The sequence below is a fragment of the Heptranchias perlo genome, chromosome 27 (assembly GCF_035084215.1).
Source record: "Heptranchias perlo isolate sHepPer1 chromosome 27, sHepPer1.hap1, whole genome shotgun sequence".
NCBI lineage: Eukaryota > Metazoa > Chordata > Chondrichthyes > Hexanchiformes > Hexanchidae > Heptranchias > Heptranchias perlo.
In genome coordinates this window covers 29,804,828-29,930,767 of record NC_090351.1, presented here as the reverse complement: position 1 = coordinate 29,930,767, position 125,940 = coordinate 29,804,828, and the positions used below count along the sequence as shown (strand labels likewise).

Here is a 125,940-nt window from a genome sequence, read left to right as displayed (position 1 = left end):
ACTAATTCTCTTCATTGCAACTTGCTCCACCTACGACTTGGATCACCCCTCTCCGAATTATTGGCTGTACCAACAAAAAGTGACTGCCACACCATCACAATACTATTGGATGGTAAGGTAAAATTAGTAACTGGATTCAATGACATTTGATTTCAGTTCATAACGAAGCAGATGACTAAGATTTTTACTGGGTACTCACCACAACAATGTTTTCTAGAACTGTTCCAGTGATGTCTGATATTAGCACAAATTATTTTTTTTTTTTGCCTGACATCCTCAGTTAAAGCCACACAATCTTTTTTAATAATAAACAAGGAAACAGTATTACAAATCAATGCTCTGCAATAACATCATTGCAGAGATTAGAGACCTTCACATCCTCTGGCACATCCTCACTCATCTTGTAGAGCTGCACATGACTGTAAACAACCTTTGGCTCCAAAAACAATCCCAGGAATGAAACAGGCCTTTAAAGTCATCATTCAAAACACAACTTCTTGTTTGAGCTGTGCTGAGGAGATTTTTTTTTATTTGTTCATGGGATGTGGGCATCGCTGGCAAGGCCAGCATTTATTGCCCATCCCTAATTGCCCTTGTGATGGTGGTGGTGAGCCACCTTTTTGAACCGCTGCAGTCCATGCGGTGAAAGTTCTCCCACAGTGCTGTTAGGTAGGGAGTTCCAGGATTTTGACCCAGTAACAACGAAGGAACGACGATATATTTCCAAGTCGGGATGGTGCGTGACTTGTAGGGGAACGTGCAGGTGGTGTTGTTCCCATGTGCCTGCTGCCGTTGTCCTTCTAGGTGGTAGAGGTCGCGGGTTTGGGAGGTGCTGACGAAGAAGCCTTGGCAAGTTGCTGCAGTGCATCCTGTGGATGGTACACACTGCAGCTACAGTGCACCGGTAGAAAAGGGAGTGAATGTTTAGGGTGGTGGATAGGGTCCCAATCAAGCAGGCTGCTTTGCCCTGGATGGTGTCGAGCTTCTTGAGTGTTTTGGAGCTGCACTCATCCAGGCAAGTGGAAAGTATTCCATCACACTCCTGACTTGTGCCTTGTAGATGGTGGAAAGTTCAGATAATTTAATGTGAATTGGGCTCATGATTTCTCCAAGAAGAGCTGAAAGCCTTTTGCTATCTAATGTTTTGCTATCTGCTCTCTGCCACTATAAATGTATTATATTAAAGAATGACCATACTGCTACTGGTGTACGTACCTCTTAATAGGCCAAAAACCCATTCTGTCTGGTGTATGGCCCATCTGGGCCAGGGCCCGATGCCAGAGCACCAACACCAGTTTGAGATGAGCTCAGCCTGAAAGAATGACCATAAGTAGGGAATCCAACATTCAGCTTCACTGCAGGAGCTCCCATAGCCTTCCAGTACTTCATAGCATAGTCCTGCAGAGAAAAAAATTACCATCCGTGTTCTGGTTATGAAAACTTTGCAAAATGTTTTGTAAAAGATGAATTATCTGTATGTCAAACTGAAGCTTCTATTTTCACAAATACATACCACATTAAAGTACAGGTTATTGCCTTGGGCTGAAGGGAGAGCATAAAGAGCATTTTCTCCAGTTTGGTGACTCCAGGAACCATAGAAATCATATGTCATCACATTTATACAAGAGCAAGTCAGAGGTTGGATATTCTGCGGCAAGTGACTCACCTCCTGACTCCCCAAAGCCTTTCTACCATCTACAAGGCACAAGTCAGGAGTGTGATGGAATACTCTCCACTTGCCTGGATGAGTGCAGCTCCAACAACACTTAAGAAGCTCGACACCATCCAGGACAAAGCAGCCCGCTTGATTGGAACCCCATCCACCACCCTAAACATTCACTCCCTTCACCACTGGCGCACAGTGGCTGCAGTGCGTACCATCCACAGGATGCACTGCAGCAACTTACCAAGGCTTCTTCAACAGCACCTCCCAAACCCACGACCTCTACCGCTTAGAAGGACAAGAGCAGCAGGCACATGGGAACAACACCACCTGCAAGTTCCCCTCCAAGTCACACACCATCCCGACTTGGAAATATATCGCCGTTCCTTCATCGTCGCTGGGTCAAAATCCTGGAACTCCCTTCCTAACAGCACTGTGGGAGAACCTTCACCACACAGACTGCAGCGGTTCAAGAAGGCGGCTCACCACCACCTTCTCAAGGGCAATTAGGGATGAGCAATAAATGCTGGCCTCGCCAGCGATGCCCACATCCCATGAACGAATAAAAAAAAAAATTATGAATTCCAGAGTTCTGTATGAGAGCAAATCTGCAAGTTACACTGATACCTCATCTAACAAAAGAATATTTACATTAAGAATCTCTAACATGGAAACTGTGGGGGTGATATTAACCCTACCCACCTGATGGAAACCGGGCTAGTGGGCAGTAAAAATCATCCAGGCAACTTACCTGCACTGGAGCCGCCGGGAGATGACTATTCCTGATTTTAACCCACTGAACTGAGCAGGTGGCAATGAAGAATGTTAATGACTGTTAAAAGCAGAGCTGCAGTTACAATGAATGAAGTGAGAGAGACTATTAAAAACAATCCATTATCAATCCATTATCAAAATCAATCCATTATAAGCTGCTTTAGAACTGAAAAATAATTCCCTTAAACCTATCAATCAAGGCCAGTGGGATTTTTTTTTAAACATAGGACATCAACCAAGACGCAATTTGAACTTGTAAGCCTGAGCGGGAAGCCGATGTGGCTTTCTGCCAGGTGAAGACAGTGGGAAAGAGCATCCAGGGCTAGAAAAGGCCCAAACTGGTAATGTTTTTAACTTTTTTTTTACTTTGCACTTATGCCAGGAACAGCTGGAGTACTCATCTGGCCCCCCCAAAGAAAGAGTAGGCCTCCCCTGTCGTGGACTCACCCTCAGCTTCCCGATTGAGAGATCCACACGGGACGGCCCCGTAAGTAATTTTTTATTCACTTATTAATCATTGTAATGTTTTAATAATGCTTACGCTCATATGTATTTTACTGATTTTTTTTTCTCTTCTAAGCTTGGTTTGTGGGACATGAACAGATATTTGTACAAAAGGCCTTTTCACAAATAACTGTGGACCTTATGAAGGAAATAAAAAGGACTACACTAATTGTTTTGAATTATAATAGAAAATAGTGGTCCTTCAGAAACTGAAAAAGAAAGAGACTGAGACATAAAAATTAATGCAGGATTAAGATGAAGTACAACTGAGCTATAGCCCCAAAATATGCTTAACTCAAGGGCTTGGTACTTTCTCTAGATCAGACATGAAAATAGAAGATACATAATAGCTGTCTGGTGCGACACATGAGTTTCACACCACAACACAACCTGATTCCAAAAGGTTTACTGCTTGGATTTCCAAGTAGCATAAAATCATACATCACAGCTCAAAGCTACCTGTTTATATCACAGTCAAGGGAGTTGTCTGTGCTGTGTGATTTTTAGATTATTGTCCCACAGATCAGACCTTGATATAAATTATTCTATTCATCAGCATTTCTTTCCTTTACCTTCATGAACTTTAAACGAAGATACAATATTAAAAACCTACAGGTTGTAAGGTGGTTGAAAACTCAATCCTAAAATGGGGAAAATCCCTTCATCATTTCGACCATGGAGTCTCCCTTCAATCCATTATAAGCTGCTTTAGAACTGAAAAATAATTCCCTTATTAGTTAAACCTATCAATCATGTAGCAGGATTGTTTTTAATAATCTCTCTCACTTCATTCATTGTAACTGCAGCTCTGCTTTTAACAGTCATTATCATTCTTCTTTTATTGATACTATGGGGTGACATTCCTCCTATCAATAAACAGTTAGCATGAATACAAAACAGGTATTTGTCTTTGCTCAAATTATTTGCTAAAATTACTATCAAGAGGAATGTCACCTAATATGGTACATGTCACAGATGTAAAAATGCAATGATACAGCTGCAATTTAACTTAGGGTTTAAATAATGTATACTTATGCTTCACTTTGGTAGGAACATAAGAAAAGGAATAGGTCATTTGGCCCTTTGAGCCTGAGTTGATAGTTTTGCAGTTTACCATTTGAATTAAGCCATTTAATTATTTCTATCTGCATCACTTATTCCTATTGAATCACAGCTTCAGACCTGAATAGGTTAATTTTTAATTTGTTAATAAAAAGCTCATTTGTTCCAATGCAAATATTATGATCAGATTTGCATGATACAACATAGGTACAGGCCTGTAGGCCTGGCACTGGTACTCACTGTCCTACTGGAGCAACCTGATAGCAAGCATCAACCTTGCTTTCGGCCAAAGGCACTGCAGCCAAGAGTAGCAGTCTTGGTCTTGACAAACTGGATTCTTTTACCCTCAGTCTGGTTCAGCAAACACTGAGTCGAATACACCTTTAAAGCTCAACACAATTTTATTAGCTGCAGTGGACTTAGTCTACAGTATCGATTTCAACTCTTGACAGAGTCTTGTCGATCCTCAGAGCAAGGCAAGGTTACATACAAAAGTTCATGCAGTTATACCATTTCAGAGAAGGGAGGGACATGATTAACAAGGGGTTAAAACCAATCATAAGCAGAGCCTGGGCAGACCATGCTAAGTGACAGAATGGCCGACCACTCACAGGTGGTACACGTACGTGCGTACGCCAAGGTTTCAACAGGAAAAGGGAGGCATCCTTATCTTAGCTTGGTATGTTTTTCAGCCTTGTCCGGCATAGTGCTACTATTCATTATACAGCTGCATAAAGACCCCCACACCAGACTCCAACCTTATCAGGCCTTCTCCCCTGATGGACACAAAGCAGGCTTTACACATGAAGAACTGATCATGCAGACAGGTGGCTGAAGAGAAGCCCATTGTGCTAATTCTAGCTAGCAAGCAGGCTACTAATTAACCCTCGCCTAACCGCATTGCTACTTCTGCTACTTTGCCACGTAGGCATTTTCATTAGAGGGGGCACCACGTAGGCATTCTCAGTCTTCCAGAATTTTGTGCTTCAGCTTCAAAGGCTGCCATCATTTCCTAAAAATTGAAAGTGATCACATAAATATTTAGCAAAGGAACTTCTACTGAAAGTGCTTGTAACTTTGTCATTCTTTGAATGTATGATTTATTGGTTCCCAATTTTCATTCAAGTCTATAGAGACTGAACCTGTGCTAATATGTCCTTATGTAGCTCGGTGTTTTGTTTAACTACACACCTGTGAAGCGCCTTGGATCGTTTTACTACGTTAAAGGCGCTATATAAATGCAAGTTGTTGCTGTTGATCAAGTATTCCAACCCCATATTAACACAAGGATATATCATTGGCACCAACACAGTAATGTGTTTAAGTTGCTTATTCATACAATAATAAAATGTCACAACTGCAGTTTATGGTATTGCTTCACAGCAGCTGCATTTGTGTTATGGTTGTGAAGAGCTGCTTGTCTTGTGGGGGGCTTCCTCTTGACCCAGGAGACTCCCAGTCTATGTCCAAACCATCGAACTCATATGTACGCAGGAAGGGAATCACCGAGTTGATGAATGTTTGGCGATTTCCCGCTGTGTAAACCATAGCGCTGAATCTAAAGGAGAATGTTAAACAAAAATTATCAGTAAAGGTTTTGGATTTGATTATTCATGCTTGTGAGTAATCAACGGGGCCAAGATTCCTTGATCCAAATAGCTCTGTTGCCATGACCGGAGTATCTGAAGTCATGGAGGGGTCAGGTAATCAAGATAAATCAGGTCAGGGCCCATGCCAGTATGGCCATATCTTAGGCACCTGCAGGGGTGGGGTGGAGGGGGAGGGGTGGAGCGCGAGGGGCGGCAGGGGGTTAAGAAAGATGCAACACTGGATAGCTGTCCAATGCCAGAATATGCGTGATGACCTGAAATTGTCAGCAGTATTAGAAGTTGGCTCGCATTATAAGAGGACTGATTTCATTGCGCCTGTCTGCAGTCTTCAGGGATGTTCCAGGCCCAGACCCTGGCCTGGACCCCTCTGTGGGCCCCAACTCTGCTGCTCCATTTGCCTAGATCCCTGCATCTTGCTAGCGCTCAGGTTGCTCAGAGCAAAGTAGGTGGGAATAGCAAGAATTCCAGCGGGTGATGCCACTTCACCAGAACCACGCCCTCACCACATCAGGCCATCAATGGAAGAAAGAATTTCCACCATCGCCCACTGCCCCTCCCCCACCCAAGCAGGAATTCCCCCAAGGAAATTTGGAGGCAATAGTTTCAATCCCTTATAAAAAGTCTCCGATATAGTAACTGTTAAAAGCATCAGAAAAATTACTGAAAAAGAGACAGTTCAACGATTACATTAAAATAATTGATATACATAGTCCCAGCAATCAGTTCTACCAATGTTCATCAGGAGTATTAAATTGAAATTATTTGTTCAGACAGATTTTGGCAATGGCCTGCAAATTCTCTAATTTTTCCAATCAGACAGATATTATCCTTCTGATATAGCCATAATTGCACTTTCGAGGCAGCTAGAGCCTGTTCATTTATTAAAACTGTCCATTTAAATTCCTATATATATATATATATATATAACCCGTTAATGTCCAATGGAACTTGCTTAACATCCAATGTAATTTTAATCTCACTCGGAAATTAAAGACAAATGTTTCTTATCCAACCCCAAATAAAAATATTTCCATCTTACGTCTGAGTTCCAAAGTTCCAGCCTCCGACATACAGAAGTGTTTTAAGGTTTCTATTTCTGTTGCAAAATTAAACAAGGAGTTGCATTGGAAAAAATAATGAATGTTAAAAAAAGATTAAATTATATTAGATTACTAAAATTACATTTGAATATCATAGCCCTAATCTCCTCAGTACGATCTTTATCACTGCTACAATATTTCATTGAGATTCAGTACCTCAATCCAGTGGTACTGGGCACCGCACCTTCGAAAGGACATATTGGCCTTGGAGGGAGTGCAGCGTAGGTTTACTAGAATGATACCCGGACTTCAAGGGTTAAGTTACGAGAAGAGATTACACAAATTGGGGTTGTATTCTCTAGAGTTTCGAAGATTAAGGGGTGATCTGATCGAAGTTTATAAGATATTAAGGGGAACAGATAGGGTGGATAGAGAGAAACTATTTCCGCTGGTTGGGGATATCAGGAGTAGGGGGCACAGTCTAAAAATTAGAGCCAGACCTTTCAGGAGCAAGATTAGAAAACATTTCTACACACAAAGGGTTGTAGAAGTTTGGCACTCTCTTCCGCAAATGGCAATTGATACTAGCTCAATTGCTAAATTTAAATCTGAGATAGATAGCTTTTTGGCAACCAAAGGTATTAAGGGATATGGGACAAAGGCAGGTATATGGAGTTAGATCACAGATCAGCCATGATCTTATCAAATGGCAGAGCAGGCACGAGGGGCTGAATGGCCTACTCCTGTTCCTATGTTCCTTTGTTCCTATGATAAGAACGTAAGAAATAGAAGCAGGAGTAAGCCATACGGCCCCTCGAGCCTGCTCCGCCATTTATTAAGATCATGGCTGATCTTCGACCTCAACTCCACTGTCCTGCCCAATCCCCATGTCCCTTGATTCACCGAGGGTCCAAAAGCCTATCAATCTCAGCCTTGAACATACTCAATGACTGAGCATCCATAGCCCTCTGGGGTAGAGAATTCCAAAGATTCACAACCATCTGAGTGAAGAAACTCCTCCTCATCTCAGTCTTAAATGGCCAACCCCTTATCCTGAGACTATGCCCTCTAGTTCTAGACTCTCCAGCCAGGGGAAACAGCCTCTCAGCATCTACTCTGTCAAGCCCCCTCAGAATCTTGTATGTTTCAATGAGATCACCTCTCATGTCTTAATGTATTAACACATTATGGGTGAAATTCAATGGACGGAGTGTAGGAGTGTAAAATAGGCTGCCGATTCGCTATTGGCTGTTTTGCGAAACCGTTCAAGACTATTTTCAACCCTATTGTACCTTTTCTATGAATCTGCAACTTTCTCCACAATGGGTTCTTGCTCTTGGCTGGGTTATTATGTGGAGCTGGGTTTAATGCCTTATAGGCAAAGGAAGCCAGTCATTAGACCATAAGAGATAGGAGCAGGAGTAGGCCATTCGGTCCCTCGAGCCTGCTCCGCCATTTAATGAGATCATGGCTGATCTGATTTTTACCTCAACTCCACTTTCCCGCCCTTTCCCCATATCCTTTGACTCCCTTGTTGATCAAAAATTTGTCAAACTCAGCCTTGAATGTATTCAATGACTCAGCCTCCACTGCTTTTTGGGGTAAAGAATTCCAAAGATTCACAACCCTCTAGGAGAAGAAATTCCTCCTCATTTCCGGCTTAAACGGGCGACCCCTTATTCTGAGACTATGCCCCCTAGTTTTAGATTCCCCATGAGGGGTAACATCCTCTCAGCATCTACCCTATCGAGTCCCCTCAGAATCTTGTATGTTTCAATGAGATCTCCTCTCATTCTTCTAAACTCCAATGAGTATAGACCCAACCTGTTCAATCTTTCCTCATAAGACAACCCTTCCAAACCCAGAATCAACCTAGTGAACCTTCTCTGAACTGCCTCCAATGCAAATGTCCTTCCTTAAATAAGGGCACCAGAACTGTACGCAGTACTCCAGGTGTGGTCTCACCAGCACCCTGTACAGTTGTAGCATGACTTCCCTGCTTTTATACTCCATCCCCCTAAAAATAAAGGCCAATATTCCGTTTGCCTTCCGGATTACCTGCTGCACCTGTATGTTGACTTTTTGTGTTTTATGTACGAGGACACCCAGGTCCCTCTGTAACGCAACATTTTGTAGTATTTCTCTGTTCAAATAATGTTTTGCTTTTTTATTTTTCCTCCCAAAGTGGATGACTTCACATTTTCCCACATTATATTCCATCTGCCAAATTTTTGCCCATTCGCTTAACCTGTCAATATCCCTTTGCAGACACTTTGTGTCCTCATCGCAACTTGCTTTTCCACCTATCTTTGTATCATCATCAAATTTGGCCACAAGACACTCTGTTCCTTCATCCAAGTCATTGATATATATTGTAAATAGTTGAGGCCCCAGCACTGAGCCCTGCGGCACCCCACTAGTTACAGACTGCCATTTTGAAAATGACCCTTTTATCCCGACTCTTTGTTTCTGTTAGTTAGCCAATCCTCTATCCATGCCAGCATATTACCCCCAAAACCATGAGCTCTTATCTTGTGCAGTAATCTTTTATGTGGCACCTTATCGAATGCCTTTTGGAAATCCAAATATACTGCATCCATTGGTTCTCATTTATCCACCCTGCCCGTTACTTCCTCAAAGAACTCTAATAAATTTGTCAGACATGATTTCCCCTTCACAAAACCATGTTGACTCTCCTTGATTGTATTATGAGCCTCCAAATGTCCTGCTATTACTTCCTTAATAATGGATTCTAGCATTTTCCCAATGTCAGATGTTAGGCTAACTGGTCTATAGTTACCTTCTTTCTGTCTCACTCCCTTCTTGAATAGGGTTGTTACGTTTGCGGTTTTCCAATCCGCTGGGAACTTTCCAGAATCTAGTGAATTCTGGAAAATTACAACCATTGCAGCCACTATCTCTGTAGCCACTTCCTTTAAGACCTTCGGATGCAAGCCATCAGATCCAGGAAACTTGTCAGCCATTAGTGTACCTAGTACTTTTTCTCTAGTGATAGTTTTTAGTTCCTCCCCTTTGCCCCTTGATTTTCTACTATTATTGGTATGTTATTAGTGTCTTCGACTGTGAAGATAGATACAAAATATCTGTTCAATTCCTCTGCCATTTCCTCGTTTTCCATTATTAGTATGTCACCCTGGGCCACTCTCATACAGCTCCCAGTGGCTGGTTACAGAGTACCACTGGCAGAGGCCTGTGAAAAGATTACCAGCTGGTCCTCACACATTCAGGAATGGTGAGTGATACTAGAGGAACTTAGGAAAAAAACAATTAAAATAGGTGATAAAATGAAAGAATATTCTCCTTTATAGAGTATAATGCATAAATGCACAGCTGCTTAAAGCATGTCTTAGTAGCAGCTTTACAATGTCATCATACCTGTTTTTAAGGGCATTGAATGAGTGGTAGAGAGTCACATTGTTCCATTCAGTGGTTTTGATTTCATCGTTGTTCATCCCAGCAAAGGCATAGACCAAGTATGTGCACAAGCAAGGGTTTATATTCTATGGCTTGTATTTCCCCAGTCCTGGTCTGTACAGAGCCCAGTTTGTAAAGTAACAAACCAGTCTGTAGGCAGAGCCTGTGGGTGGGGAGAAATGGAAATCAGGACAGTGCTTCTACTCATTACATTAAATAAAGAAAAGTATGAAATACACAAAGACTCACCCAGACCGGGTAAGGACAGCAGGTTTCCTTCCCTAAAGTGATGGGCTTTTACGACAATCCGGTAGTTTCATTGTCACCATTGCTGATACTAGCTTTTTATTCCAGATTTTTTATTTTAATTAACTGAATTTAAATTCCCCAGCTGCCATAGCGCAATTTGAACTCATGTTGCAAATTATTAGTCCAGGCCTCTGGATTACTAGTCCAGTAACATCACCACTATGCTACCGTACCCATTGATTTATATTGAACTGATCATCTGCAGAGAAGGAAAAAGAGTTTTTGCTGTCAGAAAAGGACCAAAATGTACAAAAATCCTCAATTTCTTTAGTCAGACTTGGAAAATCAGTCTTCACCTTAATTCCTGCCACTGAACCTTTCGGAAAATCCTACAGTATAAAATGTAATTAAATGCAAAAACAAGCTCACCTGTCCCAAGTAGAAGCTTTGCCATCTTGTAGCTCGTGTGTTGTGAATACTAACTCTTCCTTTTATACACTAAGCTAATCGGTTTTGATTAATAATTCCATGCGCTATTGCCTTTATCTCTTTGGAACAATAACTAGTCACACAGACACCTCTAAGGTCTACATGGAACATTAAGCACACTTATTCTTCTTATCATCTTCATTTTCTCCTTTTTCTGTGCATGCCAGAATAAATGCATAAAATAATGGTCCATCATTTGTGCCAGCTGGATTATGATTACCCTGGTCAAAACAGTCCAATACCTTCCACTACACATGCATAGCAATACGTGAGCAACGCACAGGGGCTGATATTCGCATTCCCAGCACCTTGATTTGGGGCCGTAGTGGGATAATGGAAATCAAGAAATCTGGCGGAAATCAGTGCTTCTGGATTCCCGCTGGTGAGGCCTGGGGCAGGTGTCTGAAGCCCTCACCTTAAGCAGGCGGGAGCTTCATTACCATATCCAGAAGAGGCCAGGGGAAGGGCATCACACCATTTTCCAGCCCACAGGTGTGCTGGATGCCAAGGGATAAATTTTAACAGAGGTGGGAATCTATATGCAGGTGGGAAACCGGGAAAAAATGTTTGTGCGTTTTCTCGAGCGATCGTGACTGAATTAAAGGCCCTTAATGTGACTTCCAGGTTTCACGTCTACAACCTGCGCAGCGGGCATGCTGCACACCCAAATGATGTGCTGGCAGCTGGAGTATTTGAAGGGACATTGTAACCATGGATTTTGAGGGAGGAAGGAGCAATTTAAAGAAATAGAACAACAAAGGACCCCGCTTTACTGACTCCTCATTTGAGTTGCTACTGGCCAATGTGAGGAGCAGGAGGGAAGTCCTATACCCAGGAGATAGGAGGAAGCGCTCTGCCTCTGCCACCAAGAAGGCCTGGCTCGAGGTGGCAGGGGAGGTGAACAGCAGGAGCACCTTGCCAAGGTTGTGGGTACAGTGCAAGAAGTGCTTTAATGACCTAGTCAGGTCAGGAAAAGTGAGTACAGTTACTGATTCACCTACATCGTGTGGTGCACATCACCCCCTCCTCACTCTGTCTTGCCAAGCCTACTCCATCACATCACTCCTCACACCCACTTGTCTCATCATCAACTTACCATCACTTTCTATGCATTTCCTCACCTCCCCATTTTTGAATCCACCACTCCCACTCACCCCGATCCTGATGCAATGTCATAAATCTGTCTGGTGGTCACCCTCTGACGCATCACTTTCATGGGCAGCCTCACCCAAAGCAATGCATCCATCGGGTGACCCTGTCACCTTCACTCACTTACATGTCTGTTCTTTCTCCCCTTGTAAAAGAAGGGAACGCAAAATGCAGGGGAGAGGAGTAGGACAGGAGGGGGGCCACCACAAATAGTGTCAGGTGTCCCTGACAGAGGTGGAGGAGGAGGCCTTGGAACTCAGCCAGACCCAGGAATGCCTGGCCGTCGGAGATGCCGAGACTGGCACCCCCCCAAACATCTGGTAACAGAATTTTAACATCCTTCACACACAACATGAATTGATGTTATCAATGATTGACCAGTTGTATACCTCAGGATGCTCATCACAACATCATTTCTGCGATGATTCTTAATATTGCTGTATGTTCTCTTCCAGGACCTTCAAGGAGTGCTGAAGAGGCTCACGACGTGGATGAGGGCGATTCCTCAGAGGAGCTCCATGTCTCTGAGGTGCACCATCACATTATAGCGAGCCATGCACCAGCGCAGATACTTACACCTCAGTGGGTCCTATTAGAGAGTTAGTTGGGTTGTCAACTGGTGAGTCACCACACACAAGTGTGCACGAGCAGATACTGGTGGCCAGGGCAGCTGTGGAGAGTCTACATTGGGGGGCGAGGGGGCACTCCTCTCCAAACTCTGCTCAGCTGGACACAGATGCTGAACCCCGGGGGCCTTCCTCGAAAAGGAGAATGATCGAGATACAGATGCACCATTGCAACGTACTGGAAGACGTGCCACGCTCACTCTCCACAATAGCAGAGAGGATGGAGGAGTCCACCATTAGTGGACAGGTGGTGCAGGTAAGTGCGGGAACGTCTGCAATGGCAAGAATGGCAGACTCCATTGCGCTTCAAGCACGGCTCACAATGAGTCCATTCAGGCCCTGGCAACGGCCGTGCAGACTCAGGGTGACCAACATTCTGCTGCCTTAAACAGTGGCTTTACAAGGCATTACACATGTCCTCCAAGCTGTTGTCCAGCAGAGTAGTTGGAGTGATGTGGTCCTGTCCTAGGAGAGGGATGATGGTGAAAGGAGACATGGAAGTGGGGACTCCACTTAAAGTGCTCCCACATCTCACCCATTGCCCCCCACCTCAACCGGTACCTGCAATGTTGCATCCTCTCCAGATGGCAGAGTCTGCCCCTGCACAGGTGCAGGTGGAGCAGTCTTTGGCGGGGCCCTCGTGGGCTCCAAAACCCAGAGGGCATAGACCGAGAGTACCTCAGCAGTCAGGGCAGGGACCTGAGCAACCTGCCACTACCTCTGCTGAAGTGACAAGGGATGCACCCCGAAGAAGTAGTAGGAAGAGGAAGGCGATGGTATTGTGATCACCAAGGGTGTCTGACGCAATGTCATTTATATTTGTTTTTTCTTACCTGCACATTAAATATTATAGCTGTCACCACTAGTGCCACGTCTTGCATTCTTGAGTCCCTTTCATGAAAGTGCCCTTGCATGTCCCTCAACATGAACAGCGAGACTTAATGCCACCCGTTGGGCGCGTTTACAATGGGTATAAGTATGGTTGTGGGACTGCAGAGGTGAGGGGGTGCTGGTGGTGGTGGTCATTCCAGGTGGTCTGAGCACTTCACTATCTTCACTTTGCAGATCTCCTTATGAGACTCTATCAAATATGAGTGACTCCCTGGCATCACGAGCAGCCAGGTGAGACACTGCTCTGCCGAAGGATTGCCCATCGTCCTCCACCTCCTCATCCTCTTCAATGTTGATGGCAGGTGCGGATGCTTCATGAGCGCATGGGACCTCATCCACCTGTGACCCTCTCTGTCGAGCGATATTGTGCAGGATGCAACACACGACTATTATTCTACACTCCCTCGCCGGTGAATATTGAAGGGATCCCCCCAATCGATCCAGGCACCTGAAGCGCATCTTGAGCACTCCTATGGCTTGTTCAATGACAGACCTGGTGGTGATGTGACTATCATTGTCTCGCTGCTGTGCCTCACTGGTGAGATTTCTCAGAGGTGTCATGAGCCACGTCTGCAGGAGGTATCCTTTGACTCCAAGGAGCCAGCCCTTAAGTCTGTTTTGTGCATGGAAGAGGGCCGGGATGTTGGATTCGCGCAAAATGAAGGAATCATGGTAGCTGCCAGGGAATTTGGTACACACCTGCAGAAATCTCTTCCGGTGGTCGCAAACCTGCTGCGCAATGATGGAGATATCCCTTTCAGTTGATGAACATTCCTGGCTCATGTGCAAATCCTCGGATTGCTATGTGTGTGCAATCAATTGCGCCCTGTACCCGTGGGAAGCCAACCAGACAGTGGAAACCCACTGCCCTCTCAGTCTGGCTGATGTCGTCGATGGGGAAGTTGACATTGTCGGATGCCCTGACAAACAAGCTATCCATAACCTGTCGTATACACTTACGTGCAGACGACTGAGATCCTGGTGATGTCATAGAAACGTGGAAACATAGAAAATAGGAGGAGTAGGCCATTCGGCCCTTTGAGCCTGCTCCGCCATTCAATATGATCATGGCTGATCCTCTATCTCAATACCATATTCCCGCTCTCTCCCCATACCTCTTGATGCCTTTTGTGTCTAGAAATCTATCTAGCTCCTTCTTAAATATATTCAGTGACTTGGCCTCCACAGCCTTCTGTGGTAGAGAATTCCACAGGTTCGCCACCCTCTGAGTGAAGAAATTTCTCCTCATCTCAAAATGTCCTACCCCGTATCCTGAGACTGTGACCCCTCGTTCTGGACCCCCCAGGCAGGGGAAACATCCTCCCTGAATCCAGTCTGTCTAGCCCTGTCAGAATTTTATATGTTTCAATGAGATGTTTCAATGTCACCAGTGACGCCCTGGAAGGATCCGTAGGCGAAGAAATTGAGGGCAGTGGTGACTTTAACCGCGACCGGCAATGCATGGCCACCAAGCCCAGCCGGGAGAAGCTCTGCATGAAGGAGCCTGCAGATGTCTGCGACCAGCTGGCCACTCAATCTGAGCCTTTGTAGGCACTGCTCCTCAGAGAGGTCCAGGAAGCTTAGCCTCTGTCTGTAGACCCTCTCACGAGGCCCCTCCATTGTTCCCCTCTCTGCTCTTCTGTAGGTCCTTGAGGTGCACCTCTGTCTTGTGGAGTCACAACTCCCAGATGGTGATGTGCACCCTCCTCAGATGTACTACTGAATAAATCCATTGCTGATGGTGTTAGTTTGAGGTAAAAGTAGGTAAATATGTCTGAACACAAAGAAATCTCAGTCTAAACACAAAGAACTCCCAGCCAAGGGTTTTTCTGAGAGAACTGATTGTCCTGCTGCAAAAACTCACCTTTTCTTCACGTGTCAAAACACTGGTTTAAAGGTCCAAATAGGTGCCGGCTGCAACTCGCCTCCGTTTCCACGGCATGTTTCAGAGGCCACGGAAGACACGTTCAGAAACAGTTAAAATGCCTGTTGTAACTCAATACACAAAAATTTAACATCCTTAAGTAGTTTAAATAGCTCAATTGGCCCTTCAAATAAAGCTGCCGGGTTTCACAAGCGCGCGCGCACCCAGATGCACCTGGGTCAAACCCGGAAATCGGCGGGTTGGAAACGGGGTGCGATCCCGCTCCCAAAACCGACAATTTGCACTGCCCACCTGCCCGTTCTCCGGGATTAAAATTTACCCCCAAGTCTCCAGTGAAACCTGGTGGAAACAAGACCTTAGGCAGACCTGCCAATGGGAGACTTTTAAAAGGCCCACACACTTTAAAGTGCATTAGGACTTTTAAAGACTCTTCTTGCAGGTTTTTTTTCCCCCTAGCTAGCACTTAGGATTCCTTTGTGCCATTTGCTGTTAGTAATTAATTTTGTTCCAAGCTTCTATTATTGGTACCAGTAAGTTTGCCACCAGGCGTCCTTCAAGCTGATATGACCCAGCGAAAAGGGGACCAGCGGAAGGATGCCATATAGGTCATGCTGCCTGAGAGGTGCTCTGTGTCCTGCCACCCACATCTGCACCCTAGCATCTGCAAAGAGAGGTAGCAAACCTCACTCTGGAAGACGTGGTTGGTGGAGGCTCCTCTTCCCAGTGATAGCTGCACCAGTAGACTCCTGCTAACATCACAATGTCATGTGAATGCCTGTCTAACCCTTATGCTGAAAGATTTTTCAGAAGCATCCCAATCACAACATACCATGCTTTACATAATATTGCACGAAAGAAAACATGCCAGGGTGATTGGGAGCAGCGTTGCCTCTTTGGCCGCACCTGCACAAGATTCCACCAACCATTTCGGCGGGCCCTGGCAAACCCATCTTGGGACTCACGTGATAAGCTGCTTTCTCAGAGTTTGGATCTCTACAGGGGAAGATGCCAAGCTCTACCATCTAACATCAGCAGCTACCACGCAGCATAGAGCTTGCAAATGTGCAAGGACAGTAATGGTCAGCAATGGCCTGAAACTGGGCTGCACCATTGTGCAGGCATGCTGCAGTGTTGATCTATGGAATGGTGCCGTAGAGTGGCACAGAAAAAAACCCTCCACACACACATCTCATGCAGCACCACCTCAACTTGAACATCCATCAAAGAGGAAGCCTAGTGCTGGGCTGTACTGTCACTCATTTGCAGACTCATGCCAGCACCTATGGGTCCCTTTCTATTCATTCTGGTCTTCCACTTCTTACTCCCATGCCCCTTTAGCCTTAGCAACTGTTGCTAATGGTCTGAGATGCCTGTTAATGCTTTGCAAAAGCTTTCTCATTTTTGTCCCCCTCTTTTAATTGTCCCCACCCCTTTAAATTTGACACAGACAATTTTCTTCTCCAACAGTGATGTCATCCTCAGACCCACCTCAATTTTCACCTGAACTTATGAATAATTACGAAAACGAGGGTAGAGCAGAAAATTGTGTGCTGGAATTCAGGCGGGTCTTAAAGCAATGCAAACCAAATTAGAATTGCTTTACACTTGAAGAAATGTAATTTTATCCCCCATATCTTATCTTCCCCTTTCTCTCTTCCTTATTCTCTCCTATGTTCTCTATTTTACTCTTTATTTTGTATCCGAACTCGCACCAAGTTCTGTTCACCCATCACCCCTGTGCTCGCTGACCTACATTGGCTCCCGATCCGGCAATGCCTCAATTTTAAAATTCTCATCCTTGTTTTCAAATCCCTCCATGGACTCGCCCCTCCGTATCTCTGTAACCTCCTCCAGCCCTATAGGCTTCAGAGATCGATGTGCTCCTCCAATTTTGGCCTTTTGCGCATTCCCAATTTCTTCGCTCCTCCATTGGCGGCCATGCCTTCAGCTGCCTAGGCCCTAAGCTCTCTGCCTTTCTACCTCTCTCTCCTGCTTTAAGATGCTCCTTATAACCTACCTCTTTGACCAAGCTTTTGGTCACTTGTCCTAATATCTCCTTACGTGGCTCGGTGTCAAATTTTGTTTGATAATAGCTCCTGTGAAGCGCCTTTACATTAAAGGCGCTATATAAATGCAAGTTGTTGTTGTTATATTTCTGATTGTTTAAAGCAGTAATTTTCCTTGTTTTCCTGTACCTCAATCAACCAGCTATTCATTTTGATGTAGTTGATTGGCTAAAAACAGGCTCTGAAAGGGCTTTTTTCATCATTAGAAGACAGGACATCAGACCGACTGTGAGAAGATAACTCATCAAAGTGATGGAGGTAAGCAGATGAATTGAGATTAGTTGTCTCCTCAGTGGCAGCCTGAGAGTTAATTTTTTCTCCTTCGGTTTTTCTCAATTGCTCTTGAAGGTCAAAGAGAAATCTCAGAGTTGTATCTTTATCCATAAGGGAAGGTACCAGGCTCCCACCAACTATTTGTCGGTTCTTATGAAAGTGCCAGGCTGGCAACAAATATGGAGAAAAGCATGATGCAGAAGGTCAGGTGCAGCTAGGTAAGCTCTGAGAAAAACAAAGGCAGGGTTAACAGTGGAGAACCAGGTTCATGTTGGGCTCATCATAGAATGAAATGAAGTCGCTGGGTGAGTCAAGGCAGGGTGATTGGCAAGTGTTAATATATCATGCAAGGTAAAAGAAAAGAAAGAACTTGCATTTATATAGCACCTTTCACAACCTCAGGATGTCCCAAGATACTTCACAGCCAACAAAGTAGTTTTGAAGTGTAGTCACTGTTGTAATGTAGGAAACACGGCAGCCAATTTGTGCACAGCAAGATCCCACAATCAGCAATGAGATAATTGACCAATTAAACTGTCTTAGTTATACTGGTTGAGGAATAAATGTTGGCCAGGACATCAGGGGAACTCCCTTGCTCTTCTTCAAATAGTGACATGAAATCTTTTATGTCCAACTGAAAAGGCAGACAAGGCCTCGGTTTAATGTCTCCTATGAAAGACGGCACGTCCAATAGTACAGCAATCCCTCAACTGTACAGCAGTGTCAACTGACATTATGCGCTTGAACTCACAATCTTCTGACCCAGAGGCGAGAGTGCTACCACTGAGCTAAGGCTGATGTCTTGGTAGGGACAAATTGCTAAGCACCAATTGAGTGCCAGGGGTGGTCTAAGTAGGAATTAAGGTAGTCCTAAGGTAAGGTCTAGATGTCATCAAGATATCACAAAAGATACAGGTATTTGTGTTCGGACCAGATGCCAGGTTAGGGCAGGCAGGTTCTAAGGTTAAAAAAAAAGGATATGCCAAAACAAGTAATATGTAGGGACCAGGTGAGACTTGAAATAAGATAATGGCACCAGGTGGGGGTCAGGTGAGCTGTGGTGCTGGGCTTGTATCACATGAGTCAAAGTAGAGCACTTGTACTACACAGGGCAAGGCAAGCCTGATGCAAGGAGTAAGACACGTTTCTAATATAAGCCAGGAGAAGACCAGACAAAGGTCACCATCAGTCCAAAGAAAGCACTAGGAACCAAGAAAGGACCAAATGGACATCACCTGTATGCAGCAGTAGTTGTGCCTGGTCAACACTAGGAATAGATCAGGCAAGCCGGCGGGATGACAGTGAAAGAGCCAAATGTACCTTGGTACTTAAGGCACTTTACCTGTGACAGATGAAGGTATTCGAACGATTTTTAAACTTACCTGAGCGGCTTGCCCATCACTTCTGATTCACGCCCGGAAGGGCCGGATCAGGCAGAAAGAAAGTAAATAAATTAAATAAAAAACCATGGAAGGAAGTGAAAACACTAAATGAACCTACCATTGAAGCCTGCTCTGATGTCCGATTATATCCCCCTCTTCACCCCCCCATGTCCCCCTCTGCACCCTCCCCCCGATGTCCCTCCCGATCTTCCCCCGATGTCTTCCCCTCTCCCCGCCCCCCCCCCCCGCCCGGTCTTCCAGTCCAGCGCCGGATCTTCCACTCTCCCCCCCGCCGATCTTCCGTTCCAGTGCTGGATGACGTCTCGCTCTCTCTCTTTCTAGTCACCCCCCCGCCCTCACATTGTAGCATCTGACGGCAGCCAGCCTGTCAATCAGGCTAGCTGCCGGGCACAAAACCCGGAGAGGATGTTAATCACTGTCAATCAACATGTGATTGCGTCGGAAATGGTAAGCTTTGTCCATGCGGGTTTGCCACGCGCACCTTCACCCCACCCACCCACCCGCTGCCAACCCGCCACCATTGTAAAATCAAGCCATTGGAATATGCTGGTGGGGTTTGGTTAGTTCAATCCAAGTAGGATCTTTGCATGTTAAACACCTGTTTAATCTTACCCATTCCTACATGCATTACTTTACATTCGCCTACATTAAAAAGCATTGAATATTTGTCAGCCCATCTGTTTAATTGATCCATGAGCCATAACATCTCACAGCCTCACATATGAAACTTTCTGAAAACCTTATGACAATACAAGTAAACTCTGGGCTCAGTTTGATGAGTTAGTACTCCCGGCAAAGAGCTTCATGCAACAGGAGCGCCTATTAGGAATTTGGGACCAGACATCACTGTACACTATTTTCTGCCCATATGATTTCCTGTCATTAATTTTCACGCTCGGACTTCTACCCCTAATTTTCCAAGATGTGCTGGAGTCATGTGAAACTCTGCACAGGGAGCACAAACTCAAACATTTACCACTATATCTGTTGGATAGCCCTCTTACACTAGCCTAGTTACATCTTAAAAGAATTCCAGTTAGGTTTCTCCCTTTTACTTCTGAAGTCACGTGGCCAACTTATTATGCTCTCTGTGATCTTTACATGATCATTGACGGCATATTGTATAATGCTGTCAAGCAAATTCCCACTACATACATTAGGCCATGTGTCCATGTGTTACTTTATTGAAAATTGGAATACACCTACCATCCTTCATTCATCAGATACTACTCCAGTTCTCAAAATTATCGATCATTGTATCACTAATTTCCTCTTTCATTTCTTTGACAGTTCGAGGATGGAATTCTTTCATGCTTTTGGCTGGAAATTTCCCAGGAGCTGTTCCCGCTGTGTCACCGTAACTTCACCGGAAGAGCAGTGGAAACCCCGTTTACATGGCTAAAGTCCAAAGGGAACAGCTCTGAGGAAATTCCCAGCTATGCTTTATTACCCTTTACATGTTACAGATTTCGTACCTTCCTTTAATATGTCTGGGATTTGTGTACTGACCTCCTTTGCGAAGACTGATGTAAAGAATCCATTTAATATATGGATGTTAAAGACGTTGATGAGATGTGTCCTTGACTCTGATATTCAACACTGCAGAAAGTGTCCGTCTGTGGAAAATGAAGTTAACAGAATTGCGTGTATGTTAAGAACATAAGAACATAAGAAATTGGAGCAGGAGTAGGCCAATCGGCCCCTCGAGCCTGCTCCGCCATTCAATAAGATCATGGCTGATCTGATCCCAACCACAAATCTAAAGAACACAAGAAGTCGGAGCAGGACCCGGCCACATAGCCCCTGGGCCCTCTCCGCCACCCACAGGGCATTGACCGATCCGAACTCAGCTTCATGTCCAATTTCCTGCCCGCTCCCCATAACCCCTAATTCCCTTTACTTCTAGGAAACTGTCTATTTCTGTTTTAAATTTATCTAATGATGTAGCTTCCACAGCTTCCTGGGGCAGCAAATTCCACAGACCTACCACCCTCTGAGTGAAGAAGTTTCTCCTCATCTCAGTTTTGAAAGAGCAGCCCCTTATTCTAAGATTATGCCCCCTAGTTCTAGTTTCACCCATCTTTGGGAACATTCTTACTGCATCCACCCGATCAAGACCCTTCACAATCTTATATGTTTCAATAAGATCGCCTCTCATTCTTCTGAACTCCAATGAGTAGAGTCCCAATCCACTCAACCTCTCCTCATATGTCCGCCCCCTCATCCCCGGGATTAACCGAGTGAACCTTCTTTGTACTGCCTCGAGAGCAAGTATGTCTTTTCTTAAGTATGGAGACCAAAACTGTATGCAGTATTCCAGGTGCGGTCTCACCTATACCTTATATAACTGCAGCAATACCTCCTTCTTTGGGAGGCCTGTGCAATTCTCTAAACCATTGATTTCTCTTTTAGCAAGTATCGTCTTCCTTTCTCTGACCTACATTCTTATTCCTGAGACAGTTTATTTGATAGTTTATTAAAGTTTGTTTCCTCAGAGTTACATACTGATGTTTTCCAAGATCAATGACTTGTCCTTTTACCTTAAGGTCATATTGGTGCCTCTAATGTTTACTCTGGAGAACTAAATACACTTTATTGTTCTTATCTTGAATAAGACTCAATTCCTTGTGCTGCTCATTAACATTGTCAAAACCTATATTTGGTCTGTCAATAATTTTATCACCCAATTACTACTAAATGCAAAATCACACTTTTGTTGGTCAAGGGATCTTTAGCAGAATCATTAATAGGCCTTGTTTTCTGCTCTGGGTTTGAGTGGTGGTGAACGGTTAGCTCCCCTTAACTAAAAACACCAATGTTAGCCGATACATAAGTCCACCGTTTTTCAGTCCTACAAGTGAAACCAGAGCCAGGGTTTCTTACGACCAGAAAACTCTTATGTTAATATAGTTAATCTTCGCCACCACCTCCTCACCCCTGGGTGATTTATCTTTCCCAGGCACTATCAGCAGTAGTGTGGTAGTGTTACAAAGGAGGTGGAAATGGTGAACGGACATCAATATATTTAATTAAATTCATACCACAGAAAAGGGGCTGATGTTCAGCCCCAGCTTTGGGCAGGAATGGGGAGGTGCAGGCCAAACACACAACGTTGCACGTACGGCCCCATTCCCGCAATTTTGGAGCGGGCAGGCAAGCAGCGCTCCCATCTGAAAAAGACGGGAGCCTACTTAAATGTGCAAATGGGGTTCTACGCTGTCTGCAGGACCCTGCTGCAATTTTGGCGTTCCACTGGGCAGAGCGCAAACAGCACCCAGTGGAACTAATGGTTGAGCAGCTGAGTCCTTAAACGGACTACTGCAAGCCATTCAGGAATCATGGCAAAAAACGCTGTGGCACTGACATCTAACAAAAATCTTCCCAGTCACTGCTGGTCCCACCGTGCCCCTTCGCCCTTCGCCCCCCTCCCCCCCTCCCCTTCGATTGCCTCCCTTTCCCCCACTCCCCAAAGTTCCAACTTCCAGCTCGGTTGCGCCAAGCAGCTGCGGAGTTTCCCACCCTCCTGATTGGCGAGCTGCCTGTTAGTGCTCATACAATGCTAGCAGCTGACCAAAAGTATTCATGAGGCCCAACCATGAAAATCTGTCGTGCCTCTTGTCACGTGTTCCCTTTATATGTAATGGGGAAGTAAACATGGATTATTATAAATAGCATTGATCGATTTGATCTCTTCCACACAAATGGAACAGTTTTGATAAATTAGTGTTTACTTAAGATCAGGAATATTTCCTTCACTTCTAATGCTTCATGGTAAACCAGCCCAAATAAGCAGGACAATGAACAGGACATTTGTAAGTCATGAAACTTATTTTATGAAAATAAAAAAAATTGGTATTGCAATAATGTAGGCATTGTATTATCCACTGGATAATGGAATTGTGAGTAAAATATTCAATAATCACTGAATAAATAACAAATAAATTCAACAATCAGTTGTGCTTGTTCAATTGTCAACAGCTTGGTCCACTAAATAAAGTCTAATTAGAAACACAGCAACAGGAGTAGGCCATTCAGCCCCTCGAGCCTGTTCCGCCATTCAATTAGATCATGGCTGATCTGTATCTTAACTCCACCTTGGTTCCGCAACCCTTAATACCCTTACCTGACAAAATATCAATCTCAGTTTTGAAGTTTTCAATTGTCCTAGCCTCAACAGCTTTTTGGGGAGGGTCGAGGCGGGGAGGGGGGGGTAATGTTCCAGATTTCTGCTATCCTTTGTGTGAAGAAGTGCTTTCTGATATCACCCTCTGAACAGCCTAGCTCTAATTTTAAGGTTATGCCCTCTTGTTCTGGACTCTGCCACCAGAGGAAATAGTTTCTCTCCATCTACCCAAATTGATCTGTTATGTCAGCAATCAAAATATTGCTTATTGAAGAAATATTAAGTGGACACAAAATCAATCCGAGTAATAGTGTTTCCAGCATTTTCTGTTTTTATTTCAGAATTCCAGCATCAGCAGTATTTTGCTTTTGACTTTTTCCATTGTCTGAAATACTGTTCTCCAATCTAGTGAGCACTTCCATTTAGTGGTTTTGCTTTTGGCTGAGAAATAAAGAAACTAACATTAAGAGTTGCCATATTTGAGTAGTCAAAGATAGGATGCAAACCTGGGCTTTGACTGGGAATCAGTGTTCTACTATTAGAACCATTGGTCCATAATTGATTATAATTAACTATAAACAAACTTTGATGTAATGCCTCATGTAGTAATGTTTTTAAAAAGATATCTAGACTTTATCAGAATGATGGCATATGATTTTCAGACATCCTGGGATTATGTCACTGGACACAGTAGCCCTCTGTATCGTGGCTCTGCTGACCAAGGCAAACTCATTTACTTCAATACTGTAAGTACGCTCATGAGATTAAAGGAGAGTGGCAACATGGATACAAAATTGGCTACGAGGCAGAAAGCAGAGAGTAATGGTGAACAGTTGTTTTTCAGACTGGAGGTAACAACAGTGGTATCCCCCAGGGGTCAATATTAGGGCCACAGTTCTTTCTGATATATATTAATAGGAACATAGGAACAGGAGTAGGCCATTCAGCCCCTCGTGCCTGCTCCGCCATTTGATAAGATCATGGCTGATCTGTGATCTAACTCCATATGCCTGCCTTTGGCCCATATCCCTTAATACCTTTGGTTGCCAAAAAGCTATCTATCTCAGATTTAAATTTAGCAATTGAGCTAGTATCAATTGCCATTTGCAGAAGAGAGTTCCAAACTTCTACCACCCTTCGTGTGTAGAAATGTTTTCTAATCTCGCTCCTGAAAGTTCTGGCTCTAATTTTTAGACTGTGCCCCCTACTCCTAGAATTCCCAACCAGCGGAAATAGTTTCTCTATCCACCCTATCTGTTCCCCTTAATATCTTATAAACTGCGATCAGATCACCCCTTAACCTTCGAAACTCCAGAGAATACAACCCCAATTTGTGTAATCTCTCCTCGTAACTTAACCCTTGAAGTCCAGGTATCATTCTAGTAAACCTATGCTGCACTCCCTCCAAGGCCAATATGTCCTTCTGAAGGTGCGGTGCCCAGAACTGCTCACAGTACTCCAGGTGCGGTCTAACCAGGGTTTTGTATTGCTGCAGCATAACTTCTGCCCCCTTGTACTCTAGTCCTCTAGATATAAAGGCCAACATTCCATTAGCCTTATTGATTATTTTCTGCACCTGTTCATGACACTTTAATGATCTATGTACCTGAACCCCTAAGTCCCTTTGGACATCCACTGTTTTTAACTTTTTACCATTTAGAAAGTACCCTGATCTATCCTTTTTTGATCCAAAGTGGATGACCTCATATTTGTCTACATTGAATTCCATTTGCCACAGTTTTGCCCATTCACCTAATCTATCAATATCGCTTTGTAATTTTATGTTATCATCTACACTGCTTACAATGCCACCAATCTGTGTCATCGGCAAACTTAGATATGAGACTTTCTATGCCTTCATCTAAGTCATTAATAAATATTGTGAATAATTGAGGCCCCAAGACAGATCCCTGCAGGACTCCACTAGTCACATCCTGCCAATGTGAGTACCTACCCATTATCCCTACTCTCTGTCGCCTTTCGCTCAGCCAACTTCTTAACCAAGTCGGTACTTTTCCCTCAATTCCATGGGCTTCTATCTTAGCCAACAGTCTCTTATGTGGGACCTTATCAAATGCCTTCTGGAAGTCCATATAAATAACATCCATTGACATTCCCCTGTCCACTACTTTAGTCACCTCTCCAAAAAATTCAATCAGGTTTGTCAGGCACGACCTACCTTTCACAAATCCATGCTGGCTCTCTCTGATTAACTGAAAATTCTCGAGGTGTTCAGTCACCCTATCCTTAATTATAGACTTCAGCATTTTCCCCACAACAGATGTTGGGCTAACTGGTCTATAATTGCCTGGTTTCCCTCTCTCTCCTTTCTTAAAAAGCAGAGTGACATGTGCAATTTTCCAATCTAGAGGGACAGTTCCTGAATCTAGAGAACTTTGAAAGATTATAGTTAGGGCATCTGCAATGTGCTCACCTACTTCCTTTAAAACCCTGGGATGGAAACCATCTGGTCCTGGGGATTTGTCACTCTATAGTGCTATTATTTTCTTCATTACTGTTGCTTTACTTAATTTTATTGAGTCCCTGTCCCCGATTCAATATTAGTTTTCTTGGGATTTCCGGCATGCTATCCTCTTTTTCTACTGTAAATACTGATGCAAAGTAATTGTTCAACATGTCCGCCATTTCCCCATTGTCAATGACAATATCCCCACTTCTATTTTTAAGGGGCCAACACTGCTCCTGACTACCCTCTTTTTCCTAATATAAATATAAAAGTTTTTCGTATTGGTTTTGATATCCCTTGCAAGTTTCTTTTCATAGTCTCTTTTTGTAGCTTTTACTATCTGTTTTGAGACCCTTTGTTGATCTTTGTATCTTTCCCATTCACCAGGATCTATGCCATTTTTTGCCTTTTTGTATGCCCTTTCCTTGTGTCTTATGCTGCCCTTACCTCTTTAGTTGTCCATGGCTTTTTTTTTGGCAAGTAGAGTTCTTGCCCCTCAGGGGTATAAACCGATTTTGTATCACGTTAAATGACCTGGACTTGGATATTGGACACACAATTTCAAAGTTTGCAGGTGGCACGAAACTTGCAAATGTAGTTAACAGTAAGAAGGATAGTTGCAGACTTCAGGAAGTCGTAGACAGATTGGTGAAATGAGCAAACACGTGGCAGATTAAATTTAATGCAAAGTAGTGTGTATTGATTCATTTTGGAAGGAAGAATGAGGATAGGCAATATAAGCTAAACTGTACAATTTTAAAGGGGATGCAGGAACATAGGGAACTGGGTGTTCACATACACAAATCATTGAAGGTGGCAGGACAAGTTGACAAGGCTGTGAAAAAAAAAATCATACAGGATCCTCGGCTTTATAAATAGAGGCATAGAGTATAAAAGCAAGGAAGTTATGCTTAACCTTTATAAATCACTGATTAGGCCTCAGCTGGAATATTGTGTCCAATTCTGGGCACCTCACTTTAGGAATGATGTCAAGGCCTTGGAGAGAATGCAGGGGAGATTTACTAGAATAGTACCAGGGATGAGGACGTTCAGTTGTCTGGAGAGACTAGAGAAGCTGGGATTGTTCTCCTTGGAGCAGAGAAGGTTAAGAGGAGATTTAGTAGAGGCGTTCAAAATTATGAAGGGTTTTGACTGAGGAGATAGGGAGAAACTGGGCTACGCGACTTCCTGAAGTTCCAAAATGGCGTCTTAAATGCTTGCGCATGCTTCTAGCATGACATGTGCCCGATGCCATCTTGGTAAAGGGATTCACGCAGGCACAGATAACGAATGCCAGCTGCATGTAAAGTAAGGAGAATATGCAATAGATCAGTGTGCAATACTGGTTTAAAGGGATAGACACCATTTTGGTACTTAACGTTGCAGCCAATGCACTGTCTTAACCACGACCAGCTAAACATGTCATAGACGCTGGCGCTATTTAAAAGGACCAAGCAGGATTTATAGGTTAGTTGTTGGATTATTGCTTCCGGCTGCTGATGCATTTGTACCTGTTTTTGGAGGTCTCCTATACTTGAATACTAGGACTGGGGGACATAGCCTAACATTTAAAGCCTGGACTTGCAGGAGTAAAGTTAGGAAACGCTTCTACACGCAAAGGGTGGGAGAAGTTTGGAACGCTCTTCCACAAACGGTAGTTGGTGCTAGCTCAATTGTTAATTTTAAGTCTGAGATTGATAGATTTTTGTTAACCAAGGGTATGAAGGGATATGGGGCTAAGGCAGGTATATGGGGTTAGGTCACAGATCAACCATGATCTCACTGAATGGCGGAACAGGCTCGAGGGGCTAAATGCCACTTTCACTTGCTGCCTCCTGTTATGCGCCACCTTCTCCTGCGAGATAGCAGGACGTGTGTCAGTGAGTGACCTGCAGGATGTTTGGGTGATGTGCCTGTCATGGTAGAATAGCTGCAAGCGTGTGTAACCTGTGAGTTGTGGGTGCGCGGCTTGAAACAGTGGTTATGCATGAGGGTGAAAGGACGCATCTGATTGGAAGAGTTGAGTGCTGATTGAAAGAGTTTGTTGGTATGTGGGTGATGGGGGGGTGTAGTGTGTGGAGCAGTGGATGCGGCTAGTGGTGCAGTTGGTAGGAGATGCCACTTGACAGTTGACCTCACTCATCTTGACCCACTCATGTCAAAGCATTGAACTTCTTCCTGCACTGCATCCGTTCGTGGTGCTATGCGTCTGACATTGACTTCATCCCCTACTGTCTCTTGAGCATATGTCTGGAAGCCGTCTTGCGGATATAGGATGCCCTTTCTTCTGTCTACCTCTTGCACCAAGGTCTCCAGTGCATCAGCACAGAAATTTGGTGCATGCTCTCTCGCAGGCCTGGTACAAACTCAGATCGGCAGATTGGTGAGGTCTGGCATGCAGATTGGAGGATGTGGGATTTAGTAGTGTGCAATCTTTATTCAATGTTTTAACATAACTCATCAATTTGTAAACACAGGAACGGGACCTACATCTGTGTTTTACATGTGCGATGTCTGATCTCTGTTCAGACTCCGTGCAGACCCATATCTTACATATTGCATATTTATATATGATGCACCGCAATGCCCGTGCCCGGATTCGGGGGTTAACCAATTTAACCCCCACTGTTTCCACTGGCAGGAGGGTCGATAACCAAAGGACACAGATTTAAGATAATTGGCAAAAGAAACATGGGGAAGATGAGGAGAGTTTTTTTTTAATGCAGCGAGTTGTTATGATCTGGAATGTACGACCTGAAAGGGGGTGGTGGAAGCAGATTCAACAGTAACTTACGAAATGAAAAATTTTCAGGGCTATGGGGCAAGAGCAGGGGAATGGGACTAATTGGATAGTTCTTTCAAAGAGCAGGCACAGGCATGATGGGCCAAACGGTCTCCTTCTGTGCTGTAAGATTCTATGGGGGAAAAATTGGATAAGAGCCATTTTTGAGCACAGGTAGCGTGATGCCCTATTAACCCGCGCCCAATGACCCCTGCGCAGGCAGGACGAGAGTTTCACGAGGGCTGAGGACTCAATGGCAATCAGCGTTCCATTCCAAATCTTGCATGTCGATTCAATGCAATTTGCACTTTCCACCAGCAGATGGAGCTCCAATCTCTTATAGGCAGGCGGTCTGTTTGAAATCTCTTAAAGGTAACCGGTACCTGTTATTTGCTGAAAATAACAGTCTGCTGTCTGCACGGAGTCGGAGTCTGAACGGCGATCAGACAACGCACATGCAAAACACAGATGCTGCTCCGGTCCCTATGTTAAAACACTGATAAAGGTTGCGCACTACTAAATCTCACATCCGCCAATCAACATGCCAGACCTCACCAATCTGCCAATCTGAGTTTGTACCAAGCCTGCGCGAGTGCGTGCACCAAGGTTCTCTGCCGATGCACTAGAGGCCTTGGTGCAAGAGGTGGACAGGAGGAGGGACATCCTATATCCACAGTGGGGTGGGGGGGGGGGGGGGGTGGGGGGGGGGGGGGGAGTGGAGAAACAAGAGGCCCGCCAGACATATACCCAAAAGGCAGTGGGAGGCAGCGGGGGACGAAGTCATTGCCAGGCACACAGCATCATGAACATGGATGCAGTGCAGGAGGAAGTCCAATGCTTTGACAAGAGTGGTCAAGATGAGTGAGATCAACTGTCAAGTGGCGTCTCCCACCAACTGCACCACTAGCCGCATCCACTGCTCCACGCACTACATCCCCAACACCCAATACCAACAAACTCTTTCCATCAGTACTCAACTCTTCCAATCAGATGCTTCCTCTCACCCTTACACATTACCACTGTTGCAAGCCGCCCATCCACAACTCACTTGCCACACACACTGGCAGCTATTCAACCATGATAAACATATCACCCAGACAAAGGTCCCACTTTCTTGCAGGAGAAGGTGGCAAATATCAGGAGGCAGCAAGTGGCAGTGGCATCTAGCCCCTCGAACCTGTTCCGCCATTCAATGAGATCATGGTGGACCTGTGGCCTAACTCCATATACCCATCTTAGCCCCATATCCCTTAATACCATTGGTTCACAGAAATCTACCAATCTCAGATGTAGAATTCACAACTGAGCTAGCATCAACTGCCGTTTGCAGAAGAGCGTTCCAAACTTCTCCCACCCTTTGCGTGTAGAAGCATTTCCTAACTTCACTCCTGCACGTCCTGGCTCTAAATGTTAGGCTATGTCCCCTAGTCCTAGTATTCAAGTATAGGAGACCTCCAAAAACAGTTACAAATGTCTTGGCAGCCAAAAGCAGTAATCCAACCGCTAACCTGTATATCCTGCATGGTCCCTTTAAATAGCACTGGTGGGGGTCCTCCAGGCACTCTAAGACACATTCAGATAGTGGGGGTTAAGACTGTGCGTTGAGTTGAGCGTTAGACTCCATTTTGGGACTTATCACTTTAAATCAGCATTGCACGCTGATTGTAGCCATTTTCTTCCAACTTTACATGCTTCCAGCGTTCCTTATCTGCGCCTGCACTAACTCCTATACCAAGATGGCTGGAAACGTGCGTGTGCAGCCAATACACCATCTTCGGTGTCGGAGAGGCCGCGTAGTGCCGAAACAACGGGTGCTACACGGCCCAATTTAGTACCCTATAAATATGTTCGTTAAAAAGTGACATCGGTATGTTAACTATTTCATTACCACTAATATTTTACTAATGTGTTATAGCAAAATGTTTTTAGTTTGTAAAATCTCAACAAAGACATCAGGCTAAATTATCTTGCTGGACTATGCTGTAAAATACTGGAGGGACAATGACTCCCCTGCAGAGAAACTAATTGTTGGATTCCCAACATATGGATGTAGCTTCACCCTTAGCTCCTCCAACACAACTGTTGGTGCTCCAATATCTAGTCCTGGCCAGTTCACCAGGGAGCCTGGATTCTGGGCCTACCATGAGGTAATTATACTGAAAATGTTATTAATTCACCACATGATAAATTCTTAAGCAGAAAGTGATCAGGATTAAATTGTTTAAACACATGGGGGTAGAATTTCCTTTGTGGTTCCCCGATCTCCCATCGTAACTGCGATGGAAGATCAGTGGAAAGCCCGGCAAAATGGCATAAAAGGGCGTTTAGGCTGTTTCTCCAGAATTTCAGTACATCTTCCACCAAAACTACGGTCAGAGATCAGAAGAACCTTCATGAAAATTCCTGACGATAATAATTACCTCTTACTGATTTTGTTCTTTGGCTTAGAAATTGATTAAATAATATTTCCTTTAATGAATAGCTGTTAACTATTCATTAAAGGAACATTCAACAAATATGCAAAATACCACAAATTTTGGATCACGATATCTTTATGTTACCTTGTTAGCTTACCTCTAGGGAAGATAACAGAAAGACTTGTACTCATAACACCTTATAACAGTTCTCAGACACATCTCAATGTGCTTCACATACAATGGATTACAGTGACTGTTACATAGGCAAATGCAGCAGTCATTTAGCATACAGCAAGATCCCACAAAAAGCAGTGACATGAATGGCCAGGTAATTGGTTTCAGTGATATTGTTCATAGGAATGTTGGGCCATGACATGTATTCACTTTACAGTTCAATAACAGGAGAGATCTACACAGGTCACAATAGATAATTTATATTAATAAAGGCAAATCAATGGAGCTTTTTTCAATCTTTGGCTTAGAAACTGATTAAGTAATATTGTTCACTTTTTAAAAAAACAACTGCTTGTATTATATAATTTAGGCACTGCAAAATAGGGAGCAAAGATAATACTCCCAGGTTATAGTAGAAGTTGAAAAAATAGGTCTCGTCTGGTGAAAAGGATCCACCTGTAGTGATAGTATTTCTCCTAACAAAGAAGGAGGTCACATATTTTAAACATGATCTAAATATGAAAAATTAACAGTTGTCTTTAGCTCAAACAGTGAAATTTATACCTGATGATCTGTTCTGATCACGGCAGGAAAAGTAAATTCAAATTAAAATTGCAATACTAGCAGATATGCATATAAAAGGGGTCACTGTAGCATCAACACTTACAAATAAGGAACATCTTTGTGAGGAATCCATTCAATGACTTGAATTGGATACAAAAATAGCCCTGCCTCTTTCTGTGACACCCGCACAGAAAAGGGCAGTCGCAAAAAGTGCCAAGGCCAGCTCTGGCAGAATTGTGCATAATCCAAATAAAAAGACATAGACCCAACATACCTCATCTCAGATTGCGTGACTTTTCCACCCCCGGGCCCTTGAATTTTTGGTGCCAGGATAACCAGATTTCAGCGGCAGATGCTGGAAGTACTACTAGTAAGGATACAAGAGGGGGCACAATAGACGGGACAGAAATCCACCCCCTCCTCCTCAACACAAGAAGTGCCTGATACAATAGGCATGAGAGAAAAAAAGCAGATATGGTCAATGCTATCTACCAAACCTGTAGGACCTGTAGCGATATACCAAGGAGGCGTCATACACAAAGGAATCTGATAAGGCAAGTCAATACACTGTTATGCATGCCAAGCATCTGCCACAAGTAAACATGCAAGAAAATTTGTCTTTGTTGGGCAGGGGCTGCAGAAACTACTGGCGAATTGAGAGTTAAGAGAGAATTGAATCTTCTCCTCTTTGTACTAAGCCAATAACCGTAACCGGTGACCTCCGGTCAACAGTCTTGATAAACTTTAAACCCTTGTCTGCTGAATCGTGCCAAGCACTAAGAAGACGACAAACCACACATTACTCTGAGAAAATGAGAACAATGTATGCTTAGCACAAATAAGGGAACTTATGATGTTGACATGTCAACTTCTGTGCACAGCCTCAATTCTTAAAGGGGAGTATTGCTCATCAACCTCGCAAAATTATGTCAGTTCAATCTGTAGCATGCAGAATGCGCTTGAAGCTAGGCAGCTTGTATTATCAATACTATTCTTCTGCTTGCAGGTCAAGAGGGCTTATAACCAGCAGAAGAAATGCCATATTGGTGAGGACACTAAGCAGTTCAAAGCAGTGACCCCATTCGAGCAGGCTATCCTTCGGTTGGAGAGTACTGAGGCAATGGCGTCATGATTGGCGCAAGGATGTCATGGGCCATGGCTGTAGAGGGCCGCCTCGATCTCCCAGCAGCCATCCTTCCACTCTTCTATTCCCTTCAAATAAGGGTGGCACAGATGATTGCCTCAAGCTCCTAAGGCATTGTTCTCCAGTCATTTCCAGGTAGCTGTGCCTGGGACAGGAGATTTAATCTGGCAGTCCCTCATGGTGAGCCTTGCATGCCACTCTACATCACAGACAACCCTTTCCTGTTCTTGCTCATCTTCATCAGCCAGTTGCATTGCTACTGAAGCAGTGAACCCAATACCTATTGTACTCCGAGTTCTGTAGCTTGTAACTGAGCTCATGGGTCAGTGCAGGACATCGGTCTATAATCTCTGCCTCAAAACATGAGTCAGAAAAGCACCATCCAAGTGTCAGCCTTGGAATATGGTGCATGTTGGAATAGATACCTATTATAGTGGAAATTATTACCTTAACAAGCTTAATGGCAAAAGGTGGAAAGTGGTGTTCCACGAGGATCGGTGCTGGGACCACTGTTGTTCACCACATACATAAGCAATTTGGACTTGGGAATCGGAAGTACAATTTCAAAATTTGCGGACGATACCAAACTGGGGGGTATTGTTAACACTGAGGAGGACTGCGACAAAATACAGGAAGACATTAATAAACTTGCAGTATGGGCGTGCAATTGGCAAAAGAATTTCAATACATATAAGTGTGAGGTGGAACATTTTGGTAGGAATAATAAGGAGGCCACATACTCCTTGGAAAATAAGAGTCTAAACAGGGCAGAGAAGCAGAGGGATTTAGGGGTACAGATACACAAATAACTAAAAGCAGCAACGCAGATTAATAGGACCATTAAAAAAAAGCAAACCAAGCACTGGAGTTCATTTCTGGAGGGATAGAATTGAAAAGCAAAGAAGTTATGCTGAACATGTACAAAACCTTGGTTAGACCACAATTGGAGTACTGCGAATGGTTCTGGTCTCCATACTATAAAAAGGATATAGAGGCACTGGAGAAGGTGCAAAAAAAGATTTACTAGGATGATTCCAGAAATGAGAGGTTATACCCATCAGGAAAGATTGAATTGGCTGGGGCTCTTTTCTCTAGAAAAGAGAACACTGAGGGGTGACCTGATAGAGGTTGTTAAGATTATGAAAGGGTTTGATAGGGTAGACGTACAGAAGATGTTTCACTTGTGGGGGTGGGGGTGGGGGGGAGGAGCAGAACTAGGGGCTATAAATATAAGATAGTCACTAACAAATCCAATAGGGAATTCAGGAGAAACTTCTTCACCCAGAGAGTGGTAAGAATGTGGAACTCGCTACCACAAGGAGTAGTTGAGTTGACTAGCATAGATGCATTTAAGGGGAAGCTAGATAAACACATGAAGGAGAAGGGAATAAAAGGATACATTGATAAGATTAGATGAAGAAGGGTGGGAGGAGGGTCACGTGGACCTGTTGAACCGAATGGCCCGTTTCTGTGCTGTGCATTCTTCGTAATTCTTCATAATTGTAACGCATGTTTTCAGGGATATGAACCACTTTAGTCAAACAGCAATTTGGCTGCACGCAAAAACTGTGTGTTAAATGGGTGCTATACTGCACTCTCCTACACAATTAGCACAGGTGATCAATGTAATGCCAAAAAAATTTTCCAAACTATGAATTCTAATTCTAACAACTCCAAGAAATTAACGAAGTGTTGCATATTCAGTTTCCAGTCTCCATTTTTCAAATGGTAGTAAAATACTGTATTCAAGTTTTTCTAAGGCTTATTTTCTTATTCTCCATTAGTTCATGCTCTGACCTGGTGACATATTTAAACCTACAATATCAAAAGTTTTCTGTCCACAACGATTCAGAATTCTACAATAAGTAACCAAATGTGTTAATTTTTAACACTCTATTCACTCGTAAATACATCATAAATTGTGTCAATAGATCAAGGAAAGGTCTCACTTGATATCACGCATCATGTGCAAAGCACTGTTTGTGCCTTTGGTGTGTTCAGGTGCACAGTTTCTCTACTGATGACTGGACCAGCACAAGCAGCCATTGTGTATAAAAGGTGCTGCAGCATTAATCTAGCTACAGCCACAGCAAGATGGAGAAGGTTGTTCTCTGGATTGGTCTGTTGGTTTTCAAACTGATTCCTTAAGAAAACGATTACTTATGTCAATAACCATCTAAATATATATGTTAAATGAGATTTTACTATATTTTTCAGTAGTGCATAATGTGTGTTTTAATATTAAGTATATATATTTTGGCACTGTTAATGCACTTGATGCTAATTGTTATTTAATTTTGCCATAGTGGGATTGGCTCTTTTGATCCAACTACAGTTGGGTAAGTCTGGTTTTTGTGTTTTTAGACCTTATTTCAATTACAGCTGATGTGACATATAGTGCACTTATATCATACAAAACTCAAAAACTATGGATTAAATTACTAATTTTAAACAGATCTTGAGGTTTGATTTAATGAATAAAAACAGAGTTCTAGCAATCATATCTGCTTCCTAAACCCATTCAATGCCATAAAACCATTTGACAACTTGTTAATGCATCTTTGAGCTGCCTGAACTGCATTCTAAAGGCTATACAATCAAAAACTATGTAAAAGCAGAATATAATAAAATATTGCTTCATTAATTCTAGCATCATTATACGAGGAGTTCCACCATATTAAGAGCCATAATGTATTGAGATTACAGGAACTTTTCATTCTAAAGAAAATTTTCAAAAAATTCTTAACACTTTTCTACTTTTCTCATTTTAGCATTCTCCTTCAAACTGATTTGTTACTACACAAACTGGTCTCAGTACAGACCAGCAGGTGGTAAATACTTCCCAGAAAATGTTGACCCCTGCCTGTGCACCCACCTGATTTATGCCTTCAGCAGCATGACCGCAAACCACGAACTCACCACCTATGAATGGAATGATGACATTGTCTACCCAAGATTCAATGGTCTTAAAAATAAGTATATTGAGTTTTTACTTCCATTCATTTACGAGACTTACTCTTTCTTATTGTTTCAGTAGAAACCATTTAATCAGTCTTTGTCTTTTTGTAATGGAGATGATATATGTCAAAATTGGCATGGAGAATAAAAAAATAGAATTTATAGAGGAAAACATAAGAAATAGAAGCAGGTCCCTTGAGCCTGCTCCGCCATTCAATAAAATCATGACTGATTTTCAACCTCCATTCCACTTTCCTGCCCGATCCTCATATACCTTAATTCCCCTAGTGTCCAAAAATCTATCTATCTCAGCGTTGAATATACTCAACAACTCAGCATCCACAGCCCTCTGGGGTAGAGAATTCCAAAGATTCACAACACTCTGAGTGAAGAAATTCCTCCTTATCTCAGCCTTAAGGGATCAAGGGATATGGGGAAAAAGCGGGAACAGGGTACTGAGTTAGATGATTAGCCATGATCATTTTGAATGGCATAGCAGGGCCGAATGGCCTACTCTTGCTCCTATTTTCTATGTTTCTATGTTTCCATCTTTAAATGGCCGACCCCTTATCCTGTGACTATGCCCTCTAGTTCCAGACTCTCCATCCAGGGGAAACAACCTCTCAGCATCTATCCTGTCAAGCCCCTCAGAATCTTACATGTTTCAATGAGATCACCTCTCATTCTTCTAAACTCCAGAGAGTATAGGCCCATTCTACTCAATCTCTCCTCATAGGACAACTCTCTCATCCCAGGAATTAATCTAGTGAACCTCCATTGCACTGCTTCTAAGAAAAGTATATCCTTCTTTAGATAAGGAGACCAAAACTATATGCAGTATTCCAGGAGAGGTCTCACCAAAGCCCTGTACAATTGTAATAAGACTTCCTTACTCTTGTACGCGACCCCCTCGCAATAAAGGCCAACATGCCATTTGCTTTCCTAATTGCCTGCTGTACCTGCATGCTAACTTTTTGTGTTTCTTGTACCAGGACACCCAAGTCTCTCTGGACACCAACATTTAATAGTTTCTCACCATTTAAAAAAATATTCTGTTTTTCTATTCTTCCTACCAAAGTGAATAACTTCACATTTCCCCACATTTTACTCCATTTGCCACCTTCTTGCTCACTCAGTTAACATGTCTATATCCCATTGCAGACTCTTTGTGTCCTCCTCACTGCTTACTTTCCCACCTAGCTCTTTGTATCGTCAACAAACTTGGATACATTACACTCGGTCACTTCATCCAAGTCATTAATAGATTGTAAATAGCTGAGACCCAAGCATCGACCTTTGCGGTACCCCGCAAACCTGAAAATGACCCATTTATCCTTACTCTCTGTTTTCTGTCCGTTAACCAAACCTCTATCCCATGAGCCCTTATCTTGCGTAACAACCTTTTATGTGGCACCTTATCGAATGCCTTTTGAAAATCCAAATATACTACATCCAGGGTAAATGAAGGTTCCCCTTTATTTACCCTGCTGGTTACATCCTCAAAAAATTCTAATAAATTTGTCAAACATGATTTCCCTTTCATAAAACCATGTTGACTCTGGCTAATCATAATATGATTTTCTAAGTGCCCTGTTACCACTTCCTTGATAATGGATTCCAGCATTTTCCCGACAACTGACGTCAGGCTAACTGGCCTGTAGTTCCCTGTTTTCTCTCTCCCTCCTTTCTTGAGTAGCGGGGTTACATTTACTACCTTTCAATCCACTGGGACCGTTCTAGAATCTAGGGAATTTTGGAAGATCATAACCAATGCATCCGCTATCTCTGCAGCCACCTCTTTTAGAGCCCTCGGATGTAGACCATCAGGTCCAGGAGATTTATCAGCTTTTAGTCCCATTAGTTTCTCAAGTACTTTTTCTCTACTGATAATTATTTTAAGTTCCTCACTCTCATTAGCCCCTCGGTTCCCCGTTATTTCTGGTATGCTTTTTGTGTCTTCTACTGTGAAGACAGATACAAAATATTTGTTTAACGCATTTGCTATTTCCTGATTCCCCATTATAATTTCTCCTGTCTCAGCCTCTAGGGGACCAACGTTTACTTTTGCTACTCTCTTCCTTTTTACATACTTGTAGAAGCTCTTACAATCCGTTTATATTTCTTGCTAGTTTACTTTATTTACTATATTCTATTTTCTTCCTTTTTATCAATTTTTTGGTCGTCCTTTGCTGGTTTCTCAAACTCTCCCAATCCTCAGGCTCACTACTCTTCTTGGCAGCATTATAGGCCTCTTCTTTTAATCTAATACTATTCTTAACTTCTTTAGTTAGCCATGGGTAGATCACTTTTCCCATGGAGTTTTTATTTCTCAATAGAATGTATATTTGTTGAGAATATTGAAATATTTCTTTAAATGTTTGCCATTGCTTTTCAACCATCATACCCTTTAATCTAATTTCCCAATGTACCTTAGCCAACTCGTCCCTCACACCTATGTAATTGGTTTTATTTAAGTTTAAGACTCTAGTTTCGGACTTAAGTATGTAACTCTCAAACTCAATGTGTAATTCTATCATATTATGATCACTCTTCCCCAGAGGATCCTTTACTGTGAGATTACTAATTAACCCTGTCTCATTACACCACAAAGATCTAAAATAGCCTGTTCCCTGGTTGGTTCCATGACATATTGCTCTAGGAAACCATCTCGAATGCATTCCATGAACTTGTCCTCCAAATTACCTTTACCAATTTGATTTGCCTAGTCTATAAGAAGATTAAAGTCCCCCCATGATTACTGCATGACCTTTGTTACAAGCTCCTATTATTTCATGATTAATAATCTGTCCAATGGTATAGCTACTATTAGGGGGCTTATAAACTACTCCCACCAGTGTTTTCTGCCCCTTGTTATTTCTTATTTCCATCCATACCGATTATACTTCCTGATCTTCTGAGCTAAGGTCCTTTCTCACCACTGTGCTTATGTCATCCTTTATTATTAGGGTTACACCCCCTCCTTTTCCATTCTGCCTGTCTTTTCTAAACGTCATGTCCCCTGGAATATTTAGTTCCCAATCTTGGTCACTTTGCGACCATGTCTCTGTAATCAGTGATCTAAATAGATCAAACCCATTTATCTCTATTTGTGCAACTAATTCATTTATCTTGTTATGAATGCTCTGTGCATTCAGATAAAGAGCCTTTAATTTTGACTTTCTACCATTTTTTCCTGCTTTGACCTTACTTGCTGATGCTCTATTATTGATAAACTCTCTGTCCCTTCCTGCCACACTCTGCTCATGTTTACCCAAATCACTACACTACTCTGTTGCCTTGACTTTTCTCCTTAGATTTCTAAATTTCCCCTCACCTGACCCCTCCCCCCACCTTTTTAGTTTAAAGCCCTTTCTACAGCCCTAGTTACACAATTCACCAGTATGCTGGTCCCAGCCCGGTTTAAGTGGAGCCCGTCCCAACGGAACAGCTCCCTCTTTCCCCAGTACTGGTGCCAGTGCCCCATGAATCGAAACCCCTGTCGCCCACACCACTCTTTGAACCACGCATTTAACTCTCTGATCTGTTTGTCCCTATGCCAATTTGCACGTGGCTCAGGTAGTAATCCAGAGATTATTACCTTTGAGGTTCTGCTTATTAATTTAGATCCTAGCTCCTGAAACAGTCTCAGCAGAACCCCATTCTTAGTTCTACCTATGACATTGGTTCCTACGTGGACCACGACAACTGGATCCTTCCCCTCATGCTCCAAGTTCTTTTCCAACCACGAGGAGATGTCCTTAACCCTGACAACACCGGGCAGGCAACACGTTCTTCAGGACTCTCGGCCGTGGCTGCAGAGAACAGTGTCTATCCCCCTGACTATACTATCCCCTAGCACAAGCACATTCCTTTTTACTCCCCCCACTGTACCACAGTGCCATGGTCAGTTTGCCCATCCTCCCTGCAGCCCTTGCTTTCATCCATACAGGTAGCAAGTATCTCATACCTGTTGGACAAGGTCAAGGGCTGAGGCTCCTCCATTGCTAGATCCTGAGTCCTCATACCTGCCGGACTCACAGTCGCACCCTTCTGTCCCTGACCACTGAATAAATCTAAACTACTATCTAATCTAAGGGGTGTGACTACCTCCTGGATCAAAGTGTCCAGGTAACTCTCCCCCTCCCAGATGTATCGCAATATCTGCAGCTCGGACTCCAGCTCAACAACTCTGAGCTGAAGTTCCTCGAGCTGCAGACACTTACTGCAGATGTGATTGCCCGGGATCACCCTGGTCTCCACCAACTCCCAGTTACAACACACTACCTGCCCTGCCATCGCTTGTCGAACCAAAATTTATTTATTTACTTTATTAGAGTTTTTAATCTCTCGCTATTAGTTTTATTAACTAATTAATTTATATAGTTCAAGTTATTGATTTAAGCTTTTAGTTAAACCCCTGCCCTAACTTAGTGAGAGAAAAAAAACAGTAATACTCACCAATCAATCATCTACCTGCTGTCCTGTGATGTCACTCCTTGATTTTTTTTCGATCCTACCGAATTTATCCTGAAGATTTACCGCCTCTGCTGCTCCACTTTAAGCCTTCGATCCCCGACTTTTATATACTTGCCTCTGCTGCTCCAGTCCCCACCTCAGCTGCTCTCAGAGCTCTTCCTTTCTGCTCACTATCCTTCCCCTTCTACACCAAATTCCCCCTCTCACCAAATTCTCAAGTTTCCACTCTGTGCTTCAGCTTCAAAAGTTGAATAACTGGGTAAAATTAGATAAAGTCTTTTTTAAAGGACACAGCCCCTAAGATCACTAAAAGCATAGCATTGTAGGAAAGCAGTAGTGTAACACATCAGAGGCAGCAAAAGCCTGTCTGCACTGAAAATTGTAATTGTGTGTATTATATCAAATTCTTGTACACCTAGGACAAGCAATTAGCAAGTGCATTGTCAAGACCAATATCCTAAGGGTAATCCGATCAATAAATAATGTTTAAGAGTAGCAGCCTAGAAATTGTTTGCAATATTAGCACACAAGAGCTTAATGTGTTTGTATGACCACACCTTATTTTAATGGATGAGCCTCCCAATTGCACACTAATTTCTAGGCTAGTATATTGACTTTTGATATGTTGGCCAAAGTTTTCCACTTCTGCACTCACCAGCCCACGATTTTCCGCTGATTAAACTGAATGGATGGAAAATCTTAGGCTGGGGAAAACAGAAGCAGAAAACCCCAGCTTTTACATGACATTCCTTTGTAGAGTAATTTAACAAGACAAATTAAGTTTGCAATAATCAAGCATTAACTTTTTATGAGCATTAACCTTTATGCTTGTTTCTAACAGAAATAAGAACCTGAAGACATTATTGGCTATAGGAGGTTGGAACTTTGGAACTCAAAAGTAAGCTTTGAAACCTTTAGCATAAATAAAGTAAGTACATTCTTTCTTTTAGGTTCAGGGTAACTTTTCTGATTGCACAGTCCCGGTGCAGCACCTGCTGGGAATGCATACTGGAAAATTGTACATGTGCAGCCCACAATTTTCCCTCCATGATGGACAGAAAATCGTGAGTAATGCTCACACAGGATTGCCCAACATGCTGTCACAGTGGACAAGGCTCTACACAAGGACGGAAAATATAAAATTTACCAAGTGTTGTCATTAGCCCTGAAATATATTCTCAGAAATTTTTAAAAGCAATCACAAAATATAAATTTATCGTAACCACTTCCATTTTGCTTGAGGATCATTTTCTGCTCTTTTTAAGAGATAGAGATATCAAAGTGCAGGGGAATTAAAATTACATATACATGTATTTATATATTATATATGCAGTATTTGTATAATAGGATTTTTATACAACTTAACCCTGTTGTTTTCCAAATTTCTCCCCCACCTTGGGTTTCTATGGGCCTGATTTTAGCAGGCCTGCGGGTTTCCTGCGGGTTGGGTTTCGGGTGCGTGGCCTCCGCGCCCGTTGAAATGAGTGGGTTGCCCGCGTGATCATAGCAGGCAACACACTAATAGGAATCAATTACCTGCTTCTCCGGGCTCCGCGCTGCTGGTCTGCGCGTCGGGCGGGCTGCGCATGCGCAGTACGATCTGTCAGCTGGAGGCTCTCTAGTTAAAGGGGCAGTCCTCCACTGACAGATGCTGCAACCAATGGAACAAATTACAGCATGGAGCAGCCCAGGGGGAAGGCTGCTCCCAGTTTAATGATGCCTCATCACAGGTATCATCGGATGGGGTGCGGAGGAGGGGGAGGACAGAGATCTTCCACCCGGCGGGTGGGAGGAAGCGGCCTGCCTCTGCCACCAAGAAGGCCTGGCTCGAGGTGGCAGAGGGGTTCACCTGCGCCACCAACATATCGCCCACCTGCATACAGTGCAGGAGGCGCTGCAATGACCGCAGTAGGTCAGCCACAGTGAGAACACGAAGTCTTTCCCTTACTCTCCGTCTGCAACAACACTGCCCCCACCCCACATCTCCTTCGGCACCGCCAACACTACTCTGTCACATCACCCTTCATACCCACTCAAACCCCATCCTCATCTTACCTCCACCTACTCACCTCGCCAGTACTCATCCTGCCACTAACACGCAACCCAATCCTCATACAATCTCATGGCTCTATCCCATACTCACCCTCTCGTGCATCTCCCTCACGGCCAGCCTCACTCAACCTGCCACCACCTGTGCTGCAGCCACAGGGCATGCATCACATATGTGCAGTAGGCAGCGTAAGGCAAACGTGTCGTGAGCATGAAGGGGGTGCACAAGGGTGTCGGAGGGTTTGCCATGGGTGTTACCTATATTGAATTTCAGAGCAACAAACATCACACATTATATTGGGACCACCACTGCCATGTCTCCGCGAATCCTGTCTGTTGTGTCCAATAATGCCCGCTCCTGGGTATCACTATGAGGACCCACCACTGATGCCACCCATCGTGTTACTGCAGAGTAGGTGCAGGTGTATTTGCAGGGCTCTTCCGCGCAGACGACTGAGAGACATCGGCGGTGTACCCGGCTGCACCCTGGAAGGATGCGGAGGAGAAGTTGTGGAGGGCAGTGGTGACTTTGACAGCGACAGGTAAGCAGTTGGTGCTGGGGTCAGCCAGGAGCAGCTCGGCATGAAAGAGCCTGCAGATCTCCACGACTACATGTCGAGCGAATCTGCGCCTCCGTGTGCACTGCTGCTCGGAGAGGTCTGGGGAGCTGCGCCTCGGTCTGTGGACCCTGTGGCGAGGGTAGTGCCCTCTGCGATGCGTCTCTCTCTGCGGTAGCCCTCCCTCCTGCTGTGCAGGTGGGCGTGCAACAACACCGTGTTGGGGGGCTCCACGTCTCTGCGGCGGACGGCGTGGACTGCGAGGCTGCTGGGGCTGGTCATGCTGTTCGTCCTCCGAGGGTGTCCACGCACCACCCATCTGGCAGGTGTTGGTCTGAGGGGTTGTGCAGGGTAGGTGGGTGGTTCCTCGGACTGGGGCTGCGGTTTCGTGTCGGTCTGTCCTCTGGCTTGGCGGGGGGTGGTGGGGGGCAGGGGTTGCCCTATGTGACGCGGTGGCCTCCTGCGTGGGTGAGGGCTCTCCCCCGTGGAGTGCACCTTGGCACCTGCCACAGGCTGATGGCTGCAACATGCCTGGTTGGAGGGAGACTGTTTCCCCCAGTGTGTGAAACACTCTGCTATGAAGGTGAAATCCCACACTTCCTCTTTTGACAGCTGATTCAGCTCATTAAATGACCTCAACAAGCAAGGTAAGTACACTCAAGTGGAACCCCGCTGGCTTTAATTGCCTGCGGGATTCGCACCAGCGGGGGCCACGCACGCAGCCCCGCACGTCATCGGGGAACCCGGAAGTGGTCGGGATCGCGGCGCGATCCGGTCACGTGACCGGATATCGGGATTTTCAGGGCCCCCCCGCTGGAAACCCGCAGGAAACCCAACGCTAAAATCGAGCCCTATATGTAAGAGCAGTCAAACAGACCTCTGCTGCCAGTGTTGGTCATCCAGATGTAGGTTGTGGTTAGGAAAATTAAAAACACATGGGGTTGAAATCATAATTTGTGTGAACTCGTAACTGTCAAATCCATGTTAACACATTTCTTTTAAATGGGTTAATTCCTTCTTTAAAATAGCAGTCAGAGCAATTTCATGGCTTGGATTCTCCTCCTGTTGTTGGGTTTGAAGCCGAGCGGTCCTAAGACTCGCCAAAGTGAAACTGCCGCTAACCCACTGCAATTTCCTCCCAGGACCCTCATTAGCCATGCGGGGCAGTTTAGTGATCAAAAAACTGCCCTTCATTGGTTTACCACTACTAGAAGGGAGGGAAGTACAATTCTGGGTACAGCCTTTGAAAGGCTAGAGCAGAGCTGAGTAAAAGGAGTAGTAAAAGTCCTGACAACCCCCTGACTCAAGTACTAAAGAAAAAATTGCTATGCAGTCAAAGAAACACCAAACAAAATGTCCACCCTGGTGTGGTATATGTCTCAGGGATTCGTTGCAACAGCTCTTACTGTCACTGATATAGTGGCAGTAATTATTTGGGGCAAGTTTGAAGCGTAAATGGAGAGGAATGGGATGGAGGGGTTAGCCACACCCCTTGACTCAATTTAAATATGGCAGAGTCAGCTTTGGCAGGCCTTAAAGGTAACTGGTGGTTTTTTGGGAGGAGAATGCAGGTGCAACCATTTTTGTGGCAGATATGAGCCAGTAGCCTTCAAAAATTAATTTTACTCTGTTTACCACCTCAAATACACTTCAAAATGGGCAGTAATTCAGAGGAGAATCCAAGTCCATATCTCTCAGAACAATTACAACCCCCATAATAAAGGACTGGAGCGGTAGGAGATGGATTTCACACTTGTGATTCCTAACAATGCTGCTTCTTAAGTCACAGATCAGGTGCTTTCCATGAAAATATGAGTGCGAGTCAAACAGTTCAACTCTCATGCCGGGAGAAATCTCCTCTGCATATTATGTGTAGCAAAAATCCTACACTTTTTCCAAAAGAATGGGTTTATGATTACATTACACATAGCATGCAGATGGAATCTTCCCCCATACTTCCTGGTGCTTGTAATTGATATTCAGATACTGTGAGCATGTGACAAAGGGAAGACCCAAAAAGTGTGTTTGGGCGGTAACATTATTTTAAAATTCAAAAATACTCGTTTATCTCCTTTACATAAATTGTCCAACTCGGGTTCCCTGGGAGCACAGGATTTAATCTCAAGCCGCTACTCTCAGTTTGTCACTGCCCCAAGTAATAAGTGGCAAGCCATATCACACTTAAAGCAGGAAATTCAGAATATTATCACAACAGCATTTAATCAAACAGATGAAAGCAGCTTAATTGTCACAGGAGAGATCAATTTATATAATATTCATTGTACTATCATATATTCAGTTCAGGTTGAATTTAATCTTCTGTTTACACTTCATTGAAAGATCCCAGGCTGAAATTGTATAACTCTAATTCTTTCAAATATAATGATTTTCCCAATGTTTCCTTGTTTCAGGTTTACCAGCATGGTTTCTTCTGCTGCAAACCGCAAAATATTCATTGATTCGTCAATTAAATTCCTACGGAATCATGGGTTTGATGGTTTGGATCTGGATTGGGAGTACCCTGGGTCTAGAGGGAGCCCACCAGAAGATAAACAGCGTTTCACTGTCCTCGTCAGGGTAAAGTGCCAGTTTTTACATGTCTAATAGTTCCATGACATATTAAAATGACCGTGACAAAGTCTCTGTAGGAAATGCAAAAACAGCACATTGCATCATTAATGTTTCACATTAATACTTTACTAGGAACTTCTGGAAGCTTTTCAAAAAGAAGGAAAAGCAACAGGTAGAGAAAGGCTCTTAATCACAGCTGCAGTTTCTGCAAGCAAGGAAACTATTGATGCTGGCTATGAAATTGCTAAGATTGGACAGTAAGTATGTCTTTAAGTATCTCAAAGTGTGTAATAAACAAACACCACATTTGTCTTATCTTTAAAAATAACATTTTGAATATCAATAAATCTGCTGCAAGCAAGTTCATTCAAGGGATCCCCCTTTGACTCAATTGGTTAATTCACTCACCAGTGTGGAATTCAGACAAACAGAACAGGGATATCTCAAGTTTGATCCCGAGTTGGTGCTGAGTTAGCTGATCTCCATCAAGTTGAGGATAGGTGCTACAGTTGGTTTCAGCAACTCTGGACTATCAACCTGCTTCTGATCACTAACCAATGATTTCTGCTGAAACTGGCATGTGTGGACAGCTGTTATTATAGGAGAACAAATGAGCAGTTTCACTTAGACTGAAAACTAGGGAATATGATATTATAAACAGGTTACAGCCTTTAGTTAAAAAACAGGCAAAGAAATTTCACAGGAATACATTTGTTATTGTTAATAAGGAGTCAATTTCAATCCTCAAAATGATTTCCTTATTGTCAAATTAATCATACTATTTCATTCAATTGAAGGGAACATTTGTATATAAAATACAAAGGCAGGAGATAATCTCAGCATATGAACAATTACTCTGCTTGTGCAAAATTCCACTCTCCATTATTTTAAGAGAGATGTCAGTCTGTTTGTTTTAAATGCCATTACCATTTACAATCAATGGGATAACACCTCCATAAAAATAGCAGAGAGGAATTTAGCATAAAAAGCAAAGCAATCATAAAATAACAATTGCACAGATTAATTTCCAATCTCTAAATCTGAATTTTGATTTTTATAGATTATTCGACTTTATTAGCGTGATGACATATGATTTCCATGGTAGCTGGGACCCTGTAACAGGACACAACAGCCCTCTGTATCGTGGCTCTACCGACCATGGCGATCTGATATACTTTAATGTTGTACGTATAAATAATAATAATCTGAAACATTTAATGATACATTTTGTAAAGTTCTATCTGACTTTTCTTGCATCAAGCTGAACATTTCTTTTCCAGGACTATGCTATGAAATACTGGAGGGATAACGATGCTCCTCCAGAAAAACTAATGGTTGGATTCCCAATGTATGGGCGGACTTTCAGGCTTACTTCCACCTCCAGCACTGGCGTTGGTGCTCCTATAAGTGGTCCTGCACAAGCTGGGACATACACCAGGGAGGGAGGATTCTGGGCTTACTATGAGGTAATTACTTTCTCATTTCAGTTTCTAAAGTAGTTTTCAATGACCTTCATAGAGTTTTTTTCACCAATTTACTTTCTGCCTTTCTCCTGAAAGTAGTGACTCGTGCTGGCATATAGTCTTGGGGGTGCCAAAACTCTCTGGCATCTTACCCAAGTGGCCATTCTTCCCCTATGAATCAAAACATTGGCAGGCTATTCCTCCATACAACAGAGTCCAATCCTGTCCTTACCTGATATCTATCAATCTTTGCTATAAATTTTGGATATCAAGTAGAAGTGGGAATCTGGATGGACATTTTTCATTCTCTAGCCCAGGGGTATTGACAGCAATTGGAACCCCAAACCAGCCCCATTGCCAGCCTGGTTGAGGTCTGTTAATTCAGTACAGACCAGGGATCAAATCTGGGCACCCCATAACTGTATGGTGCGGTGTATTTACCCACTGAACATATCAGGGAGTCACAAATCATAATTTTTAACTAAATCCTAGCATTAACTAATATGGATGCATATTCACAAAGCATTATTATTTCTATGAACAGATCTGTGGATTTTTAAACGGTGCCACAGTGGAATGGATCAAGGATCAGATGGTTCCATATGCATTTAAGAAAAGTGAATGGGTTGGATTTGATCATGAGAAAAGCCTTGAAAATAAAGTATGTATATGATTTTGTTTTGGTATTTTAGATTTTAATATCATAAATGGCATAACACATTAGAACACTGTAAAAGTCAGGAAATGTGTCGACCATTCATTTTAAAAGGGATGTAGAGGAAACCTGCTCTGTTCTGAATAAAATTGTAAGTTTGCAAGCAGAGCTGTGATTGTTGATTGAGTTCGTATAGTGGGCAGATCATGGTACACACAAGGAAAGATTGTTCTCAACAGTCACTTCAGAAGCAGGATTATACTAATCTACAGGCTACCAATATTCCAAGCACTTTAGTGCCCAGTATGATAGAATATCTAGAATTGCTAAGCATAAATAGTGTGAATAGGAAACTTTGAGAGTGCTCCTCTAAAAGTGTTACTGTGAAACTGTAACAATTAGATTTTACCTGTATTGCCTCAAGTGATTTTTTTTTAAAAAACACTTGTTTTCTCAACAACAGACCAGTAGCCAAACCTGGCTGGCTATCATAGTGAGTTGGAGTCTCAATTAGTTAAGAAAAAGGAAGGGTAATTATGTACAATTACAATAAGTATGGCGCATTTTTTGAGACACCGGGCCTCGTTACATTCCTTTCACACAGTTGTGAGGCTTGGCTTGAGAGCCCTATGCTGATACATCAAAGGGTAGTAATCTCTGATCTCACAGACTTAAGACAGCGGATGGAGAAGTGTTTTCCTCTCACTCTCAGACACAACTGTTCCCTAGCATGCAGCAATAGCAAAAATCGGGACCAGCTAGTTTTGAACAGCTTAGCTGGAAAAATGAACCTACATCTATGGAGTTAGTAATTAGTTTTTTAATTTATTTTTCCATAATCAATGAGCATAGGAAATGTACTGTTCTCACCGTGAAAACTATATATTGTTTATCCGTGTGTTTTATGTAGAATAAACCAGTTGTGAATTTGAAATTGCACCTCTTTGCATTGTGCTTTTCAGTCCGCCTTCTGTAAAGCTAGGAGAAGGCTTGTGGTGACACATGCAGTATTTCAGTATCTGGTATATAAAGCAAAGGTTCTTGGCTTATGATCCCTAGGTTATGCTATTGTTTAATCTAGATATTCGTCAGTGAAAGGTGCGCTCCAGATTATGAGAGATCTACTTACGGTGACCCTGAACCTGAGAGGACACCTAGCACAAAAAGCAGAAAAATGTGACAGAAACCAATCAGCCTTCAATGCACATCAAGGCTTGGTCACAAGTTTAGAACAATTCGACAATGGTTGTTCTGTACCAAGTGTACCAAACATAATAAACAATGTGGAAAGTGTCTGCACTTTCATGCAAGATAGAACTTTATAACTGTATCTTTTCATGTAGATTCAGTGGCTCAAAGAGGTCGGCTTTGGAGGAGTTATGGTATGGGCCCTTGATCTGGATGATTTTGCTGGTGCTTTCTGCAATCAGGGTCCTTACCCTCTCATTACCAAAGTAAACACTCTACTTGGAATTAATTCAGGTAAATGTTTGTCCTAATTTCTCAATGCTGGAACTGATTATTTACTAACTATTAGAGCCTAAATAATTCTTAATTATCCAAATTAGTAAGTTACTTCAGCTGCCTAGGCCCTAAGTTCTGGAATTCCCTCCCACCTCTCTCTCTTCCTTTAAAACGCCCCTTAAAACCTACCTCTTTGACCAAGCTTTTGGTCTCTTGTCCTAAAACCTTTTTTTATCTGGTTTGGTGTCAAATTTTGTTTGATAACGCTCCTGTGAAGTGCCTTGGGATATTTTACTACGTTAAAGGTGCTATGTCAATGCAAATTGTTGTTGTTGAAATCAACAAAAAATATTAGTATAGGGCTGCTGGTGCCAATTCCTGAGACAAGAGCAACCCAGCAATGGAACACTAAATTGCATGTTATGTGCTAGAAATTCCTCTGTGTGCAGTTTTTAATGAATTGGTTAATACATATGGGTAAAATTCTCCATCACTATTTCAACTAAGCAGTAAACCTGCTTATTTTTATTGGGTTAACAACTTTGCTAAAATAGCAAACCAATTCTTAAAAATAGGGCATTGACTTTCCAATGTTTTTCTATAGTTACAGCCTGACTCATTGTCCATCCATATCCAGTTTATAGTTTAGTCATTTAAACAATGACAACAACAACTTGTATTTATATAGCGCCTTTAATGCAGTAAAATGTTCCAAGGTGCTTCGCAGGAGTATTAAGAAACAAAATTTGACACCGAGCCACATAAGGATATATTAGGACAGGTGACCAAAAGCTTGGTCAAAGAGGTAGGTTTTAAGGAGGCGAGAGAGGTAGAGAGGCGGAGATATTTAGGGAGGGAATTTCAGAGCTTCGGGCCTAGGCAGATGAAGGCACGGCCGCCAATGGTGGAACGATTAAAATCGGGGATGCGTATGAGGCAAGAATTGGAGGAGCGCAGAGATCTCGGAGGATTGCAGAGCTGGAGGAGGTTACAGAGATAGGGAGGGGCGAGGCCCAGGGAGGGATTTGAAAACAAGGATGAGAGTTTTAAAATCGAGGCCCCCAGACCGGGAGCCAATGTAGGTCAGCGAGCACTGGGGTGATGGGAGAATGTGACTTGGTGCGAGTTAGGATAGGGCAAAAGAGTTTTGGATGAGCTCAAGTTTATGGAGGGTGAAAGAGGGAAGGCCAGCCAAGAGAACATTGGAATAGTCAAATCTAGAGGCATGGTTGAGGGTTTGAGCAGCAGGGGTGGAGACGGATGTTGTTACAGAGGTGGAAGTTAAAGATCTTGGTGATGGAGCGGATATGTGGTTGGAAGCTCATCTCAGGGTCAAATCGGACGCCAAGGTTGCAAACAGTCTGGTTCACCCCAAGACAGTGGCCAGGGAGAGGGACGGAGTCGGTGGCTAGGGAACGGAGTTTGGGGCGAGGACCAAAGATAATGGCTCTGGTCTTCCCAATATTTAATTGGAGGAAATTTTTGCTCATCAGACAAGCAGTGTGACAAATGAGAGACGGTGGAGGGGTTGAGAGAGGTGGTCTTGATGAGGTAGAGCTGAGTGTTATGCGCGTACATGTGGAATCTGACGTCGTGTTTTCAGATGTTGTTGCTGAGGAGCAGCACGTAGATGAGAAATAGTAGGGGACCAAGAATAGATCCTTGGGGGCTCCAGAGGTAATGGGTGCAGGAGCAGGAAGAGAAGCCGTTGCAGGTAATTCTCTGGCTACGACTGGATAGATAAGAATGGAAGCAGGCGAGCACAGTCCTACCCAGCTGGATGACAAAGGAGAGGCATTGGAGGAGAATAGTGTGGGCTGCAGACAGGTTGAGAAGGATGAGGAGGGATCGTCTACCATGGTCACAGTCACGTAGGATGTCATTTATGACTTTGATAAGGGCCATTTCAGTACTGTGGCAGGGGCAGAAACCTGATTAGAGGGATTCAAACATGGAGTTGCAGGAAAGATGGGCACAGATTTGGGAGGCGACAACACGTTCAAGGTTTTAAAGACTTAGTCATTTAAAGGGATATTATCCTGTAACAACATGCAATGCAAGATATTCTCTCAGGTTTTTCTACTGATCAAGGAAACCCAAAGTTGTTTTATAAATACATTAAGAGCAAGAGGATAACTAAGGAAAGAATAGGGCCTATTAGAGACCAAAAAAAAACCTATGTGTGGAGGCGGAAGATGTTGGTATGGTTCTTAATGAATATTTTGCGTCTGTCTTCACGAAAGAGAGAGACAATGCAGACATTGTATAGGAGGAGGGGTGTGAAATATTGGATGGGATAAACTTAGTGAGAAAGGAAGTGCAGGGAGGATGTTCCCGATGGCTGGGGAGTCCAGAACCAGGGGTCACAGTCTCAGGATGTGGGGTATGCCATTTAGAACCGAGATGAGGAGAAATTTCTTCACTCAGAGGGTGGTGAACCTGTGGAATTCTCTACCACAGAAGGCAGTGGAGGCCAAGTCATTAGGTGTATTCAAGAAGGAGATAGATATATTTCTTAATGCTAAATGGATCAAGGGATATGGGGAAAAAGCAGGAACAGGATACTGAGTTAGACAATCAGCCATGATCATTTTGAATGGCGGAGTAGGCCCGAAGGGCCGAATGGCCGACTCTTGCTCCTATTTTCTATATTAAGGAGATTAGTATCTCTGAAAGTAGATAAATCACCAGGGCCAGATGAAATATATCCCAGGCTGTTAAAAGAAGCAAGGGAGGAAATAGCAGAGACTCGGACCATCATTTTCCAATCCTCACTGGATACAGGCGTGGTGCCGGAAGATTGGAGGACTGCTAACATTGTACCATTGTTTAAAAAGGGAGCAAGGGATGGACCAAGTAATCTCAGGCCAGTCAGTCTAACCTCGGTGGTGGGCAAATTATTGGAATCAATTCTGAGGGACAGGATAAATAGTCACTTAGAAAGGCACGGAGTAATCAAGGACAGTCAGCATGGATTTGTTAATCATGACTAACTTGATTGAATTTTTTTGAGGAGGTAACAAGGAGGGTCGATGAGGGTAGTGCATTTGATGTAGTGCATGGATTTTAGCAAGGCTTTTGACAAGGTCCCACCCACATGGCAGACTGGTCAAAGAAGTACAAGCCCATGGGATCCAAGGGAGAGTGGCAAGTTGGATCCGAAATTGGCTCAGTGGCAGAAAGCAAAGGGCAATGGTCGATGGGTGTTTTTGTGACTGGAAAGCTGTTTCCAGTGGGGTTCTACAGGGCTCAGTACTAGGTCCCTTGCTCTTTGTGATACATATTAATGATTTGGACTTCAATGTAGGGGGCATGATTAAGAAGTTTGCAGATGATACAAAAATTGGCCATGTGGGTGATAGTGAGGAGGAAAGCTGTAGACTGCAGGGAGATTTCAATGGACTGGTCAGGTGGGCAGAAAAGTGGCAAATGGAATTCAATCTGGAGAATTGTGAGGTAATGCATTTGGGGAGGGCAAACAAGGCAAAGGAGTATACAATAATTTGGAGGATACTGAAAGGTGTAGAGGAAGTGCATGTCCACAGATCCCTGAAGTTAGCAGGACAGGTAGATAGGGTGGTTAAGAAGGCATATGGAATACTTTCCTTTGTTAGCTGAGGCATGGAATATAAGAGCAGGGAGGATATGCAGGAACTATATAAAACACTGGTTAGGCCACAGCTTGAGTACTGTGCACAGTTCTGTTCACCACATTACAGGAAGGATATAATTGCACTAGAGAGGGTACAGAGGAGATTTACGAGGATGTTGCCAGGACTGGAGAATTTTAGCTATGAGGAAAGATTGGATAGGCTGGGATTGTTCTCCTTGTGACAGAGGAGGCTGAAGGGTGATTTAATTGAGGTGTACAAAAGCATGATAGGCCTAGATGAAGTGGATAGGAGGACATATTTCCCTTAGTAGAGAGGTCAATAACCAGGGGCATAAATGTAAAGTGATTGGTAGAAGGAGTAGAGGGGAGCTGAAGAAAGATTTTTCACCCAGAGGCTGGTGGGGGTCTGGAAATCACTACCTGAAAGGGTGGTGGGGGAAGAAACCCTTAACTCATTTAAAAAGTACATGGATATGCACCTGAAGTGCCATGACCTACCAGGCTACGGACCAAGTGCTGGAAAGTGGGTTTAGCTGGGTGGCTCATTTTCGGCCGGAGCGGACACGATGGGCCAAATGGCCTCCTTCTGCGCTAGAAATCATTGAAAATTTACATCATTCTATGAGAGTGTGCAGTAATTATATTGATGGCAATTTTATACTCAATTGAAATACCACAACAGAAAACATCATATTGAACATTAAAGAGTAAACTTGCTGTTCCAGGAAGTCAGCTCACCTTAAAACTCCACCGTGTAGCCCCATTTATCCATTTCATTTAAAATTCTTAGCATCAATTAAAGACGAACTTTTGCAGTAGTATTGAATTAACTTAACATTCCTCTTCCAGGTGATTGTGTACCATCAGTAACAACAGTGCCTCATCCTACTTCACCTGGTAGTGGCGGTGGCAATGGCAGCAATGGAGGATTTTGCTCTGACAAGGCTGATGGTTTTTATAGTGACCCAAAGGATCCAACCAAGTTCTATGAGTGTGCTGGAGGAAAAACGTTCGCAAAATATTGCTCCAGTGGATTAGTCTTTGATGCCACCTGCAAATGCTGCAACTGGCCTATATTCTGAAGCTGTAGGAAAAGCTGCATGTTCTCAAATATAATTTGTGGGATTGACTGGACAAATGCTGAAACAAACTAGACTCCACGTGCTACAAATAAAAATAAATAAATGAATTTGAAGTGTGTTTATTAAAATGTGAACACTAATAATTTAATTTTATGTCATACTTCTATTTCCCATACAATGTGACCTCTCTTAATGCAATATTGTGCCAGTTTGCTTCCTGAACGCATCAACTCCTTGCAGGGTTACAATCCCATGGGCCTGGACCTCACCCAAATGGGCATTATTCAAGTTGAGCCTGGGCAGTGAGTGTCAGAAGGTTATCTAACAACAAAAGGTCAATCCCGTCATCCACACAAGCATCAGGGTCCCATCAGGAGCAGGAACCCTGCCTGGTTTTCTTTACTTAACATCCGAAGGTAATAAAGCAACCTACCATCACACTGACTTAGCAAAGATCAGGGGCACGATTTTAACTTTGAAGTCTGGGTGGGTTGGGGGCGGGGGGGGGCAAACAAAATCAGGCATTTCTGGAGTGGGAAGGAATCCTGGCTCCAAACTGCTGAAAAAAGTGCTCGACCCAGACCCATCTGGGTGCACGCGCCGTTCCGAACACGGAAGTTGGTGAGACGATATTCAAATCAACTATTGAAGTACTTAAAGCACTTGGAATATGCATTAATGTAATTAATCAACGCTGCCTCAAAGTGTTTCCCGTGCTGTGTGAAACACGGCATGGGAAATTCGGCGGGTTGCAGCCAGCAGCCATTTGGACATTTAAATCCCTGTTTGACAGATGGGGATAAAAGGTGAGTTATTGCAGCAGGGCACTCAGTTCTCTCAGACAAACTTTTGGCTGGGAGATCTGTGTGTTTAGACTGAGAATTCTTAGTTCACACACAGAATTGTCTATTTACACATATTTACCTACTATTTGGACCCCCTCAAACTGACACCATCAGGATGGGGGGGGGGCGCAATGGCTGCATTCACCAGTACACCAGAGGAGGAGGAACATCAACATCCTCGCCAGGCATGGCGTGCACTTCCGCCACTTGCAGCTCTACAACACAGAGGTGTGCCACAGGCACCTGCACAAGAGCAGAGAGAGCAACAACAGAGGGACCAACATCCCAGGAGGCGCTACTCTCGTGAGAGGGTCTACAGACCGAGGCTGAGCTTCCTGGACCTCTCTGAGGAGCAGTGCATATGGAGGCTGAGAGTGAGTTGTCAGGTGGTCGCAGACATCTGCAGCATCCTTCATGCCAAGATGCTCCCCGCTGGGCCTGGTGGCATCGCGTTGCCCGTCGCAGTTAACCCCAGTGACCACTGCCCTCAACTTCTTGGCCTCTGGAGCTTTCCAGGGCACCAGCGGTGACATCAGGGTCTCTCTGTCATCTGCCCACAAGCGCAGGTCACCGATGGTTTGTTTCGCAGGGCATCCCAATATGTCAACTTCCCCGTGGACGACCTCAGCCAGATGGAGAGGGCAGTGGATTCCCACTCTGTGGCTGACTTCCCACGGGTACGGGGTGCAATCAATTGCACGCATATAGCAATCCAAGCATCTCCCCATGAGCCAGAACAATTCATCAACATCAACGCGCAGCTCATTTGTGACCACACAAAAAGATTTCTTCACGTGTGTGTCAGATTCCCTGGCAGCTGCCATTCATTCTGAGGAAATCCAACATCCCAACCGTCTTCCACACACCAAACAGCCTCAAGGGCTGGCTCCTCGGAGACAAGGGATACCCCCTGCACACGTGGCTCATAACACCTCTGAGGAACCCCATCAGCGAGGAACAGCGTCAATACGACGACAGACTAGTGGCGATGTGACTGTCATTGAACATGCAATAAGACTGCTGAGGATGCGATTTCCGTGCCTGGATCGGTCTGGGGGAGTGCTTCAATACACACCATCGAGAGTGGGTCAAATTATAGTCGTCTGTTGTGTCCTGCACATCAGAGAGAGTTACCGGTTGATGAGCCCCATGCCCTCATCCAGCATCTATATCTGCCATTCACATTGAGGAGCAGCAGGAGGAGGAGGATGACGAGGATGAGGAGGATGAGGAGGAACCCATCGGCAGAGCAGCAGTTCACCTGGCTGCTCGTAGGGTGAGGGAGTGACTAATATTTGAATGATTCTCATAAGGAGATCACAAAGTGAGAATAGTCCAGTCCTCAGATCACCTGAAAAGAGCAGCGCCAACACCACCTCCCCCCACCCACCCCACCCTTCCCTCCCCCCTCCCCCCGCAAAACAGTCCTACAACTACACATACACCCACTGTAAACTCACCCATTGGGTGGCATCAAGTCTCACTGTTCATGATGAAGCACATAAAAGGGCGCTATCACAAAAGGCAGTCAAGAATGGGCAAGATGTGGCAGTAGTGGTGAGAAGTATAACATTTAATGTGAATTTAACAAAAAACAAATATAAATGAAAAACATGACAGTCTGTCAAACACCCTTGTGCATACCCTTCGTGATCTCTAAACCTTAGCTTTTCTCTTCCTGCTACTTCTACTGTTCATCTCCTGTGGCTGCAGCAGAGGTAGTGGCAGGTTGCTCATGTTCATGCCCTGACTGCTAAGATGCTTTAGGCCTAAGCCCTCTGGGTTTTGGAGTCCGTGAGGGCCCCACCAAAGACTGCTCCACCTGAACCTGTGCAGGGGCAGACTCAGCCACCTGGAGAGGAGGCAGCATTGTGGGGTGCCCCGACAGACAGGCACTCGAGGGTGCGGCTGATCTCCAGTGCCTCCTCCTCCGCGAGGACCACTATTTGTTGTGGCCCCTCTCCAGCTCTCGCCCTCTTGCGTGCATTTCGCACACTCTTCTCCTATAAGGTGCAAAAGTACAGAGGTGTGAGCGAGTGAGGGTGAAGTGGTCAGCCGATGAATGCATTGCTTTGGGTGAGGCTGACCATGAAAGAGATGCATCAGAGGGTAAGTATCAGACAGAGACATCACAATGGATCAGGATTGGGGTGAGTGGTAGTGGTGAGTTCACAAAAGGGGAGCAAGGAAGTGAATGTAAGTTGAGGATAAGCCTTAAGTGGGTGTGAGGAGTGATGTGATAGAGTAGTCTTGGCAGTGCAGAATGTGAGTGGGGGGCGGGGGGGTGAGGGAATGATGTGCACCATGGAATGCAGGAGAATCAGTAAGTGTACTCACTTTTGCTGACCTAGTTAGGTCATTGAAACGCTTCCGACACTGGATCCAAGTGCGGCAGATGTTGCTCCTGCTGGTGACCTCCTCTGCCACCTCGAGCCAGGCCTTCTTGGTGGCAGAGGCAGGACATTTCCTTCTGTCGGCCGGGTAAAATAGTTCCCTCCTCCTCCTCACCCCGGCCAGCAGCACGTCAAGTGAGGCGCCACTGAATCTTGGAGCTGGCTTGCCCCTCTGCTGCTCCATTCTGCGTGCTTGCTCCTTGCTCCAGCAAAACCACTGGTGCAATGGCCCTTTAAATCCGGACGCTCCAGCTGTCAGCAGGTCATGCGGGTGCGCAGTCCGCCTGCTGCTCAGCTTTCCGGCGGCAAACCTGGAAACAACGTTAAAGGGCACCAATTAAGTCACGATCGGATAGGGAACAGTAAGATATTGTTATTGGGATTTGCCACGCACCCATTGACCCTCCCTCCCCCTGCTGCCATCCCGCCGCCTTCTTAAAATCGTGCCCCAGGAAATCAAACCTGGCACCTTTATGGTCTATATGGCTTAGTTATTTATTGAATAAACTCATTGAACCTCCAGAGGGAGCCGTCTAATTTATTTCTGTCTTATAAGGAGACCCATAAAGTAAATGAATCTCCCACATCTTCAGACAGTTATCACTTAGAATTAAGCACTGCTGGGGACGGAGTAACAGAGCCGTGGGAGCACTGTCCTTAAGGATTCCCATATCTTTAAAGATTTCAGCCCAACTAGATTTTAGTTCCTTTATTATATAAAGAATAACTGATAAAGCTTGTACAACTAAAAAAGTCATTTAATTTTTTTCTAGACATTTAAATGTTCAATATTAAATATTTGAAGAGAAAAGAATTGCAGTGCTACGGTGAAAGAGCGGGGGAATGGGACTAACTGGATTGCTCTTGCAAAGAGCTGGCAAATGCTCAATGGGCCGAATGGCCTCCTTCTGTGCTGTAATGATTCTATGATTCTATTAATTCATCTCTTTTGAAGTGTAAATTCAAAGTTCCAAGAAAATGGTTCTTAAATTTAAATTAAACTCTTAAGATGCTTAATCTATGCATACGCAGGAAAAATGTAATAACTATCCTCTTTAACATTGGGGGTGAACTTTATGCTCGTGAAGATGACTGCTAGGTAGTCACAATGTTAGGAATTGGCATACTTTTTCACTTCTTGAACCTAGTATCAGCATCGAGGATTTCCAAGTCAAAATAGAGCTGGGGTTACATCTAGGGTGAATGTCACTATAATCTGCTTTAACATCAGCCATACATTTATTACCTCTAGACTCAATCTCAATGCTCTTCTTACTGGCCTCCTCACCTCTACAAACTACAATTCATCTAAAATTCCACATCCTATGTCTTCACCTGCACCAGGGCTTCACCTCATCACCACTGTCCTGACCAGGCTCCATTGTATCCCCGATTGCCAGAAAATCCATGCCCACATGCAGCAAGCCCTGGACAACATCGAGGCTTGGGTGGATAAGTGGTAAGTAACATTCACGCCAGACAAGTGCCAGGCAGTGACCATCTCCAACAAGAGAGAGGGTGTTACCACCTCCCCTTGACATTCAACGGCATTACCATCGCTGAGTCCCCCACCATCAACATCCTTGGGGTTAATATTGACCAGAAACTTAACTGGACCAGCCACATAAATACTGAGGCTACAAGAGCAGGTCAGAGGATGGGTATTCTGCGGCGAGTGACTCACCTCCTGTCTCCCCAAAGCCTTTCCACCATCAACAAGGCACAAGTCAGGAGTGTGATGGAATACTCTCCACTTATCTGGATGAGTGCAACTCCAACAACACAAGAAGCTCAACACCATCCAGGACAAAGCAGCCCGTTTGATTGGCACCCCATCCATCACCTTAAACATTCACCCCCTCCACCACCGGTGCACCGTGGCTGCAGTATGCACCATCTACAAGATGCACTGCAGCAACTCGCCAAGGCTTCTTCGACAGCACCTCCTAAACCTGCAACCTGCGCGTTCCCCTCCAAGTCACACACCATCCCGACTTGGAACTATGTTGGCGTTCCTTGATCATCGCTGGGTTAAAATCCTGGAACTCCCTACCTAACAGCACCGTGGGAGTACTTTCACCACACGGACTGCAGCGGTTCAAAAAGGCAGCTCACCACCACCTTCTCAAGGGCAATTAGGGATGGGCAACAAATGCTGGCCTTGCCAGCGATGCCCACATCCCATGAATGAATAATAAAAAAGTCTTTAAAATTCTTTTCCTTGCCTTCAAATTCCTCCATAGCTTCATCCCACTGCATGCAATCTCCACTCCTCTGATATCAGCCTATTCCTTGTTCTCCTTCACCTCTGCGGCAACATCGATAGCCACAATTTTGAAAGGAAACTGAGCATCTTATAATCATTACATTCCCTTATTACATTTACATCTCGTTTTTAGATTTCTTGCTTTCGTGTCTCCTATTCTCCCGCAGGTTAGTACGATAGTCTGAGACACGGATTTATCAGTGGTTGCTGATAAGCTTATTCTATATCAGCCAACATAAACTCATTCTTGCCCTATTAAGCTATGCCTCCCTCTTGATTTTACTTCATCTAATGTGAGGCCATCTAGTGGCTTAGCCAAGCACCAGTGAAACTCGCCCACTGAATTTGCACAGCACATGAAACTGTGTTTCAGACATGTTTCCTCAGTAGTGGAGTTCAATGGTTTACCTACTGCTATTGGGTCACTAGAAAAGAAACTTATTTAAAATGTATTTCAAAATATTAAATCTCTTTAAGTAATCTGTAAACATTAAAAAAGAATTTTAAGTATCACACGTTTTTGTGAATTTTGTATTCATCAAAATGAAGGATGTTGGTGCTGGATAATGAAGTAGCTTCCTACTTTGAGCAAATTATGCTAACATTATGCATTCCTTGGTCAGGTACAGCATAGTTAGATATAGAATAAAGCTCCTTCTACAAGGCCAAGGACCAAGGGCTAGAAAGTGGGATTAGGCTGGGTGGCTCATTTTTGGCCGGTGCATTCACGATGGGCCAAATGGCCTCCTCCTGTGCCGTAAATTTTCTATGATTCTATTATATCCTAACAAGAAGTCTCAGCCTCAACATTAGAATAACACCCACTATGGCACCAATTGGCATTTTTCCACTTCTCACATCAAACACCTTATGGCCTCCCCTAAAGAAATTGTCAATTTAATGGCAATTAGTTGGGGCAGTTTTCTGCTGGAGACTGGAACTGAATGAAATATTATTTCAGTGAGGCTGGCTCTGTTACAATTCTTCCCTGGTAAGACCGCATAATGTGTGCCTTACAGTCATTCGGAATGGACCAGAATAGTAAATGAATCACTCTGGCCATCAAGAAGGCCCCCTACAATCATGCTACTTGCCTGATTAGACATCTTACAGTTCATCCAAGAGTCTCACCTTCCCTTACCCTTCAGATGCAGTATAATGTGGATAAATGTAGATGCAGTCAATGTGAAGTTATCCACTTCGGAAGGAAAAACAGAAAGGCAGAGTATTATTTAAATAGTGATAGATTGGGAAATGTTGATGTACAAAGGGACCTGGGTGTCCTTGTACACCAGTCACTGAAAGCAAACATGCTGGTGCAGCAAGCAATTAGGAAGGCAAATGGTATGTTGGCCTTCATTGCAAGAGGATGTGAGTACAGGAGCCAGGATATCTTACTGCAGTTATACAGGACCTTGGTGAGACCACACCTGGAGTATTGTGCGCAGTTTTGGTCTCCTTACCTAAGAAAGGATATACTTGCCATAGAGGGAGTGCAGCGAAGATTCACCAGGGTGATCCCTGGGATGGCAGGACTGGCGTATGAGGAGAGATTGGGTCAACTAGGCCTGTATTCACTCGAGTTTTGAAGAATGAGAGGGAATCTCATTGAAATGTATAAAATTCTGACAGGGCTAGACAGACTGGATGCAGGGAGGATGTTTCCCCTGGCTGGGGGGTCCAGAACAAGGGGTCACAGTCTCAGGATACGGAGTAGGACATTTAGGACTGAGATGAGGAGAAATTTCTTCACTCAGAGGGTGGTGAACCTGTGGAATTCTCTACCACAGAAGGTTATGGAGGCCAAGTCACTGAATACATTTAAGAAGGAGATAGATAGATTTCTAGATACAGAAGACATCAAGGGGTATGGGAAGAGAGCAGGAATATGGTATTGAAATAGAGGATCAGCCATGATCATATTGTATGGCGGAGCAGGCTTGAAGGGGCGAATGGCCTACTCCTGCTCCTATTTTCTATTTAATTCTAGTTCATTGCAGTCCTTTTGAAGATAAGAGTAAATTTCATGAATACATGCACCTGGCACAGAGATTCATAAAGCAGGAGCACTTTTCTAGAATACAGGCATGGAGTTTGACACACATGATTTTTTGCCCACTAATTTTAATGATGGAAAATCCTGCAGCCCAGATTCCAGATATGTGCTCTCCACATCAAAGCTCTGTAATGAGCGCGCAAACTTTAAAAATCTACCCTAAAATCTCTTCTTTTTGATTTTCTAGCTGTCTCCTTTTCCACCTTCTGTTAATATTGGATATATAATGTAGTTGACTGCTTTTTGTAGCCCCGACATGAGTGATTGGAAATCTCAGCATTCCAGTTCTTAATAATAGATGGCCTGACATCCCTCTATCTACCAACAGAGCAATTTTTCTTTGGCTCATGTTTGCAGTTAATCACATTATTTTGTATGTTTAAGGTCTTTAGATCACTGCATGGAAGACGATTGTGTTTTGAACAGCAAAATGTGGCACAGAAGCAGCTAAAAAAAAAGCACAAATATTAGGAGTCTCATTCATTCACTAGCATTAAATCACACTGTGACTGAACTGAGAGAGGATGTCTATGATTCTGGCTTTGCGCCTATTTGACTGTTGGCTGGATGCTTGTAAAATGTCAAGATGTCTGTGTTAACTTTATATTGTTTACTCCAAAAGGCACAGTGGCTACAAATCCCATTGGTTCATGGGTAAATATATCCAAATGATAATATCATGGCCAATAAAATGTCTACGCAAGTGGGATGTGCTAACATTTGAGAGATAAAGTTGATCAATGTTCATGGCAAAGTGACCTTGTTTGCTGTAGAGTACATAGCAAAATTCATCTTAGTGAGTCATAATGTCAAAGTATACCATGGCCAATAAATATTCCAAATCAATGGGGTGTATTAGCTCACGTCTAAAAGCAACCAACAGACAGTTAGCCATGTAATGTTTTTCTAAGTACAGACATTACATCTATTCAGACAAAGACAGCGTTAGCACCAATCTGCTAAAGTTTCTCTTATTTCAGTGAAAGTCCAAGAGGAGAGGGAAACATGTAATTGATAAACTGTTACTTCAGGGTTCTTGCCTTAGCTATTCTCTCAGGTGCCTTGGTGCTAGTCACTCCTGTAAGGAATCTTACAACACCAGGTTATAGTCCAACAGTTTTATTTGAAAATCACAAGCTTTCGGAGGCTTTCTCCTTCGTCAGGTGAGTATAACCTGGTGTTGTAAGATTCCTTACATTTGTCCATCCCAGTCCATCACCGGCATCTCCACATCCTAGTCACTCCTGTAAGTGGTTTACATTTAGGGATGTGCCAATAGATACGATAATGTATAGTTGGATATTGGTAACAAGAGATCCAATAATAGTATCCCCTTGTGCTCTGAACTGGATATGTGTGTCTTTCACACATGTGCTTTTTCAATCTATTTTAAACAAGGCCAGCTACAAATTGTTACACTGCTGTACCATCAATTCATTTGTTTCACATCAGCACAACTTGTCTTCATGTAATACAAAATAATGAAAATGTTACATTCCCCCACATCTGTAGGTCATCTTACTCGAGTTAAATAAAATAACTCTCAAGTACTTTCCTGCATCCTAACGTTCTCGCAGTCTTTGCTAAGCCTGACAGACTGCCTGTGTCTCTGTTTATTTATTTTCCTCTGTTCATCGCCAGAAAGGAACTAGGAACTTCCCAACACAGTGGGTGGGATGGGTTTATCAATTACCAAGATTGACCAACAAATTGCCTATTATTTACAGTTTCCAGCAATAAAATACAAGTTAAAAATTCAACATAAAAATACAACTTTTGCCACAATCATATCCCTGCATTTTCCCAGAAACCACAATGTTTGTGCAACACATGAGATACAAGAGCAACTAAAATAGGTAAATACACTGAGGAGTTTCTTATCCAAGTAAGCAGTGCTGTGATGGATGACAAAGATTCCAGAAGGCACCTCTGAAGAGTCTTCACATGGAGACCAAGGTTTAAATTGTACCCTATCGGTGACAGAAGTCCACGAACTCCTCACAGCTGTTGTTAGAGGTGAGGGTGGAAGGAGCAGGGAAAGAGTGGTTTAAAGAAATGATTGATTTATGACCCCATATCATCTCATCACAAACACCGCCTACTCTCACCTCCGTAATATCGCCCCCCCATCTCCGCCCCTGCACCAGCTCACCAACTGCTGAAACCCTCATCCATGCTTTTGTTACCTCCAGACTTGACTATTCCAATGCTCTCCTTGCCAACCTCCCATCTTACACCCTCCATAAACTTTAGCTCATCAAAAACTCTGCTGCCCATATCCTAACTTACACCAAGTCCCGTTCACCCATCACCCCTATATGCTCGCAGATCTACATTGGCTCCCAGTCCACCAACGCCTCAATTTTAAAATTCTCATCTTCGTGTTTCAATCCTTCTATGGCCTCATCCCTCCCAATCTGTAACCTCCTCCAGCCCTACAACCACCAAGAACTCTGCTTTCCTCCAACTCTGGCCTCTTGTGCATCCCCCACTTCTTTCGCCCCACCATTGGAGGCCTTGCCTTCAGACGTCTTGGCCCTAAACTAAGGAATTCCCTCCCTCAACTTCTCCACCTCTCTCTCGTCCTTTAAAACTCCTTAAAACCTACCTCTGACCAAACTTTTAGTTGTCTGTCCTAATATCTTTTTCTTTGGCTCAGTGTCAATATTTGTCTGATTATACTCCTGTGAAGCACCTTGAATGCTTTATTACATTAAAAGCATTATATAAATGCAAGTTGTTGTTATAGCAAAGAGAAGAAGCTGAGGATTACCTTTGCTCTCAAGGATGATCCTAGAGTAATGAATGGTTTGGCAGAGCACAGTGAGGGCCGGTTGAGTTTGATGTGCTTCAGCCAGATTGAGAGATGGATGGCTAAGCCAGTCGTGCACCAGATATGCTCAAGTCTGCATCCCTTGGACCCAAGGGTGAAAAGATCGGAGAGAGTGAAGCTTTTGCTGGGGATAAAGCTGTGAAAGCTGGAAGTGAGGAAATGGTTGAGCAAATTGAGAGCTGCAAAGGTATTGTGGCAAATGGTGGGTGAAAGGCTAGGCAGTTGGGAGCTTGAAAAAGCAGTTTGAGGGAGTTTTTTTGAGGGTGAATGAAGAAACAAGTGATTTGGAAGCGGGTGGAGAGCTGTGGTGAGGATTACAAGGAAGTGGCCATAGACAGCCTCGTCAGTAATCAAGACAACACGAGTAGAGAGGCCACAGGTGATAACAAGGTCAAGGGGTAGTGCCATGAATATGGCTAGCAGAGATTTTATGAAGGGAGGGATTTAGAGAGGACAAGGGGGCAATGAATTCAGAAGAGAAGGGAAAGGGTAGCTGAGCTGAAGATTGAAATCACCAAGGATAAGGAGTTGCTCAGTCCAGAGACTGTAAAGTAGGGAGGAGATTTGGGGGAGAAAGTCAGGATAGGTCAGTAGCCAAAAAGGATTTTAAAGGAGGTGAGAGGGCTGGGATAGGGTAAGGTTGTTGAAGGAGCAGAAGATGCTAAAGGAGTAGGGGGAAAGACCAGTGTGTGACTTGAGGATAAGGGCCACACCATCACTGTGGCAGTTTGGGCAGGAGTATTGGGAGAGTATAGCCAGGCAGGGAGGCTTCTGTAAGGGGCAAGATGTCATCACCCATTATCTACACTTCTGTCAAAGCTAAGAAAGATGTCAAGGTTGCGGATAGCAAGGGCCTTGTTCGCAATTTAATGAACATTCTGGAGGGAAATATGTAGATGGGCAGTAATTATTAATACTCCAGCAGAGTCAAGGGGACAGTGGTGGATGGAGTGAGCGGGACAGGAAAGAGGCTGATGAGGTTAATCTCCGGCAGGTGTGCTGGGTGGGAAGATTGGTGAAAGAGGAGAATGGGGCAGCTGGATTTACTGCTAGTAAAGAAATAGCAATGGGTGCCTTTGACAGACCCTTAAAAGAGTGCCAAGGAAAGCACGGGGGTAGCCGTAAGAACAAAAGAACATAAGAAATAGGAGCAGGAGTAGGCCAATCGGCCCCTCGAGCCTGCTCCGCCATTCAATAAGATCATGGCTGATCTGATCCTAACCTCAAATCTAAATTCATGTCCAATTTCCTGCCCGCTCCCCGTAACCCCTAATTCCCTTTACTTCTAGGAAACTGTCTATTTCTGTTTTAAATTTATTTAATGATGTAGCTTCCACAGCTTCCTGGGATAGCAAATTCCACAGACTTACTACCCTCTGAGTGAAGAAGTTTCTCCTCATCTCAGTTTTGAAAGAGCAGCCCCTTATTCTAAGATTATGCCCCCTAGTTCTAATTTCATGAGTTTATTCAAGGGGGATTCAATTCTGGGATGGCGGCAAGAGAGTAATAATGCAGAGGAGTAAAAGAAAGAACCCACATTTATGTAGTGCCTTTCACGACCTCAGGATATCCCAAAGCCCTTCACAGCCAATCAAGTACTTTTAAAGTGTAGTCACTATTGCAACATAGGGAAATGTGTAGCCAACCTGTGCACAGCAACGTCCCACAAAATAGCAATGACACAAAGGGAATTGGGGTTACATGGCATGGCAGAAACTAAGCAAGACATGCCCATGGTCGTAAGCAAAGGACAAAGAGCATATGATATGAAACACTTCAAAGTTAAAGTCTGAGGCCCCATGGTGGGATGAAGTCAACTTGTGGACAGCGTGGAGTCTGCTCGCAGCATCCACAGACCAATGTTCAGGTTTGGAGTCAGCTGTGGAGGAATCGTTGATCCAGGAGGCACTCAAGGGACAGAGTATCAGTAAAGGCACAGGTGGAGTTTATCCAATGGAATCAGAAAGCTGAGGAGGAGCAGAGGCTATCAGGAGCCAGAAGAGGTTGATCCTGTGGTCTCAGGTGCTAGCAATGTGCACTAGTGAACCAATAGAGGAGCAGTGGGAGTAAAACACAAGGGCTAAGAGCAGTGAAGACCAGAGAAAAAGAGGAAAGGTAAATCCACAGTGCAGAAGAGGGAGCTAGTATTTTGGAAGAAGCCTGCTCCCTTATTGACTGTTTGATACGTTATCTGGTACCTTTGAACTTTAAATACTTTCTGCATTTCCCTCCTACATTTGCCTTATTCACAATCATTATTTGGTTGATAATTTATTGAAATTTCTGCTGCAATGTTTTCTTTGCTCAGATGAAACACTGACAAGTTATAAATGTTTAGTAGGATATACGTATACAGGTTATACACTGATCAGTGTCGAGCAGGCACGTTGTATAAAAGCCTCCCAACAGCATTGTTCCGGGAACAAGAACAAGATGGTGAAGATCCTTCTCTGTGCTGGTAAGAGTAATATTCAGCAACATATCGTAATTATTTCTCTCATAAATTTAGAAATAAAAATACATTACATGACATGACAAATATAGATTAAATTGTGACTTTTGCATAAGTGAATGTGCAAAAGAAAACGGAAATGTTTAAAATGTTTTTAAAATTCTAAACTTCTTTAAATGCTGAAATGTCCATTTGATGTTTTTCTTATTATTTTAGTGGGTTTGGTCCTGCTGTTTGAAGTGTACAATGGTAAGCTGCAACAAATGTTACCCTTTTATTGTCATTCATTGTTAAATTGACTATCGTAGTCTCATAGTCCCCCTATTATCTGAATCTGTAAATATCGGGACTATTTCAAATGTCTGAGCATTTTCATCAATGCCTTCTCCAGCTTGAATTCAAGGCTGGTGAATAGGGTAGGCAATTTTTTATGGCAAAGGATTTCTTACCACTCCAATCATCAGCTCAGAAGCTAGAAGTTTCACTGCCTCTGGGAACTTTTGTGCAAAAATACGATACTAGGGTGGCAAATCTCACTACACACGGTAAGTGTAGACATTTGTAGTGGGATACTGCATCACAACAGATTATTTGCTGTACTAATGAGTAATTTCAATTCACTCTGATAAAACACATAACAACCAGTTGGACAACCAAATATTTTTCGATCCCTTTTTTGAATTGTCAGGAAACATCCACAGTGTGTGCAAAAGCAGACCATCGACACAGAATACACTGCTGGAAACAAATCCGTAGTAATAAAACTTTGCTAATATATAATTTTATAGAAAATATATAGTTTAAATAATATTTTTTTTTCATTTTCACTGTCTAGCAGTAGCATAATAAAAGTAGCATAATTGGTGGAATATATGCACAATAACTTACTTTTGTTGCCGGGGTATGTAACTCATCAGCTTGAAAAGTGAGTTATGTGTCACTCAGGTAAATAGTTTTGCGTATGTCACCATTCCATCTATCATATGTTTATGTTACGATTATTTATATCACCATTCCAAATAATACAACAAAACTTACTATCTTATAATGATCAAAGTTAATCTAACAATATGGTGGAGCTCTCCATTTGGAATCAGAGGCACACGCAGCCTGCATGTTCCGTTCAACCAAGAGCTTCTTGTCTACACTTTTAAACCAGGGCTGTTAGTTAAATGCCAGTGTGATTTTTTTTTTCTTCACCACTGCAGATAATAGGCAACCTACATATAATCTTGATTTCAGGCTTTTGTGATTTGTTGTCATTTTAACTTGAAAATGCTTCTACTTCCAAGCCATTTATTTTAAATGTAAAATTCTAATTTCACAAATAATCAACTAATACATTTTTCTAAAACAGTTTTAGGCAAGGACTACAAGCTGGTTTGTTACTTCACAAACTGGGCCCATAAAAGAGGAGACTGTAAATTCTTACCAGAAGACATTAACCCCAAGTTATGCACCCATCTTATTTATGCTTTTGCTGTTATTGGTAATCATCATCAAATAGCTGCACAGCAAAAGGATGACGAAGATCTTTACATCTCATTTAATAATCTTAAGAAACGGTATGTGATTTTATATTGTTTAAAATATCTTTGACGTTATTACAATTTTTAACAAATTGTACATTCCACGCTGAAAGTTCTTCACAAAATATCAGAACTATGAAATCACACACTTTTTAAAATTGGAAAATTATGTGTGCAAATACCAACGGCTTCACTTATTACTTATGCAAGAAATTTATTGCGCTATACAGAAATTAATCTAAAACAATTAGAGGAAGCCACTCACTGAAAATGTCTCTATGGCAGCTATTAAATATCCTGATTATCCAACTATGCAGAGTTTAACAATTACAGAAATTGATTACCGTGATGGCAAATAGAATATTTTTCCACAATTCAGTACTGGCATCAAGCACTGCTAAATCAAATATAGCACGTTTTTTATACAAGCTAAAGCTTTGTCTGCATAATTCACCTTAACCTTAATCTCAGAAAAGCATCTTTGCTGCACCAATGTATTATTAATTAAAATCATGAAAGCAGTAGCTTCAGAATCAGGTCTTTCTTTGAGCCTGATATTTTTACATCAGAATAAATTCAACTTGTGGATTGTGTCATTGAAAGCTCTTCAGTTAAAAGAGTCAAATGTAGTAGTCAATTTCTAAGAAGGAAATAACTTAAGGTCATCAACATCATTTTTTGAAACAGTAAGAATTTCCTTTATGGTCTTAATGCCCTTTTAGAAATACTTATCATTTCTTCTGATTCTCACAGAAATCCAAACTTACGAACACTCTTATCTATCGGTGGCTGGAATTTTGGAACTGAAAAGTAAGATTCTTTTTCAATAGTAAATTTCTACCAATACACAAACCTTTAACTTTTAGTGGGTCAATGACATAAGAAATACGGAAATATATGAGATTTTGGACCAGAAGAAATGGGTCCCGCAGGATTAAATATGAGATAATTATAGAAAGTGAAACAGTTTACAGTTAGTTTCTGAAGAGATTTCAGCATTTTCACTGGCATATTGGCTGTGGTGGCACCATCATGCTTAAGCCAATGTACTGTAATGTTGTACCAATACAGTTCATGAGTGTTACTCTTAATACATCACCTCAAATTTCTGCCACCATTAATGCCAGGCCTGTAACCATCTGTATTTCACTAGATGCTCCCTAGTCACTATCCAAGATTAGGATAATGTTCCTAATTGTGCTGCTGGGTGTTTCAGTTTAAGTAGACATGGTATGAAGATTTTACACTGCTACCATGATGCTTTACTGCAACATTGCATCTTGTTTATGGGAGCACTGAGATAATGGCCGGTAAATTGCACTGAGCCATGAACCAGCAGTGGTCGCCACTCACTAGATTTAAATTTACCTACTAAGTTACCGCATTCTTTTTGGCGGCAACTTCCTTTAACTTCGAGTTCAAATGACATCAGTGTTCTTTCCCGGGCTGTATGAGTAGTGAAAGGATCTCTGAGGCCCCTCAACCAGTTTGAAAGCAAGCCATGCTGTGAGAACCAGGAAGTGCAGTTCATAGACAAACAGCGCAGGCTAAAAACACAGATGTGCCCGATAAGGTATTATAAAATGATAGAGAAAGTGAAATAAAGAGAGAATAAGATTAAAAGACTGAGCTAAAAGAGACAGAAGGAAAAAGTAAAATAAAAATTCCAAGAACTATTAAAATCAGGAGTAATGAGACTCCCATGTTTTTAAAGGTTAATTTTTAGTGCTAAAGAGGTTGTTTGGCAGTCATTAAGACATACCATGGGTTAAAACTTAGTTTAGACTTTAAAAACTGAGTGTACCTGTTTTGTGGCAATATTAGTTAGTTTCCAGCTGGGCAGGAGAGCAAGTTGGCGCTGGTCCATTGATTCTATTGATTGGAGTTTGACTGCACATGTGCTGTCGCCGGAACTTGCTCTTCGATTTCGCCACTAATAACAGTGAGCGCAGTTGAGCTCACTGTTATTTTGAAAGCAATTTCCGGCCCATTGACTACCTTTCAATTTTTTCTATAACAGAAATAATAGAGCTTGGAATTTTTCCGCAACTAACTTTTTAATGCTTTGATTTTGCTCAAACTTTCTTATCCTCCTGGGGACACACATAACTTACAAGTAATTAAGAATTTGCTGATTAATACTATTATGAATGTACGTGTTAAGATATTAAAAATATGCAATTTTTTTGAGTAGGCAGGTGTCCATCTAATTGTACAGAACTGAAAACATTCATAAAAGAAACAGGTAAACCAGGGGACACCAAATAATACTCAAGAACAGAGCATAAAGAGATATATTTTCCAACAGTCACTGTTCGCGTATCAATGATTAATGCGCTCACATCAAATTCCTCTGTGCTTTTTACCAGTCATTAACCTGTTTATTTTAAACAGGTTATTACTAGTGTTACTAAAACAGACAGAGGAATTTAGTATGAGCATGTTAAGCATCTGTACAGGAACAGCACTGGCCAGAAAATATATCCAATAAAGTCCCAGTGAAATAAAATTTGGCTGAACGCTTAACAATCAATTTTATCAATGTCTGATCTGAATGACTGCCACTCACAAACCAACACCACAGCCTCTTATTGTAATGGAACTATGACTCCAACCTCATGACATCTCCCGCTATAATGCATTACATGCAAATTTGCTTGACTGGTGTAATCAGGCTCTAGAACGGTTGCAATGGAGGTAACTCCAACATATCTACCTGTTCAGCACCAGAAAAGTCTCTCTCCTTCTTTACCTCTCCTCTCCTCCCCTCCACTCACTGTTTTTGATATTGTCATAAATCAGATTTTCAATAAGTGTGGGAATTAATCTGAATGAAAATATTAAAAATTTAGTTAGCCACTGGGCTGGGGAAAGCAAGGGTGTTTAAAACAACAAGGTGGAAAAAAAGCCACTACAAGTCAATGATGGAAATATTATACCACAAATAGAAGCAGATACTTACAACTCATGTCAACAGATGACTAGTAAATGTAAAACATCATCCACTAGAATTCATTTCATATTCTTCACTATTATAGAAATCTGAAAATTAACTGCAAATACTTACATGAACTTACTGGCGTTTCAAAAGAGCATTGTTTTTGTAACCAACTATGACTGTACCATGTCAAAAATGAACCCGAGAACTGCATTGTATTACAGTACATTCCACTGTTATCCAAATGTAGGCTTTTGAAGGTGAGATGATTCTGAAATGAAAAAAAGTTTACAATTATTAATAAAAGGACATACTCAGCCATTCACGAACAAGGCCAGAAAATTCACTTATGCAAATTATTCCAACTGTATTTTCTCAAAACATATTTTTGTCAGGTTCACTGCCATGAGTTCCAGCAAAGAAACTCGTCTAATATTCATTAATTCTACGATTGAGTTTCTACGGAAAAAAGAATTTGATGGTTTAGATCTGCATTGGGAGTATCCAGGGTTTAACAGAAGCCCACCAGATGACAAACAGCACTTCACATTTTTGGTTCAGGTGAGCTGTATACTTCAACCCATATGTTGGATCCCCTGATAAATAACAGATTTGAAGTAAAATCACCCACAATTAGACAAGAAGCAATATTTACATTCACTTCATCGCCAGCAGGTATTGATTGACAAACTGCTTTAGTTCTGTAAGACTAAATGAAAAGATAAAGTTTGCTGTATTTTGTTTTTAATCTTAGTTCACCTTTGTGGACTGCTCTTATTGGGAAACTTTCTCGGCCTTATTTCAAAGGATCACAAAATAGATAAAGAGTCATATCTAAAAGTTTTACAAATACCTTCCCAAACAGCTGGTTGGGTGGATTCAATCCGATTCCTAACGGGTACTGCATAAAACTGTCTATAATTTGCGATTGCTTTGTACAGAGTTGGCAGCGTCACTCACAAAGGTTATAAAGATAGCTGGTATGGAAAAGTGAAATATCAAACTTGCTCCACTGATAACTCAACTCAATTATTAAAGGCAACATGCAGCTCAGCCAAACAGACCAGAAGGATCCAGGTTCCATTCCCAAATTGTACTGAGTTACCTGATCTGAGCCAAGGTGATGCTGGGGCAATAAATTTGTCCTCAGTGCCCTTGAATTAGGAAAGGGAACATCAGCCAGTGTTCCCACCCTTGACTGCTGAACAGTATTCCCACTAAAATGTGTGCATGTATGGACATCGGGTAAGGGAGGCATTTGGTGACCTCTGCCTACAGAATTGTACTCCAGCAGACATCAGCACAGTCGTTACCTATAAGCTTAACTGTTACTGCGGATACTTTTCAAATTGATTTTCTCATTGAAAGCACATGATGTAGGAGTTTTCAATGCATTTTGCAATGAAATGTTGGGACCCACTCAGCAATTTCAATATATAGCTGGATCTGCAGAAACAAAGTAAATTTGACATCCTTCAGTGATAACATGGCTTGAAATGAATTGGGAGGTAGTGGTTAATAGAAGGCTTTAACCTGCTTCATTTAAAGCTGACTGCAAATAAAAACTGCAGATGGAGTAATGAGATGCTTCAGTATGTGAATGCTAATCAACATATGAAAGAAAAAAAAAATCAAAACATTTGGGGGTCAATTTTCATCTGTGGTGCACATTAGGCAGGCGGTGGGCCTATTTTCTACACACCAGCAGAATGTATTAGATAGTCGGCCAGGGAGCTGCATGTTGCACTACTGGTGATCACAGATCACCTGTGCATTAAAAGGAAGCTCGTGATTCACGAATGCAGGAGCCTGATTGGCAATGTGTGCACGTTCCGAATAGAAAGAAGCTAACAGAGTTCCATTTTAAATTAACAATATATTGGTCTATCTAAAATTTTCACGAGAAAGATGTAATTCAGAGATTTTAAGGTATGAAACAAGACTGAGCTCCACTTCGGTCACTTGTTAATCTGTTTTTGTTAAATTAATATCAATGTTAAAACAGCATTTGGGGTGAAATTATGCTAAGTAGTATTAGCAGGCATGCTTCCACATCTTTCATAAATGGCAGTCCTTTTCAAAATATGCTAATATTTCAGAGTGGGATTTAACCTCAAATGTAGTTAATCCTGATTGAAATATTTGATAAGTACTTGATACCTTTAGGTAGCGTAGTCTGCTGGAGCTGAGACTACAGATTGGTAGCACATTGATTTACAGTCAACATTCACCACTTAGGGATTACCAACCTCAGCCATGCCAACGTTAAGGAATGCTCACCTGAGGCTGGGCACTTCTCCGCATCAAAGGAACAAAAATCGGAAAGGATAGTCTTCCCAGGATGCTCGTAAACTTTATAGTGTCTAGACATAAGCATCTTTTTGACAGTTGCCTGGAAGAAGAATATCTGCCCTTTCTTCACCCAGGGATGATATAATCCACAGAAAGAAAAAAGGAGAAAAATAATAATTTTCAAAAAAAAGTTACCAAAAAAAACTTATTACATGTGCAATCTGTAGCATGTTATGTACCATTGTTACAACATTCTTGTCAAATTCATTACTATTTGTTAATAAATAGGAACTTCTAGAAGAATTTAAGAAGGAATCCAATAAGAGCAACAAACCGAGATTGCTGCTGTCAGCTGCAGTGGCGTCTGGCATAAGAAACATTGAAGCAGGCTATGAAATAGAAAAGATTTCAGCGTAAGTGCATGCTGTTTATGTCAAGTACATTTCACAACTGATAATATTTTAATGGTATTATGTGATGAAAACAGGAACTATATTCCTGAAAATGATAACTGAGACTTTGAATAAGGGCCACACGGCAACCGTACTGAATGCAATAAATGTTTCAAACATCAAGGACATGAGACCAAAAGTTAGACAAAACATCTGCACTGAAGGGGTAAGAGTTGTGGATTAAATTATTAGCCAATTCTAAATAGGTTTTGAGGCAGGCTTGATGGACTTTTCATGCCTGTCAAATTTGTGTGTTTAAAAGACAAGTAGATTTGCTTTTGGAGAGAAAAGGCATTGAAAGATATGGTGAGAAGCCAGGGGAGTGGGTTGGATCTCTGAAAAAGGGACAGGCTTGATGCTATAATGGTCATTACCTGTTCCTTAAAATCCTCATAATCTTATAAATTATTAAGATTGACAAATAAATTGCAGAGATAGAGGGAGCAGGAAAGAAGACCTTCATTGAACGCTCTTCATCAGTGCTCGTCAACGAACATAGTAGAAACTTCCTTCAGTACCATCCTCGACAGATATTTATTTTTGTTTTGTGCAGGCACTTGGATTTTATTGGTGTGATGTCTTATGAGTTCCATGGTCCATGGGATATTAAAACTGGAGCTAATAGCCCCCTGCACAAGGGCTCTACTGACTATTATGATGAACAATACTTTAATGTTGTATGTATACACATTAAAATAAAATCACTTTTTCTTGCTTTCCATTTATAATTTTTCATAAGTACTCTTGAATTACCAATGCAAACTTGGGAAGTCAGTTCAAATAAAATGTCTTCCTTCTAGGAATTTGCTACAACATACTGGAAAGAAAATGGTGCTCTTGCAGAAAAACTGTTGGTTGGATTTCCAACATATGGACGTACTTTTACACTCTGTTCTACTGATAGCAAACCCGGTGCTTCAGCGTGTGGTCCCGCACCACCAGGGAATTGTACTAAAGCGGCTGGAATTTTGGCATACTATGAGGTATGTTTCGATACTTTATACACAAAATTACTTCAACACCTCACATTACCAATTTTACAAAAAGGGATTGTATTACACATCAATTCACCATTTACTGTTACTGTGACCATTACGAATTACCCATGTTAACGCCCTAATGGAATTGGAGAGAGCCTGCTAAAATAATTTCTAAGTTATATACTTATCATAATTACATTCCCGTGGTTTTCTTCAGTGAAAATACAGTAAGAATATGCTAAGTGGTTGGAATAAAATGTATAACCTGTCTGTATACAAACTCCCATTTGTATCCCCATTCCCTGAATTGCCAAACCAATCATATCACTGCTAATACAATTTTCTTCATTTGTAAGCAAGTTGTTTAAATGAAAATCCCATTTGTACATAAGCAAAAGATTTGCCCCTCCATCCTCTGCTCTAAAAGGACCTTCCATTATGTCTCCTTTGCCCCTCCATCCTCCTGCCCACTCATTCTACTCTCTGAACCTCCACTGTTCTCCATTAGGATGCAAATGTTAGTTATCAGTGCTGCTCATTCTCCTTCCATCTCACCAGTGAGAGGAAGCAATGGAATGTTATCAGAAAGTAAGTAATCTACAACAAGTGGAAACATCCCAGTAAAACTGCAGTTAACTGGCATCAAATTTATAATCTTATTTAGAGATGTCATAGAATGGCTAGTGTGGTAAATGGGACAATATCACACTGGTTCAAAAGAGAATTTTCTTCTGAGATTGGGGCTGAGGCACATTATTAGGACAGAGGAAACTTTACTCTGTGTCAACCACACTATAGTCTGGAGTTCTTAATACTGACAGCAAGTGCCTGAAATGGGAAAGTGTTCCATTTCCCAACATCAATAACCTTCATCTTAATGAGCACAAAATTTCACAATAAAAATTGCTTTTAAAAACTATACCTATGTCGAACAGTCTAAAAAAACTCTAGTGACAAACAAACAATGTCACAATGAAACACACTAACTTTACAGAGGTGCCCTCAAATGTAAGGGCTACTTAGATTTGTAAAGAAATTCAGTACTATAACTATAGTCCCCTCGTTTATTTAATTGTAAACAATTTTACAACACCAAGTTATAGTCCAGCAATTTTATTTTAAATTCACAAGCTTTCGGAGGCTACCTCCTTCCTCAGGTGAACGATGTGGAAATGAAATCCTCGAAATGAAGTCGCATTTATAATTCACAGAACAATGCTTGGTGATTACAGACAGTTTTTTCAACTGCCCGTTGCCAAGGCAATCAGTGTGCAGACAGACAGGTGTTACCTGCCAGGTCTCAGAATATACAAATCACCAAAAAAAAAACCCAAGATCCCGGTTGAGGCCGTCCTCATGGGTGCGGAACTTGGCAATCAATTTCTGCGCGACGATTTTGCGTTGTCGTGTGTCTCGAAGGCCGCCTTGGAGTACGCTTACCCGAAGGTCGGTGGCTGAATGTCCTTGACTGCTGAAGTGTTCCCCGACTGGGACGGAACCCTCCTGTTTGGCGATTGTTGCGCGGTGTCCGTTCATCCGTTGTCGCAGTGTCTGCATGGTCTCGCCAATGTACCATGCTCTGGGGCATCCTTTCCTGCAACGTATGAGGTAGACAACATTGGCCGAGTCACAGGAGTATGAACCATGCACCTGGTGGGTGGTGTCCTCTCGTGTGATGGTGGTATCTGTGTCGATGATCTGGCATGTCTTGCAGAGGTTACCGCGGCAGGGTTGTGTGGTGTCGTGGACGCTGTTCTCTTGAAAGCTAGGTAATTTGCTGCGAACTATGGTCTGTTTAAGGTTGGGTGGCTGTTTAAAGGTGAGATAGAGAGGTAGAAACATAGAAAAGACAGCAACTGACCCGTTATATTAAAAACAGATAACATTTGTTCGCTGGTGGGGTAACGTGTAGCGTGACATGAACTCAAGATCCCGGTTGAGGCCGTCCTCATGGGAGGCGTCAAAGACGGGCACCTCAGCACCTCACTCTACCGCAAGCCCACGGACAACCTCACGATGCTCCACTTTTCCAGCTTCCACCCTAACCACGTCAAAGAGGCCATCCCCTATGGACAGGCCCTGCGAATACACAGGGTCTGCTCAGACGAGGAGGAACGCGATGGACACCTACAGACGCTGAAAGACGCCCTAGTAAGAACAGGATATGATGCTCGACTCATCGATCGACAGTTCCGACGGGCCACAGCAAAAAATCGCATAGACCTCCTCAGGAGACTAACACGGGACGCAACCAACAGAGTACCCTTTGTCGTCCAGTACTTCCCCGGAGCGGAGAAACTACGCCATGTTCTCCGCAGCCTTCAACATGTCATCAATGACGACGAACACCTCGCTATGGCCATCCCCACACCTCCACTACTCACCTTTAAACAGCCACCCAACCTTAAACAGACCATAGTTCGCAGCAAATTACCTAGCTTTCAAGAGAACAGCGTCCACGACACCACACAACCCTGCCGCGGTAACCTCTGCAAGACATGCCAGATCATCGACACAGATACCACCATCACACGAGAGGACACCACCCACCAGGTGCATGGTTCATACTCCTGTGACTCGGCCAACGTTGTCTACCTCATACGTTGCAGGAAAGGATGCCCCAGAGCATGGTACATTGGCGAGACCATGCAGACACTGCGACAACGGATGAACGGACACCGCGCAACAATCGCCAAACAGGAGGGTTCCGTCCCAGTCGGGGAACACTTCAGCAGTCAAGGACATTCAGCCACCGACCTTCGGGTCAGCGTACTCCAAGGCGGCCTTCGAGACACACGACAACGCAAAATCGTCGCGCAGAAATTGATTGCCAAGTTCCGCACCCATGAGGACGGCCTCAACCGGGATCTTGGGTTTTTTTTTTGGTGATTTGTATATTCTGAGACCTGGCAGGTAACACCTGTCTGTCTGCACACTGATTGCCTTGGCAACGGGCAGTTGAAAAAACTGTCTGTAATCACCAAGCATTGTTCTGTGAATTATAAATGCGACTTCATTTCGAGGATTTCATTTCCACATCGTTCACCTGAGGAAGGAGGTAGCCTCCGAAAGCTTGTGAATTTAAAATAAAATTGCTGGACTATAACTTGGTGTTGTAAAATTGTTTACAATTGTCAACCCCAGTCCATCACCGGCATCTCCACATCGTTTATTTAACTCATTGTGTAATCCCTTACATTATTTCAATTTAATTTGCAGGGATACCAATAACATTTACAACTTTTAAGGGGTGGTTCTCTGAAGACTGAGTACCTAATCGTGACCATTAAAAGACATTGAGCTTAGCTGGGTTCTTCCTCTCTGGATGAGAGAACTGGAGTGCCAATCACTCTGCACAATTTTGTTACACCTTCTAGCAGCTAACTCGAGGGCTCCATTTGTAGAGACTCAAGAATATGAGAATAAGAAAAGGTGGCACAGTCCATTCAGATCATCTTACCATCTAAATTCTCTTTCAGAATCTGGTCCGACCATTTTCTTTAGAGACCTAGAAGCAGGTCACCTGCCTGCCAAGTCAGGTACAAAAGGTTTGTGTCACAGGAAGCACAACAGACATTTTTTTCCTTCCCCCAGCTGAGGCCAACTGTAGTGCACTTACTATCAATGTTCTTCTTCCTGATCAATTTTCAGTAACCCCTGCTGGAAAATTTGGATGTAGGATGAGAATAGGATAGGGTCCAGGTGGTCAATAACATAACAATACTGTATCTAGCCTCACACGTGAAGAATGGCTATTTGACTGGGCTATCAGAGGGTGACAGTATCTGTGGATCTATCCATAGGAGCTAATACCTTCGAGAGAGGAAGAGCAGTGTAAATATAAGACATTGGAATAAAAAAGTTTTCGTTTTTGCCCCTTCCAATTTTCTCCCCTCCTTTCCTTGAAGTGTTGACTTATGCTATTGTATAATTCCATCAGCACTAGTACTGTGAGTGACTGCCCTTGACATCAAGGCAGTTTTTGACTGAGTGTGGCACCAAGGAGCCCTAGTAAAATTGAAGTCAATGGGAATGAGGGGGAAAACTCTCCAGTGGCTGGAGTCATACCTAGCACAAAGGAAGATGGTAGTGGTTGTTGGAGGCCAATCATCTCAACCCCAGGACATTGCTGCAGGAGTTCCTCAGGGCAGTGTCCTAGGCCCAACCATCTTCAGCTGCTTCATCAATGACCTTCCCTCCATTATAAGGTCAGAAATGGGGATGTTCGCTGATGATTGCACAATGTTCAGTTCCATTCGCAACCCCTCAAATAATGAGCCCGCATGCAGCAAGACCTGGACAACATCCAGGCTTGGGCTCATAAGTGGCAAGTAACTTTTGCACCAGACAAGTGCCAGGCAATGACCATCTCCAACAAGAAAGAGTCTAACCACCTCCCCTTGACATTCAATGGCATTACCATCGCTGAATCACCCACCATCAACATCCTGGGGGTCACCATTGACCAGAAACTTAACTGGACCAGCCACATAAATACTGTGGCTACAAGAGCAGGTCAGAGGCTGGGTATTCCTCAGCGAGTGACTCACCTCCTGACTCCCCAAAGCCTTTCCACTATCTACAAGGCACAAGTCAGGAGTGTGATGGAATACTTTCCACTTGCTTGGATGAGTGCAGCTCCAACAACAGTCAAGCAGCTCGACACCATCCAGGACAAAGCAGCCCGCTTGATTGGCACCCCATCCACCACTCTGAATATTCACTCCCTCCACCACCAGCGCAGAGTGGCTGCAGTGTGTACCATCCACAGGATGCACTGCAGCAACTCGCCAAGGCTTCTTCGACAGCACCTCCCAAACCCACGACCCCTACCACCTGGAAGGACAAGAGCAGCAGGCACATGGGAACACCACCACCTGCACGTTCCCCTCCAAGTCACACACCATCCCGACTTGGAAATATTTCACCGTTCCTTCATCGTCGCTGGGTCAAAATCCTGGAACTCCCTTCCTAACAGCACTGTGGGAGAACCTTCACCACATGGACTGCAGCGGTTCAAGAAGGCGGCTCACCACCACCTTCTCAAGGGCAATTAGGGATGGGTAATAAATGCTGGCCTTGCCAGTGACGCCCACATCCCATGAACGAATAAATTTTTTTAAAGTACCTTATCCAAGTGATTAATCTTCACATATGAGCCCAGCGAGTGAGTACAAGCAGGCTTCTCCACCATGTAGTGCATCACAGCCAGTCAGATAATATTCTAACCCAAAATCCACACATTCCAGCAAGAGTCATTGAATAGTAATCAGGAGTGGGAACCACAACTAATTTTTCTCTTCACTAACCTATCTGTCCTCTACATGGCTATGATCGCTAACTCAATACAGACTGAAAGAACTTAGGAACATAGGAACAGGAGTAGGCATTCAGCCCCTTCAGCCTGCTCCGCCATTCACTTAGATCATGGCTGATCTGTACCTCATCTCCATTTACCCGCTTTAGCTCCATATTCCTTGATACCCTTACCCAACAAAAATCTATCGATCTCAGTCTTGAAAGCTCCAATTGTCTCATCATCCACAGCCTTTTGAGAGAGAGAATCAGATTTCTACTTCCTTGTGTGTGAAAAAAGTGCTTCCTGATTTCCCTCCTAAATAGCCTAGCTCTAATTTTAAGATTATGTCCCCTCATTCTCGACTCCTCCATCATACAAAATAGTTTCTCTGTATCTACCCTATCGAGTCCTTCTAATATTTTAAAACACCTCGATCAGATCATCCCTCAATCTTCTATACTCAAGGGAATGCAACTTGCATTTATGTAATGCCTTTCACGACTTCAGGATGTCCGAAAGTGCTTTACAGCCAATGAAATACTTTTGACACAATAGTAAAATGTGCCCATTTTTGTTAACAGATATGTGACTTTTTGAAAGGTGCCAATAAAGAATGGATGGAGGAGCAGGAGGTTCCATATGCATACAAAGATGATGAGTGGGTCACTTATGACAATTTGAAGAGCTATGAGAAAAAAGTATGTATTTTATAGTCATATTTATTATTCTATTCCTGCTATATGTTTATATAACTAATTGTATAAAATAAATCCACCTGGACCGTACAATGTATAAGGTTGGTTTCACTGTTGGCTTAGATATTTCTTTCATCAAATATATAGCATGATACCAGAACTGAAATTTTAATACCATTTTAGTGACCTCTGAAGGGAATTATTACTATCCCTTTGTAATTGTGTTTAATAACTTACATTTTCTATGAACAGTTATCCTGAAAGCTTTTCTCTGCATAGACACAAAACAAATTTGCTATTTATTTTGGAAGCTCCAAGTCATTGTTTCCTCTTAGCTTCCCATCCTCTCCTAAAGGCACTGGCAGTAGCTCTTAGTACTTGACCAAATAGCCTTTCATCATGTGAGCCTAGAATGCAAGTGCTGGCAGAGTATTCAACCGTGGCAACATCACAACTGAGCTTCAATCTGTTCGCACCCAATATCCACATGCCTACTTTCCACAAAAGATCATAAAATACAATAAAACTCTGGCCTTATTTTTCCGCTTCCATATTCAGGGACACTGAGGCTAATTATATCGCCTAACTGCTGTTTGGTTGAGATCAGCAAAAACCAGGGATGGATGCTGGAACCCTTCTGGTCCAAACAGCTTGGTTCCATAATGGGCAAACCACTTATCTACTGAGCTCTCAGGAAAGTGTCCCACTCTATTTTCACTACTTTGTGGTAAAAATAAAGAATAGCAGTTTAACTCTTTGTACAATGGTGCAATATCTTTAGCAGAAGCTTAACAATAGGCTCCTCATCTCTCCTCTTGGCCAAGGCAATGATGCATGCTATCTGGAGACCAAAAGAAAGGGAAGAATAGAAAAAAATATTTTTTTTTACAATTCTTCCCTTTTTAAAAACTTTTTATTCACCTACAGTCTTCCTAAAAGCATTGACTCCTTACTAGGTATGGTTCCACAGGCGCCAGGCCCCCTTGAGTATCTCACCAAAGTGGCCATTCTTCACATATGGCCTAGACAGTGAGTCGCAGCAAACTGTTCAAGCACAGGGGCATCACAGCCAAGCCACATCCTCTCCATTCCCAAATTCCACAATACTCACTTTGAGAAAAGGTTACTGGATAGCAATCAGGAGCAGGATTGCTGTGTGCTGCCTAATCAAAGGCTGCCAAGGCTAATTGAAGAACTGTTTACCACCATTCTGGTTAAGATCAACTAACTCAGCACAGTGACTGAACGTAGGGTATTCATGGTCATTTGGCTCAGTTATTCACCCTGTAAACCAGCACCCATTAGGGAACAAGTTTTATTTTCACATTGAGAAACCTGGATAAGGGGCCAAGATCCATAATACAGAATACCATCAAGGTTAAAAATGTGTTTTAAATTCCTTTCACATAGGTGGAATGGTTGAAAAATAATAGCTTTGGTGGTGCAATGGTTTGGACAATCGACATGGATGATTTCAAAGGTACTTTCTGCAACCAAGGAAAGTCACCCCTTATTAATAAGCTGAAGACCCTGCTTGCCTCAGATTCTAAACCTAAAGAAGATTCATCAGGTAATTAATTACAATCAATACAGCTTCTCAGTACCAGATAAATATTTATTATTTTGGAATAAAGTACTATGAGCCACTTCCTTGCTTTATTCTGTATCAATTATCTTGATTATTTTCATGATCTCTACTACATGTGCATTTTTGAAACACGAGACATTTCACAAAATCAAACAGATTTACACATATTGACATCATAGCACAAAGGAACGCCAACAGCAGAATAGATTCTGAAGCATCTTCATTGTTGGAGCCACTATTAGTTATTCTGCAAATACAAAATGGTTTCCTGTCTTAAATCCCCCAAACACTTCTTGCTTCCCCCTCCCCCCTCTCAAACACATGCAGTTAGAAACTATTTTATCCTTATTTTATTAACCTTTTTCTTGATATTTTCTCTTTTCCATCAAACTCATGCTGCACACTATTAGTAACAGTTAACTTGTACCTTTGTCTTCTATTTTATTTAAGGTATTACTGGTATCACACCTGACTTCAACCTATTCTTGCTTTTCCTTTTTTATTTTACTTTATCCTACTCCTCTTTACTTGTTTTGTATTTCCTTGTCTTTTACCTTTCATTTATTCATTCAGCTTTAATTGTTCCATTTTTAACAGTCACGATGGGCCGAAGGGCCTCTATCCGTGCTGTGTAACTATTATTGCATGCCTACAATTATTTATTTCTATTTCTGCTTTATTCATGAACTATTAAATTAATTGTTACAATACAGGTCGTAAGTAGAGGAGAGAAATGTGCAGGGGCACAATTCCCAATTATTAAACTGGATTGGGGCCACGATAGTAAGAAATTTAAACTCAATGTTTAAAGTTACATTTGAATGAAGAGTTTATTCAAATTTTGAATGGATAGAGTGTTTTTCCAACAGTTAAGTGTTGATGGTCCAAATCAACACTTAGATTACTGAAAGCAGTGAATGGCACCTAATCCAAAATAAATACCAGCATATTTGGTGGCATGAATATTTACATGGACGGTCTATCTATTACCACAAATGATCACGAATAGTTAACTGGCTGATTAAAGAAAGGATTTGCATTTATACAGGGGCTTTATCACATACTTAGGATGTCCCAAAGTGCTTTACAACCAATGGGTAACTTTTGAAGTGCAGCCACTATTCATATGTAGGCAAATGGAATAGCCAATTCGTGCCCAAGATCCCACAAACATCAAATTAATGAAGGACCAGATAATCTATCTTTGATGATGCTTGTTGAGGGAGGAATGTTTGTCAGGATACTGGGAAAATTTCCTCTTTGAATAGTGCAATGGGTTCTTTTAAGTCCACTTGAAAAGGCAGCTAAGGCTTTGGTCATATGGAAAAACTAGAAATTCAAATGCAGCCCAGATTGACAAGATGAATGTCTCTCCTGTCTGTTGCCTATAAGGATCCTAAATGAAATGAAATGATCTTGGGCAGTCTCGATACAGTTTCTAATGGACATGGGCTCAACACAAAAAACTGCCTCTAATTTGGCACTGAATTGGTGACCTTACAGGCAACAGGATGGCTACTGTGGGAATAGAAAAAATGTCACACTGGTGCATTAAGAATGCTCTTCTGGAGTTGGACTGAGGCACAGTGGTTTGGGCAAGCATTTAAAGAGCACAAAATTCACAAAAAAAGGACAAAAAAAAACCAATAAAAGGCATTACCACTTTATTGAACATTAAAAGTTAACCTCTCTACCTCTTTTAAGTCACTCCTTAAAACCTACCTCTTGTCACCAAAAGCTTGGTCACATGCCCTTATGTGGTTTGGTGTCAAATTGCATCTGATAATATTCCCGTGAAGTGCCTTGGGATGTTTTACTATGTTAAAGGTGCTATATAAATGCAAGTAGTTGTTGTTGATAGCAAAACCCGTGGAATCATTTGAAGCCTGAAGACATTGGGCCAGAACTCACGCAGAGCAACGAGGCAATTCGCTCCTGCGAATTAAATTAATGAAAGCACTTAATGCAGGCTCTGTGGCGTCGACTTGGTTGATTTTGAATTTTTAAAAAAAATTGTGCGCTATCAACTCAGCCTCTGAGCAGCATGAGTCAACGTGCACGGTACAGTCTGAGAATAGAAGACATGCCCACAAAATCAGTCAGGAAAAGAAGTCACGCCCACAGATTCAAGCATCATTGCTCAAGCAGGCAAGCAGACTTCATTCATTTAAAATTAGTTATTCTGTATGTCATTGTAAATAAAAATTTAATTTTTTTTAAAAAAACCAAAGGAAGAATTGAATTAAAGAGGCAAGAGAAAAGTTAAACTAGGTCACCACGAGGATCAAGTTCACGATTTTAGTGTTTTGCTGTGCGGGAACTTGCTCCTTCGATTCACAACTAAAAACTGGCAGCGCTGATAAGCTCCTCTTATTTTGGGAGTGAGTTCTGTCCCATTGTTACCAACATATCATAAACGGCTACTTTTGTGTCAAGTTAATTATATTGGTGTTTCTTCCTTTTTCAGCCACTTCAACTCCGTTACCAAGCTCTACTTCAGCTAATACATCATCAAATTCACAGTCTGTTACCTTATGCCCCGATCTGGAATTTTGTCATGACAAAAAGGATGGTGTCTATCCAATTTCATGTGCTGTGGACAGCTTTTATCAGTGCACCAACAAAAGCACTGACATACAGACGTGTTCCAGGGGTACTTCCTTTGACGTTAACAAAGGCAAATGTGTCTGGCCACCCAGATTATTTCCAGCATTCAATTTAGCAGACAACAACTTTTGCAATGGTAAATCTGATGGTAATTATGCAATCCCAGTCCCTACATATTATAAATGCAATTCTGGTGGAACACTTATAAAGCAGTGTCCCGCTGATCTACTATATCATGCAATCACCAGAAATTGCGACAGTGCAAATATATTTGCCGATTTTGATGTGACCTTTTGCAAAGATAATAATGATGGTACCTATCCAATTCCAGGCAGACCCACTAAATTCTACCATTGTTCCAATAAGGATACCAACATAGGGAGATGCCCTAAGGGAAGTGTCTATAATAATTTCTGTAAATGTTAGACCTAGCTTTATGAAGAACTAGCCCACACTGAATAGAAATAAAAGTAGTTTTAACAACTGCAATGTTAAACTTATTTTAGTAGATGGCAGTAACATTGAATGTGCACTAATTTTGTGCTATCACATCATCTTATTGTTTAGATTACAATTTCCAAAACTCAGCCATCCACATCTTGACCCGCACCAAGTCTCTCTCGCCTATTATTGCCTGCCTACAATTACTTATTTCTATTTCTGCTTTATTCATGAACTATTGAACTAATAATTACAATACAGGTCGTAAGTAGAGGAAAGAACTGTGCAAAGACACAAATCTCAATTATTAAACCGGTTTGGGGCCACGATAGCAAGAAATTTAAATTCAATATTTAAATTTACATTTGTATGAAGAGTTTATTCAAATTTTGAATGGATATTAAGAGTGTTTTTCCAACAGCTAAGTGTTGATGGTCCAATCAACATTTAGATTACTGAAAGCAGTGAATGGCACTAAATCCCAAATAATCCCCAAAAATGGTCGAGAACCAGAGGACATGGATTTAAGGTGATTGGTAAAAGAACCAAAGGCGACATGAGGAAAAACTTTTTTATGCAACGAGTGGTTATGAACTGGAATGCACTGCCTGAAAGGGTGGTGGAGGCAGATTCAATCGTGGCTTTCAAAAGGGAATTGGATAAGTACTTGAAGGAAAATAATCTGCAGGGCTACGGGGAAAGAGTGGGGGAGTAGGACTAACTGGGATTGCTCTTGCAGAGCGTCTGCACGGGCTCGATGGGCCGAATGGCCTCCTTCTGTGCTGTAACCATTCTATGATTCTGTTGTGCCAACTGACTTCTTGGCTTCATCTCCCTCAACGTACTGAATTTAAAATTCTCATCTTAAAATTCCTCCACGGCCTCTACCCAGCTCAACTCTGCCACCTCCCCCAGTCTCATATCCCCTTCTGCACCTTTCGGTCCATCAACTCTGGCCCTTTGTTTATCTCCCCGCCCCTTCACTGCCTCAAGTCTTATCTTCTGGAAATCCCTCCCTAAACCCCACTGCCTCTCCATTGCTCTCTCCTCCTTTAAAACTCATCTTTTCAACCAAGCTTGTCAACCTACTAATCTCTCGCTCTCAACTTGACATCTGTTCCCATCTAATTTCCATTTGTGAAGTGCCTTGGGACATTTTTTTTAAAACCTTAAAAGGCACTATGTAAATGCAAATTGTTGTAGATTTGAACAGCCAAAATAGATTTTAAAAATCATTGATTAAATACCAATAAACCTCTCTTCCACTTCAGGAGATACTTGATTTCTGCCAAATAAGTGGGTAATGTTCATTTAAAGCTTTAATACATATGGTGTACATTAAAGAGTAGCTTGATTATATCATAAATAACAGACACATCACATAGCAAAGCACCCAAGTGTGGTTAAACAAATAAGAAACTGGTTTGAAATTCAAGGTGAATTTTACATTGACAGTGTTCATTTCCACCAGGAAATATTCTTACTTTACCACTCGTCTTAATTTAAAAATGTGAAACCAAATAACTTGCTTATAGTCAGAGAAAAATTAAGAAGAAGCAATCAGTTCACAAAGCACTCAGAAATTCTGGACTACCGAAGTCTTAAGATATCAGTCTGTAAACCAAATCTCATCCATTCCAAGCATGGCAACCATAGTTCTACTACTAAACTCTTAAGTCTCTTTGCAGATAACGAAATACCACACAGGTCACAGTGCAATACCACATTTCTACAAGTGAACCTGACTACATAATACTCAAGCACCTGAAGCCATCAAGTTTGAGTTTCATGTCTTGCATGGTCATCTATTAGGTATTTTGTTATGTACAAATAGATTGATGCAGAGTTTAGTAACACAAGAACAAACTTGCATTTATAAAGCACTTTTCACAGCCTCAGGACAACCCAAAACCAATGAATAACTCTTGAATTGTAATCACTGTTGTTTTGTGGGTGAACACAATAGCCAATTTGAACTCAGCAAGTTCCACAAACATGAAATGAATGAATGGCCAGATAATCTGTTTTTGGTGGCGTTAATTGAGGAATAAATGTTGGCCAGGACTCCAGAACTCTCCTTTGAATAGTGCCATGGGAATTTTTATGTCCACCCAAGAAGCAGACAGGGTCACAGTTTGTCTTATCCAAAAGACAGCACCTCCACAATTGCACTGAAGTGTCAGCCTAACTGATGGGCTCACATCCTGTAATGGGGCTTGAATTCTGACCTTCTGACTCAGGAACAAGAGTGCTACCACTGATCCAATGTTTACATTGGGTTTACTTGTTTGGAATAGATGAGATTTAGTTTTCAAACTATTCTTTATGGTGTGGGCACTTGTTTCCATGGAGACAGTGCCAAACAAAATCTAGTGATATGGTCTGAACTGTGTTGCTGAAATGTATTGTTTTGTTATGAGAGATGGTATCAGATTTATTGGTCATTTTGTTATATTCATACTTAGCCATTACTCAGTTTCAACTCAGCCAAACACCCTAAGCAAAACCCAACAAATTTCACCAATTTAAATCCAATTGTAGTGGTGAAAAGCATTTAAGATTTAGCATTTTTCATGTTCATCCGAACAAAGTAAATGGTGTTGCAAAAGATGAGACATTGCTTCTTTAAAATGATTATATAATTTCCTAAATGAATTCCTATCTATCAGAAGATTAGAAGTATGCCATTTGCTGGAGATCTTACAGCAAGGATGTTTTGGATTTGATTACTGCAAGAGTCCTTGGGAGCCAAGCATTTTAAGTCATTACATTGAGGTACGTGGAAGAGATTATCCCAGTGCATTGTATTAAATAAAAAAGTAATGAGTTCCACTCTAAAACCCTCATCAAAAATAGTATTATAAAGGAGAACCTTTTAAATCAGGCTTAGGATATCGGAGCTCATCCGTTCCTACATCATGGATGAAACATGAACAGTGTTCCTTGGTGAAGTGGAGCTGGTCATCCTTGATATTATTTAAAACCGAGGTTATGAAATGAAGTGATTAGCATCTGGTATAACATGGTGCACATCAAAGAACTCCGAGGTACACAGGGATCTGGGTGTCCTAGTACATGAATCACAAAAAGGGGCCAGAGTTTAAAAATAAGGGGTCTCCCATTTAAGACGGAGATGAGGAGAAATTTTTTCTCAGAGGGTCGTGAGTCTGTGGAACTCCGAGAGAGCAGTGGAGGCAGGGTCATTGAATATTTTTAAGGCTCAATTAGATAGATTCCTGATTAACAAGGGAGTCAAAGGTTATAGTAGGTAGACAGGAAAGTAGGGTTGAGGTCACAATCAGATCAGCCATGATCTTATCAAATGGCAGAGCAGGCTCGAGGGGCCGAATGGCCTACTCCTGCTCTTAATTCGTACGTATATAAAGGTGGTGCATCCGAATGGCAGAGTATGGATCTGCGCATCGATCTACCAATTACAAAGCTCATCAGGGAACGGTGCAGAGTGGTTTCTTAGAGAGGAAAGAAAGAATCAAGAGAGTCACCCCAAGCTCGTTGATGCAGCTCTTGGTAGCACTGGCAAAGACTAAGATGATTATCTGTTTGCAGCACTTAGAATGTAATTATTGCAAGACTTCAACAGGGTCAAGCATATGCACAGTATACATGTAAAAATAAATTAGTACCTGCGCATGTGTGTCACTGTGTAGAGTTAATGAACAAGGGGTTAAATGCAGTGCTGACCTATATCATGCAGCTGCACTCATGTCATGATCAATTTATTTAAATGGCAATTAATTTGGTACTAAGAGGCCTGCTCGACACTAGACAGCAAGTCCATCACAAGAGATATTCTAAGAATATTCTATACAGTGGTATCTCCATCATCATCCATAATGGAAGACTCCCCCAGTAAGTAATGAGAACTGGCAGATAGTAGAGACCCCAATTTTTACACAGATCATACAGTGATACGCTAGACAAAAAAAATATATAAATAACTAACTATAAGAAACACTATGCAGTTTTATTCACCAATAAAAGATGAAATGCAAAGAAAATAAGCTGTGCAATGAGGCAACATTTCACACAAAACTTTGTCCAGCAAAAATACAGGCAAGAATAAGGATAATAGAGATTCTACTCTACATAGCCTGCGCAGATGCAATAGAAATTGTGAATTAAACATAAAGTACACTAAATCACTTAGAAAAGTATAATGGTTTATGAACATCTCCAATGTTCTACAAAAGCTATATCCATAAAGTGATGGAATATTATATCCTGGTTTCACTGGCTAGACGGAAAACCCAGTTCTTGCTCATGGGTTTAGTATAGTTAAAACCTGTCAGTAGACTGACCTATTTCAAAGTGCCATCATTTATAAAACTGCACAGATATGTCTGGATTGGCTGCCCTCTACATGATCACACCTGTAGCAAGAATGCTACTGCCTGTGACAGTCCCTCATGTTTACTCCAAAAACACAACACATAATGTAGGTGCACATTATTTCTTGATTAACTCATTTCCTAGGAGTCAATCATAATTTTTTGAAGTACAGAAATTTTCCCAAACCTTGTGGACACATACCACAAAAATTGTATCACAAGAAAAGCTATACACATTGCTTCTCCTGCCTGCACTCTCCCAATCACCCACCTGAAACTCCATCTTTTAGATGCAGAAGATCAAATGCAGTTAACTGTCACTGACTGAAATAGGGTCATCAGAGCATGCATTAAACAATACAAATTTTCTAGTTCTACCAGCACTCAAGGACCATCCATGTCAATTTCTGAGCTAACTACCGATACTAACAAATCTATTTCTATATTAGTGGATCTCCTATGTAGCTGCTTACATAGTGTGAAGGATACTCTACTGTTTTATGAGTGAAGCTTCATGACCATATAACAAGGTATTACGATATAATGAAAAAACATACGGTCTTTCCTGCACAATCAGGAGGTGTTTTGTGGAACCGGCAAAAATGACCAATGCTATTTATAGGGGCATATCATTGGGTTGGTAAGAAATCAACATGGTCATTGAAAGTATATGGAAGGAATTCTAAGAGATATGTTCAGACAGTAAAAGGTTCAAGTGTTTTTTGATTGACTCCTGAGAAATTTGAGTTAATCATAATTTTTTGAAGTATAGACATTTTCCCAAACCTTATGGACACATACTTGATGCAAGACTATACATTATACAGAATTGTAGCATATTTTATCAACATTTTTTCTCTTGGAAAATGTGTTGATATTGAAGCCAAATGACTGCATCCATTTCTGAAGAAGTTGTTTTTAAAAAATTGATTAGGTTCTTTTATTGAACTAATGACATTACAGAGTTGACCTTTTAGCAGCAAATACAGGATCCTGAACTCCATATCATCTTTCAAGCAATTGTGTTCTGTGCAAACAAGAAAAAAAGGCATTACCAAAGTAAGCTGTTTTTGCATTGTTAAATAACAGTAATGTTACCAATGTTCTTAATGAAATAAATGCAAGGCAACAATAAATATGCAAACAATAAAAGGAGGGGAAGGAAAAAGATTTAAGTGCAACTACTGACGAATGAAATTTTCTGGTCAATGGAAAGATGGAATCATAAAGTTACTTGTATTGGTGAAGCCCCATTTGGAATAGCGTGCACAGTTTTGACCACAATACTTTCAAAAGAACACTGATGGCCCGGAGTGTTCACAGAATGATTTAGATGTAAAACAGCCTATTTGACCTAAAACTGTGAGCACAGAACTAAAAGATCACAGGTTTAAAATTACAAAGCTTCAAGTGAAGCTACAGAAAATAAACTATTCCTCCTTCCCACTTCAAAGCAATGGAAAAGTGGAACAGACTCCTAGAAAAATCAGCTGAGGCTCAGTTAACTTCTTCAAAAAGGAGCTGGTTAAATGTCTGGTTGGGAATGTGACTGGTAATTTCAGGGATAGCTATCAGAATTGGTAGATATAGATGGAGATAATCAGATACTGCACAGGACACAGTGGTTCCTGTCCTGCTGCAGTGGGAGGGAATGCTTTGTGTGGACAGCAGCAGGCCAGGGTTGAACAGAAATGTGGAGCTTGATGAATTTTATAGAATCTTGCTTGATAACATTTGAGAATCATGATGTGGAGATGCCAGTGATGGACTGGGGTTGACAACTGTAAACAATTTTACAACACCAAGTTATAGTCCAACGATTTCAAATAAAATTGTTGGACTATAACTTGGTGTTGTAAAATTGTTTACATTTGAGAATCAGGAAGTGTTTATGCAAAATTTTCCCTCAGGAGATTTAATTAGGGAGGGTAAAATTCACAGTATGTCAACTGGTATTGGTCTGCAAAGCAAATTTACTTGCTGGGGGAAATGATCTTTACTTGTTCCATTCTTATAACATTTTTATATTTACACTAATGAGCAGCTAAAGCTAATATGACATTACACTTAATAAAACTGAACACTTATCAAATTGTACCAAGGAGGAAGATTTTCAAGCACAGATCATAAGAAAACAGCTAGCACATTGAAAGTTACATTTTTTGTACTAACCCTGATTTGAGAGATATTGGGGGAGATTTTAAACTGGCACTGTCGGGCAGTAGCACCCCGAAAATCATGGGGGAAAACTTAAAATCGCCACATTCCCTCTTGCGATCCGGCAAATGCCATTTTGTTCAGGGCCTTAGTGTAGATGGCCCAGACGCTCATCTGAAGCAGATGAGAGCCTGTTATTTAAGTTGGGGTCCTATGACACGTAAAACCATTAGTACTGTTGAGTGCTAGACTCGTAGAATAATATTAGACAGTACAGACAGGAAACAGCAAACAGGAAGGCTATTTAAAAGGGACACTCACCTGCAATTGTCAATTGTCAGAAATCTTCCTGAAATTGGTTCCCTTGCATTGTTTGAGGAATTTGAGACTATACTGTTACCTTCATCAAGAATTCTTTCAGTTCACCAGGGAGGAACTGAAAACTTTTGACCACAGGAGTCATCCTTGCCACTCACCTGTGCGCAGAGGAGGAGGAACAAGAGGAGCAGCAGCAGGACCAACGAGGGCAGCACTGCTCACAGATATCCCTACCGTGCATATAGGGTATATAGACCCCGAGTCAACCGCAGCTTTCAGAAGAGCAAAGTATCAGGAAGGTGCAGTTCTCAAGACAAGCAATCAAAGAACTGTGCACCTCCTACAGGAAGACCTAGCCAACTCTTCCAGCTGGCCATTCCTTGCCTGTGGTAATTGTAGAGGTAACTGTGGCCCAAAGTTTTTACCACCCCGGGTTCCTTTAAGGCTGCAACCAGAGACTTATCTCATCAGTCAATACTTGCATTAAACAGGTTACAGACGCCCTTTTCGCCAAGGCCACCGATTACATCAAATTCCCCATGGACACCTCTAGTCAACAGGAAAAAGCTTTGGGGTTTGCTGCCATTGCAGGTTCCAAGTACAGGCAGCCATTGATTGCATACATGGCCAACAGAGCACCTCCACATGAAAAGGGTACCACTCCCTTCACGTACAGCTTATATTGATCACCAGCAGAGAAAATAATGCAGGTGTGTCCCGTTTCCTGGCAGATCTGATGTATACGTACTGTAGTAGTCCACCATCCTCCCCACTGTTTGACAAACATGAGCAGGTCAGGTTAGTTGCTTGGGGCCAAAGGGTACCCTCTATACAAATGGCCATTGCCATTTCTGCAGAAGCTCTGCTCCCTAGCTGAACAGATATAACTTGAGTCATGGCAGCACACACACCATAATAGACCAGACAATTTGTGCACTGAAGCAATACTGTACAGAAGGCCTGGATGCAGCATTCACAGAGGTGACCACACATTAATGGTAGACTGCAGAGTGCTAATGCCACTAGGCAGAATGCCTCACTAGCTGGAAATGTACTCCTCCATACTCTCGGACATGCTGCAGCAACTCCCAGGCAGACTGTCCAATACCTTCAATAATTATTGGTGCATATCAAGCAGTTTCATTTTGTGGGTTGGGCTTCCAAAGTCAGCTTCTCTATCCTCCTCAGAGCTACGACCTGGGCATGCCCTCTGGCATCTCCTGGGCTACTCTTTCCACTACCCCTATACCTGTCTGTGAATCACCGTCTAGCTCATTATCTATCCCAACCGTGGTGCTGATTTCTGTGCAGGTGTTTGTGAGGCATGAAGTGTGACGGTGCTTCTTTCGGAGGGCTGGTTCCCTCAAAGTCTTCTCTTGCAGGGTCTGAGTAATTGGAATAACCTAGAAGAAGGGGAGGAGGGTCAAGTTTCAGCATGGCAGGAAACAGTTATATAGCAGCAGGTGACTAGCAGTACTAGGCAGCACCAGAGTACCATATTTTCTTCTAGCAATCATACACAGGCAAAGGCAAATGTAAAAAAGGTGGATACCCTGCCGAATGCTGCCTCCAGCCTTGATGCGCCTCAAGCTGCCTTCACCACTATTAAGTATGTCTTCCTCCTCCATCTGCGTGAGGGCCTGGATGGAGACTGCACCCCCCCCCCAGTCCTCTTCCTCGTGTGCTAGGTTCTCTTGCATAAAGAGTCGGAATGAGTTAGTGCATGGTTGTTGTGAAGTGCTCTTCAGCTGTGTGAAGCATCTTCATCTAGTACGCATGCAGAGGGAAAATGAGCAGATTGGGAGAAGGATGGTCATATGCAAGATTGGCTGCAGTGAGAGATGTATAAGCAGTTAGCAAAAGAGTGAAAGCCTTCCAGTTGTGAACAGGTGAACACAGACTGCTGTTTGTGCCTATTGTGAGGGCATCAGCAGCAGCTGAGTGTACAATTGCTATGAAAAAGGAAAGATGGTGCTATGACCTGCTGTGATTGGAAGAGAAACATGTGGAGTGGGGAATGGAAGAATTTAAAGTACTGGGGGGACGGTAGGGGGACAGAAAACTGCTGTAGCAAGGTCTAATGCAGAGCAACCGAAACAGCAAGACTATTCTCACCCTTGCAGTCCTAGTCAGGTTCTTCAACTTCTTCATGCACTGAACCAATGTCCTTGGGATGACGGTCCAGGTGTTTACTGCTCCAGGCTTGTTGCTGAGTGTTTATGAACCCTTGAAATCCAAGAGGAAAAGGATCTGCCTGAATGCCCTCACCTGCTCCACTAGGACCTCCGCAACTGTGTCACTGAACCTATAGGGCTCTTGCCTTTGACATCCTGTGAATTAATCCCTGCATCAGCCACAATTTGCTCAGCGTGAAATTACACCTCTTTTTAAAGAGGTGCATTTGCTGTTTAAATTTGTTCCATGACCAGCGGAAATCCTGCCCCTCAATTGGACAAGCTGTCAGTCACTGCTGCAAAACGTGACCAGCCCACCAACGAGGCCACACCGTCAAAATCTCATGATCGGGCAGCTGGCCCCCCTCACCTCACCCACCGGTCACCCAAACACGCCTAAAGTCAAAATCTACCCCACTTTACCTAATTTACTTCAGCAGTGTTCCCTTGTGTATTTTCGAACCATCCTGTGAGTTAGTAATGCACTTGCACTGGATTTAAAAAGGACAGGATGGTCTGCCATTAGGTGGCAACATATTTGAATACTATAAAAATTATGAAATATTATGAAAAATCCTTCCTTATGCACCACCAGTATCAGCCTGGGGTATGGTGAAACAAAACAATAAAAAAATTAAACAAGCTTCCATTTCTCCAAAGGCTTGTCACATGGAAGAATTTATTGAAAATGTTCTATCGTCTTGAGGTAGTGATAACAACTTTTCCAACTGGCAACAGGAGGGGATGACTGCCAATGCCATCAGCGATTAAATATAAACCAAGTGCACATTCGCACACTTCAACTTGAAATAGAACAAGCCAGAAAAATGTAATTACTGCAGCCACAGTAGAGGTGGGGAAAGGCAGGAGGACAAATTCCTATCCCCTCCCCACAAATACAGCTAGAATAAAACATGTTCAGCAATTCACCAATTGCCCTAACAATTTCTGAGATTGTGCAGAGTTCAGCTGAGATTGTATTCAGAACAACCATCTTCATTCATTGCATATGCTATGTTCATCTTGTGGAGAGTATTCCTTAGTTCATATAAACCAACTCTGATTTTCATTCATATGTCTTGAATATTAATAGTCAATTTGCTTAGTCATCAACATGTCTGATATATCAATCTGGTTTCAGGCATTTCACTAAACACCCAATAGTGAGTAACTGACAAGTGAACACAAAGTTAAAAAAAATTTAATTTTTGTCCATATCCAATGTATTTCTTCCTGGTGGCTTAATATTTTTAAACATTAAAATTCATACTCATTAAATCTTTTACTCAAGTTACACAGATGCACATCATTTCTCATACACCATAAAGCTGATTCAGTTATTCTACTAAGATACAATGAAAAGTATAGCAGAAATAAACTTAAAAAAAAGTTTGAGAATTCCAACAATAAAACACAAATATTCTGCTAAGAAAAATATAGCAAGTAGACAGAAATGGACTATCCTATGATGTCTTTATAAGTTTCTGAATTGCATAAGGCATTGGATAGTTTGCGTGTCACTTAAAAATGTGAAAAAATTACAAACAGGAAACAATCGCAATCAATATTGCATCAATATAATACAGTATGTTTGCAGGCAGCACAGTCAAACCCTAAAAAGGTCAACATTTTAGCACAAAAAAGTTGATCTGGAGAGGGAAGTGCTACAGTATCAGAGGTAATCTTAATTAGGTATCTATTAAATTATTTAAGTCTGTCCAGCACTCTCCCTGAAGCCACTATGTCCTTTCCAAGTATGATTTATCTGGAATGAAGATCCAATATTCTTCTCAATATTTTGAATTCTTTTCAGAAGCACATTAAATTTCTTTGAAATTGTGATTTAAAAAAAATTAAAACCAGCAGAACACAAATGTCATCAGTGCATAGAGTTACACGAACAATTACTGATTGATGACATCTGCACTCCAGCAACAGTCTGAAAAATTACTGTATTGTAATAATCATTACATAACAGAGAGATAAAGGTTTCAATTACAAGGGTTTACAGGCTAGCTTCACCTTTTATGTATCCACAAGGTTACAACTCTCCCAATGTGCAAGTCATCAAAAGCTAACACAAAACATGTAGCCCAATCAGTGTACACATAAATAAATGTAGTGTACGTGGACTTTAGGAAAGCCTTTGACAAGGTACCACACAGGAGATTTTTGAGAAGATTAAGAGGTTTCGAATTGGGGAGAGCATAGTAAACTGGATCCAATATTGGTTAGAAGGAAGAAAATGGAAAGGAGCAGTTAAGGGCAGTATTCCAGAGTGGATGGAAGTGGACTCCCACAGGGTTCAGTTCTGGGGCCACTTCTGTTCACCATGTGTGCATCAATGATTTGGACATAGGCCTAGTGTGATAATTTGTAGATAATACCAAAATAGACGATATAGCTAGTTCTTTAGAAGACCAAAAAAAGCGGTATTGGTAAGATAGGGGAACAGACTAAAAAGTGGCAGACAGAATTCAATGTCAGTAAGTGTGAGGTGATACATTTTGGTTAAAAAAAATCTACAGTAATAATGCTCTAAATAGGAGTTGGCTCAATGCTGTGGAAGAGCTGAGAGATTTGGGGGTACGGGTTCAAAGAAGGTTAAAGGCATCACCTCCAGTTGATAAGGTCGTAAAAAAAAAAGTTAATGGAACTCTATTCCTAATTACAAGAGGTATAGAAAATAAAAGCCAAGAAGTAATGATGAGCCTATACAAATCCTTAATAAAACTTCAGTTGAATACTGCCTATAGCAAGGATAGTGAAGCTTTAGAAAGGGTACAAAGCAGATTCAATAGGATGCTGGCTGGTATGAAGAAATGCAAATACAAAGAAAGACTTGAAAAGTTGAGGTTTTTTTCCCCCCAATCAGAAAAATACAGATTTTAGAAGTATTTAAAATTATGAAAGGATGGGACAATAGCTAGAAGCACACTGTTTCTAGTAATAGAGGGGCCCACAGATACAATATTAAATGCAAGAGATTTAGAACTGAGAGCAATGAAACTTCTTTACACAGATGTGAAGCTGTGGAATTCACTCCCAGCGTTAGTGGTTGAGGCATATACATCATCAACATTTAAGATTAGGATAGGTGGATGAAGGAAAAAGGATATGGGAACAGGGCAGGGAAATGTGATTAGAACTTATTTACTCGCATAGAGGATAAACAGCGATATGGGCTGGTTGAGCCGAATGGCCCGTTTCTGTGTTGTAACTTCCATATATTTCTAATCCTAAATCACTACACTATTTACTCCAGCGGAGCAAAAATCTTAGTGCTTTGCCATTAACTCCAGGTGTCCCAGGAATCATTTCCCTCTTTTCTCTCGCCCCCCTCCACCCCCCCAAAAATAGCAGACCAAGTGTTTTACAATAAAGGGTGTGACATCATTAGTAAAAATTCGCTCTAGGATTTCGTATACCATAATCAATTCATGTAATTTAATTAATGCGATACACTAACTGTTGGTAGAGACACGGTACTAAGTCACCAGTCTCTTGGTTAAATGGACGGATGGCACAAGGGGACCTAAACAAGGGAGAGAAAGATCTGAAAATGAGGGGTAACCATTAATCAACAGTATACAGACCATCTTATGACAGAGACATTATTGGCTACATGCCGATACAGACTATTTGAAAATAGATTTTGTTGGAATCCTGCATGGACGATTAGAGTTCAGTTCATCACTGTGGATTCATTTACAAGACATTCAATGTTTTACTATATGTAGGTCTCAAGTCCAAGTAAAGACAACAAAATCAACACACATACCATTAAAATCGATACTCTCTGTCTTTTTCTTGTTTTATTCCACAGTATTTTTCTGGACTGTAATCTTGTCCTTTTCCACTCTTTTCAGAATAAATATTCCAAGTGTCACTATTTCTAGAGAGATACCTCATAGAGTCACAAGGCCTCTCTTGGCCAAAGCTGTCTCTTTGATCTCGGCTTCTGTCTGGATGATGATGATCTATCCGAGGAGAATTTTCGAAGTGAATTCTTTGATGACTCTGTTGCCTCTCTTGATCATAATCCATTTTTTTCTCTTGATAATGACCATCACAGGAACTTGGACTTCTGGAACGATCCCTCAGAGATCCACTTCTCTCTCCAGATCTCTGATTTTCTCTCTGTCTTGGATATTCATGCTCCCTTATTAAAAGCAATAAAATGAAAGTTCATTATTAAAAAAGTTTACTGCATTTATGCACCCAAAAATATTTTCTTCCCAATGTTTGTGACTTTCAGGGTCTTAACAAATCAGCTATCATATGTCTTTTATTGGTTACCATAAAGATTTTCGTGCTACAAGTTCATGGATAGCAAAATTCAGTAGTGCAAATACAAAAACAATCTGTTATTGTAATAAATGCATTTTACCAGTTGATTGAGGAAAATTAACAAGTTGCTGGATATTCTATAAGAAAAATAATTACCGTAATCCTGAGCTATATGGTTTGGCCTCTCCCCCATGAAGCTGATTTGGAGGACAGTTTAATGAATCCCTGTAATTGTCCTGTGCAATTGCTTTGGACTTTTTAACAAAAGAAACAAGCCTAAGTAGAGTCCCATAATCTTCTGAACAGTCATCTGAAATAGAGGTGAGAAAAAAGTATTTCAGAAAATTATTTACTTATCCTTTTTCCTTTAGGTAAAACATTTCTAAGTTCCCACTTAAAAACAACAAAAAACTCTGAATAAACCATGGCCTCACTTCAAACTTTAAAAAAAATATGGATGACTGACAGCGTTCAAAACTAGCAATTTAACTGCTATCGAACAGCAATTCAATACTTGTTACTAGTGAAGCCAGAGTCTTTAAGGCATTCAGCCTACAACAAATGACTACAATTCAAAAGTAATTGATAGGATGTCACAAAGCACTTAACAGCCAGAGTAAATGAAAGTTCTTGCTTTCCATCCAACCATAAATATTTAAGTCTTAGACCACAGGCAGGTTCAGGAAAGTGTTCATTTCACTAGAAAAAAACGTCTGGTTTGTTTTCAGTTGACACCATTATTACACACGAGACAGAGTGAACAGTTGAGAGTTTGGTGAGTGTGGGAGTTCGGTGAAGTGGGGGAAGGAGGTGCTGCTTTGCCTTGCTTTTCCTAACTTTTTCCATAGAGCGGCGGCAGACCTGAGCAGCAGAAGACAGGGTGGGGAATAAAAGCAGCAGCAGACCTGCAACAAGAGAAAACTACTGTGTGACGTCACAGGTGAGGCAGGAGAGTCCGAGAGGCGAGCACAGTATAAAAGGAGAGACCGAGAGCGGGAGGAGAGTCTGAGAGGTGAACGCAGGGTAAATCTAAGACAAGTTATGGCAGTACAGCTCGCACCCATGATATGCTCCTCCTGCACTATGTGGGAAGTCATGGACACTAACAGTGTCCCTGGCGACTGTAAGACCTCATAAAAAAGGTTCCGAGTCCAGTGGTAACTTCAGGTGAACTTTATTACAGTACTTCAGTCATGGTGGCAGTCATCAACGAACGAACAAAAGTTTCAGTTCTTTCTGAATACAGTGTTCTCCATACAGTACACATACCATGGCTTACCGACATCAGGTGATCGGCGTTTTCATGCTGTGATTGGTCCCCTGGGTTTTACAACAGACTTGCGCAAGCAAGAGGATACAGATCTGACACAGCTTGACTGCTAACAGTGGTTTCTCCCACTGCTGCCCCCCGGTGCCACATTGCGCAATAGCCTAACATCTAGTCTAGCAACAATTAGCTTTATTATTACACATCTCGATCAGTCCCAGTGACATCTAATAATTCTCCATCAGCGATCATGTGTGCAGGAAGTGTGTCCAGCTGCAGCTACTGGCTAACCGCATTTCGGAGCTGGAGCTGCGGGTGGATTCGCTGTGGAGCAACCGTGATGCTGAGACTATCGTGGATAGCACGTTCAGTGAGGTGATCACACCGCAGGTAAAGATTACGCAGGCAGAAAGGAAGTGGGTGACCGCCAGACAGAGTAAAAGGACTAGGCAGGTAAAGCAGGAGTCCCATGGGGCCATCTCCCTCTCAAAAAGATATACCGCTTTGGATACTGTTGGGGGAGATGGCTTATCAGGGGAAAGCAGCAAGAGCCAAGTTTGTGGCACCACGGGTGGCTCAGCTGCACAGGAGGGGAGGAAGAAGAGTGGCAGGGCTATAGTGATAGGGGATTCAATTGTAAGGGGAACAGATAGGCGTTTCTGTGGCTGCAAACGTGACTCCAGGATGGTACGTTGCCTCTCTGGTGCTAGGGTCAAGGATGTTGCAGAGCGGCTGCAGGACATTCTGGAGGGGGAGGGTGAACAGCCAGTAGTCGTAGTCCGTATCGGTACAAACGACATAGGTAAAAAAAAAAGAGGATGAGGTCCTGCAAGGTGAATTTAAGGAGTTAGGAGATAAATTAAAAAGCAAGACTTCAAAAGGCAGTGGTGATCTCAGGATTACTACCAGTGCCACGTGCTAGTGAGTATAGGAACAGGAGAATAGACAGGCTGAATGTGTGGCTGCAGGGATGGTATAGGATGGAGGGATTTAGATGCCTGGGACATTGGGACCGGTTCTGGGGAAGGTGGGACCTGTACAAGCGGGACGGGTTACACCCGAGCAGGACCTGGACCAATGTCCTCGTGGGGGTGTTTGCTAGTGCTGTTGGGGAAGGTATAAACTAGAGTGGCAGGGGGATGGGAACCTGTGAGGGGAGTCAGAAGGGAGTAAAGTTGAGAGCAGCAAGAGAGGGGAAGACCCAGGGGAAATTTACAATACAAATAGTACAAATAGTTGTTCAAGAACAAGTGAAAGGGAAAAGCGTAGAGCAGCAGAAAGAAAGTATACTTTAGACATTACAGATAAAGGTGAAAACTAGAAGGTGTAAGGCGATTAACCCAACATCAAAGCTGAAGGTCAGGCTAGGGTGTGTGGCCCAACTAAGTTCTATATACAAACACACGGAGTATAAGGAATAAATTAAATGAACTTCAGGTTCAAATTCAAAATGGAGGGTATGACATGATAGCTATCACTGAGACATGGCTCCAGAATGGTCAGGATTGGGAACTAAATATTATACGGTTATAAGGTCTACAGGAGAGACAGGGAAAATGGAAGAGGGGGAGGTAGAAAAAGGATAGCATGCCGGAAATCCCAAGAAAACTAATATTGAATCGGGGACAGGGACTCAATAAAATTAAGTAAAGCAACAGTAATGCAAAAAAAAGCACTAAAGAGTGACAAATCCCCAGGACCATGGTTTCTATCCCAGGGTTTTAAAGGAAGTAGGTGAGCACATTGCAGATGCCCTAACTATAATCGTTCAAAGTTCTCTAGGTTCAGGAACTGTCCCACTGGATTGGAAAATTGCACATCACTCCGCTTTTTAAGAAAGGAGAAAGAGGGAAACCAGGGAATTATAGACCAGTTAGCCTAACATCTGTTGTGGGGAAAATGCTGGAGTCTATAATTAAGGAAAGGGTGACTGAACACCTCGAGAATTTTCAGTTAATCAGAGAGCGCCAGCATGGATTTGTGAAAGGTAGGTCGTGCCTGACAAACCTGACTGAATTTTTTGAAGAGGTGACTAAAGCAGTGGACAGGGGAATGTCAATGGATGTTATTTATATGGACTTCCAGAAGGCATTTGATAAGGTCCCATATAAGAGACTGTTAGCTAAGATAGAAGCCCATGGAATCAAGGGAAAAGTACAGACTTGGTTAGGAAGTTGGCTGAGCGAAAGGCGACAGAGAGTAGGGATAATGGGTAGGTACTCACATTGGCAGGATGTGACTAGTGGAGTCCCGCAGGGATCTGTCTTGGGGCCTCAATTATTCACAATATTTATTAACAACTTAGATGAAGGCATAGAAAGTCTCATATCTAAGTTTGCCGATGACACAAAGATTGGTGGCATTGTAAGCAGTGTAGATGAAAACATAAAATTACAAAGCGATATTGATAGATTAGGTGAATGGGCAAAACTGTGGCAAATGGAATTCAATGTAGACAAATGTGAGGTCATCCACTTTGGATCAAAAAAGGATAGGACAGGGTACTTTCTAAATGGTAAAAAGTTAAAAACAGTGGATGTCCAAAGGGACTTAGGGGTTCAGGTTCATAGATCATTGAAGTGTCATGAACAGGTGCAGAAAATAATCAATAAGGCTAATGGAATGTTGGCCTTTATATCTAGAGGACTAGAGTACAAGGGGGCAGAAGTTATGCTGCAGCTATACAGAACCCTGGTTAGACCGCACCTGGAGTACTGTGAGCAGTTCTGGGCACCGCACCTTCGGATGGACATATTGGCTTTGGAGGGAGTGCAGCGTAGGTTTACTAGAATGATACCCGGACTTCAAGGGTTAAGTTACGAGGAGAGATTACACAAATTGGGGTTGTATTCTCCAGAGTTTTGAAGGAGATCTGATCGAAGTTTATAAGATATTAAGGGGAACGGATAGGGTGGATAGAGAGAAACTATTTCCGCTGGTTGGGGATTCTAGGAGTAGGGGGCACAGTCTAAAAATTAGAGCCAGACCTTTCAGGAGCGAGATTAGAAAACATTTCTACACAAAGGGTGGTAGAAGTTTGGAACTCTCTTCCGCAAACAGCAATTGATACTAGCTCAATTGCTAAATTTAAATCTGAGATAGATAGCTTTTTGGCAACCAAAGGTATTAAGGGATATGGGCCAAAGGCAGGTATATGGAGTTAGATCACAGATCAGCCATGATCTTATCAAATGGCGGAGCAGGCACAAGGGGCTGAATGGCCTACACCTGTTCCTATGTACAGTAATAGAGCTTCTCAAATGTCAAGATTATCTTTATTTACTGCAATCCATAACTACACAAATATTCAAAATAAAATAATAGAATAACATTTTCCATCATCTGTTTCGTCCTTCCAATTTGCTTTTTTATTGTAACTTTTATTTTGTTCTACCTGTCCTACTTACAACATTTTTTTTAAATCTAGCATGCGGGATCCTGGGTTATATAAATAGAGATAGAGTACAAAAGCAGGGAAGTTATGCTGAACCTTTATAAATCACTGGTTCGGTCTCAGCTAGAGTATTGTGTCCAATTCTGGGCATTGCACTTTAGGAAGGATGTGCAGGCCTTAGAGAGAGTGCAGAAAAGATTTACTAGAATGGTTCCAGGGATGAGGGACTTCAGTTACGCGGACAGACTGGGGTTATTCTCCTTAGAGCAGAGAAGCCATGATGTGGAGATGCCGGTGATGGACTGGGGTTGACAATTGTAAACAATTTTACAACACCAAGTTATAGTCCAGCAATTTTATTTTAAATTCACAAGCTTTCGGAGGCTTCCTCCTTCCTCAGGTGAACGAAATGAAATGAAATGAAAGGATTTCATTTTGTTCACCTGAGGAAGGAGGAAGCCTCCGAAAGCTTGTGAATTTAAAATAAAATTGCTGGACTATAACTTGGTGTTGTAAAATTGTTTACAATAGAGCAGAGAAGGTTGAGAAGAGATTTGATCGAAGTGTTCAAAATCATGACTGGTTTAGATAAAGTAAATAAACAGAAACTGTTCCCATTGGCAGAAGGGTCGAGAGCCAGAGGACACAGATTTAAGGTGACTGGCAAAAGAACCAAAGGCGACTAGAGGAAAAGCTTTAAGCAGTGAGTAGTTATGATTGGGAATGCGCTGCCTGAAAGAATGGTGGAAGCAGATTCAATCGTGGCTTTCAAAAAGGAATTGGATAAATACTTGAAGGGAAAAAATTTGCAGGGCTACGGGACTAACTGGATTGCTCTTACAAAGAGCCAGCATGGGCTCAATGGGCCGAATGACCACCTTCTGTGCTGTAGCCATTCTATGATTCTAGTATCAGCTTGGCTCAGTTAGTAGCACACTCATCTCTGAATCAGAAGGTACTAGGTTCAAGCCCCACTCCTGGGCTTCAGCACATCTAGTTTGGTACTTCAGTGGAATACTGAGGGAGTGCGGCATTGACAGGTGTCAACTTTCAAACGAGACATTAAACTGAGGCCCTGTATGCTTGTTTAGGTGGATGTAAAACACGCCATGGCACACGCCTCATTTGAAGTACAGGTAGTTTCCCTAGTGTCCAGGTCAATGTTCTTCCCTCAATGCTACCAAAAAAAATCCAAAAAGTAATTTATCTTATTAACCAGTTGTGGGATCTTGCAGTATGCAAATTGGCTACTTCTGAACAAATTTATTGGATGTACTTCTGAACAAATTTATTGGATGTGAAAGTACTTTGAGACATCTTGATGATGGTCATTGTTTTCTATATCATGTAGCTCAACTAAAATTAAATGAAGTTTTTTTTTGATTCCAGTGCATACAATGCCAGTCACATATATATTACCGTTAGCATGTTATAAATATCATTTCAATAAAATGCTATTTACCCGTGCAATTTACTTTTTGGTAAAAACCCCAGCAACATAAAAATTGATTTTTAAAGTTATGTAAGGTGGGATATAAAACTCTGGTCATAATGGAGGCAATTAACAAATGTTTGACATAACAGTTGTTCCAATAGCAAAACCATTTTGGCAAAATTAGTGAAGAAAATGGTAAAGAATATGTGTCATTAAGAAACAAATTAAAAATATATGGCTGGAAGAGTCTTCAAGAGTGTAGAGCACACAAGAATTCTACCTTGCTTTGTAGTTCATAAATAGGAAGAATATTTGTTCACATTTTTAATAACTAAAATAATTTCATGTGTACAGAACAGCTAGGCTAACATTTAGTTATTTCACCCAACACTTACCTTTGCTCCCATCATCATTGGTTGAAAAAGTTCCTTTTCTATCAAGTTCTTTTATAAGCTCCTTCTTGCTTTGCAAAGTCTCTTGAAAACCTGTTTCCCTGTAGAACAAATGTCTCCTGTTAGTTTTAATGAGTAAAGACATCAGTTCAATTTGCAGCAGGGTATATGTTACTTGATCTGGTACAATAGACTGAAGGGGCATGGCACAACTCCATCATAGACCCTAAAATTCAACTTTAAAACAAGAGCTCTGAATTAAGATGCTCTGCATAGCTAAGGCTTTTCTGAACTCCTGTGGGTCAATACATAAATAAAGTACATGTTATGCACTGAACCACAACAGACCACAAGGATCCCTAGTCTGCGCTAAGATAACTAATTTTAGCCAGGACAGGAGTCAGACTCTAAAATCGGCATCAATCAACTCAGGCTTTTAAGGGGAAGGAGAGGATGGAACAGTAAATAAAAGGTCACGACTCCCACTCCCAATCATTATGCACTTATCTCTGCCAAAAGTGTACGTGCTTAGACAACCAAGTGAGAACAAGATCAGGCTATTGTTAGCCCCTCAGGCACAAATACGTAGTACGACCACATTGCTGAGATATAAAGCAGCACCTGCTGCAAGTGGAATCACACGCCACCATAAGCCGCTGCCCTCGGGAGAGATGGGACAAAAAGGGAGGTAGTCAGAGGAATAAACGGAGTTTTAAAATGAAGCTATATTGCATGGTGAGCAAGAAAAGCAATGTGTGCAGAACAGAAATAAGTAAGAGGTTAAGACAGCCTAATTAAACCTGGAGCAGTATTTAAAATCGACAAAGAAAAAAAGTGAAAACCGTACATCTCCATTATTGCTTTACTTTTAAAATATGTGTTCTTAGAATAGACTATCACAGCAGCCTTCAGGAATACATTGCAACTGGTGAGAGGAAATAGAATTAAATCTACCAGGAGTAGATTCAAATTGGATACAATCAACATTTACAGCTTTTCTTCAAATTTAGATTGTCATTTCCTAATAAATCAGCTACATTCAGAATTGCATTCATCAAATACGAGCACATAAAAGTTTCAATAAAAACAGGCCAGCCTTTTCAGTATTTTCAAAGAGTGGGAGATTTGTTCCTTGTTGTTTTGTAAAATGATCAAATTTTGGCTTACCATCAATTTACCTAATGCTGGCCCAACTGTTACAAAGCTGTTCTGACTATAATTGAGGTTCACTACACATGCAACTCATTTTGTGATAATATTGAGACAAAAATCAAATTTTTGCATGAACAGGAGCCATTCCATGCTAAATCAACTAGTGATGCTAACTTGACTATTTCACAATTTATAAAATCCTGAGTTTGTGCAGAAATTTTCCATCACTGATTGACTGGACAGAGAATGGTTCTGTAATTGCACAATAATTATGTTTGAAAGCAACAATGCTCTCTAGCTTTTATGAATTTAATCTGATTAATCCAATTCTGTAAAAATGTCAGGTGATAAGCAAATTTAACACAAAAAAGCATCCAAATTCTCACCTTCCTGGTATTCTGTAATCCTTATAACATGTATTATACACAGATGGAGTCTTGTTACTATCCAAGGTAGAAAGACTGGTGTTGGTTGGGGTCATGAAGGTCACAGGATCAACACAAGCAGTTTGCAATGTCTGACTTTGTCTATGTCCACTTAGAGCCGGACCTGGGATGTTCGTAGGTGGTACTGCCAATGAAATTAAGTCTTGTAACAAAAATTTGGGAGAAGGTGTAGAACCTTGTTGGAGTTTAGTTTCAACGGCTGAAGTGGCTAGTTTAACTGGTGGCTTTTGGAAAGGTGAAGAGGTTTTGTCTTGAAGAGTAGAATCCATTGTCCGTGAATTAAGATTTTTAAATGGTGCAGAAGAGTTATGCTGGATCTGCCGTGAAATTGGTTCTTTTCAAAGAAAAAGAAAAGAGTCTTTGTAGTATCTAAATGGAAAGTTGATCAAATGTAACCTTAAGTATAGAACAGTGCTTCATCTAAACTTTAAAGATATTCCCAAATTCTTGTTAATATATTAAAATATTCTTACAATTTCACATAAATAATCCTTAGCTGGACAGAACCTTCAGCTCTACATTATATTATACCTGGGAGTTCCAAGTTATCATTCAACCACAAATTTCTCAGCTCATCAATACAATATACCCTGGCAATTTAATGTGAAAACACTCAACAATTTGATATACAAATAAATTCAACCACCTTTCCACAAATACAGATCACAGGCTAGATATATTGCATTAGTGGCACCTGGGAACACCCTTGCACTGAACATCAATCTCACCCGACAGTTATACTGAGGTTACACCACTAAATGTTTAAAAGCTAATTTGCTTTAATTCCATCATGGTTTGATATCACCATCATTAATCCAGCACACAAAAGTGCCAGGGATATTGCTACTAAGGGAGTGAGGAGGGGACAATAAATTATCAATATCGTGCAGCAAATGCATCTACTAGCAGTGTGCTCAGTAGACTTTCCACAAAAGCCACTTCCATGGTCTAAGCAGAGTAATTCTATTTTTGGAGAACAAAAGAATGTTTGCATTTAACCAGCACTTAAATTTGGCTTGTTCGTTTTTTTAAAAATGGAGTCCAGATGTTTGTACAAATTCAGTGAAAATTAAATGTGTGTAAATTGAATTAGTTACTGATAATTTCTAGGAAAAGATCTTTTTGAGATAGATAGCCATTTAAAAATATATGTGCCACAGATACAGGGAAGTTTCTATTGTAGGGGGATTTAGTGGAGTGTCCTTAAAATGAACAAGTTATTCCTTGTGAAAATGGAAATTGCTGAGTCAAAAGTACCACTGCTAAATTGTATTGGTCCACAATATTAATTTTATATAGGGGCATTTATCAACATTTTGGCAGATTTCTTTTTTTGGAGACTATATTAGTCTGAATATGTACAGTACACAAGATAAACCGTACATATTCAGAAGAAATTTAGTTATTGGCTTCATTAACAATAATCTTCTCATTCCATGCCATCTTATGTTCTAAATTCTTTGCTAAATCTGATTTCTTACTTGTAAGTAACTAGTAGCACTTCTACTGTTTTCCTCAATCTTGAAGTAACAAAAAATTAAGAAATACCCATAGAGAGAATCAGCACGAGGAAGTTCAGATCATATCTCTGCCCAATGGTTGCATGCCATTTCCAAATGCAAGGGAATTCTATTATCATACACATTATATATTTTTGGTATTACATAAATTTACAAATAACATCTCAAAAATGTATTGCATCACTCTCACCCAAATCAGAAAATACACAAATTGAAACCTAAATAAAAACGCAGGAACAAAGTTACAGTAATCACAACAGATTTTGAGACAGAATACTATAATGAACAAATTTTGAAGGAGGACCCTGGGATACCAGCGTACAAATGCTTAATATTTCATTCAAAATTCCTTCCTCTTCTATTTTAATGGAGGCATTAAATCATTTATTTTAAACCGGTTAATGCCTTCACTAAAATTGTGGAGGAAGTGAGGGAAATACCAGGGTTAATCTCTACTCCAGGCTCAGTTAACTGATCCTAGCCAGGACAAAAGTACTCTGGTATAATTGGTCTAACCATCTGACCAAGGAAGGACAAAATGAGCCAGAGTTCCCACTCTGAATCACTATCAAGCAGCACATGTGTGAAGGTTGGAGGAGGGTAGGATTGTACTCTGATGTGATAGTCCCAGGACTAAATAGCCTTTGAGCATCCATAGTCAACGTTCACTCACAAATAACGACCACTTGGGAAAAGCAGCAGAGGAAAAACCAAGACTTGTAGAACCGAACACTAGCAAGGAAAGGGAGAGTAATCGCTGAATAGAAACTAATGAAAAAGTAGGGGCGGGCAGCAGGGAAGACAGGTAAAAACAACAGTATGAGAATATACCAATGGGTTAAACACACCTTGATTTGCTCCTTTTGAAGGATCAGATGCAGATTGGTCGTCACTTCCAACAGGATGGTCATCAAAAATATCATGCTTTGCTGAATGCAACTTTGATTTTTCCATTGCTGTAAGATACAGAACATTGCACTGATGGGACAGACTCCTTTAATAGTAAAAGAAATACAACCAGCAATCCAAAACTAATCCCACTTCCCTGCTCTCCCTATGGTACTGTATCTTCCTCTGCTTCAAATGTTTGCCTCTTAGGGGAAAAAGTAGATAATCATCACTACTTCAACTACTCACTGTAGAAAAGCAGTTTGCCTCATCACAACCCCTCAATTTTGAGCACATCTATTAGATCTTCTATTAATCTTCTCTATTCTAGAGAAACCAGTCCCAATTTCTCTAGTCTTTCATCATATCTAAAACCTCTTATCCCCGATACCACCTTAATGAATTTCAGGTATTGTCTTTCAGATGAGACGTTAAACTGAGGTCCTGTCTGCCCTCAGGTGGACGTAAAAGATCCCATGGCACTACTCAAAGAACAGGAGAGTTATTCCCCTGTACCCTGGTCAATATTTATCCCTTACCCAACAGCACTCAAAATAACAGATTATCTGGTCATTACCTAATCACTGTTTGCGGAGGCTTGCTGTGTGCAAATTGGCTGCCGTGTTTCTTACATTACAACTGTACTTCGTTGGCTGTGAAGTGCTTTGGGGCATCCTGAGGTTGTGAAAGGCGCCATATAAATGCAAGTTCTTTCTTAAATGTGGCCGAATCAATGATTTGTATAGATTTAGCATTGCCTCTTTATTTTTGTATTCTATACCCCACTTATAAAACCTAGGATCCCATATGCTTTTTTAAAAAAACATTATCAACTTGTTCCCCTACCTTTTGAAGATTTGTGTCCCTTAACCCTTAAATCTCCCAGCTCTTCCACTCCTTTCAAAGTTTAACCATTTATCATCATGCTCTCTCATTCACCTCCCCAAAATGGGTCAACATAGTCCCACTCCTTTATTCCACGTGACTTTCTTTGTTATTGTTAGCCCAAGTTTTATCATATGCTCCCTTGTTAAGTTTAAGTTTAGTTTTAATCTCTATTTATACTTGGACCCCTATCCTTTTGATTCAACTCTATTTCAATAGTTTTATTCAGTTAGTTTTAGCATTGTTATGGAAAAGGACAAAGATGGAACAGGAGTTTAAGTTCTCAAATTAGGGAAAGGCCAATTTTACTAAGCTAAGAAGTGATTTAGCAAAAGTGGACTGGAAACAACTACCTGAAGGTAAATCAAGGTCAGAGCAGTGGGAGGCATTCAAGAGGAAGATTCAAGGGGTGCAGAGTAAACATGTTCCCACAAAGAAAAAGCATGGGGCTGCCAAATCTAGAGCCCCCTGCGTGACAAGAAGCATACAGGGTAAGATAAGGCAGAAAAGGAAAACTTATGTCAGACACCGAGAACTCAATACTGCAGAAAGCCTAGAAGACTATAAAATGTGCAGGGGTGAAATTAAAAAGGAAATTAGGAAAGCAAAGAGAGGGCGTGAAAAAATATTGGCAAGTAAAATCAAGGAAAACCCAAAGATGTTTTATAAATCCATTAAGAGCAAGGGGATAACTCAGGAAAGAATAGGGCCTATTAGAGACCAAAAGGTAATCTATGTGTGGAGGTGGAAGATGGTGGTACGGTTCTTAATGAATACTTTGCGTCTGTCTTCACAAAAGAGAGGGACGATGCAGACGTGTAGTTAAGGAGGAGGAGATTAAAATATTGGAAGGGATAAACTTAGTGAGAGAAGTATTAAGGGGATCAGCATCTTTGAAAGTAGATAAATCACCAGGGCCAGATAAAATGTATCCCAGGCTGTTAAAAGAAGCAAGGGAGGAAAAAGAAGAGACTCTGACCATCATTTTTCAATCCTCACTGATTCAGGCATGGTGCTAGAGGATTGGAGGACTGCTAACGTTGTACCATTGTTTAAAAAGGGAGCGAGGAATAGACCGAGTAATGACAGGTCAGTCAGTCTAACCACGGTGGTGGGCAAAGTATTGGAATCAATTCTGAGGGACAGGATAAACCATTACTTAGAAAGGCACGGAGTAATCGAGGACAGTCAGCATGAATTTGTTAAGGGAAGGTCGTGTCTGACTAACTTGATTACATTTTTTGAGGAGGTAACAAGGAGGGTCGATGACGGTAGTGAATTTGATGTAGTCTACATGAATTTTAGCAAGGCTTTTGACAATGTCCCACATGGCAGACTGGTGAAAAAAGCACAAGCCCATGAGATCCAAGGGAGCACAGCAAGTTGGATCCAAAATTGGCTCAGTGGCAGGAAGCAAAGGGTAATGGTTGACGGGTGTTTTTTCAACTGGAAGGCTGTTTCCAGTTGGGTTCCACAGGGCTCAGTACTCGGTCCCTTGCTTTTTATGATATAGGTTAATCATTTGGACTTAAATATAGGGGGCATGATTAAGAAGTTTGCAGATGATACAAAAATTGGCCGTGTGGTTGATGAGGAGGAAAGCTGAAGACTGCAGGGAGATTTCAATGGACTGGTCAGGTGGGCAGAAAAGTGGCAAATGGAATTCAATCCAGAGAAGTGTGAGGTAATGCATTTGGGGAGGGCTAACAAGGCAAGGGAGTACACAATAATTGGGAGGATACTGAAAGGTGTAGGGGAAGTGCATGTCCACAGATCCCTGAAGGTAGCAGGACAGGTAGATAAGGTGGTTAAGGCATATGGAATACTTTCCTTTATTAGCCAAGGCAAATAATATAAGAGCAGGGAGGTTATGCTGGAACTGTATAAAACACTGGTTAGGCCACAGCTTGAGTACTGTGTACAGTTCTGGTCACCACATTACAGGAAGGATGTAATTGCACTAGAAGAGATTTACGAGGATGTTGCCAGGACTGGAGAATTTTAGCTATGAGGAAAGATTGGATAGGCTGGGGTTGTTCTCTTTGCAACAGAGAAGGCTGAGGGGTGATTTAATTGATTGAGGTGTACAAAATTATGAGGGGCCTAGAGTGGATAGGAAGGACCTATTTCCCTTAGCAGAGGGGTCAATAACCAGGGGGCATAGATTTAAAGTGATTGGTAGAAGGATTAGAGGGGAGCTGAGGAAAGATTTTTTCACCCAGAGGATGGTAGGGGTCTGGAACTCACTGCCTGAAAGAAACCCTCAACTCATTTAAAAAGTACCTGGATGTGCACCTGAAGTGCCGTGACCTACAAGGCTACGGACCAAGTGCTAGAAAGTGGGATTAGGCTGGATGGCTCATTTTCGGTCAGCGCATACACGATGGGCCAAATGGCCTCCTTCTGCCATAAATTTTCTATGATTCATCTTGTATGATGATATCAATTTTGCACTCTACCCATCTCATTGCAGATTCCCCACTGCTGAAACATCATCCTGTTTACTAACTCTTCTTGGGTCCGATGCCTTTGCATCTCATTGAATTTAGTCATTTTCAAGTCCAGTACCCTTATCTTTGAATCTTCATTATCATGTTCTATTTTAAGCTTAACTATGTTGTGGTAGTTATTTTCCAATTGGTCTCCTACTCTCATATTAGTTATCTGTCTCATCATTTCCAAGAACTAAAATCAAGCAAATGTTTTTTTGTTTTACTAAAAACATATTGATCGAGGAAGCAATCTTTTAGAATGTATCGAAAAGCACTCCCCACTTTGACCACATATACTACCTTTATCCCAGTCTACCTTAGAATAGTTAAAATTATCCAATATTATTGCCCTGGTGTTCTTACATATCTTTAAACTTTCTGCAATTTTTAAATCTCATCTCCAGTTTAGTGACCTGTAATGCATGTTGAGAATTGACCATTTCCGTTCCTACTCCTTAACTGGATTCTGCCTCAACCTACTCCTCTAGAACATCCTTATGTTCTATGGAATCCTTAATACTGCCACTCCACCCCACCACCCATTCCCCCCTCCTCTAACATTTTCAGGAGAGATAAAGTTCCCAGTTTTTTCCAAACCCAAGATCTCTATGGCTACTAGATCATATCCCTCCATAGCTATTAATACTTCCAACTCTCCAATTTTGCTTTGTGAATTCACATACACACCATTCAATCCTGACCCCAATTTTTTTTAAAAATTTAAACATTAACCCTTATTCTTTTTACTAGTTTTCTAATCTAACTTGATATCCCTTGCCCCTTCTGCAACAGTTTTATCCCCCTCTCAACCTCAAAACCTTTTTCTTTCCCTTTCTTACATGGTTAAATATCATTTATTTCAAATAAGCCTTCTGCTTCTACTCAAACAGCCTGTTATTTTTCTCCTACATCACCTCTGCAGTGATCTTGAGCTGCCTAATCATAGAATGATACAGCACAGGAGGCCATTCGGCCCATCATGCCTGTGCCACCTCTTAGAAAGAGCTATCCCAACTAGTCCCATTCCCCTGCTCTTTCCCCATAGTCCTGCAAATTTTTCCACTTCGAGTATTTATCTAATTCCATTTTGAAAGTTATTATTGAATCTGCTTCCACCATCCTTTCAGGCAGTGCATTCCAGATCATCAAAACTCGCTGCGTAAAAATATGTTTCCTCAACCATTCTACAACAGCAACATCCCATAAACAGCACTGAGATGATCAGCTGTTTCTTAATGATACTATATGAAGGAGGAAGGTAAGTCAAGATATCAGAACTCCCTTTCTTTTACAAATTGTGCCATGTTTTCTTTCAACGTCCACCCTAACAAGCAAGCAGGGCCTCAGTTTAATAAATTCAAGAAGAGCCTCCGACAATGCAGCACTTCCTAAGTACTGCACAGGAGTGTCAATCTATAATCTATTCAAGTTGTCATACAGGTGTGAAAACAACAAACTGTCCCAGCAATGAGTGTGTTACTAACTGAACTAAGCCGAACATTTGAGGACTTTCTAAATTTATTTGACTCTTTTTAGTACAAGAGAAGTGACAATCCTATCTCTACATTTATATATTTTTTTAAATTTAAAATCGCAAAGCCATATGAAATCTAAGCCGGATGGGCTGCAGCCCTATCACTGTGCTAAGAAAAGAACTCAATACTGCGATTGCAAGGTAGAGTTGATTCACTTGCTAATATTAATAAAACAATAAGTACAACAGTAAGTCTAATATTATTATAGAACTAAAAGGTCTATTGACTAGTCTATCAGTTAGACTCCTGAAACTGTCAGTTGTGTAGAACCTCAAATGTTTAGCATTCAGAAAATTCACCATTTATGAACTGTGTTTCGAAATACTGGCGATTTGCTGTAGTAAAGTGCCGAACATCAGGGGACCTTCCATGAACCTCTTTCTTTGGAAGCATCTCCAACAGTCTGTTTATATCCCAATCTGAAGACAAATTCACTCTGACAAACCTACAAAAGACAATTAGGTTAATTTTTCATCCAAAATATGTTATTCAATGATACTGGTGCACCACTGTTGCTTTTTACAACACTAGTCTAGTTGGGATAACAGAGCAACCTTTCATTTAAGATGTGTGTGTATGAAACTGACCCAAACGGAGTTTCCAACACCCATTCTCTGTTTCTCATTCCTCCAACTCTGGCCTTTTGTGCATCCCCCCTTCACCCCACCACTGAGAGTCATGCCTTCAGCCACCTAGGTCTCATGTTCTGGAAATCCCTGCCCAAGCCCAAGACCATCCTTAAACCCACCCCTCCTAAAATCGCCTTCTTTCGAGATAAATGGATGCTGAGTCAATTAGAAACCTGTGAAGCGCTTTGGGACATTTTTTCTACGTTACAGATGCTACATAAATGCAAGTTATTGTTGTTCAGGTAGTAGTCAACAAACCTAAACAGTGTCTAAGATCTTTTATATTTAGTCCAGATTTTTGGTAGTGCAATGCCAAACCAACGTCTTGTCTTTGCTCTGGCTAGCTGTATATTAATTGGTCTCCTGGCAGCTGACCTTAATAATTCAGAAAGTTTACTTTGAGGTTGCTGCCAGCTGCACAAGACCTTACTTCAGAGCATACTGGAAAATTGCAGGCTCATTCCCGGCAATTTTCCATCCGCTGAAACCAATGGATGGAAAATCACAGATAATTCAACTGTGATTTTGCAACATGCACTGGTGACAGGCAAGGTTCTCCACTACCAATGGGTATTACCCCTTCATTACTTCATGGAGGCTGGCCAATGTGCAAAACATTGCCATGGGGAAAGACAGTTAAAACAAATAATGTCAGTGAATTTAAGAGCGAACTAGATCTTTTTTTGTGGCAAAAATCATGATTGTGCTGGGGGGAGTATTAAGAGATAGAATTCATACAATATTTTTTGAACATTGGGACTGGCCAGAGGGGCAGCAATGGTCTTTTCCAGCCCCATTCATCGCTAACTTTTGATCCTGGTGGTGCCAGGGCCAATGCCTCCTGCCTCCCAATTTGTAGTGTTCTAAATTACAAAATGAGGCTTTTCTTTAAAAAAGAGTTGGGTGGCAGTTTCTCTTAAAAACATCTTAAAATAATGTACCAGTGTTTGGGCAAGGAAAATCAGGTGTTACTTTTGGGGAAGCTAAAGCAGTACGGACTATATGGCCACAATTTGTTAAAGAAGGAAGGGTGGAAACATGTGGCTGCATTGTTAAAAACTTTATGGAGAATTTGAGAGAGCACCCAATTGCTGTTTAGAATTGCAGCCGCCAATAATTAGAGTACCCCTAAACTACAGCAATTTTAAAAATAGGCTTATGCATGGATGACTTGAGCCACCAAAATTCATCAATTCTGTGTTTGCAGAGAGGCTTGGGAATGGCATCTTCCACTCTACTTAACCTTCTGAACATTACAAAACACTTATACACTTTAGAAACGCAACTGGTAGCAGACATGGAATTCACCTTCCATCGGCTGCATGCCTAAGCGTAAACAACCTAAAATTTGGGAAGCAGAGAACATCAGACCCATGAAAATGTGGATCGGTGCATCTACCATATTAGTCAGCCTGTTCCTGCAAAGTTGGGGCTACACAAAGACCAAAGTGAACTCACTCTCCCTATAATGGACAATAACAAAAGTACAGAAAAGTCACTATGGTCAATGCAGCTCTTATACCCTTTTGAGCAAGAGATGCCCAAAAAACCTCTGGGCACGCCCTAGCACTTGTATATTATGGCTAATTCCACAATCCTAATATTCTGGACCCAATTTTGACCTATGCTCCCTCCAAGCTATTGTCTGCTGGCAATGGTCTTCCTATAGGTCCGCAGGAGGCCAATTCAGAAAATAGAGGGCTATTCAGGGCAGAGGCTAGCCACTTACAGTCAATAAAGAATTCAGTCTCCATCACCTACTGCCATGGGTGGAAACAGATATAATGGTTTTGGGATTGGTAATACAAAACATTCTAAATGCAGTGCTCCATACTCAGTGTTTCTGTTTACCTTGATTAAAGTTGTATTGTTACCGTTCTATGGTCAACATGTACAGACCAGTTATAAAAGTATCAGAAATGTTACAATATACATTATGCTATTCCTACACGTAATCTGCTCTGTCTGTATGAAGCAGGCCTGGGTATAGAAACATAGAAAATAGGAGCAGGAGTAGGCCCTTCGAGCCTGCTCCGCCATTCAATATGATCATGGCTGATCCTCTCTCTCAATACCATATTCCCGCTCTCTCCCCATACCCCTCAATGCCATTTGTGTCTAGAAATCTATCTAGCTCCTTCTTAAATATATTCAGTGACCTGGTCTCCACAGCCTTCTGTGGTAGAGAATTCCACAGGTTCACCACCCTCTGACTGAAGAAATTTCTCCTCATCTCAGTCCTATATGTCCTACCCCGTATCCTGAGACTGTGACCCCTCATTCTGGATTCCCCCAGCCAGGGGAAACATCCTCCCTGCATCCTACCTGTATAATGCTTAGCGGGTTCCATGTGCCAGTATGATTGTGTTAAGATACAATTACAAAGGCATATATAATTAACTCAACATGCTTAGCAAATCAGACGAGGAGTCGGGTAATCCAATAGCAGAATGCAAGACCCGCAGAAATTTGGCTCTACATTGCTGTCGCTTCTCCAGACGTTGAGTTGCTTATGTCCAGGCGTGCAGCCAATGACAAAAACGCAAGTCAAAAGCAAAATACTGCGGATACTGGAAATCTGAAATAAAAACAGAAAATGCTGGAATCACTCAGCAGGTCAGGCCCCTCTGTGGAGAGAAACAAAGTTAACGATTCGGGACTGATGAAAGGTCATCAACCCAAAGCGGTAACTCTGTTTCTCTCTACGCAGATATTGCCTGACCTGCTGAGTGTTTCCAGCATTTTCTGTTTTTATTACAGATAATGCTACTCTATCAAGATAAAAAGTACAAGAGAGGGAGAAGGATAAAAGGGGGGGGGGGGGGGGGGCGTGGGGGGGAATGAAAAATGCTCAGAAGAAAAAGAAAATGGAATTTGCATTTTAAATTGCATTGTTCAGTTCTTCGGGATGTCCCAAAGTGCTTCACGTACACATCCATTACTTTTGAACTACAGTCACTGCTGAGTCAGAGATGCTTATCTTGTATAGATGTTTTTAAATTATTAATTTGATTAGAACTGGATTATTACACAAACTCGAAAGTAAGGACTCCAGCCATAATTACGTATGAAAAAAAATGAAGATTCGAAAGGACATCAGAAATAAATTTGCTCGACTGGCATTTATTCTGATACAACAACTAATAACTTGTAAAAACCTCTCCCTAGTCCCCAGTGCAGAAAACAAAAATGTATTTTACATATTTTCAAAATATATACAAAGATTACATTGAGTAATTTGTTAAAGACCTAATAGGGATTTGTGAGGATAAGGATTCCATCTATGGTGTTTCACATACAGAACTCTGATGCAGCGTCCACACCTGAAACATTAACTTGTCTGTTCTCTCCACAGATGCTGACTGATCTTCTGTTTCTAACATATTCCATTTTTGTTTGATTTCCAGCATCTGCAGTTTTTTGCTGTATGTGACTAGCTAATGCAGATTCATACATTAACTAAAGCAGATGTTGGAAATCTGAAATAAAAACAGAAACTGCTAGAAACATGCTGCCTGACCTGCTGAGTGTTTCCAGCATTTTCTGTTTTTATTTCAGATTCACACATTCTTTGTTTCTCTAGTGTCCTTAACCCTTCTTTTCACTGTCTGGTGTAAAGACCATCTCAGAAATCAAACATTCTATTTTTCTTAAGCAGGTTAAAGTTCATTCCACCAATACTTCCTCTCTTCCCCTTTCTTCTGATTCAATTAAAACATTTGCTTATCTTTCATTTTTGATGAGGGCCTATATGTCCAAAACATTAACTTGCCTGATCTCTCCACAGCTGTTAAGTGACCTGCTGTATTTCCAGCATCCTCTACTTTTGTATAATTTTATACTTACCCTTTTGACTGACCACCTTTTGGAACTTCATAAAATTTGATTTTATCAACATTAAATATTCCAGCAGAACGAATGGCAGCTACTAAGTCATCACCAGTTGTCCACTGTAAGAAATCAATATACAGCCATAATTAGAAAAAAAATAGAAAAGCTTTTCCATTGTTACACTGACTTCTGTTTCTTCAGTGAACACGCACAGCTTTCTACGCTAATTAATCTGCTTATACATACCCACTTTGCATGTCAAGGATTGGACTTGGCAGTTTGCTTTCTTTTTTAAATTACTATTGAAAGCAGTGCAAAATCCAATCCTCATAAGACTAAAAATGTCAACACTCAAGCCTGTCTGAAGAGAATGAAAGGTATTGCTACCCTCTGTGCCTCTCGACATTTTTCCAAGGGCACATCAAGCTATCAGTTGCTGCCTCCTTACAAGCAGCAACCCCATTCTCCTCTCCCACTGATCTTCCCGCCCAGCGCACTCGCTGAGGGCTATGTTCATGAACCACCTTCCCCATCCCACTCATCCCACCTACTACTGCCGCCTTGGGCTCTGTCCAAGGACCAGCAACCACTCTATGCATTTCCCTCTAGAATGTCCATTCACTCACAATCAAGACTCTTGCCATCCATGACCTTATTGTGGATGATTGCACTGACATGGCTTTGACTGAAACTTGGCTCATGGGTGGTAACACTATACCCCTTTCTGAAGCCACTCAACCTGGCTATACTTTCCACCAAGTGCCCTGCCCAAACCGCCGCAGTGGTGTTGTGGTCCTAATCACAAATTGTTTTCTCCCCTCACTCCTCTGAGTATCTCACCTTCTTCCAACACCCCCCCAACCCCCCGCTTCTTTTCTAAAAACTTTGTTGTCTACCACTCCGCCAAGTTTCGCCTGAAGTTTCTCACCGAGATATCCTCCCTCAGCTTCTGCACTAAGCAATTCCTCATCCTCAGGTGATTCCAAACTTTATCTCAGCTCTCCTTGCCTTCTCCCTTCTGAATTCACTGACCTCCCTCCATATAAACTCTTTTATCCATATTTACAGCCACCCCCTCAACCTTGACATTGCCCATGGCTTCTCTATTTCCATGGTCTCGATCACAGGCAAGACCATCTCCAACCACTTCCTTGTATTGCTCGCTACCCACCTCGTCCCTTCTCCCTTCCAACCCCACTTCCTTCTGTGTCTGCTCCTGGAAAAAAAACTCTCCCAAACACTAAAATTATACTTCCGAAATTCCATCTGCCTCACCTCTGGTTCTCCATTCCCCACAATACTTCTGCTGCCGTTGATCTGAATAAGCAATTCCTTATATCAACCCCTTGATGCCCTTGTCACCAGTAAAACCCTTACTCTCGCCCATCCTGGTTGATGATCCCTCTAATATGGTCCCCATCTTCGTTCCCTCAAGTCCAAATATCACAATCTTATGCATATCTGACACACAACTGGTATAGCCATCCATTAGCTGGATCACATCAAGTGCTATCAGGCTGTACTCTCCTCTGCCATCCTGGAGAGGAAAGATACTCTCTGGCTTCTTTTCTCCATTACCATCCATCTCCTAAAACCATTCTCCCCTCGTTCATCAACTCCAACAAGAGTAAGGAGCTCACATACGTCTTTATCACTAAGACTGAGACCATCTGTTCAGCTGCCTCTTCCGCTTCCTGTTGACCAGTAAGTGAAACCTTGCCCCAGGCTTCTCCCCGCTCTAGCTCTGAACCCACATTTTTCTACAGCTTCTCTCCCATCTCCCCTCGTGCCCTATCCCATCCATGAGATCCACCTCATTCACACTCGACCCCACTTCCACTAAACTGCTGACCACCCAACTTAACTTCCAGACTGATGCTAGCTGACATTGTAGGTAGCTCCTTCTCAGATACTGTAGTTTCCTCATTTTATCCTTCAATGTCTTCCTACTCTAAAATCTACCAGTACCACTACAACACTACCATATCTAGCAACATTATAATCAATAATGCCATTACTTTATAAACCAAAGAGGCCATAGTATATAGTAATATACAGTATCAGGCACTAAGATATAATAGTCATTTTAATTAATGACACTTGGCTTTCTCACAATAAGAATAGTTGGCCTGCTAACTGCCTGAAACATATTGTCGTCATGCCATCAGTTCATCAAACTGGACACATTTAATGATGTGATCAGATTATGTCCTCCCACACCTGAGTGGTCATAGCATCATATGGACCAAAGGTAATGCTCACCCATGTCAGATTGCCAATCAACAGAATCTTCTCTTCGGGAAGTGGAGCATCAATCTTATCCGGAACAAAACGTTTAGATGGGGCAGCTTTAATTGGGCCAGCAGTAGTTGGGACAATTATATTATTCGACGAGGACTTTGGCAGGAGATCATAATTGTCCTTTTCAGGATTTAACCCATTATTTAAAGGCACTCCTATTATATCATTAATCAAATCATCATATAAATCCATCTGGCCCTGATTTTCATTTTCCAGCTGCCAAGAAAGAAAAGAACACAATGGTGAGCACTTCTCATTTAGTGTCTCAAGTCACAGGACAAAACTGTATAATATGACCATATTTAGAATGTTCTCTAATAAAAGGACCCCTATTGTTTCACCACTGCTGCTCTAACTTTGTACAAAGTACTGGTCTATACTAATGCTTCAAATCATTTAATGATATTAATAATGAGGAAAACACACTTACAACAAGCATTTCCTTCAATATTTCCCTCTAATTATGGTGAATATTTTGCAAACACATATCTGTTCACCTTAGCATCATTATGGGGTGTCCTAGAATATGCCTAAACAAGGCCAATAGTTCAAGGCAAAAAAAACTCTTCAAAGTTAGGTGCATTTCATGAGTGCAAATTAATTGATCAAAATATAAACAAACACACATAAGTGAAAACTATCTTGTACATTGTTCTTATACCTAGTGGTTTAACAAGGACTATACTCCTACAATCAGTATTATACTGAAAATAAGCAGACCTCTTTGGAGAAGGAATATCACAACATTTAAAAGTGATTTTAAACATCTGTTGCACTTGCCAAGTCTCTGGCTTCAGTAGAAAGAATGTTTGATTGCAGATTGCTATACACAACTATATCTGCAATATATTTCCAGTTTTTAAAAGATTCTTTTTTTGGGGGGGTGGCTATTTCCAACTTTATTACAGAAACAGCTACCAACAATCAGTAATTTACAGAAATGAATGCAATATTTCTTTTTCTATATGCAGCTTTCTTCAGGAGTCAAACAAACCTTAAATATGAAAAAAGCTACAGTAAAAAGAGCATTTTTTTTAAAACACAATGCAATTTGCTAAACAATGAGCATGAACAAATTGACACACTATGTATACAAATGCATTCCAAATTCATTTTGCAGATAAGAAGCTTGTCCAATGGAGATAAACATAAAATATCAAAGTTCACCTAAATGATCCAAGACATATAAAAATGTCCCACTGACCAAATTTCAAACTATTTCCAGGAGCACTAATTTTCAGTGAGCAAACTAGTCAAATTCAGTTTTTATTTCATGGGATTGATGGATTTTTAGTGTGTTGGGGATTGAATTCTACATTTACATCCATGTCAGTGGCCTTGATTAGTTCCCATTACCGACATATTTCATCTAATACATGTAACGTGGTTTGTCAGTAACATTTGGTTGTTCAGCACAATTTATGTGCTGATTTCTTAATCTATTGTTAGATTCAATACTTTTGAACATGAAACACATAAATCTAACTAAAATGCATGTTTTCCTTTTAAGTGATAACAACTGTTTGGAAATTGCCTACTGAAGGTACGACTCTGATGATTATTCTTCAAAGCTCTTTCTACACTTTTGAAAGTTTAATAAATTCAATCATGCAGGGCATGCCATCACCCATTTTCCATAATATGTTGTTATTTCCTAACACCAAGAAATGAATATTCAAATAGCAAAAACATCTTGCCTTATGACAAATGACCACCACTAGAATATATTAATGGAAACTAATTATTTTAGCATTGGTATAAACCTGCAACACAAGTCATATTTTAGCAATATGAACTTTTCATTGTAAATAGGAAATAGTCATTAAACTGTCAACATGGTGTATTACAAACCGAGATCAGGTTGGGATTAAGATTACAACCAGTCCAAACCAAATCAAAAGCACGTTGGGGCTAGTTACGCACATACATTCTAATATCTATTTTATAACTCTCAATTGGACATACATTTGGTATGACATGCACACAAATTTACCCAGGCAAGGACACTTCAGGTGAAATGGTGGAAAGCAGAACATCCGTAATTATCCTTAATGTTACTTGTAAACAGAAAAATAAAAAAACAATTCTTGAAAATCACTGTTGTGTAGATGGGTCAGGAATTTCGAATCGCATTGCAATCAGTTCTAACCTTACACCAACTGTCCCCTCCCGGTTATAATATAAATGCATCTATTATATGTGTTATTTAATCCCAGACACGTCTAACCCCCATTGAAACGGAGTGGATCCGAAGTAAACATTCCCGACTCCAAGCCTCGTAGCCACGGCCCCACTTTAAACTAAGCATCGGCTCGCCGAGGTACACCGAATAACAGATACAACTGGAAGGATAGGCGGCTTCCCGGTTGCTTTGGTCGGTTTCCCGCCCTCTCGGTACCTGCTCCGAGCTGTCGCCCTCTGCGCTATCCACATCCAACAAACCATGAACCGACTCGCCAGCCATGTTCGAGTGGACCGCCATTTTAAAATAGCCCATGGTGCTAAGCGGGGGCTGCGCACGCGTCGTGTGTGCATTGTGCACTTATGTTGTCTTTTGTACACACTAAAGCACGTTCCTGGAGTAGCTGAAAACATTGAAGCAAATGTTATCTTCTGATTAACCCATTTTAATGCAAAATAAAAATGAAAAGGTAAACTACAAATGCAGGAAACAAGGAAAAAATGCCGAAAATAAATAACAGGTCAGTCAGCATCTGTGAAAAAGACATGTTATAATTAATGGAGAAGCTCAGCAAGTCAGGCAGCATCTGTGGAGAAAGAAACAGAGTTAACGTTTCAGGTCGAAGACCATTCGTCAGAACTGGAAGATGTTAAAAGAGTTATAGTATTTGAGCAAGTAAAGAACCAAGGAAAGGGGGAGGGGGGAAGGAAAGAACAAAAGGATGATAGGGTGGAGGGCACGAGTGATTAAATGACAAAAGGGATGATGATGTAAGGCAAGGAAAGTGGTAATGGGACAGGTTAAGAAACAAAAGTTATTGAAATCAATGTTGAGTCCGGAAGGTTGTAGAGTCCATAACTACTGCTCCCATTTTTTCATGATGTGGAGATGCCGGTGAGGGACTGGGGTTGACAATTGTAAACAATTTTACAACACCAAGTTATAGTCCAACAAATTTATTTTAAATTCCACAAGCTTTCGGAGGCTTCCTCCTTCCTCAGGTGAATGGTGTGGAAATGACATTTTCGAATCCTTCGCATTTGAAAATCACAGAACAATGCCTGGTGATTACTGCCCGTTGCCAAGGCAATCACAGTGAGCAGACAGAAAGGTGTCACCTAAAAGGCCACCGAATATACAAACCCCCAAAACAAAAGAGAGAGAGAAGGAAGACAGTCAATGACCCGTTATATTAAAAACAGATAACATTTGTTCGCTGGTGGGGTTACGTGTAGTGTGACATGAACCCAAGATCCCGGTTGAGGCCGTCCTCATGGGTGTGGAACTTGGCTATCAATTTCTGCTCGACGATTTTGCGTTGTCGTGTGTCTCGAAGGCCGCCTTGGAGTATGCTTACCCGAAGGTCGGTGGCTGAATGTCCATGACTGCTGAAGTGTTCCCCGACAGGGAGAGAACCCTCCTGTTTGGCGATTGTTGCGCGGTGTCCGTTCATCCGTTGTCGCAGCGTCTGCATGGTCTCGCCAATGTACCATGCTCTGGGGCATCCTTTCCTGCAACGTATGAGGTAGGCAACGTTGGCCGAGTCACAGGAGTATGAACCGTGCACCTGGTGGGTGGTGTCCTCTCGTGTGATGGTGGTATCTGTGTCGATGATCTGGCATGTCTTGCAGAGGTTACCGTGGCAGGGTTGTGTGGTGTCGTGGACGCTGTACTCCTGAAAGCTGGGTAATTTGCTGCGAACGATGGTTTGTTTGAGGTTGGGTGGCTGTTTAAAGGCGAGTAGTGGAGGTGTGGGGATGGCCATAGCGAGGTGTTCGTCATCATTGATGACATGTTGAAGGCTGCGGAGAACATGGCGTAGTTTCTCCGCTCTGTGGAAGTACTGGACGACGAAGGGTACTCTGTTGGTTGCGTCCCGTGTTAGTCTTCTGAGGAGGTCTACGCAATTTTTCGCTGTGGCCCGTCGGAACTGTCGATCGATGAGTCGAGCATCATATCCTGTTCTTACGAGGGCGTCTTTCAGTGTCTGTAGGTGTCCATCGCGTTCCTCCTTGTCTGAGCAGACCCTGTGTATTCGCAGGGCCTGTCCATAGGGGATGGCCTCTTTGACGTGGTTAGGGTGGAAGCTGGAAAAGTGGAGCATCGTGAGGTTGTCCGTGGGCTTGCGGTAGAGTGAGGTGCTGAGGTGCCCGTCTTTGATGGAGATTCGTGTGTCCAAGAAAGAAGCTGATTCTGAGGAGTAGTCCATGGTGAGCTTGATGGTGGGATGGAACTTGTTGATGTTATCGTGTAGTCTCTTTAGTGATTCCTCACCGTGGGTCCATAGAAAGAAAATGTCGTCGATGTATCTGGTGTATAGTGTTGGTTGGAGGTCCTGTGATGTGAAGAAGTCGTGCTCGAACTTGTGCATGAAAATGTTGGCGTATTGGGGTGCGAATTTGGTGTCCATGGCTGTTCCGTGTGTTTGGGTAAAGAACTGGTTGTCGAAGGTGAAGACATTGTGATCCAGGATAAAGCGGATGAGTTGTAGGATGGCGTCTGGAGATTGGCTGTTGTTGGTGTTGAGTATTGATGCTGTCGCAGCGATGCCGTCATCGTGGGGGATACTGGTGTAGAGTGCCGAGACGTCCATCGTGGTGAGAAGTGTTCCTGGTTCAACAGGTCCGTGGGTACTGAGTTTTTGTAGAAAGTCTGCAGTGTCGCGACAGAAGATGGGGGTTCCCTGCACGATGGGTTTCAGGATGCCCTCGATGTACTGGACAACCAGGAACACTACAGACGGTTACCCACAGACCCGACCAAAGAACACACCCATCAGCTCAACAAACTGATAAAGACCTTCGATCCAGACCTTCAAAACATCCTACGCACTCTCATCCCACGTACTCCCCGCGTGGGAGACTTCTACTGCTTCCCAAAGATACACAAAGCCAACACACCCGGTCGTCCTATCGTATCAGGCAACGGAACCCTGTGTGAGAACCTCTCTGGATACATC

The 125,940-nt window shown here is 42.0% G+C and overlaps 3 protein-coding genes and 1 pseudogene across 3 annotated transcripts; 2 read left to right on the top strand and 2 right to left on the bottom strand.

Annotated features, from left to right (window-relative positions):
* Nucleotides 1-1,218: 1,218 nt before the first annotated feature.
* LOC137344315 (acidic mammalian chitinase-like) lies at nt 1,219-10,791 on the bottom strand (annotated as a pseudogene).
* Nucleotides 10,792-35,600: 24,809 nt separating this feature from the next.
* Nucleotides 35,601-53,726, top strand: LOC137344514 (acidic mammalian chitinase-like). Its single transcript, XM_068007550.1, has 9 exons — nt 35,601-35,766; nt 41,066-41,122; nt 45,242-45,407; nt 45,534-45,658; nt 46,462-46,585; nt 46,682-46,867; nt 47,409-47,525; nt 48,863-49,001; nt 53,446-53,726. Exons 1-9 carry the CDS (start codon nt 35,687-35,689, stop codon nt 53,676-53,678), a joined length of 1,227 nt encoding a protein of 408 aa, XP_067863651.1. The 5' UTR covers nt 35,601-35,686; the 3' UTR covers nt 53,679-53,726.
* A 12,719-nt stretch (nt 53,727-66,445) lies between these two features.
* On the top strand, nt 66,446-85,387 carry LOC137344512 (acidic mammalian chitinase-like). The gene is made up of 11 exons (XM_068007547.1): nt 66,446-66,529; nt 66,740-66,772; nt 67,881-68,088; nt 68,806-68,862; nt 71,386-71,551; nt 73,571-73,695; nt 74,288-74,411; nt 74,535-74,717; nt 80,595-80,711; nt 82,119-82,278; nt 84,764-85,387. Exons 1-11 carry the CDS (start codon nt 66,505-66,507, stop codon nt 85,327-85,329), a joined length of 1,764 nt encoding a protein of 587 aa, XP_067863648.1. The 5' UTR covers nt 66,446-66,504; the 3' UTR covers nt 85,330-85,387.
* Nucleotides 85,388-94,991: 9,604 nt separating this feature from the next.
* LOC137344510 (cleavage and polyadenylation specificity factor subunit 7-like) lies at nt 94,992-123,281 on the bottom strand. The gene is made up of 9 exons (XM_068007546.1): nt 123,198-123,281; nt 120,761-121,015; nt 118,514-118,617; nt 114,338-114,483; nt 109,087-109,194; nt 106,659-107,052; nt 105,124-105,221; nt 98,789-98,942; nt 94,992-98,504 (listed from the first exon to the last, which is right to left on the bottom strand). The coding sequence occupies exons 1-9, from the start codon at nt 123,279-123,281 to the stop codon at nt 98,126-98,128; spliced, it is 1,722 nt and encodes a 573-aa protein (XP_067863647.1). The 3' UTR covers nt 94,992-98,125.
* Nucleotides 123,282-125,940: the final 2,659 nt, after the last annotated feature.

What these genes read in the sequence shown, in the direction of transcription:
- LOC137344514 (XM_068007550.1), top strand. Translation starts at nt 35,687, where the DNA reads ATGACCGCAAACCACGAACTCACCACCTATGAATGGAATGATGACATT. An exon ending in TGGAACTTTGGAACTCAAAA is followed by an intron (nt 41,123 to 45,241) that starts GTAAGCTTTGAA and finishes TCCTTGTTTCAG; the next exon opens with GTTTACCAGCATGGTTTCTT. An exon ending in GTTTCACTGTCCTCGTCAGG is followed by an intron (nt 45,408 to 45,533) that starts GTAAAGTGCCAG and finishes ATACTTTACTAG; the next exon opens with GAACTTCTGGAAGCTTTTCA.
- LOC137344510 (XM_068007546.1), bottom strand. Translation starts at nt 123,281, where the DNA reads ATGGCGGTCCACTCGAACATGGCTGGCGAGTCGGTTCATGGTTTGTTG. An exon ending in TTCAAAAGGAGCAAATCAAG is followed by an intron (nt 107,053 to 109,086) that starts GTGTGTTTAACC and finishes TTCTTTGAAAAG; the next exon opens with AACCAATTTCACGGCAGATC. An exon ending in CAATGATGATGGGAGCAAAG is followed by an intron (nt 98,943 to 105,123) that starts GTAAGTGTTGGG and finishes CCTCTATTTCAG; the next exon opens with ATGACTGTTCAGAAGATTAT.
- LOC137344512 (XM_068007547.1), top strand. Translation starts at nt 66,505, where the DNA reads ATGGTGAAGATCCTTCTCTGTGCTG. An exon ending in TGGAATTTTGGAACTGAAAA is followed by an intron (nt 68,863 to 71,385) that starts GTAAGATTCTTT and finishes TATTTTTGTCAG; the next exon opens with GTTCACTGCCATGAGTTCCA. An exon ending in ACTTCACATTTTTGGTTCAG is followed by an intron (nt 71,552 to 73,570) that starts GTGAGCTGTATA and finishes GTTAATAAATAG; the next exon opens with GAACTTCTAGAAGAATTTAA.